Raw genomic sequence first — 138,882 nt, forward strand, 5'->3', positions numbered from 1 at the left:
CCAAAAATAAAATGGATTCTCAGTCTCCATTAACAAAAAACGTACTTGAATAAAAACTAAACAAAATAAAGCCAAATGGAAATAAATACTAGTGCAGATTATGAAGTCTGTATACTGTACTGCCCTTCAGTATCTCTAGATTTAATGGGCACATCCGACCACCTGATGTTCATAGTTCACACTACACGATGTTCTGCCCCATATTTTCCCCTCATAACAATCTTAGATCGTTGGCCGATCCAAGATTGTCGCTGCTGATTTCGTAGCCGATCATCCTGCAGTGTGATGTAGGTCGTCGTGGCCGCTCCGATCTAAATCAGGGGTTTTCCCCGACCGCTTAACGCTGAATGTGACAGGTAGCCAATCAGAAAGCCGGATTCTCCTCCTGCTTTATGAGGGGAAATTATGGAGGGGAATCCCAAACAGCTGACACGGAGCCACACGAAGTCCAGCGGACATCGGAGATGATATGTGGAAACAACATTAATATTTATCCAACATTTAGTGCAAATATAGAAATGACAAGGAGAGGAGTTGGAGCCAAATTGCTACCGCAGCTGATAAACCCGGTAAGTTTTCAGCTGTTCTTGTTAACGTGACATAAATGGGTTATAATGATTTTCATTCAGTCAGGACTTTGCTGACTCTAGCCACATGCATCACAGGTTCTAGTAAAGCATTGATTAATGCCTGGTATTAAAATTAGTTAACTGGACTTGTACCCATTATTTTGGGCTACAAGTCCAAAATAATGGCTGTGTTGCTGGAAACCACACGGCACAATCGAACCGTTATACCCAGGATTTCTGTTGGCTAATGTGTCTCAGGTTTTGAAAATCGGCCAACAAGTCATGTCGTGTCCGCTGGACATTACACTAAGGAAATGAGGAAGGGAGGGTCAGTGGAGAGACCGGAGCTGAGCCTTTTTCATTCGGTGTCAACAGAAAGAAAAAAAGGCAGGAAGAGACGATAAAGCCGATAATTAAAATGAGGTCGATATGTTTAACTTATCGTGCGACTTATCGTTTATCGTGACAGGCCTAGTTCATATGCAACAATTCAGTGACAAAAACACAAAGTTTCTCTAAGATGTAAAATATTTTATTTTCTGTAAATGATTCTAAATCAGATTCACCATATTTTCCAGAAACATCACTTTGTTTACATCCATTAATAAAAAAAAAACAGAGACAAGGCTTCATGTCGTCTATCTGTACACAGCAGAGCCTGAATAAACCTCATATTTACACAGCGGCAGATGCCTGCAGCCTAAACTCTGGGTGAAGTAACAGACCCCTGTCCACACAAGGGAGTGGGGGGGGGTGCTCTAATCTTTGTGTCTGACTTTTTACTTATGGTACAGATATTTACACACTGCCACACTGGACCTCAAATGCACCGCAGTTTTAGAAAATAGCTTAATTCATTAATAAATACAAAAAGAAAAAAATCTCTTATTTTACAGGAAACTGATGAGGAGGAGGAAGAGGGGAGGACCAAGCGGTGGAATCAGGTAGGTGTGTGTTTGTCATTTAATGTTTTAGTGCAAGTTAAAGGACGACACATTCGCTTATCTCAGTGGCGTTTACACTCACATTTACAACCAATTTACAGTGAGGACCAGCCTCTTAGTAAGCTCCGCCCCATCAGCACAGACTCCACCCTCTCCAGATTATAAATGTGTCCCATTTGTAAATTCATTAAGTATAAACTTTAGTTCCTCTGATCTAATCAATTAGTTTTATTATGGTGTCATGCTAGCTCTGCCCATAGACCAGTGATGATGTCATGTTAACTCCGCCCACAGTGCGCCAGAGGCCTCCGTGCTCTCAGTTCATCCATTTGCGGCAGTTCACGGCTCCACAGTGACACGGGATCTTGTGCTGGTCATCTTCCAGGTCAAACTTGTAGTCGTAGCATAGCTGAAGGGAGCAGAGCCAACATGATGAGCCAATCACATTCAGGCTGCCTGATAATGGACAGATTGTTGCATCGACTCTACCTCCTCTCCTCTCTGAATGCGTCTGCAGGAGCTGATGATGATCTTGTTCTCCTTCTCCACCGTCACCACCTCAGTGATGCAGTTCGGAGCACATGAGTGGTTGATGTACCTGTCGGTCACCCAAAGACCCGCCCCATTCCCAGGTGAGCACAGAGCAGGCGCTGCCAGCAGGCACTTCGGATCTCTGTCTCTTACCTTGCCGGTCCTCCGGTGATGGTAGCGTCGATCACATAGTCGTTGTCAATCCGAAACATGTACACGCCCCGGTTCTGCAAACACCAGAACAGATGATTTACATGAGCTACAAGACCAAAGCAAATCAGAGGAGCTGATCAGTTAATTCTGATCAGGGCACATCCAATCAGATGAAGGGAGCGACCAGGGTCAGGTGTGTCAGGTGAATCACCTGGGCCTCGTACAGCCTCTCCTTGCGGTTGGCGACCTCGCTCCTGATTATTGTCCCAATGTACTCGATGACCATAGTGCACTTCTCGATGTCTCTGGCGGCGTACAGCCCCAGTCCCTGTAAACGCATGCAGAGTTAGCCGCTGGTCCTCGGGTGGGGGATCTGGGGGCGGGGGGGTCGCCCCCTCTCCAAGCCGGCTCACCTGGATGCCAGAGCGAGCCAGGTACACGTTGCTCTTCCACTCCGCCTTCATGCGGCGGTACTGGGCCGACTTGGAGTGGCGGCCCTGATGGGCAGCAGCCACCGACTCGCCAGGAGACAAAGACAGAACGCCGGGAACGAGGCCGACGATGGAGCCCACTGAGCCCTGACACCTGGGGGCCACACTGGTCAGCAGGTAAGGTCTGGGAAAGACGAGGCAGTAAGACAGGTATGGATTCCTCAAGGTTTTGAGCCAAACATCGGTTACTGGTCTGAACTGTTGGCCCTTCTCTGGTCACATATTAATTCTGGATGTTCTCACCATATCAGAAATCTTCCAGCAACTATGATGAAAGCCTGTGATAATTGATATATGATTAAACTAATCAGTGCAGCTTTTTCAGCAATGAGCTTGTGCCTCACTATGTTGTTCAAATCCAGGAACCAGGAATGCTGGGTCTGGTTCTCCTGGTTCTGTCCAGAACCAGAAATCAAACACCAGAAGACACAGAACTATTTAATAAGTCCAACCCCCCACCAAAGTTTGCTAGTTTGCTGGCTCCACCTGGAAGTAATCAGGAACAGGAAGTGATGTCAATACAAAGTGTGTGTGCACTGATAAGTCGGTCCAAATGTCCCTAACTTTGGGAGGTCGGCAATCGACAGGCATTTACATATGAAGCTGATCTCATCCAATCTCATCTACCTCCGCTCTGCAGTGAGGTTCTGTTAGCCCCGTCCACTGGGTCACGTCTGCAGCCTGAAGCTAACAATAGTCACCCTACTCCTGCCAACTCAGAGACTTTCTTGCTATTTTAGCAACATTTTAGACAAAAAAAAGTGTTGCTCAAAATTTGAATTGGCCAATCGATCTTTTTAAAGATCAGTGATCACAAATTGACCAGAAAACTGCAATCGGTGCAGCTCTAGTCGTTACCTCTTGGCCTGGCAGGCCTTGGGTTCGGAGCGAGCCGAGCCAGAAGGGTTGAAGGCCAGAGGCCATTCCATGAGGGGGTTCCTGCCGTAGCGAAAAGTGTAGCGCTCACATGCCTCGACCCCCGGCAACTGGAGGGAGAGAGAAACATGGTCAGGGTGTGTGTGTCACTGTCAGGGTGTCTCTGTCTCTGTGCGTCTTTCAGTTGGACCTACAGACTCGATGATCCGGGTCACGGCAGACGTCTTCAGGCCGAACAGTTCCTCTCCTTTCAGGTAAACAGGAAACAGCTTCAGAGTCCCGCTGCAGCTCCTCATCCGGGCCACCGCCTCCAGAACCTGAGCCCACGCCGCTGCACAAAGAGTCGGGTCGAAGCGGGTCAGAGAGTTGGAGAGTCTACTCACCTGCTCCTGGTTACCGTGGTGACTACCTGTCGGCGTGGTCCCTGTCAGGATGACATCGTCGTGACCTTTCTCAACCACCTTGACCTTGAACAGCGGCCGGGCTTCATGCTCCTCGATGTAGCACAGGTACTTGCAGCGTCTGTGGGTGGAACCGTTCGTTAGTTCTGATCCAGAACCATATGGACCCCACTGACCCAGAACCAGCAGAACTATGACTGCTCTTAATTTCTGGCCTGGTGTTCTTGCTGTGAAAGAATCATGTTTTCTGCTGTGACATGAATAAAACAGAAAATCGGCCATCTAAAGTTAACCAATGTTTCCGTGGCAACCGTTTGAGTGGCAGATCTTTCACATTAATTTATGAAATTATTTAAAACCCTAGCTTTTGTACATGTCTTTATTAAAGTTTCTCTAAAACATTTAAAGCTGCAGTAACTTTAATAAATCTTTTTCCATATTTTATTACAGTCACCACTTTAACATGAGACAGAATTGAGCTACTACACTTCCTCACCTGTTGCTGTAGCGCATGCTCCAGTAGAAGCGGTTGGCATGGTAACCGACTGGGAAGATGGCAGCCTCGCTGTGGAAGGCATCCATCTGCTGTGGGAGGAGCCTCCCAACGGCGCGGAACAGCAGGCTGCCGACACGGAAGGTGTGCTGTCGCTCGCCCCGCTGCACGACAGCGGCGATCTGCCGCGCCTCGTCCCGTTGCACAAAGACTCGCCGAAATACAGCAAAGCAACGCAGCTCCGAGTCATACGGGTCGGAGCCGGGGGTGGGGTCGGAGGTCGGGCCGGGCGTGGAGAACGGGGAGGAGCTGGATGACCTGTCCCCGCTCACAGGAAGGGTCCTGGGCTTATGGAGGTAGCACAGCATGGTCTTATCCTGTCAGACAAAGAACAGCATGACTGAGCATGCTCAGACTGCTCAGGTGATCAGGGCTTGCTGAGATTCGGTACCTTGAAGAAGGTGCAGTGGGCCTGCAGGGCGCAGGTGAAGTGATAGGTGTTGGTGCAGCGGAGCCGGTTGCAGCCGGTTGTGGCGCCGCTGCGGCTGCAGTGGGCGCAGCGGAGCGCCAGGCCCCGCCGCAGCGCCAGCTCTACATTGATGAGCGCGCCCGCCTGTGTCTCGTACACCTCACTGGACCACAGAGCGCAGTTCAGGTGCACCTGCAGAAAAATACATAGGTATATCACTGCGGGTTTAACATTTTTTTTAAAGGTTTTGTTGGCTCCAGCGGCCTTTATTTGAAAGTCGTTCAACAGGAAACAGGGTAATGAAAGAGGCGGCCTGGCAAATGTCGCCAGGCCAGAAATTGAGCCTGCGACCACCGCCACGAGGACTAAGGCCTCAATATGTGGGTTGTGCTTCGCTCCCCGTCACTACGGTTTTATGAATCCCTACAGACCGCCAGAGGGCGGAGCTGAAAGCACTGAATGACTAATACCATCGATGTCGTAAGGAATCCTGAGCACACACCTCGAGGAGGAGGCCCAGATGACTCTTGTAGAATAACATGAACCAGAAAACGATGCCTTGCTGTCCAATTTGCCATGACTGAATGGTCCATTCAAGCACTTCCAAACTGAACAACTCCCCTGGCACCACAGGAACACTGCGGAGGGTCCTAAGGCATGTTTCAGTCGATGTAGACCGAGCCAGTCAGAACTGTCGACAAGACTGTGTAAAATTCGGCTCCCATTTAAAGCGGAACTTACAAATACACACAAGGGGGTTACGTCACAGGCATCAGGCAAAATATGTTTCACCAGTTAAATGGAGAAGTAAATAAATAGCCAAACACTCAAATAAGAAATCATGTTGACCTTTTGCAACAATAATTTATTACGAAAAACACGAACTAAGAAAATAATAATAGTTATCCTGATAAATCAGTAACCAAACCTCTCTCAAATAAGTTTAGGATAGGTTTAATCCACTTAGTTCATGCTAGTAAAGAAACTCAAATGGTTAAATGTCCGAATCTTCTTGATCCTTTTTAATACGAATATTGTCCACAAACGAGTTCCATATAATGGGAGAATTTCTCCTTTTTAATCCAAAGTCTCAATCCAAAACGGCGTTTCCTGTGCACAAGCTCCAATCCAGCTCCTAAAGCGCCCGATCCGCGGCGCTGGGGCGAACTTTCATTTTCCGTTTTACCTCCTTTCTTTGCTTTATTATTTGTTCTAATCGTTCAATTAATTCAAGTCTCCCGCTGCACAGATCTGACGGTGAGCGTCTTCCACTCTGATTGCACCGACGCCCCTTTTTATACACTAAATCTCAGCCACACCTAAAAATCAGTTTTAAAAGTGGAAACTGAATAATTTTACAAAGAAATAACAGCAACTGTTATACCCATCAGATGATACATTTTCTCTTCAATGTATTTTACACAGGAAAAAACAAACAAAGTGGTTATGTTACAATCGAACTAGAAAAGACATGCCCAAGCTGCCTGGTTGATCTGGTATTTTGTATTTTTTATCTTTTTATTATCTTTTTATTTTATGTTCTTAGATAATCATTATTCTTTTTATTATCTTTTAACTTGTTCTTTGCTTTATAATTTGATATAAAACTTATTCTGCTCAGATTATTGTGCTCATACGGATCACGTGAACAGGGCGTGCTTAGCTCTGGTTGACTTGGGTTGGGCTCTGATTGGTCTGCTGGTTCACGCTCTCGGCCCATGATTGGCTCATGGTCGGAGAGCGGCTACCTCTGATTGGATGGCTCGCCTGCAAGGATGGAAATGGCCACTCCCCCTTTGCACGCAGGCATCCCTTTGTTTAAGAGATAAAATATGAAAAAAGCCCGCGGTTTGAGTCAGAGTCTGCTGTGGATCGCGTTCGAATGCCCAGCTACGTTGATGCTGCTGCTTGTCTCTAGGCCGAAGGCTCTCCGGCCAAGTTTCACGAGGTAAGCACTGACAACCTGAATGAATCGAGCATCACGTGTTTAGTCATAGAGTGTTTTGTACTGTATTCTGTGGGGAATAAATCGAGCACATTTAATTCTAGCAGTAACAGTGTTTGGTTTCATTATTGCCGCCGATCTCCTTCGACCCTGATTTAAAATTTCATAAAACACTGGTCTTCAGCGCAAAGCCCTGAAGCACTGCATCAATAAAGCTAATGGCTGTAGTTGCCCCACTAGAAGGGATGCACAGAGCGAAAACATGAGGTGTCCCAAAGAATTGCCAAGGTGGGCAGCCTGTGCTCCACCGTTTTAAGCTTTACAGAGGAATTCATCTGTAACACAAAGATGGAGCCCACAAGCACCAAATACCTCAACGCAAAGCTTCATTTGGTGTCACAATGAAAGAAACGGGAGGTTCAACTGCCTCCCGTTGAACCTCCTGTCTTGACCAACTCAAGCATAGCTGCCAACACCCAACAACTGTGGAGAGGCATGAGATAGAGCCTGACACACTAAATACCCTCTGAGATGAAAAGCGTGAGCCAGACTCCGAAGCATGAGGTGACCGTGCCGCCTCCTCACTCCCACAGTGAGGGGCAGAGGCAGTGAAAGACAATACACCCTCCTCCACAGACGACTCAGGGACGGTGTGGGAGAGAAGCATCCAGCTGGCATGCCTGGAAAAAGGATTTCACTTCTGCCAGTTCTGTAGACAACTGCTCAACACTCGTGAAAAAGCCCCGATCAGACTTAGCTCACCGGTACATGGAGCGTCTAGGCGTGGCCACCTGCCCAGAAGAAGCTGTGAGTTGGGAGAGGAGGCAATAATGCTGTTGTCAAAAACAAACAGCAGAGTATCTTGAGTGAAGATCAACCCATTACAGCGCCAAGGAGGGCGACACATCGATAATCAAGCCAAAAGGGAATCAGGCGTCCAACAACCGTGAAATGATCCAAGATAAACAAGGCTGATGTCATGCAAAATGAACCGCATGAGAGAAGAGGAACAGAACCTGGGATGACATCAGGCTACACAGCTTCAGATTGATCATCCGACATGTCACAGGTGTGACTCTGTTGATATTACAGCTTGAACGGCGCATGAGCAAAGGGAACATTCACTGCTTTCGGGTCTACGGCTGCAGAACTCACCCAGAGGTCCAGGTCCAGGTTGAGGAGCCGGGCAGGGCCGTCCGTCAGACCGTCCCCCTGCTGGTGGCAGAAGCAGCACCTACGCTGGTCTCTAGGCAGCGGGTCGGGACGCAGGCACGCTCCAAACTCCTTCAGAAGCTCATCCACTTCCTCTTCTGTCGGAATGGCACCCATCTTGTTAGCAACACGGGAACCCCTAAGATGGATACAAAGGGAATAACGAGGATGAGGGACCCGGACAGATCCAACAGGAACAGAATCAGAGCATTCCCTGCAGTCACCAACATGGCCTACACCTCCAACGCTTGCCTGTTGAGAGTGATGCTGAAGCTCCAGCGTCTCCACCGAGAAATCTTCATCTTCTTCAAACTTTGAGGACACAGAGAGTCATCATCACCTGACACGGTCCGTGGACGGGGCTTTAGCTTGACCTTCACCTGCCAAACAGAGAGAAGTATCCATGAGCTACCTGGTGGCAAGGAACCTGGAGGCTTAAACTGGTTAAACTGGGGATCAGTCTCACCTTGAGGCTGTCGGGGCGGGGCCTAGTCTCCATGGTAATAGCAGAGGCAGGTGGAAAGGCAAGTGGTGGTGAGGAGGAGGAAGGAGAGCAGGAGGAGGAGTCGATGCGTGGGAGAGAATGGACAGCAATGGGGGACATGTTGTTGGAGTACTGGTGCTGTGTTCTGCTGAGAGGAGGAGTCGAGCCAGAACCAGCCAGAAGCACCGGCACCGCGGGCTGAAGACACAGACAGACCAGTGCATGATGGGAATCGCAGAGCGTAAAGAGGCTGGTTAGCAGAAACCTAAGAGGCTGGGTTACCTTGGGTCTTGCAGAGCGGTTCTGCTGCTCTGACTCAAATAGAGCGGAGCAGGTTGGACTGCAGAACACCAAACCGGGTACGTCTCTGGACTCACCTTCCTGCAAGACACACTTCCTGTCACTTCCTGTCTCTGCCACTCCATCGAACCCCCTCCGCCCAGGCTCACCTGTCTGCAGTGAACTCCGTTAACCAGCAGCCTTTTGCAGCGGCTGCAGCAGCGTGGCGAGTTTCTGGCAGCAGGTGGCGCTCTCTGCACTCTAGATGCTGCTGAACCCTAAGGACACATGGAGAGGTCAGCAAGCAACCCTACCCTAACCTGGTGGACTAAAACCACGAAGGAACACGGACCTGCAACATCGGCACACGCACTCCTGCCAGCAGGGCCAGGTTGCTCCGCTCTAGCGCCGGCGCTTGGCTCAGCTGGTAGTTGATGGGGCCGGGTACCCTGAGGAGCGCCGCCACCGCCGCCATCACACCCGGGACGTTCTGCGAACGGACTCGGGTTAAACGGAGCCGCTCTGGTCAAACTGGCCACTCGCACTGCTGCACACTGACCTGAGAGGCGGCCGGGTTCAGAGTGATCGCTATGGTAACCAGGTCTGTGCTGGAGCAGGTGGATTGCAGTTGGAGGTGTGGTTCTGCCTTCACTTCCTGTTTCACTGAAAAGCCTGAAAACAGATGGAAGAGCTAGTCAACAGGTATGGAACACAATAACTCAGGTAAGTAGCTTCAGATAGCTGACCTTTGCCCCAGGTGCAGGGAATGATGGGTAATGTAGGTGATGGGCAGGGCGAGGGCTGCTCCAGCTTGATGAAAGACAGGTCAGGGTACCTGCTGACCTCCATGTCCACCACGCTCTCTGGAGACGAGGACGGGACAAACCCCTCCGGACTGTGGCACTCCAACGACTCCTGGATCCTGGGAAAACCCACGAAGAAGAAAACCACTCAGTGCATGAGCGTGTTGCACAAGTAGAACTCTGAGGGGGGCGGGTCTTACCTGAGCTCCTCCTGGTTGTTGTGGGGCGGCGTTGGCAGGGATGCAGGGACATCTACGGTCTTGGAGGCATGGTTTAGATTGAGAAGCTCATCCTCTTTGTGCTTCAGAGTTGGCAACCCTGTCAATGAGGTGAAAACAAGGAGTTGTCAGTGCAGGGAACGTCTTTTGCATCCCAACAGAGCACCTGAAGCTCACCTTCCTGCTCGCTCAGTTCCTTCCTGGTCAGCTCCTCCATCGTGGCAAAGCCGTTCACCATCTTCTGTCTGCTTACAGGTGGAGGTGTGGGGGGCAGAGATGCCGGAGGTGTGGGGGGGTTACTGAGGTTGTTCTGAAGGAGACGCAGCACATGAGTGGAGAGCAGGAGCGGTGTGGTGTCAGTGTGGGGCGCTGCAGCGTACCTTGTAGATGATTTGGGAGTAGAAGTCTGAGACGCCATCCAAAGAGGCATTCCCAAAGGAGCCTCTCAGCAGGGAGTCTCTGCCTATAGAGGAGCTGCCGTATGGGGGGAAGAGGCTCAGGTCTACACCCAGGATGGGCTCCATGAGTGGCAGCACTGACAGCTGAGGACACGACCGGTAGAAGGTCAGCAGGGAGACGGCATTAATCGAGTCAGGAGCATCAGGAAGGAGGCGGGGCTCTACCTGACTCAGCTGGGTCATCAGTGAGTCAGAGGAGGAGCTCTTCTCTTCATCGTCCTCCTCCTTCCTCCTCCTTTTGGACTTGGATGGAGCTCTGTCTTTGTCGGGTCGACTCAATCTCCTGTTGCGCTTAATTTTCTTTGGACCGTCCACCAATGGCACCTGGAGGATGCAAAAAACCTCAGCACCACACACAACATTCAGAGGACTCGTTATATCTGACCTGCCACTGATTACTTACCATGTTGCCATGGAAACCTGGTTCATCTTCCTCGGATCGCACGCCGTCATTGGACAGCTGGCAGTGCGTAGCTGGCCCTGAGGGAGTCGTCATCGTTACGGGCGACGTTTTGTCCCTCAGAAGGTGTCGGAGCAGCTCCTTCCCTCCATCTCCCCCGTGAGAGGCGGGGGAGGAGAAGCAGTCATCCCCAGCCTCCTCTACCTTCACAGGGATCCCCTGGCAGGACTGCGCCTCCATCAGCTCCTCCTGCAGGCGTGATACCCGTAAGGTAAATGGTTTATCAAGTTCAAGGACTCTACTTTCCCCTACAAGCAGAAGGACTGCGGTTACTGACCTTGACTTCCAGGCTGCCCCCAGACACAGGGCCTCTGTGGCCCTCCACGCCGCTGCCTCTCTGCTGCCTCTCTGCGTCAGGTGAAGAAGCCAGGCCAGAGAAGCCAGTGTCTGGTTGGTGGCTGGGTGTGGAGCAGGACTTGTCTGAGACAGCCGGGGTGGGTGGAGCTGTGATGTCAGAGTGTGGCGACAGAGGAGTTCTGGCTCCTTCCTCAGCTCTGTTCGATCTCCTGTTCTTTGGTTTGTCGTCAGGGATGATATCAGCGAGGGAGGCTAGGCCTCCAGAAGAGGAATGGGGGAGTGGGGTCAGCGGTGAAGACGAGGAGGAGTCGTGTCCCAACAGGTGAGGACTGATCCCCGCTGGACGCAGCAGTCCCAACATCCTGGGCCTGAACTGGAGGCTGCCTCGCTCTGTGGCAACATCAGGATGGAGAGCTGCGGTGGGGGCGGCCCTGGGGGGCAGGGAACCTCCTGGGAAGCCCTGGTGGAGGTTGGCGCCCCCTGTACGCCCCTGGACCTGATGCCTGGAGGCCGTGGAGGAAGGAAGGAAGTCCAGTCCAGGTTCGGCGCTGCAGAACGCTCCCTGGGACAGATGGTCCTCGCTGCTGACCGGTCCAGCTCCTCCACCAGGAACCGGTCCGCGTTTCCCAGGAACACCGGCTGCTCCGGACCCGCAGCGGTCCTGCTGGTCCAGACTCCACTGGAGAGTGTGCTGACGCTCCACCTGAGAAGAAACCAACACAGAAAACAGGAAGTGACAACTAAACAATATAAAGACAACTTTTTAACTGCTGCTTCTGCTTCTCCGGTTCTGGTTGGTTTATGCAAGAGATTAAATTGGGCTGAAAAAAAAATCCAACCCAACTAGACTATCAAGAACATAATTTCAATCTGACTTGGTCCGATTATCAGCATTGGGAATAGATCTAAACTCTAGTTTGTTCCCAGACAGGGACTAAAGTTGTATCCAACATAACCACAGTTCACAGAAACGGCACCAGGTGGTTCGATTTGGGGTAAAAAGTCACCTTGTGGGTTAGAACAGTGAAAGCTATGCAGACAGAAGACCCAAACTACAAAGTCCTGAACGGAAAAAAGGCTGCAGAGTGTACTGAAGGTGATCAGTACACTCGTGTTCTCAGGTTGTCCTGACTGAAACCCTCTCATATTCAAGATGTGTTGAAAGACCCTAATGTTCTTATTATTAAAGGTCACTAACTGGTAAGTCGCCACAGCAAAATAAAAAAGGCCACACCTTCACAATAAAGTTAGTTCAGTATGTTGAACAATGTAAGGCATATGAGACATATGTAGAATATATTCACACACTTATAATAATCATGATCAGAGTTTGAAATGAATTTAAATATCATGAAACATTGAAATGTACTTTATTTTGAAAAACCAACACCTCCTACTGCGTGTCAGGCAGCAGAGACGGCTGCTTCGCACTGCGCTGCTTTCAGGAGTGGAGCACAACGAGACCCATCTGACGTAGAGGCAAAGAAAAGGCTAAAGGTCGATGAGAGGCTCAGCTGGACGCATTTCAGTTCAATGACGCTAATGCTAACGCTAACGCATGCTCCATTTAAACTACAGTAACATGGATGATTACGGTTTGGCATTGTAACTCTTTGGACTCGTTTTGAAGAGAACTACAGCCCTTCCTGTCCAGGGATTCTCCAGCCAGCCTCATTTCTGGTTGCACTTTAAGATGAGTTCATTCAAATATTTTTAGGAGAGGAAGGGACTCAATTGCAGCATGACCTCCACCCACTGGCGCCCTTCAGGCCATGCTGTTACCTCCTGCATCAGCTGAATCCTCTGCCGCTCCTGCTGCTCTCTCAAGCGCTCCCTCCTTTCACGCTCCAGGAAACCTTCGCTGAACGGGTTGTTGTCATCAAATTTCACCTGCAGAAGGAAACGGCAGACGGTAGCGCCACAAAGCTCCAAACGTATCCTTTGAACCGCTCTCGATAGAATCTTCAACTAAAAAATATTTCCCAGCAGGACTTGCTCTGGCTAGGTACCTGAGGTGTGGCTCCATCCCCTGGCGGGCCATTGGCGCCCCCTAGGGAGCCCTGGGGGGTAGTTAAGTCTGGCGTAGGGGCAGTCAGGACTGGCTTCATGGGCAGAGTCGTCTGGATGAGAGGGGGGGCCTGGGGGCAGTTGGGCAGGTTGGGGGGCATGTGGGCTGGAAGCTGTGGAAGCATCCTCTGACCCATGGGAGGACCAGACCCTGGAGTCCAGCCTGAGGGGACGTTTGGACAGTGAATCGGGGCAGCACCGCCCAGGCGGGGCTTAGGGGGGACCAGGACTTGCCCCAAGGGCATCTGGGGGGGCATCTGCAACATCCTCTGAGGTTGTTTGGTCCTGTAGTCTTCAATCAGTTCAGTGTGGTCCTTCTGCTGCTTACGGATCTGAACAAGTTACACAAAGAGTCACACCGAGTCTAAGCAAGTTACCCATAGAGTCTGTGGTCCAGGTGAGTCAAGTTACCTGCTCCAGCTGTTTCTGGACTGCCCCCTGCTGTTCACTGATGTACTGCAGCTGGGCTGCATCCTCTTCAGCGAAGGCTCGGCCCGCCCTCTTGGCCGTTCTCTGCTTTGCTGACAGAGCCTTCTTGGCCTTACGGTGAGCTGCAATCTGGTCCTCTAGGAGGCGCTGCTGCATCTGCAGAAGCTGCTGCGTCTCACCTAGCCACTCCTCGTATTGCTGCCTCTGAGACTCATCTGAAAAAAATGTGTTTGTAGAATGAACAGCTGACTCTGCCACTGTCCAAAACACCCGAATCGTTTGACTGACTTAGCTTCTCAGTGCAGTCAGGTTCTCCGGTCCTGCTAATGACTTCTTTACTGATTCAGCTGTGTGGCATCAGAGATGCATCTAAAGGTGCCAGGACAGGCCTGGAGTTCAACATGTGCAATAGGTGATTCATTTAAGAGAGGGTTTAAAACGCACACTAAACATGAGACCCAGATTTAGGTGCAGTAATGGCACCTGGAACACATCCAGGACGGTTAAGACAAGAATCCCATTTGCCATAAATCACTGGTGATCTGGTTGTGTCACCATGACTGGAGGCTTGAAACATTTTATGATGTTGGTCTGTGATCATGGTCAAGCATCTCAGGTCTCCTAAACCCTTTGATCTCACACATGATTTCTCCACAGCACCCTGAGACGAAACCAGCCAAAATAAAGAACCCAACACTCCTGGGTCAAAGTTTTTGTTAATGCAGACTCTTATGACTATCCAACTAAAATCTGTTAAAAATATAAAATAAAAACTGATGAGACTTAAAGTCAGAAGCTGTTTACAGAAATACCAGTTAATCTCCAATGTCACAACCAATGAGGAACATGTAGGAACAGACGGGTCTTCTCTCGACTTGTTTTCCATCTGAATGTGATATAAAGATGCTGTGAACTCTGGGTCCACCCTCTGGTAGGAAGAGGAACTTCACGGGATGGATTTTCTTAAATTGTGTAACAAGAGACAGGCAAAAGTTTTTATATTTTTGGAGCAAAATCAGATTCTTATTCATGAATGTAAATATAAGCAGAAGGATTAATGAGCAATTAATCAGGATTAACAAGTCAGCTGTGGGTTAATTGATCTTCAGCTCTAGAGAAGACTTGGCTCCTGACCTGAACTGGAGTCAGAACCAGTGGAACCACTGGACCAATGAGGGAAATGTTCTGGACTGAATATCCATCCATCTGAAGGTCGATGTTCTCAATAGATCATTTAGGAACAGATACCAGCTGCACAGTAATAAAAGAAGAAGTTCCTCATGCATCTGAACAGGTTCCAGAGACTGGAGAACTATTTCAAACTGGGAATCCAGAGCCCTAAACAACTTCTTATAATTGACTTAAATAAATGCTTCTCTGCCAGGTTATGTATGTGGGTCCCCAGGGGTTGTTGTGGGAGAGGAAAATGTTTAAACCAATAGGCTTAAAGGCTCCATGCAGCAGATCCTGGAGGGGAAATGCCAGACATCCCTCCTCAACAAGGAGGCCTCTTGATTCACTCCTTTGGGGTGAAGGAGCAGCAGCATTATGTCCCAGGAAGGGAGCAGCAATGCTACTGCTGAGAAGAGCCAACAAAACATGTCTGCTCTAACCGGTGCTTTGTCTTTTGAATATAGCAGCAGGGTGTCGCCCAGGAAGTACTGGGTCAAACGGGTGTATAACACTGGCTTACAAAAAAACATTTTTTCAGAAGTTGTCTGTTTTTTCAACAGATCTGGGACTATTTTGCACCACTGAATCCAAACTGATTTATAGAAATCCAAGCTCCTGACTAAACTGATTACATTTTTGAGACATTATCTGTTCATGTCCGTTAATGTTTCTCATCTAAAAAAGGTTTTAGGAGGAAAAAAATATTTTCTAACAATTAAATAATACAAACTTGGATTTCTGTAAATTGTCAGATAAACGCTGATTAGGGTAAGTACATGTAAACTGAACATTGTGTTCTCCATCTCTGTTATGTCCTGGTGGAATCTCTCCTCCTGCTCACCACACATTGGTTCCAGATTCTCAGGAAACCCATCCATATGTGAAAACAAGGCAAGCATTTTGATGCTCATGTTGCATCAGGTCACATAGTTCAGGAAGTCGACCTGATTAAACAAAACCAATGTGATTTTTTAATCAGCATATCAAAATTACCCTAAAACAGTTGAAAAACCCCAGACAATTTTTGCCTGTTGACCTGTGTAATCTGAGGGTGCGGGCTGGATAAGAGGTAAGTGGTTGTGGCTGGAAATGTGTGCAGTCCATGATTACATGGAGGTGAATCAGGCTGTGACGGTAGGGTTCCAATGTGGCCTGGTAGTTAGCACACAGGTCCAGAACCAAAAACTGTCCTTGAGTCAGATCAGCTTCCCACTATCATGGTCCACATGAGCACTGCAGTTCTCCAGGAACAGCAGGATCTCCAAAACTCTGGCCCATCCTTTCTCTAGATCTACCACATAGAAAAACCCATAGAAAATAATGATCAGATCAACTGATTTGTGTCCTGATTCTCACTGATGAAGCCGGGTCCAAAGCTGGGGGGGTTGCGGCGCACTAGTTGAGGGGTTAACTTCCCATCCTGACAGAAAGAAACATTTGTTTAGAGGGCAAACTGATTGGATGAAACTGCTTGGACCTGCTGAGTCGCTGCCCACAAGCTGCGTACCTGTCCTGGTAGGTGAGAAGTGGGAGGAGTTAACTCGGGACCTGGGGCTCCTGGACTCTGCTGGAACCTGTGATTACAGAGAACACAATCAGAACCATGGTTCACAAAACCCAAACCCTGGAAAGTTCAGATGAGATCAGTCCGTACCTGTTGATGACCATTGGGTTCAGGCCCAGGGGTCCCTGACTCATCACCCTGTTAATACCTTTCAGAGCCTGCATCTTAGCCTTCATGATTGGGTCAGAGATGGACTCAAAATCTGTAAAACACAGAACCAGATTGAGTTATGAAGACTCAGGGCCTAAAGACACGACTCCTGAGGGTCCCAAGACCGTCAAGATAGCAATAACGTGACGGAACTAAATGGCTTTCTGGTCAGATTCTGCTTCTCATTCTGGTTGGCTATCAGTAGGTGTAGGAGACCTCAGAGAGCTCTGATTTTATGGCCTGTCACAGCTTTATGGTCTGAAAGGGTTTTGATCTTACCCGTGTCAGAGATTCCAGACTCTGAGCCAGACTTATGTTGGATCAGGGCCTGCATCTGTTTCTGCTGCTGCTGTTCCTGCCGTTCCTGGTCCAGAAGCTCCTGCAGGAGGAGTGGCTGCTCCTCCAGCAGGAGAGGCCTGGACTTGTTCTGGTTCTGGAGGGAGACCTGGTTCTCAGGAAAGCTGACCGAACTCATACTCTGGGTTTCAGTGCCTGGATGAGGAGGATGGTTCTGGGGGTTTAAAAGAAGTTGAGGCTGAGGAGGTTGAGTTGATTGAGATTGAGGCATGGTGGGGGCACCCTGAGGAGCAGGACCAGAAGGAATTGGTTGGGGGATTGGTGCGGATCCAAATGGTCTCTGGTGGAAGACAGATGATTCCCCTGGGAACAGAGGAGATACACATCAGACATATGCTTCAAAAGATGAAGAGGGAGGGGTGGTCACTGGGTTTACCTGGCGTTATTAGAGGGTGGACAGAGGACAAAGCCTGGGCTGGGACTGGACAGGAAACCAAACCAGAATCCTCCAGCTTCTCCTGCGGAGAGTTGAAGAGTTGAAATCATTTATCAGGTCTGGGATTGGTTCAGCATGATAAAGCAATCAATGGCCTACCTTGATTAGAAGGCCCGAGTGAGGTCCTTGAGGTCTGTTTGAGGAGTGACCTTCAGTCTTCTGAGATTCCTTCAATTCCTGTTTTGCCTGTCCCAGAAAGTGGGCAGGGCTTTCCATTTTCCTGGCGGGTCGGCTCCCCTCCCGGTCCTCTACCGGCTCCCCAAGGTCCAGCTCCTCGTTGAACATGTCTTTTTTGTCCTCCAAATTGAGCTCTGGGTCAGCATAGGCAATCAGGTCGAACTTCCCTGTCAACAGGAAGTCATCCAGATGCAGATCGTTCGAACCCAGGTCCAGGTCTTCTTTACCTGCGGCAGAACCAACCAGTGTGAATATTGACTTGAGACTGAAGTTCTGGGGAACTTATGGCAGCCTGTGGTCTTCCTACCATCCTCTGGGTCCAGATTCAGATTCAGGTCCACCAGGTCCTTGACCTCCACGTCCTCCAGATCCTTTACAGCAGAGTCCTCTCCCTCTAAGTGCTCCTCAATCCCCTCAGATCCTGGGAGAGCAGAACCCAGGTGCTGCTGCCCCAGCCCTGCCTCCCCCATCTTGACTGGACCCGGCCGTGGCGCAGTGGACTGGGTGGGGTCTCTGGTGGGCGTGGCTTCCTGTAGCTCTGAAGGCATCGGTGGGGGAAAGGGCAGCCTCAGACGGTTCTCTGGGGGGCGGTGTCGGAGCTCGATGTAGGGCATGACGCCGTGCTGCTGAGGAGGTGCAGGGCGCTGGACGATGAGTTGGGGAACACCTGTGGAGTCCAACGTGGGGAGACATAAGCTTAACGCTTTCAGGACTTGAACAGGGCCCTATTCAGTCAGCAATTCAGACCTGGCACCATGTGTGTTGCTGAGTTGTGGGGCATCAATGACCGAATGCTGGTGAACTCTGCTGGCACAGGCCTCCTCATTTGGACCAGGTTCCCCTCCATGGAGCCGAGCCCCACAGCAGGACCAAGGGATGGACGCGCTGAAGGGTCCTGTAAGGCTGCGGCAACTCCGTGAGGAACACCAAACCTGGAAAGAGGGACACTAACTGTGACAGGAACAGATCTGACAGTTGCACGTCTGGTTCTCACTGTTTCTACCTGACAGCTGGTCCTCTCAGGAGGTTCTGTCTGGGGAGGGAAGCCTTGCTGGGAGTAAAGCCACTCATCTCCTCGCCTGGAAGACCTCCTGTAAACCCAGGAGTCAGAGGTCTCACTGTACCAGGGTACGGCGGTGGAGGACGTTCAAATGGGTCTGGAGGAGGGGCGCTGGAAGAGTCCTCAGCAGACCAGTTGTGAAGAGTGCTGCTAGAACCAGCAGGTCCTGAGGTGGGTTCCAGCAAACCTTTCTCCTGACGTAAGGCAATCTTTTGGTGCTGCTGCCGGAGGATATGCTGCCGGAGCCATAGGCGCTGCATGGAACAACCAGAGAAATGTCAGAAATCCAAAGATGACGAAAATGACAAAGATCTGCCTCACCTGTTGTAGTTTCTCCTCAGAGTCTCCAAGCTGAGGCAGCATGCTCCTCCCTCCATCCAGAGAGGACAGGTCACCGGTTCCTGACTTCTCCATCGGTGGCATGCTGGTCGTTATGAGACCCTTCACCAGAGCATCCTGATTCGTTGCATGGACGATTCCCTTCTCAGGTATCACAGGGTGCTTTGGGGTCTGGCTGCTGCAGGTTCTGGGCAACAACTCTTGTCTGCTTCCTGAAGACTGTTGAAGCTGTACAGAGAAGAGGCAATGAGGAAATATGAAGGTTCCCTGGGTCCGTTTTATCTCCAACTAGCAACAGAAAACCAAGAAGATCTTTGGTCCAGAAAACAACCACCTACAGGAGGACAGAACTTTTGGATTGTTGTTGGACATTTACAGCATGTAGCATCCCCTTAGGTCTTCAACTCCAGGCCTCAAGGGCTGGTTCCTGCAGCTTTTAGACACGTCTCTGCTTCAACTCATTTCAGTCCCATAATCAGGTCATCAGCAGAACTCTAGAGATCCTGACTGAACACCGAGGTGATTCGGCCACTCAGGTGTGTTGGAACACAGAGACGTCCAGAGGTTGCAGGACTCCAGTTCTCAAGGAATAGAGTTGAAGATTCAAATTCAAGTTCACAGTGAAACGGAGATTTGAATTGATAAAGCGCAATACAAGTACTTTACCATTCAGAGGACTCTGAAGTGCTTCACACTACATCTAGTCATTCATAAACTGATGGTGATGAGCCATTGGATAGTAGCCACAACTGCCCAGGGGTATTCTGGCAGAGGTGAGGCTGCCATGTACCGATGGCACCTGTTGGGCCCTCTAACCACCTTCAACAGGCATGGCAGGTGAAAGGTCTTGCCAAGGACATGACAGAGAGGGAATCAAATACCTTCCATTGTAGTCACCATTGCCACACAGGGGGTTTCATACCTGAGGTGTCCAGTCCTCTCTCTGGTCTGGGTTGTTTGTGAACCAAACCAGAAATCAAGCTAGCTTGCAAACCAAAACAACTGAACCGAGACCCCCTATTCCACATGGTCTTGGTAGGGCTCCACACAACCTCTAAAGCAGTTAGAGTAAGGGATCATGGCATAACCGTGATCCAACACACCTGAGTTGAACCCCTTCCTGTTTGTGGGATGTGGTTAGCACCTTTAGGTAGAGGTGGACACCCTTATGTGACACTAGTTTTCTCCTGCTGGTCTAAGGAAAGCTTGGTTCACATCTCAGCTGAGATACAACCTTAAAAACATCTTTATGAATTTTGTGTTTTTGCTGCCTAAGGTCTGAAGATGATAGATCAGCACATCACATCCAGAAAGACCAGAACACTGATTTAGATTTGGTTCTCCAGACACAGAGATGCATCTGCACGAAGAAGCTAGAGAGGTTGTTACCTTGGGGGCTGCAGGGCTGAAGGCCCCCCTCCCCACCATCAGTCCAGGACCCAGAGAGGAGGAAGCTGACGCTGCAGGCGGGGCAGTGAGGCTCTCTGCCAGGGTCTTCTGGGGGGCAGAGGGCTGCTGCAGGTATGACTCAGGAGGGGGGCGAGGCGTCCCCACAGACTGGGGGAACAAATCGACGCTTCGCTGAGACCCCGGGGATCGTGGGAACCGTTCCGAGGAGCGGGGCGTTCCTGGATTGGAGGGATAGGAGTCCAGGCTGGACGGCGACGGCTGACTGACCGGGTCCGCTCTCAGTGCTGTGGGCATGGCGAGGTAGCCGCAGTCGGAGTGAGGCTGTGGTGTACCGGGGGTCTGAGGGTCCCTGAAGGGGTCAGGGGAGGGCCGTGAACCTGTGACGTCCCCCAGTTGGGGTGTCCCCGGGGCATAAGGGCTGCGGTGGGGGGAGCCCAGACCTGACACCGGGCTGTTGGGGAACCCCAGGTCTCTCCTTCCTGCTGCCTCCTGGTGGGGGGGCATTGGGGCTTTAAACACTCCACCCTGCACCGTCAGGCTTGTCCTCTGGCTGGAGTCCCCCGCCCGAACGGGTCTGAGAGATGGATCGGGGGGGGAGCCGGAGGAGGGGATCACCATGCCGGCCCGACTTGGTGTCAAACCTGCAAGGAGGACAGAGGATGTTAGGAGAAGACAACGGGGGGAGGGCTGAGGGGAGCAAAGAGGAGGACACAGGGGGGAGGACCTACCGGAGGCAGACAGGTCGGGAGACAGTGCAGGGGAGCCATCATGAGCGGGGGAGACGCTGAGGAAACCAAGGCGCTGCTGCTGAGGATGACGGGGACCTGCTACTTTACCATATGGGTCCCAGGGTGAGGACGGGCGAGAGGAGGGGGGGGAGAACATCTGGGGGGAAGACGGTGGCTGGTGGAGGGGGGAGGAGGCCAAAGGGGAGTGAGGGAGTGAAGAGAACCCAGAGGGAGCGGGGACTTGAGGTCTGAGAAAGACATCGTCCGGTGTCCCCGGGTCCTGCGGGAGGTTCTGCCTGCTCTGCGTGGCGTTGCCCCCGGCGACCTGCTGGTGGGCCGAGCCTTCTGGGGAAAGCCGTCCCGACTGGCGGAGCTGCTGCTGCCGCTGCTCGTTCTTCACCTGCTCCAGCTTCTGGGTTGCCTCCATCTTGGCCAGCTGCTTGCTCTTCTGTCGCATCATCTGAGTAGAACAGCAACCGATGAGACTTAGGCCCCACCCACCCATCAGAGAAGCACATGATGCTCACCTGTCTCAACTTCCACTCCTGTTCCTGCTCCGATTCCCTGGGCCTCAGCGGATCTCTGCAGCCGGCCTCCGTCTCCATGGCGATGGGGTCATAGACCCCTTGGGGTGGCGGCGGCGGCGGCTGCTGCAGGCGCTGCAGTGACTCATTGGACAGCTGCACCTTGTTGATGCGCTGGGCTGCACGGTTGTCCCGAGCTTTTTGCTGCAGAACCACAATCGGGCGTGAAACAGTTTCCTCTGGACCCATCAAGAAGAGGAGGAGCAGAAACTCACCACGAAGGGCGCTCTGTCCTGGGAGCTGGCCTTCCTCCACAGCTTGGTGATCTGCTTCACTCTAGTGGACCAATCTGGGAACAAACGCTCACTGTGATACCTGAGCACTACCTGGGAAAACTGGGTTGAGTGAATGTGTGTGTCTGTGTGTACCGGGGTACTGCTGCTTCAGCTGAGGGAAGTTGGTGTTGCAGTAAAGAACTGGAGCAACGGTCGCCAGCTCTCCCAGACTCTCCTCCTTTTCCCACTTCAGCGTCCCTCTCTGAGCTGTCGACATCACATCCTGTTCCCCTTCTACAGCTGACAGCCGATTGGCTGAGGCCGAGGAGGGGGCGGGGCCCTCAGAAGGCAAGCTGAAGCCAAGCAGACGGCTGCCGCCGCTGGGAGCATCAGGGAGGGGAGGAACAGCGTCCACCAGGCCGTTTGGCAGCCGAGAACACGCTGCTGACAGAGAACAGCTCTAAGGTCACAAGGAGGGTCACCTGTAGGCTTCCATAGTTGTGTGTGGGAGAAGTCGTACCTGAGCTGTGGGACTTGCTGGGCTCTGGCTGCCTGCTGCTGTTTGGACTCAGAACGGCAGTGAAGACCTCCTCCACATCTTTGCCCTCCAGTTCTGCATACACACAGGTGCATAGGTCATCATGGGACCATGGCAGTGTCCTGACAGGTGAGCAGGTTCTCCCAGTCTTACCTGGGATCTTGTAGAGTCTGCTCAGGATCCCTCCTGCAACAGGAACAGGAAGTTGTCAGATTGTTCCATTGTGCCGTCTGTCTGCTGTCACTCTGCTACACTCACCGTCTGTTACCATCTGGTCCAGTTCAGGGCTCAAAATGGCATCCAGAGGCTCCTCTCGCTCCATCCTCTGGCAACGCCCATAACCTCCAGGGGTGTCCGATGACAGGGGGGGGTCGTTGGCCGCCGAGGCAATATCCAGGCCGGCTGGAAGAGACAGAGACACACGGAGAGGTGAAACAACCCAGGGGACGAGTCAGGGGGCGGGACAGGAGGAGGACCAGACTGGTAAATCTGCAGGAGAAGAGGAAGAAATGATTCATCTATCAGTCTGAGGTCACACAGAGTTAGAGAGACGGGTCGCCAGAGCTGAGCAGGAGGAAGAGGAGGAGGAGAAGGAGGTCCAGTCTTACCAAAGGGAGACGGAGAGCGCTCCACCTGGAACTGACCTGGAGCTAAACACACAAAGGTATCATGTGAAAGTCTCTCACTCACTCACACTCTCACACCAACACACATATACACTAACACACACACAGCCATGATAATGAGGATGATGGTGCTGCATCCATACCTGTGCGTCCTGTCCCCAGGATGTGAGGGTCTGTTTTCAGGACGTCAGAAAGGTCCAGCAGCAGTTCCTCTGAGACGGCTGAATGTCAACACACACACACACACACACACACACAATACCTGATCATGTGACTTGATGGCTGTTCCCAGTCTGAAACTGATTCCAGAACCGTTCTGGATTAAACTGCTGCAGTTACAGTCTGAAGCCAGCAGAGGGCATCCTCACACAGACACTAACTGACCTTAAAGGGATCCATGATCAATTGGAACAACAGTAGGGCTGAAACGATTCCTCGAATGGTTCGAGTACCTCGATTACTAAAATTCCTCGAGGAAAATTTACCTGCCTCGAAGCTTCGTTAATTTATGTTTTATTAGTTAGCGCACCGTGTTCCGGCCGGGACTTCATTTGCGTTGCGCGGAGCTCTCACTTCCGCCTCTGAGTTGTTGACAAAAGCTAAGTCTCAGCGGCATAAAGTCCAATCTTCAAGATTGGCCCGTGGGGATTTTATTGATTGATGATAATGCCCGACTTTTTATCGTTTTTGGGGAACCAATAAGCATCCTTAAAATGACTGGGGGAATGCCTGGAGTACGGCAGCATTTCTCCTCCGGGGCTGCTGGTTGAAAGCGAACGGCGGGAAGAGCGCTGAGGTGAGCGGATAGCCTGAACAGGGCGGGCGGCTGAGTAGCTGATGCTTACCGTGGAAATGTAGCTTTACCGACGAACCGCACAATAAATTTCATATCCCGGTCTGAAGAAACGGGTGGCGGAGCGCATCGTACATGGCTGGTAGATGAGTTTCTGAGTGTGACCAGTGAAGGTGTCGTAAATATCCCGTATTGCTTCCCCCCGTGTTCGTCCCCCGGTCTAACGGTTCGTCAGTCCGCTGGTCTATTTCCTCCCCTCCACCCCATGTTCGTTCATTCGCCCTCTCCTCCCACTCCAGGCGGCATTTCCCGTATTTTCAAACCCAAAGCGTGACAGGTTAGGTGGCAAGGTGAGTTTAATTAATCTATTAAACTCACTGAAGATGAATACATAAACTAAAAGCTGGATTGTAGACATTTTTATAAGCATATTTGTGAGCCTGCCTCTTTGTTATTAAATTCAATATAATTTCAGATTTTTCTGTAACTTTTCTTCTGGTTAACTTAGAAAGTGAGCTATTATTGTTACAGGTTAGTTTTCTAAACTACAAAAAAGCAACTGTTAGGGATGCTCAAATATGAAAAATTGGACTGATATTGATATCTGATAGTAACACCGGTATTATGCCAGATTTACCAATATTTCATTTTATAATTTTTTTTTATCCGATTACTCGATTAATCGTAAGAATAATCGATAGATTACTCGATTACTAAAATATTCGTTTACAACAGCCCTAAACAACAGACTTTATTTAAGAAATATTGATTTGAGTTGTATAAACAATGAAGTAACCCTGAGGCTGTTGGGTTTTTATAAATGTTAAAATATTGTCATGCTGCAAGGCATTCTGGGTAAATGACGTCTTTAGGTCCGACTGCGTTGGCTCCATATCACAAACACCAATTTGTTTTAGTTAATAGCAAAATTACAACATATTTAATCCAACATGTTCACCTAATCTTTAACCCCTTTAATCCCAGCAGCTGAAGGAGAACATGAGCAGAAGCTCAGGAAACAAGGCGGAACCTTCAGGAATGGAGAACGTGTTAAATACAAACAGGAAATGGAAACTTACGCAGCACTCCCCGTTTCCTGCTGGTTGCTACTGTCCCCAGAGGCTGGACAGAGGAGGCGGGGCCATGTGCTCTGAGGGGGGGGGCCTTGGAGACACTCACTGCCGATCCTGATTGGCTGGCACCTGAGGTCACCGTCCTCGGCCTTCTGTCAATCTGTCGGCTGCGGTCAAGCAGATCCCGGCCAAAGAAAGCCTCCTGGACGTAGACGGCCGATCAGCAGAGAGCAGGTTGGTGAAGCCTAGAGGCCAGGTGAAAGCATTACCTGCAGGTACGATGGGAACGCCTCCTCCAGCTTCGTCTTCTTCTTCCTGTATCTCTTCTTAACTTTCTCCATTGCCTGCTCAGCAGCAGACATCATTTCCATGGAAACATCAGTCTCCAAAACACCTGGGAGGAAACTGAGGATCAGACTCTGACATCACATTCTGTCAATGACCCATGGGCTCAGGTGACTCACCTGGATCTCGACTCGGGTTCATCTCTGACGAGTCTTTCCTGCAGAGTCCGGCTTTTCCCCCACGCTGACGCACCATGAAGCCCCCGATACCTGGGGGAGACGGGAGATCAGAGAGGGGGAGACCGGAAGTTAGAGCCCAGCTTCCAATTGTCTGGGATTTCCCGTACAAATGCATGGCTTCCTAGACCCAAATGGCCCGGAGGGCTAACATGGCCATTATATTTAATGTAGCCATATGGGATGAAGCGGGACAAACAGTGGATTGTCTAACCACTGAATGACAGCATCATCTTGACTTTTACTGACTGATCTCTTCACCAGTCTTAGCTGAGTGGGGTAGCAAAAGGGAAGACTTTCAGTGGAATCAGAGTGAAGAGCTCCATCAGATGGACCTATGATTTACCCCTACAAGTACAAACATACACAAGGTACCAGATAGAAAGGTTGTAGAGAAACAGAACCTAGTGCATTGGAATCAGGGCAGTCTAGGCATGGGATTAGGTATTGGCATCCAATGTATGGCTCCTGACCATTTAGATAACATCCAGTGTGGCCCATAAATCCCAGGGTTGCCAAGAAGAATGTGCCTAAGAAACATAGTCTAAAATACCATGAGGGAGCCACCTGAACCTCCTCCCATCATGAGTACCCACACTCAGAAATAGCAGTCTTCTACACTCTGGTAGGGCAAAAGCCTAGAAAATATGACTCTGCCCTATCAGAGGCACGAAACTCTGGAGGAGTAGGGGGTGTGGCAACTCAGTGCCTGGGGATTGTGACGGGTTTGGGTTCAGATAGAGTTCAAGTGGGTGAGCCTGGTACATTAGGGCCACTCTGGATTCTTCCCCAAAATTTAGGATGATTTATGCCTTAAGTCCAAAAACTTTTCACAACTGCCTAGTACGCCACAAGATGTCTGTTTTAGGCACCTGGACAGTTGGCATAAAATGTTCACTAAAAGTCCCAAAAATATGAAGCAGGTGCATCTGGGTCACTAAGGGTTAAATCTTTCAGATGACCTGGGCATCTGACTGCTAGGTAAAGCTGCTAGAATTTCTCAAATATGGGTCAACAATGCATGTCTTTTGGCCAGGGTGCCCTACTAAGGGGGAGACGGGATGTTAAGGGTGGGAGGATGATGAAGAGGAGATGAGTGGGTTTCAGCCTTCATCCCACCTGGCCTATAAGGTTTCCTCTTCTTCTTCTTCTTGTCATCTGTGACATCCGTCTCCTTGGTGACATCATCCAGGTGAGCGGCGTCCCGCTCGGGACTGGAGTCAGATTTCATTTCACAGTCCAAGTCACCTGCAGACAAAGCTGTAATGTGACGGCCAGGTGTTAAGGACACCTGGTTCTGATGGACTCCTGGGCCTTCCCATAAGGAGTTACCTCGGTTCTGGTCTGGCTCAATGAGGGTCTCTGGGTCCGGTGGCGTCTGCAGGACGGAGACAATGTTCTGGTTGATGATCCTCAGCTTCAACTTGGGTTTACACCTGAAGAAAGAACAGAGTCATGGTCTGACTCCCCAGGGTTAGGGCTGCAGGTAAAGGATAAGGGCTTTACCTGCGGCACTTGCGTGGTGATGCGAGAGGCTGGACTAGGGCCTGCAGGTGAGTCAGACCGGACTCGGTTAGGCAGATGCCATCCTGAGTATACGTCTTCACGTCTGGAAACAGAGTCACATGATCAGGCTGCAGGGAGACCGGAAGGTTAGAGCAACAGAACCAATACTGACCCACTTCTCTGGTTCTGGACACCATCTGAGCCATGAAGGAACCCAGAGGCTCCACCCTCCCTGCAACAAACAAATGGGTCAGTGTTTACCCTGCTCTCTGGGGGAATTTCATAATGAAGGCTATGCAGACCTGAGGAGGCGTGGCACAGAGAGCAGTCAAAGCCTTCATCGGCAGCGAGCGCCACCTCTTCTTCCGAGGCCAAACCCTGACAGACGCCATGGACCCACCTGCAGACACACCACAGGTGAGACAACCCTGAGGCCGCCTTAACCCCCAGGTTAAGACGGGTCCTACCTGTCACATTGCTGGCACTGCAGCACCAGATCGTCCTGTGCATAGTGCCGCTGGCAGACGGGACACTGGCTGAGGCTGCCACACGGCCCGCACAGGCTGTAGTTGTTCAGCCAATCACAGTGCAGCCCTGGCGAGGTGGAGCCACACAGCACACACCACACACACCTGCAGACAGAGGACGGGCCGTCAGACATGCCCTCTGACCCCCGGCCTCCAATGCCTCCACCCACCACTTGCACTTCCAGGAGCCCTTGGGCACAGTGAGGAGGGGCGGGTCCAGGCAGTAGGTGTGGTAGCTGATGTCACAGTCGTCACAGAGCAGCAGGCGGGCGGGGTCGCAGGCGTCGCCACACGCTTCACATACTGTGCACTCCAGGCAGCGCCAGCCTTTGGTCAGCACCACCCGGGTGATCTGTAATCAGATTCCAAAGTAATGAGTGGATTGGAACCAGACTGCAGCAGAGGCATAACCGGCCAGAAACGCACCTTGACGCCGACGCAGTAAGGATGGTAACACTGGCCGCACTGGGAGCAGGGCAGCAGGCGGCCCTCTGAGCCCCGACCGAAGCTGCCACACACTACGCACATGTCCTGCAGAGAGACGGAGAAATGCTAGGACACCAGGGCACCAGGAGGCACCCTGTGGACAACCGGGGACACCCTTGAGTACCTGTTTGAGAGTGAAATGGTCTGAGGTGGAGAACATCACCACCGTGTTGTGCATGGAGTTCTCCTCTTCCTCCTTTGCCTGAAACATCTCCACGTAGCTTCCCTAGCAGACACATAGCAGGGAGGAGGTCAGCTTCCTGTTACCATGGCAACTCTATCAGCCAGCACGCTCTTACCCCTGGGAGCACAGTGAGGGTATCCTGAGCCTTCAGCCGACTCCTGCCTCTTCCACCTCTTCCTCCACCAGCAGCTCCACCTCTGGACCGCTTCCTGCCTGGAAATCCTGAACCCCGACCCTGAGGAGGACGGGGATGGGAGGGGGTTAAACTAACTGGCATGTTACCATGGAAACCCTGGTGAGAGCAGCTCCCCGTCCCTTCCACTCCTTGGATCAGGTCAGCAGAGGGCGCCACTGACTCAGTCGTAACCAGTGACCTGGGGCCTCATGTCTAAAGCGGCCAGCGTACGCATAAAAAATGTGCGGCGCCATATTTTACGCAGAAGTCGGCATGTATAAAAATGAACTTTGCATCAAAGTCTGCATAAATATACGCACATTTTGTCCTTGCCGTGAAAATGTGCTGCAGAAACACAAACTTTTTATGTGGACAATAATAAACTTCAAAGCGTCAACTCACGTAAATCCGCTGAAGTCTGATTACATTCAGTTATTTAGACCAAGAATCAAACCTGATGATTTTTATGATTTCAATATTTTATTCTTTAAACAAACGATGATACTGAACTGCATTTATCCTCAGACAAATGAGGAAAGAAAATAAACTAAATGAAGGTAAAACTTCCCTCTGAGTGAATAATAACTTCCTCAGTTTGTCTCATGAAGATGTAACTCATCGTCTGAAAGCATCTGAGGCTCATTTCATTCTGACTGGAGAGAAAACAGGCTGATCAGCAGATGGACCCACCAGGTTCGGTTCTGATCAGGAGACGATCAGGTCCATCAGCAGCTGATCCAGGTGAGCCGCTACCTGAGGAGCTTTGGCTCTGATGGAGGATTGATCACAGATCAGATCCATCTGATGGTCCATCAGCGTTTAGATTCATCCAGACTGATCATCCTGGAGCTCAGAGCAGAACTTAGAGCGGTACCAGCGGTACCGGTACCGGTCCAGCTGCAGCCGTCCTCCAGTGGAGCCGCCCGCTTTGTGAAAGCGCCTTATGGACAGAAAGCATCTCTACTCTGTGAATGCAGCTTCTGCTGCTGATTCCTGTCTGCAGAGCAAACGTCCACATTCAGAGCCTCTCTGGTCTGTAATCCGACCCGGACGCTCTGCTGCAGCAGCAGGTCTGACTGGACAGCTTTAGTTTATTCTTTTATTTGGATTTTTCTTTCTTTAAAAAAATGTATTATTTTTATTTTTGTGAGGTGACCTTATGTGACCTGAAAACACCTTCTGAATAAAATATATAATATTTTATTTATTTGTGCATGGAGCAGTATAAATATTACAAATACTATTCTGCTACAAACGGGACATTGCCATGGTTACTACTTCATGTGGCGACAGACTTCCTGGTATTTATACTAATTTACATTAAGACGTATTCATGGAGGCGGCAGGCGGAGCAGCAGCTGCTCTGTTTCTCCTAAATTGGGATTTATAAAGGAAAGGTGCGCAGGCTTTATACATCCAGATTTTTTTGTGCGCCGCACTTTTCTACATTTGTCCGTACGCCTAGTGGCCTCCATACAAAAAAAGAGTGCACATAAAACTGCACACTCTTTTATGCATGAGGCCCCTGGAACTGGGTGGCTAACCGGATCCAGATCCGTTTAAACTCAGGTAAAAAGGAAATATTTAAAGTCCAAAAATTTAAATCCAAGACAAAAATGATAAAGCAATCATAAGCCGGAGTGAAACTGGTTTACAGTCCTGATTTAAGAGAACCAGCAGGTTTTGAACATCTCAGGTTTTCAGGCCGTTTGTTCTAGTGAAGCCAAATGTTTGGTTCTGAACCAGAACCGGTACCAGAACCAGAAAGAAGCTGGACCAGAAGAACTGCCATGTACAGCTGGAGGCGGGCTCAACTGGAGCAGCAAGCTTCTGATTGGTTCAATTTAAATCCTCACTCTCAGCCTCAGGCCGGTCAACTGCTGCTGCTGGAACCAACTGCCTGACAACCTGAAGCCATCATGTCTGGGTACGCTTATTTACCACTTTCATGCTCCACAGAGGAGAGTCTGGTGGGCGGGGCTTAGGGCTCCAACCTCCCTCCCCCGTGGAATCCTGGGAGGATGAGGGAGGGCTCGGCGCCCTGCGGCTGCTGCACCACGAACCCTGAGTCATGCAGAGGGGCCAGGTAGGAGGGCAAGAGTGAAAGGAAGAGTGGAGGGGGACAAAATGCAGCAACATAAATGCAACAGCCACAAACAGAAAACAGCCTTGTCAAGATGTGAGACGCTACCATGACAACTACATGCAACTCTGCTCAAACATTCAGAAAGTTTAAATAGCGACATGCTAAACAGCTGCAGCCACGAAGAAGCAGCATGCACCAGATCGGAGGCTCCGGCCTGATGGGCGAGAGGCCCAACAGGGAAGAGGCTCCGGCCCGACGGGGAGGAGGATCTGGCCCGACAGGCGAGAGGCCCGACGGGTGGGATGCTCCAGCCCACCGGGCGAGGCTCTGGGTCTCCAACCAGAGGCTCTGATGCTCCACGAGCTTCTGAGCGAGGCTGCTGATCAGATCGGACCTGTGGTACCTGCCGGGACCGCGCCCTGCCAGGGGAGAACTTCCTCTTGGAGATGGCGGGCTTTCCCATGCCAATCTTTGGGGTCAGTAGGAACACGGCAGTGGGCGGAGCCTAGGGACATAAAGTGAGATCAGCCAGTGGAGACTGCAGGAGATGTTAGTAGCCCTGCCGGAGTCTTACCTGGGAAGGGGGCGGAGTCTCTATGGAGGATGGAGGAGTTGGTGGAGTCAGAGGTGGAGGAGTGACCGGGGTCCGGGCAGGTGAGGTCTCGGGAGACGCCTCTGTGGAAAACGGAGACTGCCGTAGACGGATGGACAGGTCGTCTGAGGGGTGGGACCAGGAAGGGAGGGTCCTTAGGCTCCGCCACTTTCCTCTGCGGGAGGTGGGAGGTGTGGCTGAGGTCATCAGCTCCATCACTTCCATGTCCAAGGATTGGTCCAGATCCAGAATGGGGCCATCTGAGGTTTCCTCCCCATCTGGTCCCGCCTCCTCATCTCTGATTGGCTGGTGTCTCTCTGTTGTCCCCATCTCCTGCTTCTCTGAAGGCTCGCAGTGGGACTGTTGTCCATCTTTGGTTGATTCTGTTGCCATAGCAACAAGTTTATTCAGGCTCTGTGATTGGCTGTACTCTTCCTCCACATTCCTCCTCTCAGTCAATGGAGGACGGTCTCCTCTAGGGTCCGTGGCCTGAGAGCGAGGACAGGAGGACAGGGAGACTGATGGAAAGGAGGGGCCTACAGAAACAAAAACCAGAACCAATTAGAACTCAACCCTTGACCGACCTGTCAGAACCCAGAAACACTGTAGGTGAGACAGCATAACCCAAATTTGACCATAGGAACTGATCTGGACCATTGGAACCAGTGTAAACCAGTCTTGTCCACTGAAGATAGATGATGTCAGCACAACTTCGGTTCTCACCTGAAGGACAGACCGGACCCAGTGTTGGGCTACTCTCATCTTCATCTCCTTGTGCCTCAGTCTTCTCAGCAGGATCATCCTCATCTTCTGGACTCTCCATCGCCGCTTCTCCTTGCTCTTCCTTAGCGATCCTCTGTTCTGCTGCAGGAACACCACCAGTTTACAAAACAGTCTGATGTCCCATCAGAGCTGGACTCTCCATGATACTCACCTCCAGCAGGTCCACAACCATCTCCAGAACTAGGCCGTTCAGGGATAAGGCTAAAGTTCACACCAGAACCACCACAATCAAGATCAGGCTCAGAGCAAGCTACTGGCTGAACATGGTTACCTGGATCAAGATTGAACAGTAGCTGTCCAGGACCAGGACCAAAATCAGAACCAACATCAGAACCAGACTCTGGAGGCAATGAACCAATGGTACTTGTGTCAGAACTTGGCTTCAGCTGCACAGGACCTGGTCTGGGGCCAGCATGAGGACTTTCTGAACCCACTGCCCCAAGGACAGAACATTCTTGTGACGTTCTGACAAAGCTAACTGGAGTCTGAAGCGTTGAAGTCAATACTTCAGATGGAGGGCTAACCTGTGGGTGGACAGAGCCTGAAGGACTGGCAAGGCTTTGAGTAGACTGAGCAGGGTCACCAGGTCTCTGGGACCCTTCATTGGGTTCTGCTGTTTGGACAGCACCAGCATCCAGAACAGAGTAAGAGGGAACAGTAGCACTTTGGATGGAAGGATCAACAGCCCGAACCCAATCTGACAGAGAGCCCAGGCTGTAGGGAGCTTGACGAAGGTTGGGACTGGTTCCAGGGTTGGACGTGGGTCTGTGGGGCACCGTCCCATCCACAGCTGGACTCTGAAGTGGGCTAACGGGTGTTTGTACTATACAAACAGTATTAGCTTGACCAGCATGACTAGTCCTTGGAGAGACACCATTTGTGGGAATACTGGTCAGAGTGTTGGCAAAAGAATTGCTAGCTGACAGAGTATGGGTAGAAGATGTCATTGCAGAGCTGTGGACTTGTGTGGGACCAAAGTCAAAAAGGGCCTCAGTGTGGAGCAGTCTATCCGGATGGAGCTCTATATCCTTACCCTGACCAGAAATGGAGTCACCAGGTTGAGCCAGTTGTGCTTCAATTAATGATGGAGACTCTGGGCCATCTTGTTGTGTTGTGGACCTCGCTGGTATGAGACCAGCTGACTGTGGTGTGTGGTGAGTCTCTATTGGCAAGACTTTGAGACAGAAGGCAGGGTTTGTAGGCATTGTAGGCACTGGCTCAGCTTGTTTGGAACTATCACTTGTGCATGGTGACAGACTTTTGTAAGGACCCTGGTTTACCTTCGTGTCCTGGACACAAGGTGAGTAAGTTAGGCTACTGTGTTCAAGAGAAGTGCTACTATTATCAAGGCTTTCTGGCATCTGTAGGGCAGGGATGTGAGGCCGGTAGTTCTCAGCAGATTGCACTGTAGAGGAGTCATGGGTGAACAACTCTATACCTTCCAGATTCAGTCCACCAGAGTCAATACTTTGCCTGACCATCTTGTAGTGAGCTGGACTTGCAGGTTGTGAAGAACTGTGGGGTCTAGGATTCCCCAGGAGAGAGTGAGGGCTACAAGGAGCTGAATAGGATCCAAGTGCCATCTTGGTAGATGTACCAGATATCTGTGGTGATTTAGGGTTCAGACTACAGAAATTCTGTGGAAGGTCTGAGCCAGTGATTGCGTGGTCCAGTGTTCTGGGAGTTTGCGGGTAAGATGTACTAGTTTCCAATTTATGGTTGGGCTGGGAGTTCATGATGCTTACTGGACTGCATGGTCTCTGTAGCGGTGCCTCAGGTGCCAGATGGTATCCTTGTTGAAACCTGGTAGGACTCAGCCCTGATGTACTCAGACTCTGTGGCTGAGGGTTGTTAACCAGATGTTCCTGCAGAGATCGAGTACCTAGTTGGTCCTCTGTGAAGTCCGGTTCAGAAGAAGGAGAGTTCAAACTGAGCTTAGAAGAACTCTGCAGAACCTTTACGAGGGAACTTTTGGTTGGACTAGGACGAGAGGACACTGGACCAAACTCAAATCCTGTTGGATTAGCCTGACACTGAGGAGGCCTTTCAGGTTTAAGTTGGTGTGGCAGGGCACTTTCCGGGTTTTCTGACTGAAAGTGTGGTGATGAGGAAGGTGACTGTTGGTCAATGGAAGGAGGGTGAGATAATGTTGAGCTCAACATACAATGTGCTGGCCTGAAGCTGTCCTGGTGATCTCCATCACTACTCTCTTGGAGAAGTGGTAGTTCAGCAGAACTTGGATGGATCTCTTTAGGCAACAAAGCTGCCACTTCTGAGAAGTTTCCGAGGTTTAATTCAGGACAGTCTTCTGTCCTTTCAAGAGATGGTGGATGATCTTGTTTGAGATTTTTAGGAGATGTAACAAGACTTTGGAGATCGGCCTCTGGATATTGAACCAAAACTTCACCCAAGTTCTTCAGAGGATGTTCTTGAATCTGGCAAGTTTCCCCAGGAGACGGAGCAGAACCTTTTAATAATGGTTCTGGACTTGTATACGTGCGGCTAAGGGGTGGATCAGATTGATCGGTGCCTTCTGGAGCTGGAGAAGGAGTTTCATATTTCTCACCAGGAGACTCCACAGATGGTTGCTGAGACTTTAGGGGAGACATTGGAGGAATCTGCTGATCAGAAGAAAGCAGCAGACTTTGATGGGTTGTCTGTAGAGAGGGTGAGAAAGTCTCTTTTAAAGATGGTCCCTCGTTGTTTTTGGTCTCCACTGAAGAAGCCTGCTGGACCTGACCAGTAACCTTCTCATCTGCTGATGGAACAAGGTTTCTATGGGGTTGAGTCTTCTTTAGAGATGGTAGAAGACTCTTATGGGTCTCTTCTAGAGACGATGCATCATTTTTATCAGGATCTTGTACAAGGCATAAGGGACTTTGGTGGCTCTGCTCTGGAGATGATCCAAGATTTGGATGGCTGTCCTCTAGAATTGGTGTAGGAAGTGTAGTAGAAGTCTGAGGAAAATCATCTGCTGGTACTGCAACACTCCGATGGGCCTCCTGTTGAGGTACTGAAGGGCTCTGACACAGGATGAGTGGAAGATGAATTAGGACAATGCTTGAGTTCTCTACTACATGATTCTTAAGGGGCTCCTCTGTAGTGGAGGAAGGACTTTCTGCCATCTTTAGAGAAAATTCACCAGAGACTTCAGCCTCTTCTGGTAAGAGTTGATTGATCCTTGCTGGAAGGGCTGCAGAACTCTGATAGGTCCCCTCATAACTCTGATGTACCACTGGAGGTGATACAGAATTCTGATGGGTCTCGGTTGAGGGTGTTGATGATGGACTCTGATGGGTCTCAGCAGGAGTTCTTACAGGACTCTCATGGATCTCAGATGAAGATGAGGCAGGAATCTGAGGGGTCTCACTTGGAGGCATAGTAGGAACCTTATGCGTCTCCTCTGGAGGTGTTGATGGACTCTGATGGGTCTCGGAAGAAGGTGAAGCAGTACTCAGAGTCTCAACAAGAACCTTATGGGGCTCGCCTGGAGGGGACGCAGGGATGCAGTTTGGCTCGGCTGGAGGGGACCCAGGACTCCGCTGGGGCTCGGCTGGAGGGGACCCAGGGCTCGGCTGGGGCTCGGCTGGAGGGGACCCAGGGCTCGGCTGGGGCTCGGCTGGAGGGGAACCAGGGCTCCGCTGGGGCTCGGCTGGAGGGGACGCAGGGCTCCGCTGGGGATCGGCTGGAGGGGACGCAGGACTCCGCTGGGGCTCGGCTGGAGGGGACGCAGGACTCCGCTGGGGCTCGGCTGGAGGGGACGCAGGACTCCGCTGGGGCTCGGCTGGAGGGGACGCAGGACTCCGCTGGGGCTCGGCTGGAGGGGACGCAGGACTCCGCTGGGGATCGGCTGGAGGGGACGCAGGACTCCGCTGGGGCTCGGCTGGAGGGGACGCAGGACTCCGCTGGGGATCGGCTGGAGGGGACGCAGGACTCCGCTGGGGATCGGCTGGAGGGGACGCAGGACTCCGCTGGGGCTCGGCTGGAGGGGACGCAGGACTCCTCTGGGGCTCGACTGGAGGGGACGCAGGACTCCGCTGGGGATCGGCTGGAGGGGACGCAGGACTCCGCTGGGGATCGGCTGGAGGGGACGCAGGACTCCGCTGGGGATCGGCTGGAGGGGACGCAGGACTCCGCTGGGGATCGACTGGAGGGGACGCAGGACTACGCTGGGGCTCGGCTGGAGGGGACGCAGGACTACGCTGGGGCTCGGCTGGAGGGGACGCAGGACTCCGCTGGGGCTCGGCTGTAGGGGACGCAGGACTCCGCTGGGGATCGGCTGGAGGGGACGCAGGGCTGCAGTGGGGATCGGCTGCAGCTTGCTCCAGGCTCTGAATGAAGGCGGATGGTGGTATGACAGGTGGTTTGTATTTTGCGAGAGTCGGTGACAACAGCAGGTCAGTCTGCTCCAGTGACGATGTGTGCCTCTGAGCTCCTGTAGGTGGAGATGGACTTCTTTCAAGGACTTCTAGCAACGCTGCAACACCACCCTTCCGATACGATGGAGACCGTGGAGGAATGAGCTTGAGGTCCTTCTGAGACGTTCCAGGAATGCTTTCACTTGCTACAGAACTTATTGGATGGTCTGCAGAAGTGGGTGTGGAACTAGGTTGAAGCTCTGATAAGTTCAGATTCTGCAGAGGACTAGGTGGTAGCTCCAGGCAGATGAGCTGGCCTGGATCAGGAGCAGCAGGTGGACTAAGTGCCAGAGAGGTGTCAGAGGGTGGGGCTAGCTGCTGTTCCAAAGGGCTGCAGGAGGAGCAGAGGTAGAGGTCAGACTCTGCTGTGCGCTCCCCAGCCTGGTCCGAACACTCAGCATGAACAGACCTGAAGCACAGAGAATATCAAACACTCAAAGGACTGAGGAAGGAAAGTAAAACACATTTCAGTCACATGCTGTTGAAGAGCTGCAAGACCTGATAGTTGTTTGTTTACCATCTTTACTGAATGAAATTGAAAGCTGGCTTCTAGTCAGAGGATAACCCCCCTCTAAACATGTTTACCTGTAGCAGCTGCTGCAGGTCAGACTGTCCTGTGGCGAGGCAAAGTCAACAGCACAGTAACAGAGAGGACAGGGCAGGGCAGGGTCACATGACTCGCACAAAAACTGATGATTGGCCCACTGACCCGATGATGTCACACCACATCGGCGACATACTCTGCAGTTCTGGAGAAAAAAGACAAGTTGAGTTCAGAAGCAACACACCTGGGCAGTTGTACCCGAAAGAGATTTTCTGACCTTGCAGGTCCAAGCGCTGTTGGATGTGCCGTCCAGAGGAGGAGAGAGGCAGTGTGTGTGGTAGGCCTTATCACAGCGCTGACACACCAGCAGCAGGCCTTCATCGCCCCGTAACCTGACACACACACACACAGAGAGCTGGTCAGGACCGACAGGATGACCTCTGACCTGCTGAACCTGAGTCCAGCCAACAGTGGTGCTCCACAGTCGGGTACTAGTTCAGTCAGAAGCTCTGTCACCTGCAGCTGCGACACACCCTGCAGGCGGGACACTGCCACCCGGACCGGACCAGAGGGGATGGGGTGAGAGCCGGCTCCAGACAGCTGCCATGGTAACAGCTACCGCAGCAACAGCACATCAACAAGTTGCTGGATTCGGTTCCGCCCAAACATGACAAACACCTCGAGGAGCCTGTGTAGACAGAGGTTAGTATGTTTCCATGGCAACAGAGGGGCGAAGTGGGAGGAGGCGGAGTTCTGTGTTCCCCCACCTGGGCGGGCGTGTGTCGGGCACAGCGTAAGCCTTCGGGTCCAGTCCTGATGAGCGCCAGCGGCAGCAGCACAGGGAAAGTGGTAACTCCGCCCACATCCCGTCTCCTGGCAACGCAGCGAAGCACCCAGGCGTTGGCAGAACCCACATACCTGGACAGATGAGACAGGGGGCGGGGCTTATTAATTTGACTGATGGGTTCCAGAGTTCAACTGGATCTGAGCCAAGAGCCTGTTCAGCATCAGAGTTTCTGAAGGTCTAAAGACCTGAAAACACCTGGACACCCAGGCAGAAGGCTGTGCTCTTCATCCATCAACCCCCCAGACAATTTCTGGTCAGAAACTCACCTGGCTGCTTCCTGAGTCGATGGCTTTGTCCACAAAGAGCAACGACTGGCCATCGCCATGCCGCACACCTTCTGACCAGGCGGCACACTGCAGGTGAGCACAGCACTGACCTGCACACAGAGCCAGGTAAGCACATGTATACGGAGGAGGAGAAGGAAAAGGAGGAAGGGTTACCTGTGGGGTCAAACAGTGATTGGACGTTGATGTCGTGTGGAAGGCCGATGGGTCCGAGCTGCCGCATGAACTCTGAAGAAGATTCATCTTCTGAAACACAGAGAGACCGTGACTGACCTGCAGCCCATCACCAGGTGATCACCTGATGGTGGATCACCGGGTGATCTCCAGGTGATCACCCCGAAATCTAACATCAGGTGATCACCTGGAGATCAGGTGCACCAGTACTCACCACACAGTGCTGGACTGCTGCACCTGACAACAAACAGATCAGCTGGTCAGCCTCATCTTTTCAAATCAACAGTTTCTTCCTCTCTATCTCTGAACAGGAAGTGAGGTCACATACGTGGGCGGGGCCCTGTCTCCACGGTAGCAGTGGTCATGGCAGTCATCGACACGATCAGAGGAGGTGCGGCGGTTCAGGATGTGGAGCGGGATGTAGCCTGGCGTTGGACCAAACACCACAAGGCGACCCTGGCCCAGAGGAGGCTGGTCGCCGCGGTAACAGAAGGCACATTGCTTCAGCCTGCAGGAGGACAGGTGAATACATGAACTCAGGCGGGCCCTGTGTGACCACAGATTCACAGATTCAGCGACTTCAAATGATCCAGAACGCAGCAGCACGGCTTCTTACAGGAACCAGGAAGCGTGACCACATAAGACCAACTATGGCATCCTTACACTGGCTGCCCGTCTTTTATTGAATAGATTTTAAGATTCTTTTGTTAACTTTTAAAGTTTTAAGTGGGTTAGCCCCCCTTATCTTCGGGACCTTTTAAATTTCCGGTCTGTCTCCAGAACTTTACGATCAAATAATCAGTTATTACTGACAGTTCCTTGGATTCGACTTAAGAGGAAAGGAGATGGAGCTTTTTCTGTTGCTGCTCCTGTTTTATGGAATAACTTACCTTTCCAGATTAGATCTGCCCACAGCCTGGATCATTTTAAATCGCTTCTTAAAACTAATTTTTACTCTTTGGCATTTAATTGATGTATTGTTTTGTGCTCCGTTTTGTCGTTCTTGCACAGCACTTTGGTGCAGTTTTATACCCGTTTTAAAGTGCTATATAAATAAATTTGACATTGACATTGACCATGGCAACAGGTCATCTAATTATGCTTAGCCCAGGGAATATTTGCTCTGAAACCATTCAGAAGGTTCTCCACAGCTCTCCCAACATGACAAGCCAATCAGTAGCAGCAGAGGCCTGAGGAGGAGTGTTTCCATGGGAACACCCAGACTCACCGTTTCTTGGCATGTCCCAGGGTTGGGGCGGGTGAGCCCCCTGATTCCTCTGATGGGGAGTGCTGGAACAGGGGGGAAAGGGAGCTCTCATCCTCATCCTCCAGGCAAAGGGACACCGAAGGACTGGAGTGGGGACTCGGCTCTGGATTCTGCTGCACCGGATTGACACCACAGCCCTCCTTGGTGTCCATGGAAACCCTACTGGGACAGCTGCTCTCCATAGGGGTGGGGCTGTGGGTAGGTTCCACCGGTTCTGGGGCGCAGACCTGAGCATCCTCCACAGGGACGTATTGCGATAACAGGTCAACAGTAACAGGACCAGTTCTGGTTCTGTCTTCCTCCTCAGAAACAGGGGCTGGTTTTGAGCTGCACTTTGGGACTCTGGGATCAGGAGCTGGTTCAGGACAGGCACCGAGCCCAACCTGGCTCAGTTCAAGGTCTGGATCAAGGTTTTTCTGGGACTTCTGCCTGGAGATGGACCTCCGGGACCCCACAAGCTTCTTAGGCCCCATGGGCTCCTTGGCCTCTGGTGGCTCCAGCAGCTCCGTGGGCTCCTTGGCCTCCCACGGTCCCTTGAGCTCTGGTGGTCTCAGGGACTCCTTGGGCTCCAGCAGTTGATTGTGCTCCTTGGGTTCCATGGGCTCCTTAGCCTCTGAGGGCTCCTGGGGCTCCTGCGGTCCCTTGGCCTCCGAGGGCTCCTTGGGCTCTGTGGAGATCAAACAGAGGATTCACTGGAGAGTGCAAAATTCAGAAGAAGCTCGGTGAAGTCAGAGAGCAGCTAAGTTTGAGTCAATCAGAAAATGAAGCTGAGTTTTTTGTAGGACCTCCTGAGAACTAATAAGTTCCTGTGGACGGAGCTCTGATTTGTCATTAAGGCCCACCTGTCTTCTTCTGGAGTCGCCTCTTCTCTGTAGTCCCCGTGCTTTCTTCACCCTCTACCTGGGCTCTTCCTCGGCTTCGCCCCCTGCAGGAACACAAGCCAACAGGAATAGTTGATATTTATGCAATTGCTGCTGGAAACCTGGTTCTACTCTCATTCAGTAACACTTTAAGAACATGAGCAGAATGACATCACAGTCTGTGTATGGTAGGAAGTAAACCCAGGAGCTAAGTCCACCCCTCACCCCGATGCCTATTTTACCATCATGCCCCTTACCACTTCCTCCTGACATTCTAACCACAAACATACTTTTAGGTACAGTCGTATATCTGTGAGGACCCTAGGTGTTAGTACCTTGCTTAAAGCCAGACTAAACAGACCCAGACCGGACTAAGTTAAGCCTGCTCAGTTTGCATCCTAGTTCAGCCTGAAAAACATCAGAGGTATTGTTGCTTAGACATCAATACCTGAATAGCAGCAATCACTGATCAAACGATACAGATGGCTTGATTCAGTGCTAAATTATTTATTCCGTTTTCTATCTCCTTTCCCACCTCGTTCACTAGAGTAACTCCACAACATCGCACAATCTTCTCTAAGAATATCTTTCCCATTTCTCATCCAGCCCAGCATCCCTGATGTATTAGTTGGCAGTGCAGTGGCTCTCTATAGGATTTACCAGAGATGCAGATAAAATTAACCTTCCAGGTGGGCTTCTGAAATTTTAGCAGTGGGGACTTCATGGCCAGCGTCTGATTTCTGCTCTCTAGGCAGAGTCTGCTATCGTCTATTATCATGCGCTCCCTGGCTAGTGGCCATTCCCTGGATGACATCCAGTAATGTTCGCATCCTGCCTATACTACACTCCTCTCCCTGACCGATGTCCGCTCCGTGGATGAAGTGACGTCCACTAACATCTGTTCACTTTCCAGCATTCTCTGCGCTCCTAGGCTAATATTCGTTCGCTGTCTAATGTCTGCTCCGTGACGAGGGACTGCAAACTGGAAGACATCTACTAACGTCTGTTCTCTAGCTAACATTCCCCAACTGTTAACACCCACTTCCTCGTGGTGCTGGTACTAGAGCAAGTTCATGGTCTAGGAGGCTCTCGCTCAGCCAAATTCAAGTGAAACAGAGAGTAGATTTCAAATGAACCCGGGGCGGAAAGATAACACCCTTTGAATCAAATGAATATTATCTCATACCATATGTTGTGAATACATAGTCCAAACATAGACCAGTTTCTGTTTAGAGAACAGAACCGGACCCGAGACCAAACTAATCCCAGCACCAATCAGGTGTTTCCATTTGAAGATGGTGGAGGGTTTCCCAAGAAGTTGTCCCAGGGCAAGACACTTCACCCGCCTTGCCTCCTGGTCAGAGGGCACAGTGGTGCTGGTGCGTGGCAGCCATGCCTCCATCAGTGTTGGGTCACACTCCCGACAGCTGTGGCAATTGTCCCGGAGCTTGCCACCATTAATGTGTGAATGATTGAATATAGTATGAAACTCTTTGGGTCCTCTGGGCATGATAAAGCACTATGCAAGTACAGGCCATTTACCATGCATCATTAGTGGTGTACTTACTTCTTCTTGGATTTGGGTGAAGGAGGAGCAGGAGGCGCTGGGCGGCCGTGGTTCCCATCCTTCCGAGGCCGCCCGCGAGGTCGCTTCTCAGTGGCAGGGCTAGTGGCTGCAGCTTTGGCCAGCTGAGCGCTGCGTCCAGCCCGCGTGAGGGGATGGGGGGGTCCTCTGTCCCGAGGCTCCCGAGCCTCAGAGGGCATTCTAGGTACAAGCAGACAGACGAGGGTTAAAGTTTTCTGTTACCATACATGACTCCACCCTGACCACAAGACGACGCCACACTAAGCTTGTGAGATAAGGAGTCTGGCAGCAGAAATGGTTCACACCAACACATCTAACTGAAGATCAAAGATCTGCAGGTGCCAGCTGGTAGCAACCAACCTAGCAGAGGTGGGATCTTTGTAGAATCATACGACTAATGTTTTTTTCCTGTTATTTTACCATTTTAGTTCAGAAAATGTCTGTCTCGTATGTTTATTTCTATATGATTTCATCTCTTTAGTTGGACAACCGTCAGTCATCCATCCATCTGTTAATCAACGTCCATCCATAAATCCATTAATCTATCTTTTCAACCATTGTCCATCAGCAGATGGAGCAACTGGGATGCAAGCTGGGTTTCCATTATAAATGTGCACAAATCTATGTTCAGCTAATGTAGAAAAATAAAATTGTCCTACTGCATTGTTTCCATTAAATAAGAAATCCACTGAAAATCACGCGTGAATAAGCTTGTTCACGCCATAAGTTCTCAAAAATCATGGCAGAAATGGATAGACGTAATTATAAACCAATACTTCAGCCATGGCACTCATCTATCAGCCAATCAGAGGAGAGGTCTGCATCTTAATCAGGTGGTGGAGCAACAAGCCCCGCCTACTCAGGAGCCGCTATGCATGTTGCGTTTTTGGGGAAATCATAGTCAGTGGTTTAACAGACTCAACGTGTTGGATTGATCAACTTTACATGAACTGATGCTGTGAGAGCTCTACTGAAGAAAGCTGGGCATCATCCCAGAAGGTCAGAATGACAAAAGTACTGGGTACAAACTGATGATGCGATTAATTGCAGTTTTACAATATACACCCATTTAATATATTTGAAAAACTACCTCATACTAGCGCAAAATGTTTTTATTGAAAAATGGGTCTTTTTTGATACTACAGTGTTTAAATTAGGTAAATTTATTGTTGCTATTCCAAGTGCAATTTTATGGGCAGTGGAAGCGCAGCCAATGATGAGCTGGAGATAAAGGAAAGTCTGGGAGGGTTCTGTTGTGGTGGAGAACCTTTGATTACCCTAATCCAGATCACCAACCCAACATCTGCTACTGGTTGGACCTGATGGGTCCCATCAGCTGAGGTTTGCTGTATTCTTTGAGTCAAGTCTGCTGGATGTCAGGAGCTGCACTAGATAGGTCTTTTTAGCTGTTATTTTTTCATTTTCCAGTCGTTCGTTGTGTTTTGATCGGTTTTGGTTTGTTTTTCTGCAGCTCTTTGAAGTTTTTTGATCTTCTGGCTTTTTTCATTTCTCCTATCAAGAACCAGAAATGCTCCTGGTTCTTGATAGGAGAACCAGGAGCCACTGCAGGCGGATCATCTGCACATTCTGCTATACTCTCATATACAGTCAACAAGCAGTGAACCAGAACCATCAAATATGTCTTAGACCTCTAACTATTCCAGCAGAAGAGCCGTCGAGAATCACTGGAGGAACCCTGCCTCAGAACCTGAGTGTTGGACCTGAACACCAAGGAACCTCAGAACCACCACTGGACTACAGCCAATCCATCAGAACCACAAAGATTCTACCCTGGAACTCAAGTCTACAGTATCTGACCCATCTTAGAACCAAGGTTGGACCCTTAGAGAACTTAAAATCAACCATGTACATCCTGAACCAACATCAGAACCATGTAGAACGATACCAGAACCTCTACCTGAGTCAGCATTGGACCCTTCAGAACCAGGGTCCATTGCGAATCTGATGAGCTGGTACCTATCAGAGGTCAGGGAGGCCCTTTCGGACAGGTGAGTCCAGGTCAGGTGAGCCATAACTGTGTACCAACCAACTAGCTCCATGCTAACACACCCAACTGTCAGAGAACTAGAGCCGGCTAACAGCAGCCGGCTTTGGGAGACCGGTAGGCGGCCTCCCACACCGCATCAGCCTGTTAAGCCTGCCTGGATGCCCGGACTCAAGCTGCAAATGACAGTCGGTGTAGCCGTTAGCAGGTAGCCTCCCCGTTCACTTCACCGTTAGCATTAGCATTAGCTCCTCGGCTGTCTGTCGCGCGGTGCAGGCTACTGACAGCAGGGCAGGGAGCGCGGACAGCCGGCCTGGGCCCCCGGTTCGGGGTGAATTAGCAGCGGAAGGAGGACCGAGACAGGCTGCTTACTGATTTGACGCGGTTCTCCTTTTCCTCTCCAGTTTTCAGTCAACTTAGAGCGACGTGATCAGCACCGAACTTTTGCGACAGAAAACATCTGCTTCTGGTGTCTGTCGTACAGAGCTGCTCCGTGGAAACATTCCCGTGAGCTGTGGAAGGAAAAACACGCAGTTTGGACGCAGATAATCAGTGAGAAATCAAACTTGAAGTGGTCGCTCCGTCATGGAGGCCATGTTTGGGAGCGACCGAAGCACCGCCTGTCAGCCCCAGCAGGAGAAGTAGATCCCAGAAAACCTGTCCTAGAGCTCCACCAGGTGGCCGCTCCGTCCTGGAACCAGCGCCGGGATGAAGGCAGCCTTCCACCAGACTGTGGCCCAGCAGAGTGTCCGTATGGCCCAGCTCTCTGTCATAACCGCCTGGTTTGTTTGTGTTGTGTAAAAAGTGTGTGTGACCCCGCGGAGGGATCTGTTGGAGGGTTGCTCCTGTTATGCGGCTGCTGTCATCAGACCAGGGAAACCTGGATCGGATCGGAAGCGGGGGGGATCAGGACTCCAGTTGCACGTGCAGTAAACACAACACCGGAACTGGACAGATCCGTCCAGAAGGAACGTTCTACGTCAGTCGGTTCAGTTCTAGTTCCAACTGACTGGGTTCAGGTCCGGTACTGAAGGCTGGATATGGTCCTGTTAGATGTTGAACCAGGCAGTTTTATTAACATGACACATTTTCAGCAACAAGGAAATCAGAGTTCCACCTAGAAAATTAAACTATCAGTTGCAAAGTAGGGTGGCAGGTTGAAAAACAGACTACTAACCAGGTACTAACCAGCTAGTTCACAGCCCGAGCCTGGTTATTACCTGGATACCTGGTTAATTATTGGCCTATTTCGAAGCTGCCTTTTCTTTCTAAGGTTTTAGAAAAAAAATTGTGTACTGTCAGCTGAAACAGTTTTTAGATGACAGTGGCATTCTAGAGGTTTTTCAGTCAGGTTTTAAAACTCTTCATAGCACAGAATCTGTTTTAATAAGAGTTTTTAATGACGTCCTTCTTGCATGTGATTCTGGTCACCATGTTGTTCTGATTTTACTTGACCTACTGCTGCCTTCGGTACAGCAGACCACCACATTTTAATATGGCGATTACACCATGTTGTAGGTATTGGTGGCACTGTTCTTAAATGGTTCAGGTCTGACCTGGAGGACAGAACATTTTCAGTGAATATTAGTGACTGTGAATCATCTGCTGCTTCAATGCCTTATGGTGTCCCGCAGGGCTCAGTTCTGGGCCCACTGCTTTTCTCTCTTTATTTACTGCCTCTGGGTTCTGTCCTCAGGAAACATGGGATTTCATTTCACTGTTATGCTGATGATTGTCAGATTTATTTGCCCCTGAAGCAGAACGATGTCCATTCCATCAAACATCTCCTGGCATGTCCAGGTGATATTAAAGCTTGGTTGGCCTTGAACTTTTTAAATTTAATGAAAAGAAAACAGAGGTGATGGTGTTTGGACCCAGTGGCTCCTGTGAGTCCTCCTCTGTGGACCTGGGACCCTTGGAGGTTTATTTTAAACCTGTTATTACAGATCTTGGTTTTAAGGTGGACATGATCTCAGATTGGACGGCCAAATCAGAGCCGTGGTTAAGTCCAGCTTTTATCATTTAAGGCGATTGGCGTCAGTGAAATCTTTTCTTTCCAGGCAGCATTTTGAAACAGTGATCCAGGCTTTTATTTCGACTCGACTGGATTACAGTAACTCACTTTATCTGGGAGTCAGTCAGTCGCTGCTCTCACGTCTGCAGCTGGTTCAGATGCTGCTGCACCACTTAGGACAGGAACTCGACAGGGAGCAGGTAACCCCTGACCCCTGACCTGACCTCACTTCACTGGCTGCCTGTATATTTTAGGATTCATTTTAAAATTCTTATGTCTGTTTTTAAATCGCTACATAATCTGGCCCCGGCTTACCTCTCTGAGCTTCTTGACCCCTACATACCCCATCGGTCTCTCAGGTCAGCAGATCAGCTGCTCCTGGAGGAACCGAGGTCCAGCAGGAAGCTCAGAGGGGACAGGGCTTCCTCTGTCAGGGGCCCCATATGGAGCGACTTGCCTTTGCAGGTCAGAGAGGCCCCTTCACTGTCCACTTTTAAAGCTCGTCTTAAAACCTATCAATTTTACTTGGCTTTCAACTCCAGCAGGATCCAGATTTAAATTGTTTTTAAACTGTAAGAGTTATTTTTTTGTTTTTTTTTTAGTTATGTGGTGTTTTAATGTGCAGCACTTTGTATCAGCTGTGGTTGTTTTAAAGTGCTTTATAAATAAAGTTGGTGTGGTAATAACCGGGTACTAACGATCTGGTTTAATCGTCATTTAACCAGGGTATGATTACTTCTGGATCGATGGTTAGTTCCCTTCATCAGTGAAACAAATATTAAAAACTGCTTCTGATTTTTACTCTGGTTATCTCTACTTATCTTTTCTGATTATTTCTACAGTGATCTCTATTGATTATCTCTACTGGTAAAACCAAACATCTGAGGATCCAGATTCCGATCCATCTCTGGTTTTATTCAATTCCAACATGTCATCATAATTAAGTTACAAACATCAACAGTGAGTCTTTAAAGTGCAGCAGAAAGATCAGGAGGAGGTCTGGGGGTCCAGATGAACTCCACGCCACCATCCGTCACTCTGAAGGAGCTGACCCTGGAACCCCTGGTGCCAGTCCAGGAGGAGCAGTGGACGGTGAAGACCTGCCAGTTCCTCTGCTCTCCGCTCCTTTCGTCTCCATTTGCTGGGTTATGTTGAGCTTCTTGTCTGGAGCACACCAGCCGATGGGTCACCAGACGCTGCCAGGCACGGCAGAGATGGGACCGGTCTGGCTCTGAGGAGGAGGGTGGTCCATTGGAACCTCTCCTGATGGGGTGGCAGGTTGCAAAGATGGTGATTCTGTAGTCCCTGAGGGGGAACCACAGAACAGGACATCAGCTGTTGATCCACAGCTGTCAGAACCACATGATTGACCAATGCAACCTTGAACTTTGAACTCTAAGGCTTGGACATCCTCCCCAAGAACAGAACTGTGTTGTTTTACTGGAGCTGATAGGATGGAGTGGTTTCTGGTCTGGAGAACATCTGGATCTGGTCCTTGATCCAGTACTGAACATTGGATCCTCGGGTCATGGACTGAGCTCCAGAACCATGAACCTGGGCCACCATCACAGGACAGGGTCACTGATCTGAGTTTCTGATCAAGGTTGCTAGTGATGTACTGCAATGGACTGGACTCTACTGGATTTGAACGGGTCAGTCCTGCTAAAGACCAAATAAACCGGAGGACTGTTCTCTGGTCAAAACATCTCCTGGGAAGAACTTTCAATATGACATCTCAGTTCTGGCAGAATTTGTTCAGGCCTTTTAAAGGACACGATAACTTTCTATATGTCCAGTTGGACCTGCTGAAGAACCTTCCACCTGTTTCATTGGCCCTAGTGGCCTTTATCTGACAGTGAACTGACAGGACAGTCAGTAATGAGAGAGGGGGAAGACATGCGGCAAAGGTAATCAGGCCAGGACTCGAACCTGTGATGTCCACAACGAGGACTAAGGCCTCCGTATGTGGGCTATGCTTTACCTCTGCACCACCAAGTCCTCCACCCTCACCCACTGGAACCTCCTAGTGACCCAGAACTGAACCAAACCCCCCACTCTCTGTGTACCAGCTCAGATGGACAGGTAGGCTCTTCAGATAGTCCGTCAGAGGTCAACCCTGTAAAGACCATCAAGAACCCACTTGAAGGATCCACCTGAGCAGTCGACCCAGCAGCTCTGAACACTTGCTGAGCTTCTCCTCCTGCTTGGCAACGCTGGCTGCCTCACTGCGATCCGACCAATAGAACGCCGAGATGCTGTCAATGAGAAGGAGGGCTGCTCTGGGTCGAGAAGACAAGGTGGTCTCCAGGAAGTGAAGGGTGAGGAGGAGCTGGGAAGAAGAGGAGCAGCGGACTACCAGGAGGCGAGACAGACACGAGCGCAGAACCGCATCATCAGACCCGGCAGAACCACCTGGAAAGAAAGGAACCAGTCATGTTCCGGTTAGCTGATCTGAAGTCTTCAAACCCTGCAGATGTCGTTAGCTTCACCTGCGTTCAGTCGACTGTCCAGAACACTGGCCAGCCGGAACATGTCCAGACTGTAGTCTGTGTCCACAAAGACGACGTCCACCTCCAGACCGCCAGCCGCCTCCGGCAGGACGCAGCGACACAGCAGGTGGTAGAGCAGCTCCGTCTTTCCTGGAGACACCAGAACAAAAGGTCTCAAGTGGCTCAGGGCGCGGCACCCGTGGAACCTATGAAACCTCACCTGTCCCCTCCGGACCGTACACCTCCACCACCTCCCCTGCCAGAGTCAGACACACAGTCAGAAACAGCCTGATGGGCTCTTTGCACCTAAGGCGTTGACGTCACATCTCCAGGAGCTAATGCGGCTCACTTTTTTCCGCTTTGAGTTACCATGACTGGTAGAAAAGACTAAGTCGTATTTCAGATGCAAAAAAACAATATTAACATTGTTGTCTTCCTAATATAATGGGCTTTAAAGTTTTCGTTAATTTCCAAGCGATCCTGAATTAAGAAGATGGCTTGTAAATATCTGTCGCTACCAGCTAACGCCGCACAGCAAAGTTTGCAGCCTTCACTTCACTCCGGATCAGCCTAAAACTACCGGGGATACGGATGGTAAATAAAGGAGCCTCCCTGAGTTATTTCCATGGAATCACTTCTATATTCAGCCTGAAAGAGTTTATGGGAACGAGAGAGCAGACCAGAGCCAGACAGCCGAGCGACTGATCCGCCTGTACATACTGCTGTAAACACCGTCCTATCTGAACTCTTCACAAGAAACATGCAAAGGTAATAAAACGAAATAACACTGAGACATGAAGCAACACGGTCATATTTTTTCTAAAAGCAGCAACTTTGAACCTGAACAGCTGAACCAGATCTCTGACACCAGAGCTGCGCTACTGTCAAGCTATGAGGCTTGTTGAGCTCCGTCAGGCTTCGGAACCTAAAAGCCCGAACCGGAACCTCCCCGTTAGTCTCTGACACTAACGACAATAAACACACATAATATACTTGAAAATAAGATAAAAACATTGTCCGTTAGAATGTTTAGATACTTAAATAGCACATTTTACAAGAACAATGTCCGAGAATATTGCCTACTAGCATAAGCTAACGTTAATGTTAGCCACAAAGTTTAAGTAAAACTCATCTTCGTATCACTAAATGTATAACGAGGCGAACATCTTAAAACCTTTCTCCAGCTGACTTGTTGGGGCTTCGGATCGATGTACAAACCTTGACCAAGCACTGCAAGCAGCTAATGTAAATGATATTTGTATTGGATCGGAAACAATCGAGCCGCTTTACCCCGAACGCGGAAGCTGAGGTGCAAAGAGCCCATTACTGGTCAGCTGAGAAGAAGTGGGTGGAGTTACGTACCACGGTCAGGTCCTCCATCATCGGCAAACAGCCGAGGCTCAACGTCCTTCAGACAGCGCCGGGCCTCGAGACGGGCAAACAGCTGCAGGGAGACACCAACACTTGGATGGTACCGAAACATAGACTGAACCAACACTAGAATATATAATGTACCACTGATAAAAGTGCACTACCACCAAACCTGAGATGAACTTTTACTTTGAAAAGCCTAAGGGCTAGACTGACTGCTGAACCTGGCCTGGACTTGTACTGTCACAGTCCATTAAAACTTCGCATCAAGTTTTAATGTCAGGCTTAGTAAAATAATCTGAAATGAAAAAATATATATTTTTTTTTTTTTGCAGAGTTGTAGATCTTTTCTGTATTAATTGCTCTACAACTAACCGGAGTTGGGATTTCATTTTGAAAAGCTAACAGAGACAGTTCCGGTGTTAGACGATCTGGATTCTACACTCGGTCATGTAGAGAGCTCTACCACCACATCCAGGTCACCTGTCCGCATCACAAGCTCACCTGAGTCCCGCTCTCACTCATCTCTGTCCGACCTTCTTCTTCCTCATGATCATTTGCGCGGGAACGCTTCGACTTCCGCTTGCTACGTTTTATTCGAGGCAGTAGCTGGAATATAATTTAACTTCGATGCCGGTTCGGAAAAGCCCAGACGGATACATTAAAGAGAAACAAGAAGCGTTGGTTTATTAAAGTAAACGAACAACCAGTGAATCGGTTTGTTGACGGTGAGATCACTTCCGGCTGACAAAATAAGACTAACGTTTTCACAATAAAAGTGTGTATATGCGTAAATGGATAACTTGTGCTTTAAAAGAATATCTCGGCTTTTCTTCATCTCCATCACGAAAAATAAATAAAATTACAAGTCAACCAGCTTTTACCTCCATATGGAGGAATAAGAGCGCCTCAGAGGAAGGCAGCTGAGATTAAAATGATGAAGACGGAGGGCCAACGCTGTAATGTTATAATGTGTTGAAACTGACACATTATGAAAAGATCATTTATGAATAGAAAGTTTCTTTTTCTATGCGACCTTTTGTTCAGTAAGTCATGTGTTTTCTCTATATGTAGAATTTTAATCCATTATTATATAGAGAACAGCTAAAATCAACAATGAGTGTCAAGTTTTAATGTCAAGCTTAATAAAATAATCTGAGATTAAAAAATATTTTGTCTTTTTTTCCCCAGAGAAGTCAGACCTCACTGCCTCGTCTATGTGTCAGCAACTGACTGACGGCACCTGAACGCACCACGCCTCTCAGTGAATCCAGCAGACACGTCAGTGAGTGTTTAAATTTTATTGACTTTAGAATTTGTCATAAAGGTCAGTTTTCATTTCTTTACAAATATAAAGATTCTTAGAGCTGTGGGTGAAGCAGAAAAACAAACAGGATCGGGTGAGAAAATTTGTACTCTCCCTTTAACACAGGTCCAAACTCCTGTTGGTTCTGGTTCATCTCTGCATGCCGTGGTTTCAGTACAGCGTCAGTGTGGTGATCTGTTCAAAACCTCACTGAGAGTGTTGGTGAGAAAACATCTACAAATGGGTGGAGAATCCAACTGGACAGCGCCCCCTAGTGGAGGATTAGTGCAGGAACGTGATGGAGGCATCCAGCCAAGATAGAAGTTTGAGTAGAAACATTGGAGCAGTCTCACAGGCCTGATAGTGTACATCTCATGACGAAGAACACAGCCCAATATGGCCGACTGAAGGTCCAGAGCTCTGCTAGAGAGAACAAAAATGAGGGAGGAGGGCCCCAGGAAGCCAGCAGGGTGGTCAGAGAGGACCCAGCATCTGCAGCTCTGCAGGCAGCCTGACAGATGCATAGAAGATAGAGAATCAGGAAGAAAGAAGGGAAACTGATCAACCTGTGGCCTTTTATCAGTTCTGGCTCAGTTACACCTGCTGAGGCATCTCGAGCTTCAGCAGCTGGTCTAGAACCAAGAGAAACACCTGAGAGGACGCGACCGACTGACCGATGAAACCACAAGAAAATAGGAAGAAGTGGCTGCAGCAAGAAACCTCAGCGCTACATCAGAAATGAAGGATAGCTAACATCAGCTAGCAGCAACTAAGAACAAATAGCAGCTAACAACTAGCATCAGCTAACCGCAGCTAAAAGCTAACACTGGTTCATAGCTAGTATCAGTTAATAACTAATAGTAGCTAACAACAGCTGGCAGCAGGTAATAGTTGCCATCAGCTGAAAGCTAGCAGAAGCTAACAGCTAACAACATCTAACAGTTTGCGGCAGCTAATAGCTCACATAGGGTAACAACTAAGAGCTTCCAGCACTTAATAGCTCACAATGGCCAATAGTTGGTAGATGACAACAGCTAATAGCTAACAGCCAGCTGCAGCTAACAAAGGGGCTAGCTGCAGCTGGCAGCTAGGGCTAACCCTAACCCTATCTGTGGGGTAAATAAAATGGAGTCTCTGCTGCAGCAGAGTGATCATCATGCCTTCTAGCTAACATGCTAACTCTTTCTTTCTGCAGAGACAGTATGCTAACAAGCTCACAGGAATCACACAAAGCTAACAGTTAGGTGTCCGGTGCCGAGTAGAAGGCATGGCGGTGGGCCCCATCAGGACATGATGCCGAAGACGGGGTTGTGTCGACAGATGCTGGGGCCGATCTCATCATAGTCCTTCTTGGAGTGACAGACCTGGAAGAACTCGGGCTGCAGGAACAGAAGCAACAGCAGAGCATGAGGGCAGCAGGAGGAGCTCACCGCTTCAGACCAGTTGAAGTTCGTCCATCCTCACCGTGGACGCCAGCATGGAGCCTCCAAACCAGACAGCGTAGCGCTGCATGTGATGGGTCACCACCTGGACCTCCATCGGCTTCGGCTGCAGAAACACAGAGACGCCGAGATAAACACGGTCCAGAACCAACACGCTTCTGCTGTTGACGGTCCGAGTCACTGAACAGAGACAGACGTCCCGCAGCATCATTCTGCCTTAACAGACAGCCGATGACTAGGAGGAGCTAGAAAGAGGGCAGGCAACCAGCGGTTCTGACCTTGATGCGTCCTCTGCTCAGCTCCTCGCTCAATCTCAGCCGGGCGTCCGCCGTCCTCTTCAGGTCTCGCTGCAGCCGCCGCCCAAAGTCCCTGAACATGGTGGAGCCTCCGGACAGAACAATGTTCTGGAAACGGAGAAGCACAGACTCATGTCAGTCTGGCAGGAAGCAGTCCAACACAGTGACACATCTTACCACCAAACCCTCTGTGTTTGAGGTAATGACAGTGCTTAGACCAGGGCTGGGCAGTCCTGGTCCTGGAGGTAGTGATGGGCTACCTGAAGCCAGGCTTAGAGGCTTGTACCGAGTAAAACGGGGGCATGTCCGATGAAGACCCGCTTCGAGGCTTGTGTCGTCTTGCTGAAAACCACGTGACCAGCAACAAAAGCGCTATGAGCCGAGCTGCTTCATGGGTTGTTGTCCATTTGGTCGCATCAAAGGAGAATATTTGTCTTCAGTGGCCAAAATAAAATGTACATTGACCAACATATTTGATGTGTATTCATGGCATTCATCAAAATTTAATGTTTGTTACTGGTTTTCTCAATTGTAGATTATGTTTTTTGGAGCCAGCAAGAGGAAAATCTGACATCTGGGAATACTTTGAGATTAACCTCACAATAAAATTCTTCATAGATAACAACAATAATTAACCCTCCACCTCCCAATTTCTCACCTTCTGGAAAGTTCCACTATTATTTGTAGTCTGATTAGCAAAGATATATCAGTCTTCCACAGCAGAAACAGATTTAAACTTGTTCCAGAACTAAAATTCAACATGTAGCCAAATATGAGGGATCAGAGCCAATTAGAAATCCAAGAAAAAGTGAACGCCCCAACAGACACTGCACTCTCAAGACACTAAAACATCAAATGTCTTTATTGTCAAATCCGCCTACGACCCGACACAACCACTGACCTTCAACATAAACCAGGATTAGATTGGCGACAAATCATTTTAAAAAACATATGACAATTAAATATGGTTTCGTTGGTTCTCTTGTTACTAAACATGAGTTTGATGAAAACTTTGTGACAATATTGCATTTAGTAATTTTTGGAAGTATGATCCAACTGAGTGACAAGACTGTTACAGTTTCACCAGCAGATGTCACTAGTGAGCAATGAATGAAGCCTCGAGTAACGAACCTTTTTGCAAAACAAAGGGTTGGAAAGCTTCATTGCTTCATGAGGCTTCATTTACCCATCACTACCTGGAGGGCCGGAGTCCTGCAACTCTTAATGTCTCCCTGGTCCAACACACCTGGATCCAGGAGCTAAATCTCCTCCTCAGTGCATCAGGTTCTGCTAACGACTCAGGTGTGTTGAAATAGAGACGCATCTAAAAGTTGCAGGAGGCCCTCCAGGCCTGGAGCTCCCCACCCCTGGGTTAGACTCACCTTGTAGAGCGGCCGCCTCACATCAATCGGACAGCTTTGAATGACCTCATCGATGACATCAGAGATGGACTGCATGAAATCTGGGTTGGCAAACTGGAAAACATGGAAAAAATATTGAAATTAGCTTAAAATTAACGTCAGCCAACACTTTAAACCAAAGTCCAACCTGTTCAAGCTGAGCTTTAATTTAGTAAAAATTGAGTAAAACTGTGGTACATCAGCAAATGTAGAACATGTAATTAAAATAGTATATTGTGATATGAAGAGACCAGCGATAAGCATGCAAAACTGCTTGCTTTATTCACTTTGTGTGACACAGCGCCCCTAGAGGTCTGGACTTCTGACACCTTGGACAGAAGTCTGGGTGAAGACTTCTGTCATGTATTTCAACAGGCAATGCAGAAATTCAGCAACTTTGATCATAAAAATGTTGATATTACCAACAAAAAAAAACTAATTTAAAGAAAAGCCAAGTGGACAGATTGCTATTCTTTCATCACTCTTGGTATCTACTTCACTTCTCATGCACCTATTTTACTTGCAAGGATTACAGGTGAGGCAATGCTTCACTTGACTGCACGTCACTGGATTCCTGCAGATTCTAGAGGGAGAAAGGGAGGCAGATCCTTCCATCCCAGTTTACTGAGGCAGACACCCCATCTACTTTCCTCTGAACTTGATGCATTGATTGATAACTAGGATCAGTTGGGATGAATGTACCTGAGTTTGAATTATGGGTTGATTATTCTGATTGTGTTTCTATGTGAGATGTGACGTGTGAGTTGGTTCTGGGACCTCGGGATGGAAGAAGATCTCGGGCCCAAGGAAGCGTTCATAGCCCACGTCAATGTGGAAGGGGGTCTTGGTGACTGCGTTAATTCCTTGGAACTGCTTGATCCACTTCCCGGGATCGGAGTCATACTTAGCGAACTCCCTCACGATGTCGGGACAGATGTAACAGTACCGCTCCTAGATACAAGGGTAAAACGTGGTGAGCAGCAGAGGAAACAGAAGAAGACAGCGAGGAACAGAGAAACACCTTGATGGCTTTGGCGGTCTCCAGTGACTGCTCCGGAGGAATGCCCGCCTCTCTGTCCCTGAGCAGCTGCTGGATGAAGAAGGTGATGTCCCGCCCTGCGATGGGGATGTGTTTTATACAGCTTCCAATCACATAACCCTCGGCCTGCCGCAGACAACCAATCGGTGAGCAACGTCCGGCGCAGAATAGCCGTTGAAGGTCAGTGCAGCTCTCACCACAGGAATGGCGTGCGTCACTCCATCTCCACTGTCGATCACGATGCCGGTAAGGGTCCGCTGTCCCACCTGGCGAGACGTCCAGGATGCCGCCAGGGCCAGCACCGCCTGCAGGAGGAACACAGTTAGCAAGGGAGGTCTGCAGCATCCTGGGATGCTCAGGTGGCTCTCACCTGCACTGCGATGTAGAGCCCAGGTACGTTAAAGGTCTCAAACATGATCTCAGCCATGTACTCTCTGTTTTCAGGAGTGTTGAGAGGAGGCTCTGTCTGCTCAGGTAGACCCAAACACACACAGAGGTGAGAACAAGAAGAAGAAAACATCCACTCACCTGTTGCCTCTTTAGAGACCTTCCTACCTGGACAGGAGACACTGCCATTAACCTTCTGCTGAAAATCACAACATAGACTGTTCTGTCGCCAGAATGTAGATTGTTCTGATACATGAACACGGACTATAATAACACCAGAACATAGACCGTACCGACACAACGACGTAGACCGTACCGACACCAGACTGTAGAAATCCCTGAACAACAGATGCCATCCATCCAGCCATCACATTCTCAGCTTCTTCAGGAATATTTATTTTACATTTCCAGGAAGCTGACTTTCATTAACACCCATTACAACCCAGCATGTTCTTCACATGGCCTTTGGAGCGGCTTCCCTTTGGATCCTTGAGAACTCACTGTATCCCTCAGGAGGGAACCTGGTAGTTTTCATTGATGCCCAGAGCTCCCCCTGCTGGCCTCTGGGAGACCCAAGAGTCACCTTGAAACTTGCTGCAGTGTCTGAATGGCATAGTGGAAAACCTCAAACCTTTCTTAGAACAATGAACCCTTCTGGATCTGTGGACACCCAGCTGAACATCAACATCTCTAAGCCTCATCATTGACCGGTGTCCTCATGGCCTTGAACCCTTCCTGATGCTCAACTTCTGAATGTTAAGGTGACTCTTGCTGGGTTCAGTCTTCAGACCCCTGACTGGTTGTGATTTGCTTCTGGATCGTAAACCGAACCCCCATTTCAGAAAGGGAGGGACAGATGTTTGTGTCACTATATAAAACTTGTAATTCCTGTAGATAAGTAAGGCACTCTGATGTAAGATTTCACTCTTGTATAAAACATTCAAGAACTGTAAGGCAGCTAGTTTTAGATTCTGGTGTTGGATCAGCCTGTCTTAATTACTTTCATATTGCAGTTGTGTTGACATCACACAGAGTCTGTACCATCAGGAAGCTGTGGTCCTCTGGCTCGGCCCTCAGGTACTTGAAGATGACCTGCTCCATGAACTTCTCCATCAGATCCCAGTCCTCCACCATCCCATGACGGATGGGCCACTGAACAGCAAACCGACAGCAGCATCAGTCAGTCTGCTGACCCGATCAGCTTCCATCCTCTTCCTCCTCCACTAGCTCACCTTGGTTGCATAGTTGGGTTTATCAATGGCTTCGTCTCCGATGTAGAAGTCCAGGTCGTCCACTCCTCTGGCCAGCCTCCTCTGGGCCTGCTCTCCAATGCTGGCCGACTCCTTGATGGCGATGCCTGGCGGAGACCGCAAAGGAGCACAGGGTTGGTTCTGTTCAGCAGAAGCAGACTGTCCCAGTGGTACTAGAACCACTGGGACTAATTGAGGAGACTCAGCTGGTACTCACAGGACGGCATGATGAACTGTGGCTCCGTGTTTCCTGCATAGCCGATCTTAGTGTATCTGCAGTCAGAAGGAGAGAGCAGCAGATCAGCACAGACAGGAGCAATCAACACACAGACTCACTGATTGGAGCAAAACAAGCAGGAAATAAGGCTTACTAAGAATAAATCTGGAGGACTTTGGTTGTGGTTCCAACCCGGCAGAACCACTAAACAGCTAAAATGCTGTGGTTTCAACCCAATAGATAATTCAAATGCCAATCATTCCAATTTACAAATCTAGAAATAAAGATATTAGCAATTACCGTCCTATTTCTGTTCTTCCAACTTTATCAAAGGTTCTTGAAAGAGTTGTCCAAAGCAGATAAACTGAATATTTTAATAAATGTTTGATTCTTTAAAATTCACTGTATGGATTCAGGAAACAGAGCTCCACCTGTTTGGCTATTTTGGACCTTAATGAAAAAATTATAGATGCATGAGAACAGGGAGATTATGGCGTTGGCATTTCTTGGACCTTTCTAAGGTTCGACACTGTAGATTTGAAAATATTACTGGGAAAGCTGCACCACGATGGGATTAGAGGACGGCATATGACTGGTTTAAAAACTACCTTTTTGATAGACATCATTATGTAGTTATTAATCACCAAAAACTGGAGACATCACACATGGGGTTCCCCAGGATTCATTATGGTCTTCATTATTTGTATAAATGACTTTGTAAACTCTTCTAAAATATTTCATAAAGTTATTTTGCTGATGACACAAACTTGTATTTTTTCACATGCAAATCAATAGTAAGTGTAGAATTGTGGAAAATAAATACCTGGTTTAGTTCTCACATCAGCAAAATAAATGTTATTTTGTTTAGACCAAATACATTTTTATCACTCACTGATCATATAAATCTTAAAATTTGAAACGAGGAAATAATGAGAATGAGGTCTACTAAGTTCCTGGGGGTCTTCATAGACGAGTCCTTAAATCTTCCTTAAATTTTTTAACACCCCATCTATAAAACTGTCGTTGAGCCACATATTAATTACTGTAATGTTATATGGTGCAGCACTTAGCCCAGGTATCTCAGGAAACTTGAGATCCTTCAAAGGAAGATAATACGAGCCGTGTCCTGGTCCCAGTAAACGTCTCCTCTGGTTAAATGTGACCCTGAACGCCTGCATGATGTTCCAAGTTGTAAACAGAACTAATCGGATTGAGAGAGCTTGTGGCCCTCAGCATACTAATAACTCTAGGAATACATTTCTTATCTATGTAAAAAAAAAAAAGAAAAAAGAAAAGAAAAAGACTTATTCTTACAAGACAAACTTTTGCTTGGAGGGGTCCAAAGGTTTGGAATGAGCTCGATGAGATTAAAAGGGTTGAAACTCATCTCCACTTTAAAAAAAGATTAAAGATTAAATTGCTTTATTTATACATTTGTGATCATTTGTAGGATTTTCTGTTCTGAGGCAACATAATCTGTGTTGTACTGGGATGGTATGAGGACTGATTGATGTTTCTTTCTTAATAAAAATGTAGGAATTTTATGTTCACAGGTTCAGCTATAAGCTTTAAACAGCTTCTTTGGAGATTCACTCACTATAACTTTGCAGTTATGATCTGTTATCTGGTAAAACATGTTATGACCTCATTATGGAATTTATTCAATTGTGTGAGTGAATAAACTGAATACCCGGGAAATACTGTGGTTCCGACCCAGTAGAACCAGTCTGAACCAATGAGCTAGTTGTTGTTGTAATGACGTCACTAGCAGCTGATTCTGGTTACTGTCCCTTTAACGGAACCTAAAACAACACGCCTGCAGAACTATCTCTCGTGATGTCACTCTGTCCTCTGTGCGGGTGTCCTCACCCAGTCCCGCAGTCTATCACGCACGGCGGCAGCTGCAGGGTCATGTCGCGGTCCCGCTCCGATTCGGTTCGGTTCGGTCTGGTCCGGTCCACGCCGCACTGCGCGCTAAGTGTCGGTGGGTCCCGGATTGATGAGGAAAGCGTCCTTGTGATGCGTGTGCGTGCGTAAGAGGAACTCTTCCGGGTCGAAGCCAGAACCCAGAACCCCTCTCCCGAACCCCGCGGTAACTGGAGAGGTGATGCGTTCAGGTGCTGCCGAAGGGCCAAAAGTCCCGGAGTCAGAGTCCGTTCAGAGAATGATGATGATGATGATGATGATGATGATGAATCAATCAAAGTTTATCTGTGTAGCTCCAGTGGATTATTATCTCTACACAGTGAAACGACGCTTGTTGTTTTGGTTTTGTCTGTCAGCCATGAAAAAATCCAATGAAAAAATATTGATGGAAACAAATAAGGATTACTTATATTAAATGATGAATGTATTAATAATCAATGAATTATGATTCATATAAATGATTGATTATATTTACTAATAAATATCAATACAATAAAAATGCTTAACCACGCCGCGGCATCAGTCCTGCGTTTGAACTGGAGCCAGAGGGAGGAAGAGGAGGGTGATGAAGGTCAGGACTCTCATGTTTAAGGAAAGCGTGCGCAGAAAAATGTTAAATATTTTACGGGTAAGTCAGGATGTATGGAAGCAGCTCCGGCTCCAGACGAGTTTAACAGGGGGGGATTCGGCTTATTTTGGGGGGGCAAAATGAATCTACGTAGCTGAACATAGACAACAACATCAGTAGCCTACAGGCTACTTGTTAAGTTTAAAGGGTATGGCAAGCCGTTTTAACATAAATTCAGTTTTGTCTGACTATCTGCAATTACTTTCCAGCTATCTAAAAACACATTTTGACTATCCGGAATGGTAATTTAAGATATCTGTACTTACATTCTGGCTAGTAAGAATAATAATTCAAGATATCTTCAATTACATTTTGACTAGTCAAAATACCTTTCAAGATATCTCAAATGACGTCACTGGATCCGTCATTTGACGGGACAATATCCATACGATTTAAGATATCTTCAATACAATTATGACTAGTGAAAATTACAATTTTAGATAAATGACTTAAGAATGACGTGAAAGCCCCTTTGTGGTGTCCAAACAGTTGCCTGCAGAATTTAGTTTCCTGCTCAAAATTGTCAGTAAATGCCACAAATTAGAAAGAGCTCGACAATATTAGAAATCCGAAGATGGCAAAACTTCATAAACTATAAAACTGCTTCTGATATCTGCAAAGAATTTCCTGTTTATTCATTTCTGACGAATCAAATGCACTTAAAAACAGCTTTGAAAACCTAAAATTGCTATTGTCAAACCATTTTCAACATGAAAGTGGCGCATTTTCAAACACCTTTTTTCGTTTTCTCTATTTTTCATTGTTTTGTTAAATTTTCAAAGTGCTACATAAGTCAGGGACGTTTTGCTTTTAAGATATCTATAATTCAGTTTTCTCTACATTTCTCCTATCCAAAAATAAATTGAAGATATCTTGACTAGTCAAAACTAAATTCGAGATATCTTGAATTTACTTTATGACTAGTCATAATTTAATTGTAGATATCTGAAATGTGTATTTCAGATACTCAGTAATTAATTTTAGATATCTTGAATTGAATTCTCCATACAAGTCAATGGTAAATCTGACGTCATTTCGACTAGTCAGAATCTAATTAGAGATATCTCAAATAGTTATTTTGTCTAGTCGAAATATAATTAGAGATATCTTAAATCGCTGAAACGTCTAGTCACAAAACAATTTGAGATATCTGGAATGTAAGAGCGGTAAAACCGAATTTATGTTAAAACGGCTTGCCATATAGATGCGATATTATTATCTAGTCATCTTTTAGCTAACATTACCTGCATCCAGCAGCTTTACTCAACTCAGTCGGTTAGTTTGGGGAAAAAACTGTGAAAAGTTCTTTGCGTTTTGCTGGTTTGCTGCCGTGATTCTAACACAAACCTACGTAGCTCCGCCCAGCAGCAGCAGGTCTCCTTCACAGGTGGAAACCCAGCGGGAGCGTCTAGCGCTCATGTTGCGTTTAAAGGCGGCTCGGAAAAACAGGTTACCACATGTTAACAAGGGATTAAACAGTAAAGTGACAAAGGACTGATAAAAGTGACAAAGGACACAGATATGGGAAGTGCGGAAGCTCCTATTGTATCAAATCGATATAGGAATAACAGACTGTTGGCCGCTTTACGGTAAAAACAACAAACAGCTTCCAGTCCAGGGGGGGGGGGGGGGCACGGGTGACTCTGTCCCCCAATGCCCGCCCATGCCGCCGGGCCTGGGAACCCTGTTTCCGCCACTCTGGTAAATAAATAAATAAATAAATAAATTTTCTTGAAATAACAAGACAGTATCAAGATCCAGGACCCTCCTCTCAATCCGCGGTTCCCTCTGCGTCCCCTCGCCCTCCTCACCGCCCAGTGCACACATATCTTTTTTTTTTTTTTCACTTTTTTGCTAATACGCTCTCATCAGACATACATACTGTCGCGGCCTTCTGGGTCCAAAACCGAACTTTTCCTACAAAGGCTGTGGATGGAAACAGGTGGTTTGATTCCTGAACGTGCTACCTACTTGATTGTTTGAAAAAAAAGAATAAAGCTTTATTTCTTGTAAAAATATCGACAAAATAAATACTAAAAATCTCTTTCAATTTAGTTAAAAACAAAAGTTAACTTAATCTGACGTTTCAAGTTCAAAAAGTTGTAAAAAAAAATTTTTTTTACAAAAAGTCATCACACAGGACTTGCCCAAAACAATAAACCTCCATCAATCACCCGGTGTGTTCTTAAATACTGAAGTTAATGGGAGGGTCTAATAGTTACCAATCAATTCCAAATGTATAAATTAATTACAGATTTTGGTTCTAAACTAACTTAAATATATTCATCATGCTCTGGGGCCTTCTGCAGGGTAGATGTCAGAGTTGATGGAAGATGAATGGAGACAAATTCAGGGCAAAGTTGGAGAAAACCTGTTGGAGTCTAAAGACTGGAGCCTGGGGGCGGGGCTTCAGCTACAGGGGTGGGGCCTTATTTAACTGGGGGCGGGGCTTGCTATTAAATAATCTATTAAAAACGGTCTGCATCTAATCTGAGCTTCAGCTGTTTGGCAAAGAAGCAAAAGTTTCAGTCAGTTTTCAGTCAGTCAGTCAACGCTGGGAGAGAGGAACCCTAAAGACTAACAGCTGCAACTACAGCAACTGGTATTCACTCTGGGGGGATGAATACCCAGATAGCACAGAATGATTGAAACATTGAAAAAACATTGAAAGTGGTCGGTCACTTGTATGTTGAATCAATGTTAGGGTTTCAACCATAACTGACATTATATCAATGTTGTTTCAATGTCGGCGTTCAACGTTGATTCAATGTTTCAATCATTCTGTGCTATCTGGGTATTCATCCCCCCGAGTGAATACCAGTTGCTGTAGTTGCAGCTGTTAGTCTTTAGGGTTCCTCTCTCCCAGCGTTGACTGACTGACAGATCAAAGTAATATTGAAAAACTTACCATAAAACTGGTCAGAGGAGAATTCAATTCAGAAGCCAGTTGCAAACAAGCCAGCAGCAAAGTGGCTGTATGGTTGGGACAAACCACTAGTGTAAAAACCGGGGGGGCGGGGGCGGGGGGGGAGGACTGTACAACTCCTAGTAGAGACTTGTAGATAGTTTTGTGTCAACACATTATGCACAGTCAGTAATAATATTTACATACAAGTAAGAAGATGTACAGAAAGGAATCACAACCCACTGTTCTCAACATGTAGTGCTTAATTTGAAACATGATTAACCCCCACCTAGTAATAAAATGTTCTGACCCAGAGCTCAAGGAGGGGGAGGGAAGAAGGGATGAGAGGGGGTAAATAGGGGAAGGTTGGGAGGAGCGGCTGGGTGGGGGAGGTTTGGGAGGGAGTACGGGGAGATGAGGAGGTAATGAGGGCTGCAACAAACTGCCCAGATTGCACACAACGGTAAATCAACATTGAATTATAGTCAGAATGGTTGATCTTTGGTTGAGGTCAACAACTGACGGTTGATCAACCATCAAACAACCATCCACCTCCAGCCAAGTAACCAATGTTGAAACTGTGTCATTGAGTCAATGTTGTTTTGTGGTTGAAACCTAATGAATGAAATGCTAATGTCTGATCAACGTCTGTTGGGGGGAAAGGGTTAGTGATGGGCAAATGAAGCCTCATGAAGCAATGAAGCTTTCCAACCCTTTGTTTTGCAAAAAGGTTCGTTACTCGAGGCTTCATTCATTGCTCTATAATGACATCTGCTGGTGAAACTGTAACAGTCTTGTCACTCAGTTGGATCATACTTCCAAAAATTACTAAATGCAATATTGTCACAAAGTTTTCATCAAACTCATGTTTAGTAACAAGAGAACCAACGAAACCATATTTAATTGTCATATGTTTTTTAAAATGATTTGTCGCCAATCTAATCCTGGTTTATGTTGAAGGTCAGTGGTTGTGTCGGGTCGTAGGCGGATTTGACAATAAAGACATTTGATGTTTTAGTGTCTTGAGAGTGCAGTGTCTGTTGGGGCGTTCACTTTTTCTTGGATTTCTAATTGGCTCTGATCCCTCATATTTGGCTACATGTTGAATTTTAGTTCTGGAACAAGTTTAAATCTGTTTCTGCTGTGGAAGACTGATATATCTTTGCTAATCAGACTACAAATAATAGTGGAACTTTCCAGAAGGTGAGAAATTGGGAGGTGGAGGGTTAATTATTGTTGTTATCTATGAAGAATTTTATGGTGAGGTTAATCTCAAAGTATTCCCAGATGTCAGATTTTCCTCTTGCTGGCTCCATTTCAGACAGTCAAATTTATTTGTGTAGCACGTTTCAGCAACAGTACAGTTCAAAGAGATTTACATCATAAAATCACAAAAATATAGTTATTAAAAAAAACAACATAATCTACAATTGAGAAAACCAGTAACAAACATTACATTTTGATGAGTGCCATCAATATACATCAAATATGTAGGTCAATGTTCATTTTATTTTGGTCACTGAAGACAAATATCATCCTCTGATGCGACCAAATGGACAACAACCCATGACACAGCAAGGCTCATCGCGCTTTTATTTTGAAAACGACACGCAAAATGAAGCAGTCACGTGACCCATGCAATGCGAGGCCTCTTTGTTGCCAGTTACATGGTTTTCAGCAAGACGACACAAGCCTCGAAGCCTGGCTTCAGGTAGCCCATCACTAGAACTGGGTGTGTGTGTGTGTCTTTGGCGTGTGGAGGGAAAGGGGTTGGGTGTTTGACTGGCCGATGGTGGTGGAGGGGTGCAAAAAACAGCTTACATTGATTGAACATTTAGATTACCAGTTCTTCCCCAAACCTTGTCCTCAAGGCAAACTGACCTCCGTGTTTTCAGTTCAGCAAAACCTTGTTAATCAGATATCAATTAAAATCATGTCTGCTGAATTAGGGAAATGCCTAAAACTTGCAGGGCAGTGTGCCTGGTGCCGGTGCTGAAAAACACTGGATTTGATGTGGCATTTCAATCAATGGATGTTAATTGGCTAGAATTGAATGGTTGTTTGATGGTTGATCCAGCTTCTGTCATTGACCTTAACCATAAATTCAACCTTTGTGATCATAATTCAACATTTAATTAACATGTTTTGCAAACAGCGAAGCAGCTGTGTGTTTGGGACATCCCACTCATGTACACTGTAGGGGTGGACCGCTCCACTCCTTGTAGTAAGCTGTTTCTGTGTCAATATATCACAAACAGTCAGTAAGAATTTTTATTAAGTAAAAAAATGTACAGAAAGGAATCACCAACCACTATCCTCTACAGTGTTATTAAAAATGTAATAACCCCCGCTCAGTAATAAAATACTCTGACCCAGAGCTCTGATGAGGAGGAGAGGAGGGGAAGAAGGTGTGTGACAAAACAACTGACATTGATTCAACATTGATCAGATGTTGATCAGATATCGGCATTTCAATCATTAGGTTTCAACCACAAAACAACATTGATTCAATGACACAGATTCAACGTTAGTTAATTGGCTAGAGGTGGATGGTTGTTTGATGGTTGATCCACCGTCATTTGTCGACTTCAGCCACAAATCAACAATTCTAACTATAATTCAACGTTGATTTAACGTCATGTGCTATCTGGGTACTTTTACAACACACAATCTAGAGGTTTTTTATTTATTTATTTATTTTTTTAAATGTTTGTTATCGTACAATTTTCTTTCTACTTCCTGATTGTGACCCACTTCCTGTTGCTGTTTCAGTTTGTGGCTGAAAGGAGAACCTGGACGAGTTCCGGGGTGTGAATAAGTTTGGCTGTCCTGCAGTAGCTGCAGACCTCCACCAGGGGGCAGCGGCTCTCCACTCACTGAGATGTTATTGATCATTTCCTGCTTCTCCGCTTCGATCCAATCAGTTCCCATGGCTCACAGGCAGGACACCTGCTAGGTCTGGTTCTGGTGGGTCTGGTTCTGTTGGGTCCGGTTCCCTACCCAGAACCCTGTGGTCCAATCTGTGGTTCTTGGAATCCATCAGCTAGCAGGGAATATCTACTGAGGTTCTGGCACTGATCCAATTGGGATCCGAGTCAGGTTCGGATTGGATCAGAACGAGACTCTGTACCAGGAGTCGGGGTTCTGACAGAAACACAAACTAGAGACTATTTCAGTTTCCATGGAAACAAAATACAAAGAGCAGAAAGTCCCTAAAAATTTGCAGCCCAGGATCCCGGTCCTGGGCTGGGACCGGGATCTCCTGGCCCGGTCCCAGCCCAGGAGATCCTTGGTGGATCTTACTCAGAGGTTTGAACGCCTGAACACCCTGCAGACCAAACCGGATCAGAACCAGGACCCTGGACCATGAACCTGGTCGAGTTCTGATCTAGTTCTGGTTCTGACCCGGTGTTGGTTCTACTGGGTCAGTGCTTAACTAATAAACCAAACTCAACCAGAACCAGACTGACCAGCAGAGGGCGACAGTGGAGAGTAAAAACTCCCAAGTTAACAGGAAGAAATCTCCACTAGAACCAGGCTAAGAACCAGAACCGGGCTCAGAAACAGCAGCCAACCGGAGGTTAAAGAAGACAGAGCAGAACTGAACCAGGAGAACTTTCTATGATCACCACTGATCATCAGTAACTGGAAAAGTCTTTGAGAAGAAACACCTGTGTTCAATAAAACACCTTTAGTTGTTTTATTTTTCTGTCCAGTTGTATTTATCTTGGAGATTTTCATGGTTTGTTCGTTTTAGGTTAGTCTTTACTCCTTTAGATTTTGGCTGTGGGTAAAGTGGGGTGTTAGCAGTGTGCTAACGGTGTGTCAGTGGGGTGTTAGCAGTGTGCTAACGGTGTGTCAGTGGGGTGTTAGCAGTGTGCTAACGGTGTGTCAGTGGGGTGTTAGCAGTGTGCTAACGGTGTGTCAGTGGGGTGTTAGCAGTGTGCTAACGGTGTGTCAGTGGGATGTTAGCAGTGTGCTAACGGTGTGTCAGTGGGGTGTTAGCAGTGTGCTAACGGTGTGTCAGTGGGGTGTTAGCAGTGTGCTAACGGTGTGTCAGTGGGGTGTTAGCAGTGTGCTAACGGTGTGTCAGTGGGGTGTTAGCAGTGTGCTAACGGTGTGTCAGTGGGGTGTTAGCAGTGTGCTAACGGTGTGTCAGTGGGGTGTTAGCAGTGTGCTAACGGTGTGTCAGTGGGGTGTTAGCAGTGTGCTAACGGTGTGTCAGTGGGGTGTTAGCAGTGTGCTAACGGTGTGTCAGTGGGGTGTTAGCAGTGTGCTAACGGTGTGTCAGTGGGATGTTAGCAGTGTGCTAACGGTGTGTCAGTGGGCTGTTAGCAGTGTGCTAACGGTGTGTCAGTGGGCTGTTAGCAGTGTGCTAACGATGTGTCAGTGGGCTGTTAGCAGTGTGCTAACGGTGTGTCAGTGGGGTGTTAGCAGTGTGATAACGGTGTGTCAGTGGGCTGTTAGCAGTGTGCTAACGGTGTGTCAGTGGGCTGTTAGCAGTGTGCTAACGGTGTGTCAGTGGGGTGTTAGCAGTATGCTAACAGTGTATCAGTGGTGTGTCAGTGGTATGTTAGCAGTGTGCTAACGGTGTGTCAGTGGTATGTTAGCAGTGTGCTAACGGTGTGTCAGTGGGGTGTTAGCAGTGTGCTAACGGTGTGTCAGTGAGGTGTTAGCAGTGTGATAGCGGCGTGTTAGCAGGTAATGGGTGGGTAACCGTCCCGCGATGGCAGACAGGTTCTGCTTCCTGGTCTGGACTGCAGCAAATTGATGTTGGAGAAGAACCAGCAGAGACTCAGAGTCAAACATTTTATTAGAATCAGTGATCAGCTGCACTTACACAGAAACAATGAAAGAACACACACTTGCATGGTGGACCTGTCGAACCTGTGGGATCAACAGAACCCAGGTGGCTTCAGGTGGAGAACAAGCTTCATCATCATCAGACTGCTGGACGCTCTGAACTCATCGACGGCATTGTATTTAGCAAAAACATTTTTATTTTAAGTTTTATGTTCGGTTTCATATGAAATGATCCAAATGAGACAAACCAATCAGGGAGTGTTTTCAGGTTGATTTAATCCAATCAGAACTCATCCGGCTACATTGCTCTGCAGATAAAGGGTCCATCTGTTCTGTGCTTGGTAGAATCAGATGGACCCATGTTTCTGGTGATTCAATGTAGAACTTTATCTTTTAGCCTGATAGCTTAGTGTTTTTCAGGACATGATGTGGTTCTGATTGGACTTCCTGTTGGTTCTCCTAACCAGAGGATCAAACATGTTTCTGCAACTTACTGGAGCTGATGAAAAGATTCTGTTGGATTAACTCTAAAAGTGTTGGGTCAGAGGGTCTCAGTCTCTGGAACCGGCTCTCCTCTGTCTTCTACTTGAGCTTCAGATCTTCTGCCAGACACGGATCCAGCTCACACAGCGCGGCAATGAAAACCGAGCTGGCCTTGGAGCCCTTTTTACGGACCATGTCGACCACGTCCCGGACTTTATCCCCGTGGTTCTGAGAACCGAGCTCAATCTCGCTGTCGTTCATAATCTTGTTCTCCAGCATTTTGTCTAGAAGCTGCTGCAGAACCTGCTTGGAGATTTTCCCTACAAGCTTTGTTCTCACCGATGTCAGCACCTCAACCGAGTCAACCGGGGAGCTTGAAGACGCCTCTGGACTACCAGCTGGAGAACGAGTAAAAAACTGACGTTAGGATGCTGATGATGGACTAAAACTTTAACAGAACCTGGTCACTACAACAAACCCTGAACTTCTATGACTTGGTCAAAATATGATGATGATAATAATGCATTTTATTTGACAGTGCCTTTCAAAACACCCAAGAATACTTTACAACATTAAAAACACAAATTAAACAGTAAAAAAATGGCAACAAAACTACACAATTAAACTGATCAAACATCTGCAATCTGGAGCTGACTGCTGAAAGTTGTGGGTCAGTTTGGGGTTGAGAAGTGCTAGGGGTGGTTCTGGAGGACCAGATGCTTTAATCTGACATGAAGCTCTTTGACTGACCTTTAGCTTCAGCTGCAGGACACAGCTTTCCCAACTTATTCACCAGGTCATTCCTGTTGAGCTTCTTCAACATATTCATCACAACCTGCACGGCTCCTGTTTCTTGGTACTTCTGGATCATCAGATCCACAACATCAATCCTTTCCGCCTTCTGCAACTTGGTGGGTTTGATTGGTTCCATACCATTCCAGGTTTCCTTCTTAAGATGCCATTTGAAGGAGTTGAACTCCTCATCTACCAAATCATCCATGATATCAATAAGATGTTCTTCTGTGCACATCTCGACCTACAGCTGAAATCAGAGAAAAACGCCAGTCAGAAGTCGTCTTGATAATCAGCTCATCAGTAGGACCCTGGAGAACTTGACAGCACAAAGGAAGTAACCATTTGACTCAGGTGTGTTGGACCAGGGACACATCTAACCATTGGAGGACACCGGACCTTGGACTGGAGAGGAAGACTGGCAATGAAGATGAGCCCTCTTTACTGGTAGAGGAAGGTCAAAACAGTTTCCTCTACCTATATCGTCTGGTTGCTCAGGTTAAGGTGGAGGCTTCAGGCAGCTTCATTGGTTTCTCTCCAGGACTGTTGCATACTGCCAAAAATGTGGAAAAATCTAATTTTATAGTGGAGGCAACCTTGATGTTACTTCCTGGTAACATGCTACCTGCATTAGGAAAGTTCACCTGAAGAGGCCACATGTGTTAATTCTACAGAGTTCTGCACCTAAACCATTAGCATCCGTGTTGTGGAAGAGGAAACACAATCTGGATTTTCATGATCTCATCAGTGGCATGTAAGGAGGAAGTTTTCTATTAATAGAAGATGCCTTTCTGCTCAAAAACATGACCCTTGATGGATACCTGCTCTGAAAGCTGCCTGATGACTTTCAGGTGAGTTCCACAGAATCGGGCCTCACCTGTGGTGTCAGGTTACAGTGTGAGCCGAACATGCTCCTATCAGGGGCCCGGACTGCAGTCTAATGTTCTGATTGAAAATCTCAGATAAGTTCCACAGAAACAGGCCCTTACCTGTAGCACCATGCGACCTCGCCCTCCATGGTTCCCCCCACATCTCTACATCCCTTTCCTGCCATGTGACATCACAGAAACCAGCAGATTTAGTGCTCCAGTAGACAGAAGCTTGGATCTGTGGGACAGTTGAAGTCTCCACTGGATGTGCACAGCTGGGTTTTTAATCACAGACCCTCAGTAGGAGGGTAATGTGATGCGTACGGTGCCAGCATTAGGGCACACCCTCTGAGTCAAGCTAAATCCCAAACCCCATTCCTGCTTGTTTCCCAGGAACTCTTTGTATCAAACAGAAACTGACGTTAATATTGAAATTCTGCGCAGCAGATGAAGCTGTGCATTTTCAAACTGGCTGAAGTCTGACTTTCTACCAGCTCAGAGAACGAAGCCGTTATCGCCATCAGTGGACAGAAACAGGAAACTGCAAACAGCTGGCTGACCTCCTCTCTGGTTCTGTTTGTGTGGCTAAAGAAGGGTCAAAGGTCGTACTCACCACCTGGCAGATGGAGTTCAGCAATGCGTTGCTTACTGCGTGAAGACAGCGGTGTTCTGCTGGATCAACCCAAACTGAGCTGCTTCCGGGTTCCTTCCACAGAAACGCTGAAGGCACCGCTCAGAAACCGGTTCTGCCGCTCCTCCAACATGTTCTAACTCCTTCAGCGTCTCATGAAAACCGCCTGTAAATTGAAAGATCATCATCTGCTTCATCACCAAAGCTAAAGTCTAAATCCAATGGTACTTCTGCATGGTGCTGCAGAACCTGTGGAGAGGTCAAAGTGGATGACGGACACTTATTCTGGACCGGTCCGTCTAACGGTCCCAACACGTTTCGCTACAGGGAACACGCAGAGTTTAAAAAACACTGAGCTTTGATAGCAACTACCCATTCATTAAAGGCTTTGAGATCTCTTCTGGTTGATGTCACTTGTAATGAGTAAATGTTTTACTGTGAGTTACATCGAACGTTTAGTGACAGTTTGAGAGCAGCTGCGGTTCAGGGAGTAGTCTGTTGCTGGGGAAATGTCAGCAAAATCATAGAAAAGTCTGTTTTAACAGTCTTTTCTATGATGACCAACCTCAGTCTGGTTTCCATGGTTACCACCATAGACATCATGGAGCGCTGAGTCCTAGTTTTGTCACCGCCATCTTGTATGTGGCAGCAGAGGGTCTGAGAGGCCTAGAGGAAAAGCCTCTCAGACTCTGAGCCCGACAGCACCAAACTATTTTTTTATATTAGACAATTAATTTAATTTCACACAATTATCGCGGTAGAAGCCATTTGTTTGTTAAATACTTAATGAAACATATTTACCGTGTTTGATGTTTGTTGTAAATGATGTATCACAAAGAACAAGGTCATCAGTCCAGCAGCTGTGATTCGCCACAGCAAAGATAAAACAACTGAACAGGTGATCAACTCTAAACCACTCTCACCTTTTTACTCTCTCTCCCTCTCTCTCTTTCTCTTTCTCTCTCTCTGTCTTTAAGCAACCCGTTGCCGTGGCAACCGCTCACTCCGAGCAGAGACTAGTTCAAAACAAAACATTCAGTCCGTTACGATATCAGGTTTTCAGGCTCTATATTTATTTTGTGATCATTAATAATCCTCCCTGAACTCAGCGGTGGTTGATGAGTTCATTTGGTAACAGAACCGAAACGCCCTCCTGGCGGCTTCAGTTTGTCTCCTAATGCCGAGATCGACTCTACCCTCCCGCGATGGGGGGCGCTAGTGTGCAGTAATGGAGTAGACGTGTCACTGCCTTCATTTAACATTTAATTACTGCACCAAAGTTATTAATTTTTTCACTGGAGGAGTAGTAGGCATCCGTTTCTTCAGTTTATTTCAGTTTTGGCATTTCACATTATGCCAAGGAAACACGAAGCCCAGAAGTCGACCAATCAGGTGGACTCCGCTGTAATCAATCAATCAATCAATCAATCAATCAATCAATCAATCAATCAATCAATCAATCAATCAATCAATCAATCAAATTTTATTTGTATAGCACATTTCAGCAGCAAGGCATTTCAAAGTGCTTTACATAATTAAAATAAAAACAGCATGTGACATTGAATAAACAATGAGAAAGAGAAATAAAAAGAAATTAAAGTAAAGATAAAGAGATTTAAAAATAAAAAATAAATACATAAATAAAATAAATAAATAAATAAATAAATAAAAACATTATCCACATGAGGACTTGCCCTTATGGGGTCTCCTCCAAAATAAGAGGCTCTACAAGCTTTTCCTTCTGTAGGACTTTAGTCAAACCGCCATTTGACAAGGACTCAAAACTTTAAAACTTCTTTACATAAAGAGATAAAAAACAGAGATAAAAACTAAAGATAAAAACATTAAAAACATCAAAGACATCAAACCCCACACTCTAACCCTAATTTAGCCATAAGCAGCTCTAAACAGGTTTTAAGTTGAGATTTAAAGGCTCTCAGTGTTTCAGCTGTTTTACAGTTTTCTGGAAGTTTGTTCCAAATCTGTGGTGCATAGAAGCTGAATGCTGCTTCTCCTCGTTTGGTTCTGGTTCTGGGGATGCAGAGCAGAACCAGAACCAGAAGATCTGAGGGGTCTAGACGGTTGGTACAGCAGTAACAGATCTTTAATGTATTGTGGTGCTAAACCGTTCAGTGATTTATAAACTAACAGTATTTTAAAGTCTATCCTCTGAGCTACAGGGAGCCAGTGTAGGGACTTTAAAGCTGGTGTTATGTGCTCTGTCTTCCTGGTTTTAGTGAGAACAGCAGCAGCAGCTTCTGGATCAGCTGCAGCTGGAGGATTGATTTATTAGTCAGACCTGTGAAGACGCTGCTGCAGTAATCAATGTGGCTGAAGATAAACGCCTGGATGAGTTTCTCTAGATCTCACTGAGACATCAGTCCTCTGACCCTGGAGATGTTCTTCAGGTGATAGAAGGCCGACTTTGTGACTGTCTTAATGTGGCTCTGAAGGTTCAGAGGTCATCTCTACTCCCAGGTTTCGGGCTGATCGCTGGTTTTCAGTTGTAATAACTGAAGCTGAGCATTGATTCTAGTTCGCTCCTCTTTAGGTCCAAAGATGATAACTTCAGTTTGTTTCTGTTCAGCTGGAGAAAGTTTTGGCCCATCCACACATTTATCTGTTCTAAGCATCTGTTCAGTGATTGGATGGGGTCAAAGGTCACCTGGTGACATCGTGATGTAGAGCTGTGTATCATAGTTATGGTAGCTGATCTTATTTCCTGCTATAACCTGAGCCAGTGGGAGCATATAGATATTGAAAAGAAGGGGTCCTAGGATTGAACCTTGGGGTACCCCACATGTGACCTTTGACCTCTCTGAGGAGAAGTTCCCGATTGAAACAAAGTCAAACCGATTCATTATTGTTAGGAAGTTATTTAATTGTTTAAAAACTGCTTTTTCAGTAACTTTGCTGATGAATGGGAGGTCAGAGGTCAGCCTGTAATTCTGCAGTAGTGATTTGTCTAGATTGTTCTTTTTTATCAGTGGTTTGATAACTGCTGTTTTCAAAGCCTGGGGGAAAACTCCTGATGAGAGAGATGAGTTTACTATTTGGATCAGATCATTAGCAACAACAGGCAGGACTTTCTTAAAGAAATGTGTGGGTAGGACATCCAGACAGCAGGAACTGGAGCTTAATTGACTTATAATTTCTTCAAGGGTTTTATAATGAAGTAGTTGAAATTGGGTCATTGTTCCTGCATTTGTTTTGTTTGGGCACAGCATTGGTACTGGCTTTGGAGTGGATGTGCAGATTAATCCTCTGATCTTTTGAATTTTCTCTGGAAAGAAACTGGAAAACTTGTTGCAGGCATTAGACTGAAGTTCAGGTGGTGACGTCATAGGAGGGTTTGTGAGCCTGTCAACAGTAGCAAATAAAGCTTGAGCGTTGTTAATGTTTTTGTTTATGACATCTGCAGAGAAAGCCTCTCTTACATGTTTTAGTGTTGTGTGATAGTTACGTCGTCTTTCTTTATAGATGTCATAATAAACGTGTAGTTGAGTTTTACGCCATTTCCGTTCGGCCCTATAGCAGAGTTGTCTTGCAGATTGAACTGTTTGTGCATTTCTATATGGAGATTTCTTCCTACCAGACACAACCTTCACTTTAATGGGGGCAATGTTATCAATGATATCTGAAAGTTTGCACTGAAAATCATCTACCAACTTATCTACGTTATTATAGATTAAGGGCGAGAAAGAAGAGTAGATTTGATTAAATGTTTCTGCTGTGTTTTCTGTGAAAGTAAGTTTTGTGATAGTAGCTGTTTGTCCAAGTGGGCTAACGGATAAAGAACATTCAAAGATAACAGCAAAGTGATCCGACAGGCGGCATCAGTTACAGAGACATTGGAAATATTCACACCCTCACTGACAACGAGGTCCAGTGTCCAGCAACGAGGCTATCTTAGCAGCCGAGCTTTGGAACGTGACGTCACTGCTGTAGACGGAGGGGTATCAGCGCCATCTTTGGTGTCCATAAACATAGCCGACAAAAACAACATTCTTTTTTTAATCCAAGTTACTTAAAATAATTTAGCTATGTCACGAACTTGCTGCGTTATCAAGTGTAATGTCCGATCACACGACCGAAAAGGTAAAAAGATGGAAAATGGACTTTCGTTTCACTATTTTCCTGCTTGGAAACAACGCGAGGAGGCTAAGCTATCGGAGCTAACGAGAAGAAAATGAATGAGAAAATGAGACGTCCTGATATTACCTCTCCAACATCCCCAGATACCTACAAGTTTGCTGCAGACATTTCTATTCTGGTGAGTGTCTAAATTCGCTTTGTTGGTGTTGTGTCATAATTTATTTTGCTATGATTTTGTCCGGGTGTACTCATGATCAGTTTCTGTTGAGTTCATTTAAGTGGGTCAACCTTGTTTAGCTCAGGCTAATATTGTTTATGTAGCATAGTTCGAGTTTCGTCAGTGGACATCGAGGTTATTCCATTATTGTGAAGTAAACTATTTTACTAGTGTTATCAGATTTACAGCTTTAATACTGATGTGTGATCTGATATGTCCTCTTGAAGGCAAACCGACATGTGAAATGGATGAGCTCAATCCAGACTGGGTTCAGTGCTGAATATGGGTCACTGAGGTAAACGCCACAACATGCGCGTTAATTAAAGAGGCGATACAGCAAAACCATCAACGGATTACAGAGACTGTTTTCATTATTTACCCCAGAAGAGGTAAATGATGAAAACAGTTCCAGAGGCTGGAGAGGAGCTCAGCACCTAGAGCTCCATAAAGTGTCTAAACCATTTGTGATGAAATATGTGTACAGTGGGAAGTGGCTGTTTTGTCTCATTTAATAATTTCATGTGGGAAACATTCAAGAAACGTTTGATTCAAGCACTTCACTTAAACAGGTGAAGAAACGAATCACATTTAAAGTAAAAATTTGATATTTAAAATATTTCAGGTAATAACACTGTAATGAAAGATTATATTTTTAAATAAATATTTTATGTGATTAAAGTAAACAATTATATAATCATACAACAAGCAAACTGTCAGGACGCTGGGTTTTTGGATTTGTTTTGCTTTATTTATTTAATTAAAAATAACATCCACATAAAGTTCGTCCACCGCCACATCATGACACAAACCAGATGAAAAAGCCCATCTTTAAACATTTAATGTGTAATTAAACAATAAAGGTGACAAGTACATTTTATGAAACAGATCACACTTTAATATTTGTTGTATTTAACATATTTCAGGTAAGTGAACATGTAATGAAATAGATCCTGTTCTAGAATTTTATGTAATTGAACATTACAGGTTACAAATGTGATGATTGCCTGAGGTAATACATTTTATGAAAATTTTTTAAAAATATTTTTTAAATATAAATTTGGTTAAAAAAATAAAAAGGGGTCAAAATGGAATAAAAATATGCCTCATCTATATAGTGTAGTTGAATAATTTCACCGATTTTGAGTTAATAGGTCACATGACCTGGAAGCTATTGAAGAAAAACCCTAAATTTTGACCAAAAAAAGTTAAAAAAAAGAAAAAAGAAAATGACTTAAAATGGAAAACAAATGACTGTGGCTCACCTATACAGACTAGTAGAAAGATTTCAAAGTGATTCTGAGTAAATAGGTGATGGGTATTTTTCCTTTCGAACCTTCATTAAAAGAACCACAGACAACGTATATGAATTTTATGACCAAGCTTTTGCAAAAGGAGACGTCTCAGCAAACTGCTCCTCCAAGCCGTTCACTGAGCGTCTGAAGACCTTTGGTTACAGCTTGTCTTTTATTATCAAGTAAAAATAGGGAGGTTAGGTAAGGAAGACAGCAGAGAGAAAATATTACTGCACACAGACAGTTTCTAAGGTAGGGAGTATTCCGGTTGATAAGGAGGCACCTGTGGAAACATAATTTAAAGTCTGGGAAACACAGATAACTGTTTCACAGGAAGACGAACAGGCAGATGGGGCCTCCAGGTCAGTTCATACACACAGAAGGAAGAGAACACTTTAAACTGAAAATCACAATAATACTGAATGTTGATTAACTATTGATTAACATTAGACTGAATATGAACTAAAGTAATAACAAAATGATAATACCAAAAAATCTCTAACAATAGGTCAGATGACTTGGAAGCTATTGAAGAAAACATTATTTATTATATATACCCAGTGAGGTAAATATATACCCATTTGCCTCACTGCTTCCTTTTTTAAGATGATAGATTCCATTATAATCCCTTTTGTCGGGGCCAGTAAACATCCTCGAATATCAAAGTCTCAAAGTCTCACCTACAGAAACCTGCTGAGGGGGGTCTAGGCCTTCCTGTTTTTCAATATTATTACTGGGCGTTGTTATGCCAGATCCTGGCTTTTCTGGACTCATCTCTATTTGAGAGGTGAGGTGGTTGACTCGCTGTTACCCAAATGGCCGTTGAATGAAAACCTTGCGTCCTTAGAACTTACTACTTCCTCCTTAGCTGCAGTATTGTTTTCCAATCTTTCTTTGTCTTTTCAGTTGCTGAAGGGTAATTTTATACAAAAACATTCATTCATGATTTTGAAGCAGATTAAGAATGTCCTGAATCTCCCTGGTTTTTCAGTCTATGCTCCGATTTGTCAGAAGTCAGCATTTTAAGCCAGGCAATATGGATGTAGTTTTTAAGCACTGGTTAAATGAGAGCATAGCTGCTGTTAAGGATTTATACATTAATAATCACTTTGCTTCCTTCACGCAACTCCAATCAAAATTCGGTCTTCCTTCTAGCCATTTTTTCAGGTGCTTGCAAGCTCGGAATTTTGTCAAACAGCCCTTCCCCCACTATGGAACCATACCAGTGCAGCATAGTTTCTATGAGCTTATAAAAAAGCCCCCTATCTCTAAAAAGCTAATTTCTCAGTTCGTTAATCTTTTCAGTTGATCCCCATCTACTAGGCATATGAAAGAGGCCTGGGCTTCTGATACACTAGGTGAGATTTCGGATGAGCAATGGGATTTGAGTCTGTCGAGAATCAAAACCTGTTCTATTAATTCTAGACTGCAACTTATTCAATTCAAAGTTATCCATCGGCTGCACTTTTCTAAAGCTAAACTTAATAAGCTATTTCCCTGCGTCTCACCAAAATGCGACAAATGTAAATTAGACGATCGGACTTTGGGTCATCTGTTTTGCTCTTGCCCTAAGCTTCTCGACTTCTGGTGCAGGATATTTGAATTTTATAGCAACGCTTATGGCAGCTTCTATGTCCGGATAGGCATTTGATAATTTTGGGTTGCTCTAAATGACCTCAAGGTGGTTCCAGTTTCTCTTGATGGCCAACCTGTTTGGGTCATTCCTGGCAGGCCCGGCGGCATGGGCCGGACATTGGGGGGCATTGCCCGCCCACAGAGTCAGCCCTGGCCCCCTGAACTGGAAGCAATTTCTTTCCATTTTTACATCAGAGTGACCCACTTTCTGATAGTCCTATCTCAGTTTGATGCAGCAGGGGCTGCCGCATTTCCCGTATCAGAGCCCTCTGCTTCCTGCACTTTTTTCAGCAGCTACAACTGCGTAATCCATTGTTAACATATCGTAACGTGTTTTTCCGAGCCGACTTTAAACGCAGCATGAGCGGTAAGACTCCCGCTCCTTTTTACACCTGTGCACCTCCTGCTGCTGTGCAGAGCTGCTCAGGTGTGTTACAGTCATGGCAGCAAACCAGCAAAACGCAAAGAACTTTGCAGAGTTTTCCCCCCAAACTGCTGAGTGAGTTGATTAAAGCTGTTGGATGCAGGTAATGTTAGCTAAAAGATGACTAGCTAATGTTAATATATCACGTTGAGCCTGTTAACAAGAACAGGCTACTAACTCTGTTATCTATGTTCAAAAGTGGGTGGTACTGTTTACATTTACCTTAGTGACTTTTTTGGGAAAATGTACTCATAAGAATAGTTTTAATGCACTGCACTTTGTTCTCTTGACTAATATTTCTACTCTTTTGTTGATTAGATTGATTTTGCATAAAGAAATGGACTTCAGAGATTGTAAACATTAGATTTATGCAACATATGAGCTAAGAGCTAATGTTCAGTGATTTTTGAGAATAGGACAAAACAGATAAATAAAGATGGATAAAGCACCAAATTTGAATAAAATATACACAAAATATATTTTTTTCAAATATCTGACTAAACTAACCTGGGTCATGTGAGCACAACAATGTATGTTTTCCTTGTTGCTCTTATTTATTTTGTTCTTCCTATAATTGACATAGATATATAGATATTATTTATAACGTAAAAAGGTCTTGTTTATGTCATTTAATTAGCACTACATCACTCAGAAAATAAAAAATTATGGTCTCAGAGAATTAATTTTTTATGGTGCCACTAATGTTGGAATTAATAGTAAATAATAAAGACTTTGTGCTATTTTCTTTTAGTGTTATGTTAGTTGTTACCACCCACACCACTAGAGGCAGTAGTAGACCCAAAAAGATGCAACTAAGTGAATTGTAAGCTGCGCTGAAGTAAATAAATTTAAAATACATGCTGAGAGTGAAACTCCTTTCTAAAGATGAAGCTATATCACAGATTTCAAAAGAAAATAAAAAGCGGATAATAAAAGAAATAGCGCCCCCTTCACTTCTGGAGTGCAATGGTCCAATTTCCAAATAAGGTACGAGACTGACAGTGGTCCATCCCCACCCCTTTGTTTGCTGCAGCCAGGTGGACTTGGGTTCTGCCGCTGATGGACCCGTCCAGGTGACTGCATTCACCTCAACATGTGTTAACAAGGTTCTGTCTGGTTCTGGGTCCATTTGGCCATTTTGGAGCAGGGAGGGAACCAGTTAGACCAATGACGTGCAGTGAGGTTCATAGCTGGCGAGACACTGACTTAATCAGATTTACATAGACCCCTTGCATGTTATTTTTTACGTACAAAAATTTTGCATATGTAAAAGATTAGCGTATACTTCTACATGTCATCCATAGCCGCGGTGGAATAATTCCAATAACTCAATGAAACTTGGAAATGTAGGTATTAATTTACTGCTATGCTGCATAGCAAAGGGGAAAATCGCTACCTGAAATTCCTCCATGTTCCAGTTAAACCAGTTGGATGCCACACATGCGGCCGTCCTTCCATAAAGGTCCCCAGTTGGACCAGTAAAACCAGATTGGCAGATCTCACATCAGCAGTTTTAATTCATTTTCACAGCAGCAGCAAAGCGACTCACTACATATCGCCATGGAAACTGTGATGACACAGACGCACCATGACTACGTCACAGCTGTTAAATACTACATTTCTCCGTCTCTATGGGAACAGTAAAATATGAACATACAAAGTTAAATATTCTCTCATCTGATTGGTCCAAACTGTCTGGGGCTCCGCCCCCTTACAGTACAGCAGGAAATAGAAACGACACTTTCCAGAATAAAGTAATTTTCCACCAAAGTAACGACATGTGATTGGCTACGTCAGTGAAACAGGAAATGATGCAGCAGCTCAATAGTGATTGGCTCATTCAAATGTTTCTCCACCATCAGAAAGTCCAGATGTTCAGGGTGACCCGGTTCTGGTTCTGGTTGAGCTTCATGGCTGTTATGAGGCTGCAGTGACAAACTTCCACCAGGAGGGGGTAGAGGACAGAGTCGTTGCCATGGCAACCAAACTTCCCTAAGCTCCTCCAGAGCCCAGCAGCCAGAACCAGAACCTTCCTCTGATTGGCCCCAGTATGTTAGTCTGGCTCCGCCCACCTAAGCAGCAGTCCAATCACTGTCCAACCTGTCCTGATTCTTCTTCTGTGGTTCATCAGAGTCCAAGGGGAAGCACTGTGATGATGTCACTTCCCCTCCTCCACCGCTGTCATCTCTTCTTTCCCCTCCTCTGGCTCCCCCTGCTGGCCGCTCTCAGGAGCTTCCTCTGTGGCTCCTTGGGGATCCAGGTCCAGTTCAGTTTCTGGTACCTGGTCTTGGTTCTGGTTGTGGTTCTGGTCCTGGTCTTGGTCCTGGTCCTGGTTCTGGTCCTGGTCTTGGTCCTGATCCTGGTCCTGGTCTTGCTCCTGGTCTTGGTTCTTTTCCTGGTTCTGGTTTTGGTCCTGATTGTGATCTGTTTCGGTTTCTGTCTCTGGCTTGCCTGCCGGTCCCGGGATGCTTTCTGCCTCCAGCTCCAGAACCGGGTCCTGGTCTGACCCATTTGGAGCTGCTGGTTCTGGTTCCGCTGGGTTCAGGGATTCTGGTTGGGAGGTGATGGACTCCTTCCGCCCCAGTCCTGGAAACACAGAGACACAAGGATGAAGGCCCAGTTGGTTCTGGTTCTGCTGCAGGGTTTCCCCCAGTGAACCCGTCAGCCAGGCGCTCCACCATGTTTGGTATAAAGATGTTAAATTGACAGGAAATGTAAAAATATTACTGTGTAATTATATGTTACAGGAAAACATCTCCAGTGAAACGATGTTTAAACCCACAACTATATTTGTTGTTTAAAAACAACAAATCAAAAAATACATTAAAATGAATATCAATTATTTGCACTTCTGTTTAATCCAAATAAAGTCAGCAGCTCCTTAAGGCTCCCAGGGACTCGGGGGCCATAAATGCTGATATTTTAAGACAGACCACAGATATGTGAATGTAACATTTGTTGTTACCATAGCAACAATCTGATGCTATGAGTTTAATCTTTGAGTTTGAGCCGTTTGTTCACAAATACAAATAAACTGAATTATAACTGATTGTTTTCATGTTGGCCAGTTAAACTCCTCCTCCTCTCTCAGATTAAATCCAACACAGAAGCTGTTAGAGCTGCTGATGGGGCCCCTGAGTCAGATTCTGCTCCAGGCCTCATACAGCCTTGGACCGGCCCTGCAGGATAAATTAAATCCTCTGCACTGAACAACAAACAGGAGATTTAATTCAATGCTGCTAATGTGGCTTTAGTAGCTCTTTCATTTTGTGTCTGTTGAATTTTTACTAAGAATCACAGAAACTATTCTGGTCGGTCGAGTTTATGGGACGAGTTTCTCAGATATCTTCCGCATTAACTCTAAGTGGACAAAGCATTTGATACAGTTTGAGGCATCTTGTAGCCGGAAAAATAATACTACTAATAATAAAATAATGTAAAACCAGCGTGATGCGTGACTACGATGTGAGGTGAGGTGAAAGCTCCTCACCTCAACCTGCATGATGAAGTTAGCGCTGGTTCGTTAGCCGCTAACGCTGCGGCCAACCAGGAACACAAACATGAACTTTACAGGGCAGACAGCGCCACATGCTGGGCAGCGAGGTGAGATGGAAATGTCACATATAATTCTTTGTTCACAAATATAAATCATTCACAACGCACCTCTGAAAGCGACTACAAGTTATTCCTGTGGTTCACGTAGAGCTGCACAACCAGAGCTAACGCGGCGGGCTTAAACTCTTACCTTGATGTGAAGTTCTCCAAAGAATCATAATTCCTCACAGATATACAGGTCAGCCTGAGTCCAGTTTGAGTGAAAGGAGGCGGCGGTCTGCGCTGAGGCAAACTTCAAAGCTCATTCAGAGGCAACGCGCAGAGCCGCCAGCTGTGAGGTTGGTCCGCTCTCCAGCTTTAAATGGATAAACTATAAACTTATCTTTTAGGAATAAATTTGCTCTGCCAGTGAAATGATCAGAGCAACAGAGACGCTTTCAAAGCAGATTAAATTAGTTAAAGAAAAAACAACAAAAAAAAACAAACAACCTTTTTTTATTATTAATTTTTCTAAAATCAAAACCAAGCAATGCTCAGCCTGGCAGGGGGGCTAGTAAAGCATGGAGGGCTGCCAGGCTTATAATGCACTGGGGGAAACCCTGTCTCTACTGAGAAGTTCTGCAGACAGAAACCCGGATCACTAGTTCCTGAAGGATGTACTGACAGGCTGAAGGCCTGAAGAGACAGTAAATAAAGTTCGTACCAGCAGGCATCAGAACCAGCGCCTGCAAAATGTCCGACAACGACACGATGCCAATGATATGAGACTCATCGTCAACCACGACCAGCCTGTGGACCTGCAAACACAAAGACTCAAAATCAACTAGATTTGGGCTTTTGCAGCACCTTCTACAATAAAACCTTTGAAACTTTTTGACACCTTCTGTATCCAGGTACCTCAGCTTTCACGATCCGGTCCACGATGGTCTCCAGTGTTTCCAGCTTGTTGCACTTCATGACGCCTTCAAAGTACTGCGATCTGTGTCTTAGAGCCTGGGTGACCGTCACATCCAGATTATTGTAGGTCTTCTCAGCTGCCAGGTTCTGCACAAACACCGCAGTCCATCCATCAGAAATCTGACAACTTCTTCAGAACCAGCAGAGGACAAAAATACTCACAATCACGTCAAACTTGGAGTAGATGTCCACCACCTTCCCTGCAGGCAGACAGGATCCCAGCTCATCAGAATCTCTCAGAAATCTACGTTTAACGGGACGACAGCTGCTTACCGCTATGATCCACAACGGGCAGCGCAGAGACCCGGCGCTGTGTGAACACAGACAGGGCCATGATGAGCGGTGTGTCGGGGTGGATGTAGGCAATGTTGGAGTACGTTCCCACTCCAAGTTCCTCCAGTGTCTGCTTCATGAAGGCTGGCATGTGCATCTCACACACCTGAGGCAGTAGGGGGTACAGGTCAGGAGACAAGCCCTGAAGGAGTAAAGTCAATCTCCACAAGAGAGGAAGACATAGCTGGGGACAATGAGGCACAGTCCACTGACAGCAAGGTTTCCTCCAGAAAACCTGCTAAGGCAGTCATTCATCCAGCGGCCTGTTGTGTTTTTCAGTTAAAAAATGTTTAAAGTTGACAGGAAATTTGAAAATGTCACTTGATAATCATGTGTTACACTTTACCAACAACAATAAAGTCTTAACAAATGCAAACATTTTAAAAACACTTAAGTAAATAAGCAATGCTAAGCCTGGTGGGGGCACAAGTAAAGTCTAGTGGCCCGCCAGGCTTATGAAACACTGAGGGAAACCATGCGGCAGCAAGATGCACAGCACTGACAAAAAAGTGTCGTGTACCGTTAGCAAGGTGTGGTGTATCGACAAAAAGGTGCTGTGTAGCAGCAACGAGGTAGAGGTGCAGAACTTAGAGGAACTCTGGTAGAACCTTCTGAAACTGGAGGTTGACCAGAAGGATAACTGGAAGCACTGAAGACAGAACAACCAAGCAGCAGCGCCGCAGGGAGCTGGTAGCCAAAAGAACCGTCTCTCTGCCAACTGGACCCCAACAGTAGCCTGTTCAGAACCTTCCTACATACAGAGGCATAGGGTAGTGCCTAGTGTGGTCAGCAGCTGGATACCCTGCCCTGCCCTTCACATGCACTGCAGGTGTCGCCCAAGAGTCTGACAGTGTCGTGTGACCCTGAAAGCCTCTTCCATCATCTCTCTGAACGTCTTGGGTTGAAAAGTTCTCACCCCTAACTCGTTCCCCCTAACTCGCTCCCAGACTCACAAAGAGCTGCAGGAACTTCAGGATCCGCTTGTGAGTCAGGATGTAGAGAGCATTGCCGCTGATCGGATCGATGACAGGAAGCCGGTGGATCTTGTTCTTTATCAGGGAGTGGACTGCTTCGAACACACTGGGGGGTGGGGGGAGAGAGAATCAGCAGCTGCTGTTCTGCCTTCAGGAGGAACTCTGGTCTGACCAATGGTCCAGCAGAACCTCCATGTTCTCTGGATGACCTGGGGAATCTACCTGGCATCAGGTGAGATGTGCACCAGAGGTTTGAAGGTCTCCTGCAGGTACAGCTCTGTGAACATGGAGGGCAGACGTTACTGTCAGGGCTTTTCCAGATGCTTCGGGTCGGTCGGCTCTTACCTCTCCACGTCTCGATCTTATGCTCCTCCAGCTCATAGATCTGCACCTGGACACACACACACACCTGAGAGACACACCTGGAAAGAAACACACTGAGACGGCAGCAATGATGCAGGGCAGCTGACGCCTCACAGAGGTTCAGAGAGATGGAGGGGTCAGAGGTCAAGTGACTCAGAGCTCAGCAGAACCCGTCTGGTTTCAGGTTCCACAGAAACCTTCAGCAGTTTAATCCTGATACCTGCAGCTCCAACAACCAATCAGAGCACGATTTTTATGTGTCAAATAAGCTGTTGCTATGACAACAAAACACCTGTTCAAACACAGAGATAGGTCTGTGTGTGTGTGTGTGTGTGTTACCATGGGGGATTTATAGTATCTGGTCAGGATGTTGATGAAGTCTGTGATGGTCAACATCCCTGGAACAAAAACCGCCTGTTACCATCGTCATCATCTTCATCAGGTGAGACATGTGTCAGGCTTTTATTGTGAAGGTTCAACAGGAAGCCAGGTACTCTTACCCACAAAGCTTTGCTTCTTGCTCTCCCACAGAGGAGCCGCTCTCACCCCGTTAGCCACCAGCGCGAAGAAGGCCTTCTTCACCTGCAACGACAATGCCCGACCAGAACCGGGCCGACCCAGAAAGGAATTATGAGGCAGATTAAAACCAAGCTCAGCAATGAAGACAGCTGCTGTTGCAACAGAACCCATCAGAACCCAACGTGGTTCTGGTCTCTCACCTGCAGCGTTGTGTCAAACACCACCAGTTTGGAGCTGGTGGGGACGATGTCGTAGCACTTGTGGCACTTCATGAAGCGCATGTAGATGTCTCTCTCCGGCTCCTCGGACCCTGGACCACAGAACAGATTCACGGGTCAGAACCGATCCTGTTGCCCAGATTATCATTACTGGTGCTGTCCTTTCAACTCTCTAGTCAGCTGGTTCTGCTTCTGAGCCACCTGTTGCCATGACAACATCCCACCTGGCTGCAGAACCTGCCGACCCAACGGAGAGGCGAGGGATTAGAGGAACCTTACCGGCATCTCCGGGGTCCATCTGATCCGGCTGCTCCGACATGCTGCCAGGGACCTCCACCTGCAGGAAAACACAGACAGAGTGAGGCATCTTCCCCATAAACCATCTTTATGACTCCGCCTGCATCACTTCCTGCTAGTTTCTTCATCCCAAGGGAAACTTTAAATCAGTGCTTCTCAACCTTTTTTTGGGCCAGCGCCCCCCCTTGAATAAAAAAGTTCCGCCTGCGCCCCCTGCCGTCCTCTGAACGCCCTCCCCCACCTCCCCCCATTGCCCAGTATCATTAAAGAGGCGAGCTGGAAGTATCTCCAGTAGCAGTCAGTGTGGCAACGAATCTGAAGAAGCCTCTGACTGAAGACAGCTGATGTTTGATGATCTCATGGTTGCTATGACCTGCTAGTAGCTCAGTATCTCACTCCACAGCAACATGTGCAGGATGCCTCCATCAGCTAGCTCTGCTAATCCGCCTCCTTCGCTTTTGCTGCTGCCCTTTAAATCTGAACTCCCTCCTTCTCTCTGCATTCATGAAGCTTCCTTGTCAGTGCCGGCAGGATTTGGGGTCACAGTTCAGGGATTATTTGACCGTTGAACTGGAGGAACCCTGTCAGCTGCTCCACAGCAGAGTCGAAGGACGAGGTTTTCCTTTCAGTGGAAACAGTTAGTTCTGTAGCCTGGACCTACTGACCACCAGAGTTCCCCATTAGTTACCAGGACAACCACTAACTTACCAGTTAACCACCAGTCTGACCAGATAACCACCACTAACTGACCAGTTGCCCAGCGGTACCTGTGTGGTAGTACGCAGCATCATAGACAGCATCCTGGTGTTGTGCATCATCTGGTCACCAGGTAATCCCGTCTCGGTGTTTACCGGTGGTTCGGTGATGAAACCGCAGCCGATGCTTTCAGAACCGGGTCCGCTCTGACGTCACCCGGTCTGACTCTCCAGGGTGTTCAGCAAAATAGATAATGACGGTTTTTCAGCTAAAATGGTAGACTTTTCAAGGGGAATCTGGAAACCGATGAGCCCACAGCTAGCACCTATCGGTCAGGCTCCGTTCATAAACTGCTCCGAGCGGCTTCTTTCCGCGAGAGTCCTCAGGGCTTTTATTCGGAGATGGAGCAGGTTTTCAGGGTTCCATCTTGGGTCTAAGTCCGGATGGAAGAGCCCGTTCAGCCCGGTAAGCGGTCTGACACCTCCGCCTGCTCTCGGCAAAGTTCGGCTAGTTTCGAAAAAGGCTTGCCTCTCTCGGTAAAAGTATCTTCGTTCCGTCAAAATAAAAAGCTGATCTAACTTCCGGTGAAGGCGATAAAAATAAAAGCATAACGTTTCTAATGAATAGTCCGGGTGGGCCCAGCTGACAGAACCTGAACAGAACAGAACTTCATCTTCTCTGGTCATAGAAACTACAGAACCCAGCTGTGCTAAATGTTTAGAGATGGTTTTGTAACTTTCCTTTAACCCTCCTGTCATGTTCGTTTCGGAGGTACAGCAATAATGTTTGTGAGTCAATTTGACCTGGGAGGGTTTAATCATGTAATGGTGTCAGAAACCAAAAAAATCCTCCTTGTATCTGATTATTAACTCCAATACTAATTTCAATTAATATTTGTACAATTATGTTTTTTTTATTTTTATTTCTCACAAATAAAGAAGTAATGATGATAACTTACTCTTTTACTCATTTGGACATAAAAAAATTTAATTTACATTTTTTATGACCACTGAAAAAAACCTAGACAAAAAGCAATAATTTCCTTGAAATTGATCTCTTGTAAATCGTTTTATGTTACTTTTTTTCAATGGGTGATCTTTATAATTGAAATTGAGACACATATACTGTTCAGGATCAAACTGACCCGATGATTAAAGTCAAGATAAATGAGTCATGCAGACAGTATTTATATTTTCCCCTCTTCTGCTGAGTGTCACTCAGTGTGGGTGAAGTTTGTCCACGGGAACAGAAAAGGTTTATTAATATTAATAAAATTTTGCTTAAAAGTGGTAAATTGGATACTGTAATTATTAAAAACACTTAATTATTTTGGCGAAATATTAATTTCTTGAATTTTGGGACAGCAGAGTTGTATATGTGAGGCTGTTCACATTGTTTGGTAGTCAATTAGTTTGTTTTTCTTCCATCTCTCTGCTTTCCTGCCATTCTTTTGAGTTTTCATTTTTAGGGCATAGTTGTTTATTAAAAAAAATTTAAACTAATGGAGCTAAATGGTCCAGGTTAGATTTCAGTTTGTTGAAAAATTGGCTGACCATTGCATCACAGGAAGCAGCTAAGATAACAGGGGGATTATGGGTAATAAAATAACCCTAACCTCAGGTGGCGCCTCTAACAGCCTCACACTGAATCAAATCAGAGACATTAAGAAACACACAGCGATGGTCAGACATAACCAGGTCACCCAGAGGTCAGACCAGAGGTCATGACCAGGTCAACGGTGTGCCCCCTGTTGTGAGTGGGCTGGCTGACATGCTGAATAAAATCTATACAGTTTAACATTTACAGGGACTGTTTAGAGCCAGATGGATTATCACTCCACTCCCTGCCAGAAGCAAGGACTTCCTGTACAGACAGGAAGCTGTTCCACCGCAGCGAACACCTCAGCTACTCACCTGGCTCCAGGTGTGGGCAAAGGCAGGTGGAGGCAGAGCCTGAGGGGGCGGGGCCTGAGAGGGCGGCCGGCTGCAGGTGGAGGTCGCCAGGTGAGTGGCGTCAGGAGGGGAGGAGTAAGAGCGCCGCCTGCTGGCCTCCGGACGCCGCGGCTCCGTCAGGTACGTCTCCAGGTGGAAACCACCCACCTGCCTGTGGGAGGACAGGGCTGGAGGAGAGGGGGGGAACTGGCTGTGGGCTGGGGGGGAGGGGGACAACAACAAACCAACATGAGGAACTGGCACCTCCTGCAGGATGCTCTGAAGATCTGCTGCAGCCAGAAAATGTTGACGAGTTTCACTGAACACAGATTCCTTCAAGAGACAGAAATGTGCCCAGTTTTTCCTTCCACTAAACTTCCCACTAATATGGACACAACCTTTCTTCTTCTTAGTCGTCAACACCAAAACCAGACAGAACATTCTGGGCTAAAATCCTTTCCCCAGGTCCACTTAGAGGCTTTGAGAAATGAGCCGAGCCGCCAGAACAATCAGAACCAAACCTGGACCTCAGGGCAGAATGGACCTCTGCTGATTCAGCCGAGTCTACCAAACATTATTAAATCTGTTCTGGTCCAGCTGGTCCGGGTTCTGGTCCGGGTCGTGCAGCCAGCCGCTCTACCTTTAGTGCAGTGATGCTCTTCTCTCTCTAACGACCCATTAAGCAACTGTTGGCATGGTTACTGAGACACAGAAAGCAAAGGTCAGAAGGTCCCATAATGCCTCCATCGCACTGCTGGAGATTAGCAACACACACACACACACACGCGCGCGCGCGCGCACACACACACACACACACACACACACACACACACACATACACACACACACACGCACACACACACAGGAACCTGAAAACACTCAGCTGCTTCTTCCTGCTGCTCATACCAGAACTTCATTACCCATAATCCTTAGCTGCTGTTACAGAGGAAAGTTCTGACTGGGTTAAATTGGACATTCGTCCTGAGAGCCCTGGAAACACTGTTTCCACAGGCCATGTGGCCCGGTTTGGCCCGATTCGGCAATGAATAACTGCTCCATTCTCCTCATGTCATCAGCTGGAAACAGAACCGGAATCAGAACCAGGTTAATCAGATGAGCAAACTAGCCAACTAGCTAACCAGTTAACTAGCTAACTAGCAGTTGTCCCTCTGCCTTGAGGAGCTCCCTGACCTTTAAACCTATCTGAATCCATCAGAACCCAACCCGGTTCTGACCCTCTGGAGAGAGGCTGGTTGTTGTCTTCCTCCCAGTACTATGGCTCTCCAGAGGGAACCAACAGGCCAGACCAGAACCAGAACAGCTGTTGCGACAAGAGGAGATTCACTATCAAATAAAAAGAAGAAGAAGAAGCCACTTCCTGCCTGATAAGAACCAGAACCAGCAGGACAAATACTGCTGGTTCTGGAACCAGGAGCTTTTGGTTCTGGTCCTGGATGGGCTGTGATGTCACCTCTGGCCAGCAGGGGGCAGCAGTCTCACCTTGGGCCTTGTCTCTGTGGTTCCGTCCAATCAGCTTGTGGGTCGCCACGGGTTGCTGGTTCCACTCCCTGGAGGACCTGAAGATCCCACTGAAGCTCAGCCTGAAACACAAACGGGTCCGATTGGACCAGAACCAAACCAGAACCTGCTGAATATTCTGAACACCAGGAGAACCTGAGATCCTCAGGTCGGTTCTGACTCAACTATCTGGACCAAGTGGGTTCTGGTTCTAGTGAGGTACCTGCGTGGAGCCTTGGGTGGGGAGTCTTGTAGTCCAGTCGGGTCGGGGAAGACGGTTCTGGGAGGAGTCGGACTAATCTTGAAGCTGGAGGTTCTGTTCGGGGCGGAGCGTGGACCGGAGGTCCAGTTCAAGGGAACCCGCTGAAAGAACCATAGACATAATATAAGAATAGACCCTCATGGACCGTTCTCGCCTATTGTAGCTGATTAGGGCGGCCATCTTGGAGCGGTCCACCGCTCCACTCAGCGTTATGTGTTTAGCAGCACAATGACGTATCAGCGGATTTAATCGATCATAACACACTTTTTGTTACTGGAAACCATATTCAAACATCTATCAAAGCTACATTTATAAATAATTGTATTTTTTAAGTATGTTTTTAATACATAGTTCATCATATTTAAATATGCTTAGTGGCTATAACAATAGAATAGGAATGGAATATTCTGATATCGATGTATGAAGAGCATATTACAAAGCACACAGCCGTTCATAATTTATTTAATACATTATTTAATAAATTATTTAGTAATATCAATACATATTTATATAAATATACAAACACAAATAATGATTAATACTGACACAGATAAAAACAGATTAATACTGAATAATATATATTAGATACATGTTTATATGTACAGTCATATGAAAAAGTTTGGGCACCCCTATTAAGCTTAATCATTTTTATTTCTAAATATTTGGGTGTTTGCAACAGCTATTTCAGTTTGATATATCTAATAATTTATGAACACAGTAATATTTCAGTATTGAAATGAGGTTTATTGGACTGAAAAAAAAAGTGCAGTATGCATTAACACAAAATTTGACAGGTGCAAAAATATGGGCACCTCAACAGAAAAGTGGCATTAATATTTAGTAGATCCTCCTTTTGCAAACAGCGTCTAGCCGCTTCCTGTAGCTTTTAATGAGTTCCTGGATCCTGATGAAGGTATTTTTGACCATTCCTCTTTACAATTCCAGTTCAGTTAAGTGTGATGGCCGCCGAGCATGGACAGCCCCTTCAAATCATCCCACAGACGCTCAATGACCTTCAGGTCTGGACTGGGATGGCCATCCAGAACATTGTAATTGTTCCTCTGCATGAATGCCTGAGTAGATTTGGATCATCGTCCTGCTGAAATATCCATCCCCAGCATAACTTTAACTGTGTAACTGATTCTTGAACATTAATTTCAAGAATCTGTTGATATTGAGTGGAATCCATGCGACCCTCAACTTTAACAAGATTCCCAGAGCCAGTACTGGCCACGCAGCCCAAAGCATCATGGAACCTCCACCAAATGTTACAGTGGGTAGCAAGTGTTTTTCTTGGAATGCTGTGTTTTGCCGCCATGCATAAGGCCTTTTTTATGACCAAACAACCCAATCTTTGTTTCATCAGTCCACAGGGCCTTATTCCAAATGAAGCTGGCTTTTGCAGACCTCAAGCGGCTGTTTGTGGCGTTCTTGCAGAAAAGGCTTCTGTCACATCGCTCTCACATACAGCTTCTCCTTGTGCAAAGTGAAACCATCTGCAGCAAGACGATGCTGCAGGTCTTTGGAGCTGGTCTGTGGGTTGTCTTGGACTCTTCTCACCACTCTTCTTCTCTGCCTCTGACATTGTTCTTGGTCTGCCACTTCTGGGCTTAACCAGACCTGTCCCAGTGGTCTTCCATTTCCTTACTGAGCTCCTCACAGTGGAAACTGACAGATGAAATCTCAGACAACTTTTTCTATCCTTCCCCTAAACGACTATGCTGAACAATCTTTGTTTGAGGTGCCCATGATGCCTCTCATCGGAGGAGATTCAAATAGCAGAACATCTTCCATTTGGCCACATTAAATACCTTTTGTCATGATTGGCTACACCTGGCTATGAAGTTCAAAGCTTAATGTTACTAAACCAATGTTGTGTTTCAGTAAGTCAGTGAAAAGTAGTTAGGAGTATTCAAATAAAAAAAATAAGGGTACCCAAATTTTTGCACCTGTCAAAGTTTGTTTTGATGCATATTGGACATTTTCTGTTAGTACAATAAACCTCATTTCAATACTGAAATATTACTGTGTCCATCAGTTATTAGATATATCAAACTGAAATAGCTGTTGCAAACACCCAAATATTTAGAAATAAAAATGATTAAGATTAATAGGGGTGCCCAAACTTTTTCATATGGCTGTACATATAAACATGTACAGCCTAATTTATATTATCTGTAGGCCGATTTCCAGCTTCAGAGATTCAGCAGCTGAGATTGAGTCCAAAATCCGATGTGAGATCCATCCGTGCTGCAGTGAATCCGTCTCTCTTTATAGATTTCTCCCTCTTCTTCCTCACATCGTGTCTTTAGGAAACTTTCAAAACAAAAACGGAAGATTTAGGATGTATCTTACTTTGACAGAGTGAAAGAATATAAATAATAGTCTTTACCACCTGTGTAAACTTTGCTGGTGAATGTTATAACACATAATATAAGTTTTATAATATGTGTTACATTGTTTCATTTCTAATATAGGCCCTTGTGTCAGATAATCTAAGTCAATGTTAGAGAATAATTAATTTCTTTATATTAACAGAATCTCAGTTAGCCTTCATAGCGGGGCTGAACCCGTATCACACCAAGCACTGTAGCTAATATTAGCTGGTATCTCGCCGGTGGACATAAATACAGTAAAGTAATATTCTAATCACAATATATACACAATAATATGTCCATCTTACTGGTGAAACGTTGTCTGTGGAGCCCTCACATCAATAATCCATCGACCAGAACAACAATATCCCTCAGTGCTGAGGCATCTTCTGCTGTTTTGGTTGAGCAAAGTAGGAGGGTATACCGCTCCAAGATGGCCGCCGTGTTTCCTGCACCGGAGCGGCCAATGCGGGGTCTACTCTTATATTATGTCTATAATATAAGATACTCTTATATCTATGGAAAGACTGAGCGGCTCAGAGGCTCCCCCTGCTGGAGGGAAGGACACGACAGTCTGCAGGCGGAAAACAAGCTGACGCACCAGGGGCCTGAACGCACCACGTAACTGAAAGCATCATGATCCCTGAACGCATCATGTAGCTGAACGCACCAGGGCCCTGAACTGCATCATGGTCCCTGAATGCATCGTGTTCCTCAGTGTATTAGGTCCCTGAACGTGTCATGGTCCCTGAACGCCTCATGTCCCTGAAGGGATATTAATCCTTGATGGCATCATGTAGTTGAGCGCATCAAGTCCTGAATGCATCAGGTCCCACACTGTATCAGGGCCCTGAACGCATTAGGTCCTCCATTCGGTCGGGTTCGGTCCGAACCGGTCTGTAGAACCGAGCCTGAGCAGGTGGCCCAGAGGAACCTGCTCCCTGCTGCCCACTGCTGGAACTGCAGCTAAACTAAGTTTACGCTTCAAGTCACATGATTCTGGTTCTGGTCTTGGTCTGGGTCTCCTCTCGGCTTCCTGTGAAGCGCCGTTGTCATGGTTACCTTCTTGCGCCGGTCCCTGTCCGGTCCAGTTGGGTCCAGGGACGACATGCTGAAGGTCCTGCAAAGACAGACAGGCACTGGTCACATGACCTACCGGTTACCATGGCGACGTTCTGACGGTCCAGCAGCGTTTCTGCAGGAGGTCCTGATTAACATCTGCTGACTCAGGTTCCCATGGATCAGAACCGCCGGGTCAGCAAGCTGAGTCAGAACCGCCCGCAGCGCCGCCATACTGGCCCTCTAGTCGCCATGGCAACCTGGCTGCTCAGCCGTCTGGTTCTGATCGGAGACGGTTCTGCTGCTGACTGGAAACGGACCGGCTGACCTACGGATTAGAACCACAGTTTCCCCCTGCCGGTTCTGGTACCACCTGCACTGGACCCAGCCATAGCAGTTCCTGTTCTGACCCAGAACTGCTCCGGTGTCAAACCAACCTGCTAGAACGGAGTGGTTCCGGTTGGGTCCAGTTTGTTTCTGGTTGGTTCCGGTTGGGTCCAGTTTGTTTCTGGTTGGTTCCGGTTGGGTCCAGTTTGGGTTCAGTTAGTTCTGGTTGGTTTCTGGTGGGTCCAGTTGGGTCCAGGTGTGTCCTGTCTCAGAGCTCGTCTCAGACCCAACTGGGTCAGAACCGAGCCTGAAGCAGACAGCTTACCTATCAGGTGTGTGTTCCTCTACCTCACCTGGAGCTCCGCCCTCTCACATGTAAACTGCCAGCCAATCAGGCTGCAGAGGTTCTGGTTCTGGATGGGTTCTGCCCACTACCCTGATGCTCACCTGAGAGCCTGCTGACTCCAGGTTCTGCTGCTGGCTCCGCGCACCTCCTCCCTTGGTAACCGTGTTTCCATGGCAACCTGTCTGAGAACTGGACCGGTTCTCCCAGTGTGTCCAGTCGTAGAAGAAACCAGTTATGACCCGGTTCTGATCTACACAGTTTCACAGCTGAAAGGAGGTTCTGGTGTCATTCTAGAACCAGGATCAGCATCAGAACCAACAGGTCCGCTGGAACCCATAGGTTCAGATCGGGGCGATTCTGGAGCTCAAGAATGTAGCAGTTCTCAGGAGTCAGAAACGGAACAGAACCAGAACCAGTCCAAACACAGCAACTGGTGAACGGCTGAAACCCAGAGCAGAACACAACCCGGCCTGGAGTTCTGTAGATCCACGAGCAGGTTCTGATCCGATCAGAACTCAGAACCGTGATGAATCCGTCCAATTCTGCCGAACCTCCACATGGTTTGTGTTTAACAGGAAGTTCCACTGAAGGCAACTTCCTGTTGTCCTGCAGCGTTTTGAGGCAACGATCAGTCGCACAAACAACCGAGTCTGATTCAAAGTTTTCCATGAAAGAAGTTCAGGTCAGTTCAGGTCAGGTCAGTTCAGTTCAGTTCAGTTCAGTTCAGTTCAGTTCAGGTCAGGTCAGGTCAGGTCAGGTCAGGTCAGGTCAGTTCAGTTCAGTTCAGTTCAGTTCAGTTCAGTTCAGTTCAGGTCAGGTCAGGTCAGGTCAGGTCAGGTCAGCTCAGTTCAGCTGCTCCTCCCGGTTAAAGATGGCCGTCTCTCTGTTTTGTTTTGTTTTTATTAAACATTTTGGACAATTATACAGAATCACGTGGCAGGTATGTACTGTACATGAAGAAGTCATATCTTATAGGTTTAAGGCACACATAAAATTATGAGATAATAAAAAAGTAAAATAAAAATATAAATACATACAATTTGTCAGACATCAAACAGAAAAAGACAGAGGAAGTAGTTATCACATAGATCCAGTTCATTGTCAGCTGCATTCCCTGCTTGTTCTCCATCAGTTTTAAGGCTCTGAAAGGTTTTAAAGTCAGATTTTCTATTTCCACATTTACAGGATCAGCAGGTTGTTCAGTACCAGGTCGGTTCTTCTGCTCCAAATATTACATTCTCTGTTTTTAAGGGTGAGAGTAAGAGTTTAGTTCATATCCCCTAAAAAAAATCCTCAATAATGCTTTTCCATCCAGGGAATTTTTACGTCAAAGTTTCAGCTTTGACTCCAACAGCTGGAGTTCTCAAAAATGACTCCCCCAAAATGAGTTCCATTTCTCAGGAACTACAAGGTGTATTTGATTGGTTCAGGTATCAAAATAGCACTGTTGGTGGTTTGTATTTTGTTTTAATTGTATTTGCATTTTGTAAAGTTTTTTTTTTTGTTTGTTTGTTTGCATGTACCTCACGGGCTGCCGTAGCAAATGAGGGCAGGCCCTATAAAAGCTGGCATATCATTGTACCAATGAATGACTAGAACACACTGTCAAGATGTGCTTGGCACCATCAACACTTAGTGTTACCCGGTGAAAGCAGCGAGGTACGTTTTATTTTGTTGTTTGTGTTGTAAGTTTCTGTTTATATTCTAATATGTGTATATCTGTTTAGTAGTGATGGGTAGATGAGGCGTCATGTATCGTTTCGACCGAAAGCAAAACTGTGTCGATTCTGTGCTGATACTGTGAATACTGACACCTGCTGGACATCAAAAACTCCTACAGGCAACGTAGTGATTTGATGACCTATTCCAGGGGTCCCCAAACCTTTTCCTGTGAGGGCCACATAACTTTCCCCTTCTCTGCTGGGGGCCGAGTCAGTTTGTAACAGAAAAAGTGTGACGACTGCAGGAGCCTAGATGTAAAAATGTATTGTTTTCCAGAAGGGACAATCAAATAACCCTCTCTGGGTTCTTCACAGAAAAAATCCAGGAAGGATTATAGTCCGTATTTTCCGGACTATAAGCCGCAACCCCAAAGTTTTTTAAAAAAGAAAACCAGTTGTTGCTCCTCTCGAGTTAAATCAAAGCTTAACGCAGTTCTTGGCTTTCAACAGCCATTTATTGTGGAAACGTCTTTCTAAGTCCCCAAAAATGCCTTCAGAACTACAAAGTAACACAAACCTAAATCAGTTCACAATAAATGGTGTATTTAAATAAAAGATACAAATAAACAAAACTGTACCTCATTAGCCGCATTGACTCCAGAGGAATAAATCTTAATTTCTTACAGCTTCTTCAGCTTGAATGCCCATGTGGCTCCAAGTGCGCCAGCCAATGCTTCCCTGGGCAACACGTGGTCCGCGGAACAAAACAAAGGTTCCCTCTCCACATTTGAATACACACTTAACATAAATTCAATAAAATTACCTCACAGTTAAACTTAATGTTTTATATTAAATAAAATCTAACTACTGCCACCTTAAACCAAACAACAAAAAATGAACCAGATGCAGTTGTTTTGACAACAGCTACACCAGCAAACACACATATAAGCCTCAGATATCTCTGCCGCTCCAGGTTTTCCACAGCGATGCAGCAGCAGCAGAGACAGCCAACATCTGAGTCACAACAGGTCAACTGAATATCACATTTATTACGGTTGAAAAAGAAAAAGGTGCCAAGTTTAGATTTAACTGAACTGATTACGGTAGTTTCTGAACAGTAACTGTAACAGTAAAAGTGCTGATCCTTCGTGTTGCTACTAGCATGTGCTAAATGAAAATGGCCGCTTTCTTCTTCTTCTTCTGCTGCTTGTTCTTCTTTAGAGTCCAACGGCAGCCATTATTGTTGCACTACTGCCATCTACTGGATCCTAATATCTACGCCTCAAATTCTCATAATGATCCCAGTATTTAAAAAAACGAAAAATCTTCTTTTTCCCCTCAATGCTGTTTAACTGATCAGAAACATTCTCAAATTTCAATTCCCTACTAAAACCTAATTCCGTTTTAATGGCGCTTTCTTCTTTTATTTCCAATTTTGATTTCCAATTATTCACTTCCTGCTATAGAGCCCCCTGGTGGTTGAAGAAAAATCCACACATAAGCGGCTTTTAGTTCGGAAAATACGGTATATGAAAAAAAATCGGAATGCTCTTTGGTATTGTTCAGGAGGCCGGACCAAATGTGGAGGCGGGCCGGATCCGGCCAGCGGGCCTTAATTTGGGGACCACTGACCTAGTCCATACAATAAGTATTTGTATTTTGTATTTTATTGAATATTATATATTGCATTATGTCATTTTCAGTTAAATTTAAAATATATTTGATATACAGTCAATAAAAAATGTGAACATGAACCATAAAGTGAAAATTTAAGTGAATGTGTTTGAATGAGTATCCTTGTGGACTTTTTTTTCCACAAATTTTAATAAAAAAAAGAAGTTTTTACAACATTTTGAAATTTATCCTTACGCTTTTTTGACAAAACTTCTCCTGCTGTAGAAAAAAAATTAAGTTAACACAACATTTACAGCGAACCCTTGTTTTTCTTAGGGTTGTGTTCTGAAAATAACCCGATAGGCGAAATTCGTGAAGTAGTTACCTTTATTTTTTTACAGTTATTACACAGCATAAATAAATACATTGAAACCAAACGACAAAACCTGTTTCCAGGTCAGCGGATGTCCGTGTTCATCAATCGGGCCTTAATGTGATCCGGAGTCGTGGCATTAAAGCGTCTCCTCCAACCAATTCACAGCTGGATCTACGGCAGTGATGGATCTCGTCAAGCCTCCGGTCAGGTTCTGCTGCCTCTACCAGTTTTTTTCCAGCAGACATTGAACGTTTCAGTTTCCATCTCCCGAATGGCCAATCTGTATTAAACACTGTGACGTCCCAGATAGCACACGATGTTAAATCAACGTTGAAAAATAGTTAGAATCGTTGATTTTTGGTTGAAGTCGACAAATGACGGTGGATCAACCATCAAACAACCATCCAATCAAACCGTTGAAACTGTGACATTGAATCAACGTTGTTTTGTGGTTGACATCAAATAAATGAAATGCCAACGTCGAATCCAGTGTGTTTCACCACTGGTCCTCCAGCCCCTACAAGTTTTAGGCATTTCCCTAATTCAACACACATGATTTTAATTAACATTTGATTAACAAGGTTTTGCTGAACTGAAAGCATGCAGGTCAGTTTGCCTTGAGGACAAGGTTTGGGGAAAAACTAGTAATTAAAGTGTTCAGGTGTTTTTTGTGTTGTGAGCTCAGTGAACATACTTTTAAGAACATTTCAAATATTTTAACACTTAAACAGAAGACAACTTTATACGCTTACCTCTCCCCAGCGCAGCTCGGCGCGAACTGAGGAGAGCAGCGGGAACACACAGGATATGACGCCAAACAGGAAGCAAGAAAATAAAAGCGTCACCACCAAAATAAAATTCAGAAACTAAGAAAAACAAATATACATAAATAGTGAAGATGGATTTGAGGTGAAATATACACCTTTTTTACAGACTTGCTACACCTCCACCTGCCAAAAACACACACACACCTCTTTCCCCCCACCTGGGCCCATCTACCCCTCAATCGGGTGAAACAACTTTAATTTTAAGTGAGGGTTTTTCATTTTTCACATTTTATTTTTTAAAAGATTGTTTTGGCTAGTGGCCTTTATTTGACAGGAAAGTGGGTAATGAGAGAAGGTGGGTAATGCAGCAAAGGTTGCCAAGGTCAGGAATTGAACCTGTGACAGCTGCATTGAGGACTGAGGCCTTGATTGTGGTTTGTGCTTAACCCCTGCACCACCACAGCACAACCCCTTTTAGGTGAGGATTAATCACGTTTTAACTTAAGCACTATGTGTTGACAACACTGAGTTGTGATTCTGTTCTGTACCCAGATTCACTAGCGGAACAAGTCAGCGTTGGGCCGGGGGGCGGGGCTAATTACCGGACCCCTAACGAATCACCAGGCCCCTGACGTTTATCGCCTGCGCTACCAGAAACTGTTGAGCGAGGGGCGGGGAGGTTGGTCTGCGTTTTTTGGTTGATCTTTACCCAGGAAACACATCGGCTAAACCGTGAGTGAAACGGTCACTGGGACTGACTAGTATATATTCCATTGAGGGAAAGTAACTTTAACATTAACTAGACCTTTCTCAACAGGCGGTAGACTTTCTCAGTCTATAATCAGATATTTAAGCCCCCCCCCCATAGCTCTGCGCCTGCCCAGATTGCACATGATGGCAATTCAACATTGAATTAACATCTTTTGCCAACAAGCCAACAGCGAAGTGGCTGTGTGTTTGGGACATCCCACTCATGTAAATAGTGGGGGTGGACCGCTCCACTCCTTGTAGTAAGTTGTAGATGTTTTTGTGTCAATATATCACACTTAAATGGTCAGTAGGACTTTGTTATGAAAAAGAAAGAAAATGTACAGAAATGAATCTTCACCCACTATCCTTTACAGAGGTTAATTTAGAATGTAATACCCCCCACTCACTAATAAAATGCTCTGACCCAGAGCTCTGATGAGGAGGAGAGGAGGGGAAGGGGTGTGGCAAAAGAGCTGACATTGATTCAACATTGATTCAACATTGATCAGTCGTTGATCAGACATTAGCATTTCATTCATTAGATTTCAACCACAAAACAACATTGACTCAATGACACAGTTTCAACATTGGTTACTTGGCTGGAGGTGGATGGTTGTTTGATGGTTGATCCACCGTCAGTTGTTGACCTCAACCAAAAATCAACCATTCTAACTATAATTCAACGTTTATTTACTGTTGTGTGCAATCTGGGCAGTTTGTTGCAGCCCTCATAACCTCCTCATCTCCCCCTACTCCCTCCCAAACCTCCCCCACCCAGCCGCTCCTCCCAACCTTCTCCTCTTTACCCCCTCTCATCCCTTCTTCCCTCCCCCTCCTTGAGCTCTGGGTCAGAACATTTTATTACTAGGTGGGGGTTAATCATGTTTCAAATTAAGCACTACATGTTGAGAACAGTGGGTTGTGATTTCTTTCTGTACATTTTCTTACTTGTCTGTAAATATTATTACTGACTGTGCATAATGTGTTGACACAAAAACATCTACAAGTCTGTACTAGGAGTTGTACAGTCCACCTCCCCAATTTTACACTTGTGGTTTGTCCCAACCAAACAGCCACTTTGCTGCTGGCTTGTTTGCTACCGGCTTCTGAATTGAATTCTCCGCTGAGCACTTTTATGGTAAGTTTTTCAATATTACTTTGATCTTAAATGTGTTTATTGAAAAATAAGGGCATTGTTTTGTGCCCATAGTAATCCTGGTTATTTTGGGGCAAAACGGATATTTTTAATAATTGAGGTCATGTCTCCTTTTGTATTATTTTCATCCTACCCACCACTCCAGGCCTAAGTATGAAATCCTGCGAGATTTTGTGGGATTTGAGTTTTTAAAATAGGGCGGGGCCTATTGTTTGGTCTGGGAGAACATGTGGTGGACAAGGAAGTGTAAGGCTGGCTGGTCCAGGTGGGCTTTAAATTGTTGTGATAGTAATCACTTGTTTTTAACTTTTTATTATGATATTCTTAGGGTCGTGCTTAAATGAGCCTAAGCAGGTGAGGCAGAAGGGAAACACTTAACATGTAAGGCAGGTGAAACACTGAACTAAACCTGCTAATGACTGATTCAGTCTGTTGATCCTTGGATTGGTAACTGGTTAAATTGAACTGGACTATTGTTACTTGTGTGGGATCTTTATTAGCATATAGACACTTTTTAAGGAATTTAATCAACTTATTTGGAAATATTTGTAGTTGATGGAAGATTGAACCAGCTATTTGATGGAAATTTATTCTGTATAAATTATAATTTTTCCAACTACACTATAAATCAGCTTTTGTTTGATTTATTTGTCTCTGGTGTGTTAAATAAACCTGATCCTCCCTGAGTTTTATTGTTAGGTTTTCTGATAAACAGCCCTTTATTTTAAATATTGATTTAATATCAATATCATAAATCCTACACTATACTGCAGCTTGATGGGTAAATGCAGTTGTATATGTAAACATTAAGATAAATATTAATGAAAGATTAAGATATTAATTTAACAGTGAGTTTACATGGGGAACTATATGGTTTGTATTTGTTCTCAGACCTGTAACCAGTACACTGTTTAATCTTTCATTGTGTTTCAGAACTTTTCAAATGTTTATCATCTTTCTAACCGGCACCTTCCTCACTTTTATTTTTTTCAGCTGTTGCTCTGCAGTTTGACCAAACGCTGACTCTTGAGGACTGCAGCAAAACTGTCAAGAAGTGGCTTCATTATGCACCAGAACGAGAGGAAAACATCACAAGGAATCAAAGTGACGCCAACCAGAGTCAAACTGGGGTTACTGCAACTTGTACTGTTTCCCTACTTCATACAGTACAAAGCTTAACTTCATGGACTCTGTTCTTCTGTGGACAACATACTGTTGTTTTGACAGTCAAAAAGGAATCAAATATGTTTAAAGATCTGTCCCTCTTTTCTTAAATAAAATGTTAAATCAAACCCATGTTGTCATTTTTAAACTTTTGTACACAGTTTACCCATCATCTGCCAATAATATAGTGTTTAACACCAGTGAAGAAACTTTTAGTGGCAGGTTATGATGTAGACCTATCAGACGTAAAATGTACATAAATCCTTAGCTTTCATTCAATATAAAAACAACCCAAATCTGCATGTACATCAAATGAGTGTTGAATCAACATTGATTCAATGTAGAATTAACACAAATCTGCATGCAGATCCACGTTCAGATGATGGTTGAATGAACGTTGATTCCTAACTGATTCAATGTAGAATCAACACAGATATGCATGCAGATCCATAGTCAAATGAGTGTTGAATCAACATTGATTCAATGTAGAATCAACACAAATCTGCATGCAGATCCACGTTCAGATGATGGTTGAATGAACGTTGATATAATGTCAGTAATGGTTGAAACCCTAACGTTGATTCAACATACAAGTCACCAACCACTTTCAATGTTGTTTCAATGTCAGCGTTCAACGTTGATTCAATGTTTCTGGCTGACATTGATTCAATGTTGTTTCAATCATTCTGTGCTATCTGGGGTTATTGGGACTCAGGTAGAGAAGAAGCGCAGAGACTGTTTTTACCAATCACACGGTCAATCAGGACGCAGAAAAACTGGAAAAAACTGCACAAAAAAATCTGCGAAGCATCGAAACCGTGAAAGGTGAACCACGTTACAGCAAAGGATCACTGAAATAATGTATAAAAAGCAACTGAGTAATTTGTAGAATGGCTGCATATCTGAGTTTATCTACACTAAGGAATAATCCTGTAAGTTTACAGTCATTTACTGGCAGCTATAGACGCCAAAAGTTTACTGTAAATGCACAGTAGCCGTACCGTAATTAATCCTGACAGTAGATTACCGTCAATGCAAGTCCGGTACAGATACAGTGAAATAACGGTAAACTTCTGGCGTCTATAGCTGCCAGTAGTTTACCGTTTTTCTGAAAGAACGATAAAAAAAATACTGGTAGCTACAGACGCCATGTTTTTTTTGTTTTTTTTTACCGTTGTTTCAGAAAAACTGTAAAAAAAAAAGAAAAAAAAGCTGGCGTCTGTAGATACCAGTAATTTACTGGACACTTACCTTTTCAATCCCTTTAAAGTGGTGTACTGTAAGTAAATACTGTAATACCGTCAACAGGGTTTTAGAAATAAGAGCGAGCTGCTATTCCTGAGGCTGCAGCTCTGAACTCTAACAAACCGTCAGACTCAACTGAACAGCTTCACTGCCAACACACTGAACTCTCCGCTCTTCCGGTGTTCTGTCAGATCAGCATCGGTCCTGGTCCCCGGTCCATGACGGGTCCATCACATGTGAGGGGAGTCAGCAGTCAGACAGGGGAAGCCCATAACACTCTACACATAACAGTGATCACAATGCAACTTATAACAAATACACACAACCATATGGAGCCCAGCAGAACTAAAATACAGAATCGTTAAAATACTACGGTGGCCGACAGGTGCAAACGCACAGCAAACACGAGAAAAACAAATACAACAAAGACACAAACAAAAAAGAGATGCAAAAAATATATAAAAACAAGAGTTTCAGACCACTAGAGCTTTGTGTCCGAGTTCAGGGTCTGCATCCTTTCAAGCTTATTCTGTCATGGGCTTGAGAAACGACCCGGCGTTATACCGGTGTTATACAGGTGTTATACAGGTGTTATACCGGTGTTATACAGGTGTTATACAGGTGTTATACCGGTGTTATACAGGTGTTATACAGGTGTTATACAGGTGTTATACAGGTGTTATACCGGTGTTATGCCCAGAAACTCATGCCTGCCCAAAATTGGATCCCCTCTCGCGGGAGCGCGCATCGCTCTAAAGTCTCGCATATTGACGAGAAACCGGACTGAAATATGACCGAAGAGGAAATTTTAAAGATATTTGTAACATTATCACGTTTCTTAACCATGTAATCCCTAAAATGGTGGGTTTTATTTCGCAAATTACTTGAAATAAATACGGTTTTTACACCTTTATTGACACATATGAGTCCAACTTGTTTTCAGCCCGTGTCTGTTGAAAACGTTCTCCGCAAATGGTTTGAAATTCTCTGCTTTGTTTTTAGATACCATAACAGCTTAAAAGCATTACAAAACAGAGGCCCATTATGTAGAACATTTTACATCATGCTTAACGTTCTAGTCTGTTAATGTAGAAGGGATCCATTTTAATTTATGAGCCTGAAAATATTTGCATCCATCCTGTTGATATAAAACTTATAGCATTAGCTCAGAGAACAAGTGTCATTACATAGAAAAGGTGAAATCCTTTCAGCTCTTTATTTCTCCAAGTTACAACAGGGATGCATCTTTTGGCAATTTGCTTTTCCAGCCTGCCAAAATATGCTTCCCCTCTCCATCCTCCCCAAATATTATCCTATCGATATAAAACCCATACCAGTAGTTTACAGAACTATTCTGATTATGTAGAAAATATATGTCACACTTAACTTTTTTTTCTTAAAGTTGGCACAGGGATGCATTTTTCTCAACATATATGCCTTATTTATTGTCCCCCATATATGAAACTTATGTATTACATATGATTTTCATGTAGGATGGTCAGTTATGATATTTTTTATTTCGGTACAAAAGTCATGTTTATTATCACTGTTGCTGAGATAGTGAAGGAAATAAATCTGACATGCAACCTTGCTAAATGTAAAGCATATACAAACAATTTTTATTTTGGTTTAGCATAAAAATGAAAGAAAAAAAAACACAATTATTAACTTCAATGAAATGGTATTCATAACAGTAACTTTTGGAAAATCAATTACTTCAAGCAAAAATTGTGTAAAAACTGCAAATGAACTGAACTGTAGTAATTAAAGAAGAGTGTTGGTGCAAAAATAAAATCTATAAGCACCTTGCACAGCAGAAGTCTGTGCCGGTTTGTGGGAAATCAACAGCCTTGGTGGTAACACCATCTGTCACATGCGATCTGTAAATAAAAAAATCAGAATTGTCAAATAACATAAAGAATATTTTGAGTTCATTATTTTTTTACTAAAGGTGATATTGGGTTTAGTCAACATAAAGCTTCTTCTTAATTATCAATATTTGTTTGTTAGCTCATTATTCCAGAAGGTGAAAGGTTGTATTTGTGCGTTTCAAATTTATATTGAAATGATGTATTGATGAAAAATGCTGTGATTTTTAAAGTCACATTTACATTTCAAAAGAAAAATGAAAATGTCACCAGTAGAAAAGAAACATTTCATACTTTCTTTTCAGACTCGTTTTCTGTAAAATTTATCAATTTCAGCACATGTATTGTGGAATAATGAAGTAAAAGTTTTTTGGCTAAAATAGAGAGGAAGTACAAGTACGGTGAAACATGGAATAAAGATGGGCAATACGGACTGATAGTTTATCAAAATTCTTTGATTTTCTATTTTATTAACAGAAAATGTAACAAAAATAACTATTCATTAATATTTTCTGATATAATAATATCTGACAATTTTTGTCTCAGCAAACAGACTGGAAAAACAATCACTGCTAAAGAATAACATAAATACATTTTTTTAAACAAAATCTCTCTTACTGTTTATTCAATGTCACCTGCTGTTCTTATTTTTTCCTTAATTATGTAAAACACCTTGAAATGCCTTGCTGCTGAAATGTGCTATACAAATAAAATTTGAGTGATTGATTGAAATACATGCAATACGAATGAGAAGTACACTGGTGATATAGACAAGTATGAATTTTAAGTGCATACAACACAATGTGTCGAACAATCAATTCAAATACATTCATATTTAATGATGCTCTCAATAAATAAAAATAAAATGAAAAACTGTAATAAGGGGAACCATTTACAATCACAATACAGACAATTTTGTCAACATTATTAAGTGTGATTTATTATGACAACAATAAATAAAAATGTTCAACATGACTTTTGTACCGAAATAAAAAATATCATAACTGACCATCCTACATGAAAATCATATGTAATACATAAGTTTCATATATGGGAGACAATAAATAAGGCATATATGTTGAGAAAAATGCATCCCTGTTGTAACTTGGAGAAATAAAGAGCTGAAAGGATTTCACCTTTTCTATGTAATGACACTTGTTCTCTGAGCTAATGCTATAAGTTTTATATCAACTGTCATGAAGTGTGGTTGAGGTGGGTGAGGAGAGACGCTGAGACCCAGGTTATGGTGAAGATGATGAATATATTTAATGATGATGCTCACAGTCCCAAAACAGGCAGCACGGCAGAAAGACAGGCACACAGCCAAATACCGGTAGCAATGATACACAGGACTGAAACGAGAGCTAACGCTATCCAGGACTAAACAGTTCTACTGGAGCGAACCAAAACGTGACACTGACTGACTGACTACAATACATACGACGAGGATCAAGGAACACAGACAACAGGTGGGTTTAAATACACACGGGGTAATTAAGGGAATGAGACACACCTGGGGAGCAATCAATGGGGAGGACAGGACAGAGACTCACAGGGAAACAGGAAAACATAGAAAAACTCAAAATAAACACAGAAAACCACGGATCATGACAGTACCCCCCCTCAAGGGCGGATACCAGACGCCTAAACAGAAAAGTCCAATAACCAAAAACAACCCAGCAGGGTGGGCGGAGGGGTGATGGCAGGAGGGCTAGAGTCCAGAAACTGTCCAAAACAACAAAGAAAAAACAATCCAACAAAAAAAACTACCCAACAGGGTGGGCGGAGAAGGCGAATCCGGCGGACGTCGCCGGCGCAGAAACCGGAGCTTGGGCCACGGCGGGCGGCGTCTCCGGCGCGGGAAGCCGAGACGTGGAGGCGGGTCCGGCGGTCTCCTCCGCCGGCGCGGGAAGCCGAGACGTGGAGGCGGGTCCGGCGGTCTCCTCCGCCGGCGCGGGAAGCCGAGACGTGGAGGCGGGTCCGGCGGTCTCCTCCGCCGGCGCGGGAAGCCGAGACGTGGAGGCGGGTCCGCCGGGCCGGCAGGAAGGCCGGCTGGAGTCTCGGGGGGAGCAGACTCTGGAAACTCGGGGGGAGCAGACTCTGGAAACTCGGGGGAGCGGGCGGCTGCACGCCGGCAGCGGACTCGGGGAGCTCGGGCTCGTCCGCAAACTGAGGGGGCGGGGCCACAGGAAACTCTGGGGGCTGCTCACATGCAGCGAACTCGGGAAACTCTGGGGGCTGCTCACATGCAGCGAACTCGGGAAACTCTGGGGGCTGCTCACATGCAGCGAACTCGGGAAACTCTGGGGGCTGCTCACATGCAGCGAACTCGGGAAACTCTGGGGGCGGGAGCAAACGCCGCCTCGGTGCGGGGACCGGAGGCAGCGGGGACTGACGATGCCTCGGTGCGGGGACCGGAGGCAGCTGCAGGCAGTGGGAGTTTCGCCCAGGGGCCGGGACCTCCGGCGGCTCAGGGCTGCGGTGACGGCTTTGCCCAGGGGCCGGGACCTCCGGCGGCTCAGGGCTGCGGTGACGGCTTTGCCCAGGGGCCGGGACCTCCGGCGGCTCAGGGCTGCGGTGACGGCTTTGCCCAGGGGCCGGGACCTCCGGCGGCTCAGGGCTGCGGTGACGGCTTTGCCCAGGGGCCGGGACCTCCGGCGGCTCAGGGCTGCGGTGACGGCTTTGCTCCACTCCAGGCAGGGGGATCGCCAGCCGCGATCCCCACAGAAGAGCTCCGCCACAAAACTCCTCCAAGGGGACCGCTCCAAAACACCGCCAAGCGCTCCACCGTCTAGTCCGCATCATGCGTCTCTCACCTTCTGTATGGTCGGATCCTACTGTCATGAAGTGTGGTTGAGGTGGGTGAGGAGAGACGCTGAGACCCAGGTTATGGTGAAGATGATGAATATATTTAATGATGATGCTCACAGTCCCAAAACAGGCAGCACGGCAGAAAGACAGGCACACAGCCAAATACCGGTAGCAACTGATACACAGGACTGAAACGAGAGCTAACGCTATCCAGGACTAAACAGTTCTACTGGAGCGAACCAAAACGTGACACTGACTGACTGAGTACAATACATACTACGAGGATCCGACAAGGAACACAGACAACAGGTGGGTTTAAATACACACGGGGTAATTAAGGGAATGAGACACACCTGGGGAGCAATCAATGGGGAGGACAGGACAGAGACTCACAGGGAAACAGGAAAACATAGAAAAACTCAAAATAAACACAGAAAACCACGGATCATGACATCAACAGGATGGATGCAAATATTTTCAGACTCATAAATTAAAATGGATCCCTTCTACATTAACAGACTAGAACGTTAAGCATGATGTAAAATGTTCTACATAATGGGCCTCTGTTTTGTAATGCTTTTAAGCTGTTATGGTATCAAAAGAAAAAGCAGAGAATTTCAAACCATTTGCGGAGAACGTTTTCAACAGAGACGGACTGAAAACAAGTTGGACTCATATGTGTCAATAAAGGTGTAAAAACTGTATTTATTTCAAGTAATTTGCGAAATAAAACCCACCATTTTAGGGATTACATGGTTAAGAAACGTGATAATGTTACAAATATCTTTAAAATTTCCTCTTCGGTCATATTTCAGTCCGGTTTCTCGTCAATATGCGAGATTTAGACCGCGGTAAAGCTAGCCGGCTCTGACTCCAGCCGGCCCAGCACACAATATACAAGTGCGCGGTCGCTCATCATGGTACACCCATTTACGTGCTACTTTCACAATAAAAGCGCACATCCGGTCCATGTTTGAGCTACTCAAATCCAGCCGCAGCATTTGCAAAGAGAAAATAATATATGCTGAGAAACTAATACTATAATTCCCTTCTCACCCTCCGTGGGTGGTCTCTTTCATCCTCTGAGCTCGGGTCCTCTACCAGAGGCCTGGGAGCTTGAGGGTTCTGCGCAGTATCTTGGCTGTGCCTAGAACTGCACATTTCTGGACTGAGATGTCTGATGTTGTTCCTGGGATCTGTTTGAGCCACTGCTCCAGTTTGGGGGTGACTGCCCCGAGGACCCCGATGACCACAGGCACCACTGTGGTCTTCACCTTCCAGGCCTTCTCCAGTTCCTCTCTGAGGCCCTGGTATTTCTCCAGTTTCTCATGCTCCTTTTTCCTGATGTTGTGGTCACTTGGTATTGCTACATCCACCACAACGGCTTTCCTCTGTTCTTTATCCACCACCACAATGTCCGGTTGGTTCGCCATTACCATCTTGTCTGTCTGGATCTGGAAGTCCCACAGGATCTTAGCTCGGTCATTATCCACCACCTTTGGGGGTGTTCCCCACTTTGACCTCGGGGCTTCCAGTCCATATTCTGCACAGATGTTCCTGTACACTATGCCCGCCACTTGGTTATGTCGTTCCATGTACGCTTTCCCTGCCAGCATCTTGCACCCTGCTGTTATGTGCTGGACTGTCTCAGAGGCCTCCTTGCACAACCTACACCTTGGGTCTTGTCTGGTGTGGTAGATCTGAGCCTCTATTGCTCTGGTGTTTAGGGCCAGTTCCTGGGCGGCCAGGATGAGGGCCTCTGTGCTGTCCTTGAGTCCAGCTTTCTCCAGCCATTGGTAGGATTTCCTGATATCAGCCACTTCAGTTATTTGTCGGTGGTACATCCCATGTAGGGGCTTGTCTTCCCATGATGGTTCCTCCAGCACCTCGTCCTCTGTTCCCCATTGTCTGAGACATTCTCACATCGTCCGTTGAGGCTTTGTCCTTGATGTATTTATGGATCTTGGATGTTTCATCCTGGACAGTGGCTCTCACACTCACTAGTCCTCTGCCTCCTTCCTTACGGCTTGTGTACAGTCTCAGGGTGCTGGATTTGGGGTGGAACCCTCCATGCATGGTTAGTAGCTTCCGAGTCTTAACGTCCGTGGCCTTTATCTCTTCCATTGGCCAGCTAATTATTCCGGCAGGGTATCTGATTACTGGCAAGGCATAGCTGTTTATTGCACGGATCTTGTTCTTGCCATTGAGCTGGCTTCTCAGGACTTGTCTTATTCGTTGGAGGTATTTGGCTGTGGCTCCTTTCCTTGTGAACTCATCGAGGTTGCCATTTGCTTGTGGTATTCCCAGATACTTGTAGCTGTGCTCTATGTCTGCTATCGTTCCCTCTGGGAGTGAGACCCCTTCTGTGCGGACGACCTTCCCTCTCTTTGTAACCATCCGGCCACACTTCTCTAGTCCGAATGACATCCCAATGTCATTCGGACTAGAGAAGTGTGTATATATATATATATATATATATATATATATATATATATATATATATATATATATATATATATATGTACATATATATGTATGTATATATATATATACGTATATATATATATATATATATATATATATATATATATATATATATATATATATATATATATATATATATATGAGAAGAAGGGTGAGAAGAGTCGAGGGTATGAAAAACTGGACAGCACCAGGGCCTGACATGATCCATGCCTACTGGCTAAAGAAACTCACTGCCCTCCATGAGCAACTGGCAGCTCAACTGAACCAACTGCTACAGAATGGGACTCACCCTGACTGGCTAACTGAAGGGCGCACAATCCTGATCCAGAAGGATCCCTCAAAGGGTTCAGTCCCATCCAACTATCGGCCGATAACCTGTCTCTCTACAACATGGAAGCTCATGTCAGGCATCATAGCAGCTAAGATAAGCGGGCACATGGATAAATACATGAGCACGGCACAGAAGGGCATCGGCATAAATAGCAGAGGAGCCAAACACCAACTCCTTGTAGACCACACAGTCGCCCGAGACTGCAAAACCCGACACACCAACCTGTGCACCGCTTGGATTGATTACAAGAAAGCCTATGACTCAATGCCACATACCTGGATCATTGAATGCTTAGAGATGTACAACATCAACAGGACTCTAAGAGCCTTCATTGCAAACTCGATGGGGCTGTGGAAAACCACCCTTGAAGCCAACTGCAAACCGCCTGCACAAGTGTCCATCAAATGTGGCATATACCAAGGAGATGCTCTGTCCCCACTGCTGTTCTGCATAGGCCTGAACCCCCTTAGCCAAATCATCAACAAGACTGGCTACGGATACCGACACAAGAATGGGGCCACCATCAGTCACCTCCTCTACATGGATGACATCAAGCTGTACGCCAAGAGCGAGCGAGACATCGACTCACTGATCCACACCACCAGGATCTACAGCACTGACATTGGGATGTCATTCGGACTAGAGAAGTGTGGCCGGATGGTTACAAAGAGAGGGAAGGTCGTCCGCACAGAAGGGGTCTCACTCCCAGAAGGAACAATAGCAGACATAGAGCACAGCTACAAGTACCTGGGAATACCACAAGCAAATGGCAACCTCGATGAGGTCACAAGGACAGGAGCCACAGCCAAATACCTCCAACGAATAAGGCAAGTCCTGAGAAGCCAGCTCAATGGCAAGAACAAGATCCGTGCAATAAACAGCTATGCCTTGCCAGTAATCAGATACCCTGCCGGAATAATTAGCTGGCCAATGGAAGAGATGAAGGCCACGGATGTTAAGACTCGGAAGCTACTAACCATGCATGGAGGGTTCCACCCCAAATCCAGCACCCTGAGACTGTACACAAGCCGTAAGGAAGGAGGCAGAGGACTAGTGAGTGTGAGAGCCACTGTCCAGGATGAAACATCCAAGATCCATAAATACATCAAGGACAAAGCCTCAACGGACGATGTGCTCAGCGAATGTCTCAGGCAGTGGGGAACAGAGGACAAGGTGCTGGAGGAACCATCATAGGAGGACAAGCCCCTACATGGGATGTACCACCGACAAATAACTGAAGTGGCTGATATCAGGAAATCCTACCAATGGCTGGAGAAAGCTGGACTCAAGGACAGCACGGAGGCCCTCATCCTGGCCGCCCAGGAACAGGCCCTAAACACCAGAGCAATAGAGGCTCAGATCTACCACACCAGACAAGACCCAAGGTGTAGGTTGTGCAAGGAGGCCTCTGAGACAGTCCAGCACATAACAGCAGGGTGCAAGATGCTGGCAGGGAAAGCGTACATGGAACGACATAACCAAGTGGTGGGCATAGTGTACAGGAACATCTGTGCAGAATATGGACTGGAAGCCCCGAGGTCAAAGTGGGGGACACCCCCAAAGGTGGTGGAGAATGACCGAGCTAAGATCCTGTGGGACTTCCAGATCCAGACAGACAAGATGGTAATGGCGAACCAACCAGACATTGTGGTGGTGGATAAAGAACAGAGGAAAGCCGTTGTGGTGGATGTAGCAATACCAAGTGACCACAACATCAGGAAAAAGGAGCATGAGAAACTGGAGAAATACCAGGGCCTCAGAGAGGAACTGGAGAAGGCCTGGAAGGTGAAGACCACAGTGGTGCCTGTGGTCATCAGGGCCCTCGGGGCAGTCACCGCCAAACTGGAGCAGTGGCTCACACAGATCCCAGGAACAACATCAGACATCTCAGTCCAGAAATGTGCAGTTCTAGGCACAGCCAAGATACTGGAGGAGAACCTGAAGCTCCCAGGCCTCTGGTAGAGGACCCGAGCTCAGAGGATGAAAGAGACCACCCGCGGAGGGTGAGAAGGGAATTATATATATATATATATATATATATATATATATATATATATATATATATATATATATATATATATATATCAAAAACGTCATTTTTATATTTTTCCCTTAAGTTGCAGTGCCCATTGCTGAGAAACTCTCTGTTTCCAAAGACTCCTACCACTTCTGGGTGACAGAGGGACACCTCTAGAACAGAACCAGAAAGTTGCAACCAGATCTGATGTGTAATTTCAAAATAAAAGCATTTCAAAATAGTCATTTGTTATGTTTTTCCCACTAATTTGCCGTGCTCATTGCTGAAAAACTCTCTGTTTCCAGTGTCTTCTCTCACTTCTGGATGACAGATGGACACCTCTACAAGACAACCAGAAAATATCAAACACATATGATCTATAATTTCAAAATTAAATCCTTTTAAAATAATACGTTTTTACTTTTATATACAAAAATAAGTAGAAAATGTAAAGAGCTGCCTCACTCAATCATCTTATTTATATACATATTTTTCTATAATCTCCTATACATGTACTACTTGTATACAAACCAGATTTCAAAACAGGTGTGATACTAAACAATTTGTGAATAAAAACTGAATGCAATGATGTGGAGGTGGCAACATATAATATTTTATTCGTAATAGAACATAGATGGCAGATCAAAAGTTTAATCTGAGTTAATGTAACATTTTACAGGAGATATATGTTGAGTCAAAATTTCACAATGTCTATAAATCCCAAAAAAGTTGGAACACGGCCATTTTGACCACTCTGTGGCATCTCCCCTTCTTCTTACAACACTCAGACGTCTGGGGACAGAGGAGACGTCACTGCACCTCAAACAGGAATGTCAAGGAAACAACAGTATGGGCTCAGGAATACTTCCAGAAAGCATCACCAGTGAACACAATCCACCGTGCCATCCGCCGCTGCCAGCTGAAACTCTACAGTGCAAAGAGGAAGCCATTTCTAAGCAGCTCCACAAGCTCAGCCGTTTGCACTGGGCCAGGAGTCATTTAAAATGGAGTGAGGCAAAATGGACGACTGTTCTGTGGTCAGATGAGTCACGATTTGAAGTTCTTTATGGAAGACTGGGACACCATGTCATCTGGACCAGAGAGGACAAGGATAACCCAAGTTGTTATCAACGCTCTGTTCAGAAGCTGCATCACTGATGGTCTGGGGCTGCATGAGAGCTGGTGGCCTGGGCAGCTTGCATGTCTGGAAAGGCCCCATTAAAGCAGAGAGCTATGTTCAGGTTCTAGAACAACATATGCTCCCATCTAGACGTCGTCTCTTTCAGGGAAGACCCTGCATTTTTCAACAACATAATGCCAGACCACATTCTGCAGCAATCACAACATCATGGTAGGAGAAGGATCCGGGTACTGACATGGCCTGCAGTCCAGATCTTCCACCTATAGAGAACATTTGGCGCATCATAAAGAGGAAGATGCAACAAAGAGGCCCAAGACGATTGAACAGTTAAAGGCCTGTATCAGACATGAATGGAGAGCATTCCTATTTCTAAACTTGAGAGACTGGTCTCCCCCCAGACGTCTGAGTGTTGTAAGAAGAAGGGGAGATGCCACAGAGTGGTAAAAATGGCCGTGTTCCAACTTTTTTGGGATTTATAGACATTGTGAAATTTTGACTCAACATATATCTCCTGTAAAATGTTACATTTCCTCAGATTAAACTTTTGATCTGCCATCTATGTTCTATTACGAATAAAATATTATATGTTGCCACCTCCACATCATTGCATTCAGTTTTTATTCACAAATTGTTTAGTATCACACATGTTTTGAAATCTGGTTTGTATACAAGTAGTACATGTATAGGAGATTATAGAAAAATCTGTATATAAATAAGATGATTGAGTGAGGCAGCTCTTTACATTTTCTACTTATTTTTGTATATAAAAGTAAAAACGTATTATTTTAAAAGGATTTAATTTTGAAATTATAGATCATATGTGTTTGATATTTTCTGGTTGTCTTCTAGAGGTGTCCCTCTGTCATCCAGAAGTGGAAGGAGTCTTTGGAAACAGAGAGTTTCTCAGCAATGTGCACGGCAACTTAGAGGAAAAAGATAACAAATGACTATTTTGAAATGCTTTTATTTTGAAATTACACATCAGATCTGGTTGCAACTTTCTGGTTCTGTTCTAGAGGTGTCCCTCTGTCACCCAGAAGTGGTAGGAGTCTTTGGAAACAGAGAGTTTCTCAGCAATGTGCACGGCAACTTAGAGGAAAAAGATAAAAATTATAAAAAAATGACTATATATATATATATATATATATATAAATAGAGAGAGAGATTAGTTTTTATTTTGTATTAGTTTCTCAGCATATATTATTTTCTGTTTGCAAATGCTGCAGCTGGATTTGAGTAGCGCTTTTATTGTGAAAGCAGCACGTAAATGGGTGTACCATAATCTCTTGAGCGACCGCGCACTTGTATATCATGTGCTGGGCCGGCTGGAGTCAGAGCCGGTTATCTTTACCGCGGTAGATTACCGCGATGCGCGCTCCCGCGAGAGGGGATGCAATTTTGGGCAGGCATGCGTTTCTGGGCATAACACCTGTATAACACCTGTCTACGGAAGAGGGGTCCTGCGAAGGCAGAGCATTGCAGAGAGAAGCTGTAGCCTTCAGCTAGCTGCCTAGCCTCCACCTCCTCGTTATGTTGCTTAGCAACCGTGACACAACATGATTTAAACAATGTTTGTAGGCGAGAATGTAGATGTATAAATCTCACATTTCTGCTCGGTTCATCAGTGCATCACCTAATTGCAATATTGCTCCAACGTTTTCGGAGACGTCTGCTCCCACTGCATTAACACCCAGCTCCGCTCGCCTGCTGCCAGCTGGTCCAGGTTTAGTATACCACGGGAGAACAACTGACTCATTTGGTCCGTTTTTTTTCCTTCGCCGCTCTGTCATTCACGTTGTCACGGTTGCTACGCAACACAACGCCAAGGTAGAGGCTAAGCAGCTAGCTGAAAGCTACAGCTTCTCTCTTCTGGCCGCAAAACCTGACTTCGGACACAGCTGTTCTTTGTTCGACTCCCCCTAGTGGTCTGGATCACTTCTGTTTTCAGCATTTTTTGTTTGCATCTCTTTTTTGTTGCATGTGTTTTTCTCGTCTTTGCTGGGTGTTTGTACCTGTTGGCCACCGTAAAATACAGTGGTGAAAGTAAATATACCTTTAAATAGTGGCGTCTGTAGGGTTAGGGTTAGTAAGAATATATGTAGTTTAATGTTTGAGAATGACTGATTTATAAATCAAGTCATTTTTCAATAATGTATAAAAAGATAAATACAAGAAAAATAATTTGTTTCCTGTCTTGAAACGTTAAATGTACATTAAATTATGGAATCATGTAAATATATTCTTTAATAAAACACCGTAAAAGTGTCTGTTCATCAATATCAATATAAAAATCAGAATCATTTCTATCAAATAAAAACATTGTGCTCTTCATTCAGAAATGCCTCAAAACAATTAAGTCAGTGATTCTTGAGAATAGGGACAAAATGGGTTTTAATTTTCCCATATTTTTTAAAAATTATTTCTCAACCTTATGTATGCAAATATGACAAATAATGTTTAGGAAATGTAAAGATGTTAACGTGCAGGCTCTCAGTAGCAAATTTAAAAAAAAAATTACATTTTTTATCGACCTGACCCAGAATTTTGTCAATCTGACAAAAATAAATATAAAATTTTTAAAATATCCCATTAGTGATATTTTTATTCATTTTACAGACAAATGCTTCTTGTGATGGACCGAGCAGTTAATGAACAGCCAGGCACTGGTTTAAAGTCAAAATAGTTGTTTTTTTATTTAACCCAAAACAAAACTTGGGTAAATAATAGAAAAAATGACAAAATTTGGGCACATAAAAGAGGTCAAAGTAACAGACATCAACTCAGACTAACTCAAACAAACAGACCTCCCAAACAGAGACAAAAGGGGACGTAAATACTGGCTGATCAGGCCACATACAAAACACAAAGGGGAAAATACACAGAAACCTAACTGAAACTAACATAACAAAATCCCATTCCCCCCCTCTGGATGATGAGTAATGGTGTGAACCAATTTGCAGTCTCAACTGGCTTGCTCCACCCCTTCTCCACCTCTCTGCTCTCCTAAGGATTGGGGCAGCCAGCACTTAAGAAACTCAGAAACAAAACAAAGATTAAATCAAGCAAAACACAACAATATAAACTAAAATGTGCGCACTTATTCTAGAATACAATGTGATGTGTTGCTTTCTAAACAAAACCAGTTATTCTGTAAATTAAATCCTGAACTTAAAGAAATCCAAATATAAGTGAGATGAACCTATTGCGTGTGGTGAGAGTGAATGTTACCACATTTGTGTGGCTGTAACTGCAGCCAGCACACTTCTCAAGAAACAAAAGAAATATTTAAAACAAAAACAACAAAAAGTCCATCTGACGGAGTTGACCCAGAACTGAAGGTGGTGACAAACTAGTGAGTAAAAAGAAAAACTTGATACACGTGAAGTAATGCAATTCATGTAAATACATTAAAATGAATTAATTGCACATTTAACTGAGATTTGTCAACAATTTCACTGAAAGAGTCAGAAAAACTCTGACGGAGTTGACAAAAAGCCAAAGTACCTCAATTTATATGATGTTATTCTGAAGGAGGCCATATTGTAGCTCATCAGGTCCATGAAATCTTTACAGTTTACCAGAATTAAGCTTTTATTTCACAAAATTTCATCAAAGTTTTGTAAATTGTCACTTATGGAGTTGACACATCATGGTTGTGACGAGCAACTTAGGAATAAAACAGAAGAAAAAACTAAAGAATAACTTAAGCTAACCGGAGCTAACTAGCCTCTTAGCAAAGGAAGAGAAAAGACAACGTCATGGGGTCCTCAGAAGGTCTGGTGCCCCCCAATAATGCCTGATTTTTTTTTCATTCTTTTCATTTCTGACGGCGTTGACAAAAACTAGGGACAAATTTCAACGGAGTTGGAAAATATCTAAAAATTATTTTTAATTCAATTTATCGATACTTTTATAATTATTTATATGACTACTTATACTTAATTGTCATAATATATAATTTTAGTATTTCTTTAATTGTTTTAAACTATTATAATGTATTGAGTTCTGCTCCTGGACCAGGGCTTTTACAGGCATCATCCACCGACTACAATGTTTAAAATAAAAAAATATTCAGCAAACACAAGAAAAATATACATTGTTGTGCTCACATGACCCAGGTTAGGTTAGTCAGATATTTGAAAAAAAAATATATTTTGTGTATATTTTATTCAAATTTGGTGCTTTATCCATAGGACCTGTTTTGTCCCTATTCTCAAGAATCACTGAAATAATCACATCAAAAGTTAGAAACTCTCTTTAGTCATTTCTCTGATTGCCAAATACATTAAAGTGTGAGAAAATGTGCCAATGACAGGAATTAATTTAAAATATTTTGTAGAACAGCACTTTGTGAAGTTCGGTCCATTTACTTGTATTAGCTTACTGGTACATATTCCACATTCAATATGGCGGACGCTGTTACGTATCGCAGTAACGGGCCGACCCGCTCCATGACCTATGACCCGCTCCATGACCTATGACCCGCCCCATGAGGCGTCTACGTGTTCATGTCTGTGGTTGGAGGTGTGAGCTTCGGCCTCAGAAATAGCGGCTCGTTGTAATTACTAATAAACCTCGTTGGCGGGACTACATCTGCGGTGTGTTGGCGTCATTGCAATATTTATTTATGTCCTGAGTATGTATTTAACAGTGTCTTGTTAAATTATTGCACAAATAAATGTTTTGTTAAAAAAAATATTTTCTTGTAATGGTGGATCGCAACCAACTTTAAGGTGCATACCGCCACCTACTGTACACGAGTGTGACGCAACATTACATCTATTAAATTCCATTTTTTTATTTTGTATTTTGCAGATAAATAATGCTTTCCTTAATTTGTAAATATCCACTATGTTTTCTTCATTTCCCAATATTTCTTCAAGACTCCGTTTCTTTCCTGTCTTTCCAACCATTCTTCTCAATTTCTCCCTTTCAGGCTCATATATTTTACAATTCATCAATACATCTTCTACATTTTCTTCCTCTCCACATCCTTCACATTTATCATTTTCCCTCCCTATTAGACATCGTTATTTTCTTTGGGTCGCTCGGGGCTCTTATTGTTTAGATCTACTGTCGTATTTTCCGTTTTATTTTGAAGGGGCGTCTGTTGGGTCACGTGGTTCTGCCGCGGTGTCAGGAGCTGCAGCAGGGGTCGGGTTGTCGGTGCTGCAGGCCGGGGGTTCTGCCGGAGTGCCGCCGAGTGAGCAGCAGACGGTCTGCGGACCCAGAGCAGGTACCGTCCGGTGACTGAACTGGACCAGTGTATTTGGCTGCTTTACCTGAGAACAGCTAACAGCCGCTAACACACTGAGTTCCATTATCGGACGGGGGTCAGAACCGAACCCAGAACAGTTCTTTCCCGCCCTGATCAGAACTTTTAATCATCGGAACTGAAGAGGCTTCAAACTTTCCCTTAGGCCGCTCTGATCCAGGATAATCTGGGTTTAACACGAGGTTCGGCTCCGTTAGCTGGCTGTGTTGTTTTCTGCTGTTTGTGTTGAACGAACCGAACCAGAACATCTCGGTTTAAACCCAACAACTACAGGAACTCTCCAGTAGAACTTCGTTCAACACCTGGAGCCGGGTCAGAACCGGCAGGTTCTGTTTGGTTCGGCTTTCAGACTGTTGATATACAGCAGCTGCACAGAAGCCAAGTGACGTCACTGTTTCCTACAGGTGAGATACAGGTGAGCTGACTGACCTAAACTCCTGGGCTTGATTAGATTCACACCTGAACTGATGAACAGTTAATTTATAACGTAGGACTGATTCAGTTAAGTAATGAACAGTTCCTTTATTACCTCAGACTGATTCACTAACAGTTCCTTTGTTACAATCTGATTCAAACTGAACTGTTCTTTTATTTCACATTCAGTTCGGATTAGGAATACAGCACAGCACTTAGCAGCTGTTTCTAAATTAATATATATTATATAACATATAAATAAACTGATATTGACGTCATGTGATCTCTCAGATCATTAACTATTTAACGAGCTGAGCTCGTGATGCGTTTAGGGTTCTGCGGTAAACATTAACTCCTTCACATGGGGTCCCGTGCTGCCTTCAACTTGAGCTTAACCAGCGTGTGCTAACTTTAGTCCGGTCAGCTCTCTCTCTCTCCCAGCAGGTGATGTGAGGCGATGCTTGCTCGCCCACCATGCCCAGTGTCACGCTGCGGTACTTCTGCTATGGCTGCCTCGTTACCTCGGCAACCTGGTCCGTCCTCCTCTACCTCTACTTCTTCCTGGGGGCGGAGCCTAGCAGGAACCCCGCGCCGCACCGTGGTCGGCAGATCGGAGCCGGGTCTGACCACAAGGGGGCCGAGCTGTCCCCGGAGATGGGTGGGTGTCCGTGATACTCAGGCAGCGGGTGGGTGGGGGGGGGGGGTTGGGGGGTGTGTGGCCGGGTCCTGAGAGGTTCTGGGTCTGGTTCTGCAGGGATGATCTTTAACGAGGCGGACCAGGAGGTCCGAGACGCCGGGTACCAGCGCCACGCCTTCAACGTCCTGATCTCCAACCGGCTGGGCTTCCACCGCCCACTGCCCGACACCCGTGACTCGCGGTAGGTTCTGGTTCTGATGTGACCCGTTTCTGACCGGTCCTGGTTCTGACCCGGTTCTGACCCGTTCCCAGGTGCCGTCAGAAGGTGTATCCAGCGGCGCTGCCTGCCGCCAGCGTAGTGATCTGCTTCTTCAACGAGGCGCCGTCCGCCTTGCTCAGAACCGTCCACAGCGTTCTGGACCGAAGCCCCGCCCACCTGCTGCATGAGGTCATCTTGGTGGACGACCACAGCGAGCTGGGTACCCGCCGCCCAGTTCTGGCCTAGCTCCGGCCCGGTTCCGACCCACTAAGTCTGCCTGTGTTCTGCTGCAGAGGAGCTGAAGGACGAACTGGACCGCTATGTGAGGACGGAGCTGCAGGGCAAGGTCCGATTGGTCCGGAACCGGCAGAGGGAGGGCCTGATCCGGGGACGCATGATCGGAGCCGCCCATGCCACAGGTAAGCTGAGTTCTTCCCCCTTTAGGTACCAACGGGTTCGTCCCACGCTAAGCCCCGCCCCTTTGCTCCAGGTGAGGTGCTGGTGTTCCTGGACAGCCACTGCGAGGTGAACGAGGCGTGGCTGCAGCCGCTGCTGGCGCCGGTGCAGGCGGACCGCCGCACCGTGGTCTGCCCCGTCATCGACATCGTCTCCGCCGACACGCTGGCGTACTTCGCCTCCCCCATCGTCCGCGGTGGCTTCAACTGGGGGCTGCACTTCAAGTGGGACCCGGTGCCGCCGGCTGAGCTCAGCGGGCCCGACGGCGCCGCCGGACCCTTCAGGTAACCCGGAACACAGGGCAACAGGTGACCTACAGGTGTCCATGACCCCTGACCTCTCCCCGTGCCCCCAGGTCTCCCACCATGGCGGGGGGATTGTTCGCCATGGACAGGAAGTACTTCTTTGAGCTGGGCCAGTATGATGGCGGCATGGACATCTGGGGAGGAGAGAACCTGGAGATCTCCTTCAGGGTGAGCGCTGAGTTTCACAGAGTATCATTGAAGGTGGTGCTGATGGCGCTGTGGTTTCAGATCTGGATGTGCGGCGGCCAGCTGCTGATCGTCCCGTGCTCCAGGGTGGGACACATCTTCAGGAAGAGGCGGCCGTACGGCTCACCTGGAGGACAGGACACCATGGCTCACAATTCCTTGCGGCTGGCGCACGTCTGGATGGACGACTTCAAGGTTCCTGTCCTCAATTCCTGTCTGTCCTCACTTCCCGTCTCTGACCTCACTACCTATGGTCCCTTCAGGAGCAGTACCTGGCGCTGCGTCCTGAGCTGCGTAACCGTGGTTACGGTGACATCAGTGAGCGCGTGGCGTTGAGGAAGCGGCTGCAGTGCCGCTCGTTCCGCTGGTACCTGGACGCCGTCTACCCCGAGATGCAGGCTGTCGCCAACGGCAACAAGCAGCCACCTCCGTTTGTCAACAAAGGCCTGAGGCGGCCCAAGGTCCTGCAGCGTGGCCGGGTACCTGAATGCAGCACGCGCCGTGACCTCCAACCCCCTGCAGGCTCTCACCCTCTCTCTGTCTTTCAGCTGCGCAATCTAGCAACCGGACGCTGCCTGGTGGCGCAGGGGCGGGTCAGCCAGAAGGGCGGCGCAGTCGTCCTGAGGCCGTGTAACCACGGAGACCCGGAGCAGGTGAGGGCGGCGTCTCGGTGCGATCCAACCCCAGGACCTCTCTGAGCGCACTCCTTGACCCTGTGACCTCTGCAGGACTGGTCGTACGACGAAGACGGACAGCTGATTCTGGCCGGCCTGCTGTGCCTGGACGTGTCGGAGGTCAGGACCTCTGACCCCCCGCGGCTCATGAAGTGCCACGGCTCTGGGGGTTCGCAGCAGTGGAGCCTGGGGGTGAGGTTCTGATGATGGTGATGGTAGCGGCTCTGACCCGGTTCTGACCCGGCTCTCTCTCTCCAGAAGGCCAACCGGCTCTACCAGGTCTCTGTGGGTCAGTGTCTTGCCGTTTCCCGTCCAGCTGGACCAAAGGGCTACGTTGCCATGGCGATCTGCGACGGTGCTGAGGTGCAGCAGTGGCAGCTGGAGGGCTGATGGTCCGGTGGGACCGGGTTCTGGTTCTGGTTTTTATCTGTAGTTTTTACTGAAGGAACGTAATGATCTCTGCTGCTTTGAATCTCTAATAAAATGTTCTGAACGTCTCGCCGTCTCTGTCCTTCAGAACCGCTCCGGGTTCTGATCCAGCTGTCAGATCTACTAGAACCTGCTGGTTCTGACCGTGTATCTGGTCAGACTCATTGGGTCTGACCAGAACCCTGCTGTTCCTCTCATGGACCAGCAGAGGGCAGCAGACTCTGACTCAGTTTCCATTCTTCTTTAAAGCCTGGTTGTGGTTCTGCTCCTGAGACCCGGTTCCTATGGCAGAACCTGGTTACAGCTGAGGTTCTGATGGTTCTGTCCAGTGGAGCCGCGCTCCTTCAGAAGCGCTCTGGCTCTGCCCCCTCAGTCAGCAGGTTAATGAGCCATCAGGCAGTCAAAGCAGCCGCCGTCTGATTGGACGCCGAGACTCGATCGATTCCCATTACCGACCCGAAGGCTGGGCGGCAGTGGGAGGGGGGCGCCATGTGTCTGATGCATTGTGGGAACCATTTTCCTGAGACGTTGTACGGACATTTCATTGGTCCCATGAGGGGAAATTGTTTTGGGTTCAGGGTTCAGATGAAAGGGGGGATTGAGCTTCGGATGCAGAAATGAATGGAAGTCAATTAAAAGTCCCCATAAACTGTGTGTGTGTGCGTTTGTTTGTAATACCTTGTGGGGACGATTTTCCTGACATATACTACGTTGTGGGGACCAATTGGTCCTTGTGGGGACCGGAGCCTGGTCCCCACGAGGGGAAACCCTGTTTTGGGGTCAGGGGTCAGAGTTAGGGCTAAGGTATGAATTGAGTTTTGGTTGGTTAGGGAAAGGGTAAAGGTCAGGTTTAGGCTGTAGAAATGAATGGAAGTCAATGGAAAATCCCCACAAAGATAGCCAGACAAACGTGTGTGTGTGTGTGTGTGTGTGTAATGATGTCCAGTCGGTCGCTGCCTGAAACGGTACTGATGAACCATTTCTAAAGATGCACTGTCAAAAGTTAACAGCAATAATTTGGGTTTTTAGCCTGTAAAAAAAAGGGGGGTCTTTAATTTTTACCAGGTGATACATTAATTTATATATGTCATTATTTCAAACTAAATATTTAGTTTGCAGATAATATTTGCATAATAAATGTTCATGAGTTACTTAATGAGTTAGCTGCAAGCTAAACATTTAGCTAGCTCAGAAAAGAGGCGAATGAGGAATTAATGAGGAATAATCCTTTATTATAGGTTCACATTTATTTTCTTTATTCAGAAATTACAATTAAAATATAATGAAAAGTCATAAATGTTGTCTTTGGTGATTGTTTAATTTCCAAATATATTCACGTTTATATGTGAGTGGGTCATGACGAACATTAGCTAAAAATACTTTGTGAAACGGCATTTTCTGAAGTTCGGTCCATTCATTTGTATTAGCTTACTGGCAGAGATGCCACATTCAATATGCCGTGCGACATATGGGTGTGTCTCGTACTGGAAAAGAGGTTCGAATTAAGAGCGAAATCTACATTTATAGAACTGGTGAAGGGAAAGTGATAGTGGAGGATGAGTTTCTGAGTTTTATTGTTACGAAAATGAGAACTTTATCTCAGGAGGAAATCGTATTATTGGCCTCAAGCAATTTCTCCTCTGATTGGATTGAGGAGTCAAAGCGTCAATTGTTTGAGCTGTGCACCACTTCGATTCGCTGCATCAAACATAAAGGACCTCAAAAGGATCTTAACAACATAAAGGACTGTATCAGGGTGCTCAACGAATGTGGCGAAAACATTCCGAGATTCGTTTTGCACTATCTGGATGTACTCCCGCCAGTTGGTTTCGGCAATATGGATGCCTCTGCTCTACTTAGCAGGATGGAGCAGGTGAGCCTGGAGGTCTCTCGCTTAAGGAAAGTCATGGAATCTCAAGCCATTGTGAATGAGAATCTCGAAGCGGTCGCCGCAACTCTGGATCGCCGGCTGACCGCAGTTGAGGAATATGACTCGACGAGGCAAGCGAATCGGACCAGGGTAGGAGCGCATGGCGAGGAAGTGGTACAGGAGGTGAGGACCTCTGCTCATCATCCCCAAGTGCAGCTGTTGGAGGACCTGCCGAAATCACCGCCATGGACCAAAGTGGTAAAGAAAGGGATTAAAAAGCCACATCAAGATCGGAATACAGAGGTTAAGCCCAGGATTGGGGATTTGAAAGAAGTCCCGTCACGAAAACAGCGCCAGAAGCTGGCAATAACCGGTCTTGTGAGAAATTCTGTTCCCCTGTGAAAATCTGTTCCCCCTGTGTCGGGAGCGCGCATTGCAGCCAGAGAAGTGGATCCGGCGGATCTGACCATTTTCACGGCGCTTCTGATCGATTTCTCGGTAAAAACTACTCGTATAATCATGTCAATGTTGTAACTTTCAGTTTAATCGGCAGCTATCAAAATAAAAATGCATACATAAATAAACGAAGTCCTGTGTGGAGGTCTTTTTACGCTGTTTTGTGTTATTTTAAACGCGAAGAGAATCGATCTTTTTTTTTTTTTTTCAGCTTTTGTCTCGTAAGCCTGACAAATAAAAGTGAGTCAACAAACACAGGCTCCCAACACGAAGTGTGCATTTATAATTTTTCATTTCTGATAAAGGAGGAGGGAAGCTGGCTGATAGCAAGGCACAAAAATAAAGACTTCCTGAAAAGATCAGAGTGTAAACTTTTTGGTCAATCCCGTTCTAATGGAAAATAAGGAAATGTCTAGTATGCTATCACACATAATTTTTGAGAATTTGGAAACAGTTACTTTATATTTCCCAAAGTTATAGGGGGAGAAGAGGAGAGAATGGATATTTCACCAGCCTGATAAAATCTGTTCCCCCTCTTAAAATGGAAACAAATTAATTTACCTGCAAGTCTTTTACTGTGTTGATTCCACTCATCATCACCAACAAATCCTGTGATTTTCATAACATTAGCTCTTTTTTTGCCAAAGTTAGGATGGGGGAACAAAATATTTTAAGCGCCTGATAAAATCTGTTCCCCCTACATAAAATGGAAACAAATTAATTTACCTGCAAGTCTTTTAATGTGTTGATTCCACTCATCAACAACAACAAATCCTGCAAGTTTGAAAACATTAGCTCTTTTTTTGCCAAAGTTAGGATGGGGGAACAAAATATTTTAAGCGCCTGATAAAATCTGTTCCCCCCCTTAAAATGGAAACAAATTAATTTAACCACAAAGTCTTTTAATGTGTTGATTCCACTCATCATCAGCAACAAATCCTGTGATTTTCATAACATTTGCTCTTTATTTGCCAAAGTTAGGATGGGGGAACAAAATATCTTAACCGCCTGATAAAATCTGTTCCCCCTACATAAAATGGAAACAAATTAATTTACCTGCAAGTCTTTTAATGTGTTGATTCCCCTTATGATCAACAAGAAATCCTGCAAGTTTGAAAACATTAGCTCTTTTTTTGCCAAAGTTAGGATGGGGGAACAAAATATTTTAAGCGCCTGATAAAATCTGTTCCCCCCCTTAAAATGGAAACAAATTAATTTAACCACAAAGTCTTTTAATGTGTTGATTCCACTCATCAACAGCAACAGCAACAAATCCTGCAAGTTTGAAAACCCCTTTATTGAAGTTTCAATTATTGTACTTATTAAGTGTAAATATGCAGGGTGTTGGGGGTTTTCATGACCCTCAACCGCATCTACTTTTAATAACTAGAGGAAATGAAATTAAGTTATAGACAAACAATTTTGTTAAATAACTGTTTTCACATGTTGATGTATTAAGTTTTGGCTAAATACATTTTTTTTATCTAAACATACAAATTATAGTCATGATAAAAATGTTCATTAACACTCAAAATAAGAATATTAATGTTATAATCACCACTGTTCAGAATAAGTCTCACAGCAATGTCCAACCTCATGCAGTAGACTGCCGCAGTTATTTCTCCCTTTTTCATCCTCACTGCAGCTGGAGCTGGACTGGAGTTCTGTTTGGCTTTAGTGGCTTCCTGGATGGAGACATCGGCTGACCTAAACGCATCATTTTCCCTCTCCCATTATAAACTTAGCTTTTCTTCAACATGGAAAATACTCCTACATCAGTAGCTCTGTTTGTTATTTTGACATCAATGCTTACCTGGTGGCCAGTTGATCCTCTTAACCACTGAATGTATCGGAACCACCTGGACTGAGCTGGTTTCGTCAGAGGGAGCCAAGACTTCTCCATAAAATGACTTCCCATATTTTAAGATGTTCTTCTGGTAAAATTGCATCTTTATGATCCTAATATGACTGCATTCTGATAATTAAAAATACTTGTAACCTGGCCATAACACTCCATTATACAACTCACAAGAGGAATGACAGAAATAAAGCCACTTTGTGAAAGTATTTTCTGTATTTTGTTTTAGAAAAGATGAAATATTGCTTGAAAGCGTTTAATTTTAATATCTCGCTTGAAGGCCGAATTACATGCAAATACTTCACATAATGTTACAACTGAGATAAGGGAAAAAGGTTTGTAAAATGTAGAGTATTACAAAAGAGATTACATTTTATTTTAAGTCCAAACAGTATAACGAAATGAACACTAAAAATATACAATACACTTTCCAGCAGTTACTCAAACTTGTCTTTACTGGTGATGAAAACTCGTCACTCTGGAGGAGAGAGGAAGAGCAGCTCAGCCCAGTCCAGGATTACTGCAGTGTCAGGGTAGCTGCTTAAAGTTTGCAGGTAGATTTTTGCGTAGCTGGTCCTCTGGTTTTCAGATCCTAATTGTAAATAAAAAGTTAGTCAATGTTGTGATGATCCAGTTGACTGTGGACTGATGGTCACTACTGGTCAGCGAGGTGCAGGTGCTTGGATCCAAGGGAAAAGCAATTTAACAACAGGAAGGTCTCAAGGGGTCAATGGAGTGGAGTTGATAACAGTTCCCCTCTGTCCTGGGTGAACATCATGGAGAGTCTCAATCATGGCTCAGAAACGAATCAAGAAGCTTTGACGCAAATCTGAAAAACAAAAATGAATTAAAAAAGTATGAGTAAGTGATGATATTTACCTAGACAACATAATCAAAACCTAATAAGCCCTAAAGTCTTTTAAGAATTTTAATTGAAAATAAATTGACTACATCTCAGGAAATTAAATGTTCAAGTGAAACAGTTACTGTATCACAATAAGAGAAACTGCAAAAAAATAGTGCAGAGGTATAACACTGAAGTTACTGAGAGAGTAAACTGAAATATTTAGTAAGTAGAAAATGTATGTTAAAATATATTTAGCCAAACACACCCGGCCCCTATAAGCAACACTTCCTTCCCTACCTGACCTTCTCTGACTCAACACTTACTGATCTCTCCATCCTCATGCTCTGATCGTCTGTAGCAGCTGGAGGAATCAGCAAGACCTACAAGCCTGTCCTGCTTCAGCTGCTCTCTGCTGGTCATACTAGAATGGGGAATTAGGAGAACACCAAATTAATTTAATATAACACAGCAAAAGGCATATTACATGTAATTCGGAATAAAACTAAGTACAGGACACACACCCACCAAATAATAATAAACAGAAATTATGTGAATATCCTCCTTCGGCCTGTGACCTACCAGCTTAGTTTTACATTTTACATCTGGAAGAAAATGTATATATTTAAGAGTTACACTGCCTCCCCTCATCGACAGCACTGATTATGTGCTTGGTAAATAAATCATCAGCACAGTCACACTTGACGTGTGGTGCAGATTAATGTGGACCTGATAACATTGGTGCAACGATCCGCTGTTTTCCCATTTTAGCTTCAATGCTAGTTAATACACACACACACACACTGAGGATTGCGCAACAGTTTTTTAACACATATTTCCTCCAGATATATTTGGTATTTTCCACGCTTAATGCCACTCAACAGAGGTGCGCTGGTTAACGAATTCAACATAAAGACAGGCGAATATTACACAAGCCTAGTTTATGAACTTTACCTAGTGCTAACATTAGCTAGCACAATATGCTACCGGGGATCACGGCAGACAAAATATGTGACTGTCGTCATAAGTTGAGTAAGATTTCTTCTTTGAAACAGGGTGGACACTTTAGAAGCTGCTAAACGGTGTAATTTTGTGAAGATTACTTACCATTCACATTCTGTGTCCCGTCACCGAAGCCCTGCAGTTCGGGACAGAGTTCTGAGATCTCAGGGAGTCATCCGCTTTAGTCAGCGCTAACCAATCGGAACACGTCTTACATCGCTCGTCCTTAAGCCCCGCCCAGAATGTTCATGTAAGCTTCCCCAAAGCAAATAAAGTTGTATAAGCAAGAAAACGAATTCAACCAAAAACTTAGAAAAAGTTTCAACCAAAAAAAAGCGACTCAACCAAAAAAAAAAGCGACTCAAGCAAAAAAAAAAGTTTCAACCAAAAAAAAAAGAGACTCAACCAAAAAAAAAGTTTCAACCAAAAAAAAAAGAGACTCAACCAAAAAAAAAGTTTCAACCAAAAAAAAAAAGAGACTCAAGCAAAAAAAAAGTTTCAACCAAAAAAAAAGAGACTCAACCAAAAAAAAAGTTTCAACCAAAAAAAAAAGAGACTCAACCAAAAACAAAAAAAAAAGTTAAAAAAAAAACTTAGTGATTTTTGCTTTGACATGATTTTTTTTTTGATTGAATACTACTTTTTTTGTTTGACATGATTTTTTTTTTGGTTGAATACTACTTTTTTTGTTTGACATGATTTTTTTTTTGATTGAATAATTGTGAAACAAATCTAACTCCATACACCTGACGATCACTCACGGCACACTAGTTGAAAAACACTGGTCTTGACTACAACTCTGCTACTGGCTCCTGGTTGCATGTCCTCCCCTACCCACCTTCTTTCCATCCCCTTTCTGTTGGATTTCTTTCAAAATAAAAGCCACTAGTGGCAAAAAAAAGTGAAGTTCATGCTATGTTAGGACAGGAGACCTGAAATTAAGATGTATAGAATCACATATATAAGTCTAAACTATGTTACAGAGTAAACATAATAAAAACATGCTTTATCTGTGGCACTGTTCATTAAAATGGCACATCTCTAATGTATTAAAATTAAATATGATCTGTTCACTTAATGATGTTGTATTAGGGATTAGGTAATGCATTCAGCAAGTACTTTTACTTTTAATACTTAAGTATTTTTAAAAGCCTTTTTACTTTTACTTAAGTAAAATGTTAATGTGGTAGTTTTACTTTTACTTAAGTACATTTTTTGAGTACTTTCTCCACCTCTGCTGGTTACTGGCAGACAAATATATTCACTAAACATTTAGCTGGTTGGTGCAGCTAACGTGCCAATCAACGTGGCCTTACCAGAGGCACAAAACAAAACTCCTTTTGTCTGAGGTTTGTCGTTCATGCTAACTAGCACCTGGTGATTCTCTCCAAACCAGCAGCCGGTCAGCTGGGAACAGATACTGGCAGTGAAACTTACTGTACTTGGTTTAACTCCCACCTGCAGGTGGCAGTATTTCTTACAAACACAAAGAACAACAAAGCAAAGGTCTTCTGGTCTACTGGCCACAATAAACTATCCAACATAAGAGGAATAGCATAACCTCTAATTCATAACGAGACTCTTCTATGAGCAGCTGGATGGTCAATTAGTTACAGTTAGAAAAGCATCAAACTACCTGACATGTTGTCACCTGCAGCTGAACACCTGGGGCCTCATGTATAAAACACAAAAAAATGTGTGGCACCATATTTTACAAGTTGGCATTGAAAAATTAACCTGAAGTGAAAATATTCGGCAACCACACAAAGTGTTTCTGTGGACAAAAACAAACTACAAAGGGTTGAAACTCATAAACCCTCTGAAACCTGACAACATTCAGTTATTAGACCAAAAAAACTCTGATTTATGAATTTAATATTTTAGTCTTTAAACTAGCGGTTCTCAACGTGGGCGGTACCGCCCCCTGGGGGGCGTTCAGAGGACGGCAGGGGGCGCTGGCGGACATTTTTACAAAAGGGGGGCGCTGGGATGCCTTTGGGGGGCGTTTGGTCGAAGGTAAACTTTACACTTTAAATGGACAACAATGCCAGTTTAGACTTTGAGCAACTTGGTAAAACTGTATTGTGTAACATTAAATCATGCTTGGCTGCAACTGTATCGATGGCAGCTCTTCTTCTATTCAGTGTTTGTAGCTTCTGTTAGCTTCTTGGCGCAGCTCCGTCCTCCTGCTACTGGTAGCTAAAATCACTTCACTGTGTGTCCCTCTGAGAAATGAACCCATTTAAATAAAGAAATCCCTCCATAGTGACACCACGATAGAGAGCGTTCATTTTATAGCGTTAACAGCGGAGCTGTAAGGTCCGGTATGAAACGGGCTGATAGAACAACACAGCACTTTTAAATTTCAATAATCAGAATCAGAAATTGTTTCCGTTGCTTTAAAAGGTTTATGTCAGTCTGCCTTTTCCCCATCGATACGCTTCCCGACCGCCCTGCACCTTAGGGGGTAAAAAAAAAAAAAAAAAAAAAAACGACGCACAAAACTCTGAAACAGGAGAAGCGGGACATAAAACGGAGCGACGAACTAGATGTGAATTATGGCATAAAAACAGAGAATCCGACGCTGAACAGTGAAAAATCAACACATGATGTGAAACATGATGATTAGGAGGCGCAGCAGGTGATGAGTGAAGATTAATGATGGTCAATAAACGATAAAATAAATCTAACAACAGGAAAGAAACTAAAGTGGACACAGCAATAAACCAAGAGAGGATAATACTAATCAGAGGAAACTAAATGGAAATGAATGAAGAACAAAATGCAAGAATAAACTAAGAAACTAAAGTAAATACAGAGGAATAAACTGGTATGGCAAGACCTTTAGAGCAATAATTAATACAGAGACTGTATGGCAAGAATAAACAGACACTTTCCAGATGAAAAGTAAAATAATATTGTTGAAGTTCCATGGGTTTGTTGAGACCACATCTAGTACTGAGAATAAATATATCTGACAGATCTTAACAGTAAATAACTGATCACTTATTTATGTTTTTAATTAGATTTGATATTTTTATTTCTTCAATATTATTTTTCATGTCAGTGTTAATGTGATGGTGGTGTTCAGTGACTCCATGACACTTTCAGTTTGACTCATTAGGATTTGATTAAGAACCAGATTTGTTCTTTGTAATTTCTGTCCAGTAAAACTATTAATCTATAATCAATAGACAGGTCTATATGAAGATATAATCCTGTCTCATATTTCTATGGCATTAAAAGGAACTTTAGTTTTTCCACTAAAAGCTCTGGTTTGCACAGTAAATGCCATGTGGGTGAAGTTTTATGGATGATGCTCTGATGTCCCATTCCCCTGAAGGCAGCACAGAGCCGCACCACCAGAAACACTGAAGAGAAGAAGAGCTGTGATTAATGTAGTTACAGTTCTATCCATGTTTTAATGCTGCAGAGCTCAGTCGGTTTGCAAATAGATCAAAGTTTAAACTGGCATGTTGAACATCTTTTATCATTTTCTGGAACATTTAACTAGAAAATGACACAAAATAAGAATATTGTTTCCACTCTGATTGGCTGCTGTTGGCCTACAGATTTTAACTTGAATGTTCATTACATTTTTCATAGACGCCTGTGAAAATCATTTCTATTCCCATGGCTTTTTGTTCTCTGGGAAATTATTTTTGATGATAAATACAGAAACAAGCATAAAAATCAAAACACCTACAATAGTGACAGTAATATTAATGATAAAATAATAGTCAGTGTAAAGTAGCCTGCAGATTCTTTGGTGGGGGCGGTGAGGGACCTGGATAAGGGCTGGGGGGCGCTGGCCCAAAAAGGCTGAGAAACGCTGTTTTAGACGATGAAACTGAACCACATTTATCCTCAGACAATAACCTGAAAAATAAAGAAAATAAACTAAATGAAGGTAAAACTTCCCTCTGAGTGAATAATAACTTCCTCAGTTTGTCTCATGAAGATGTAACTCATCGTCTGAAAGCATCTGAGGCTCATTTCATTCTGACTGGAGAGAAAACAGGCTGATCAGCAGATGGACCCACCAGGTTCGGTTCTGATCAGGAGACGATCAGGTCCATCAGCAGCTGATCCAGGTGAGCCGCTACCTGAGGAGCTTTGGCTCTGATGGAGGATTGATCACAGATCAGATCCATCTGATGGTCCATCAGCGTTTAGATTCATCCAGACTGATCATCCTGGAGCTCAGAGCAGAACTTAGAGCGGTACCAGCGGTACCGGTACCGGTCCAGCTGCAGCCGTCCTCCAGTGGAGCCGCCCGCTTTGTGAAAGCGCCTTATGGACAGAAAGCATCTCTACTCTGTGAATGCAGCTTCTGCTGCTGATTCCTGTCTGCAGAGCAAACGTCCACATTCAGAGCCTCTCTGGTCTTTACTCTTTTATTTTACTCTTCAGATTTTGAAAACAAATGTTATTCACTTTTCAGCTTCTGTTCTCATCAATTTCTCTTTTCAATTTTGTGCAAATTAAAGTTTTTTAATCTTTATTTTCGTCTCAACTGAAAATAAAGTGAACACCCCGAGGGTCAAACATCAGCTGAGAGGAGTGGCTTCATGTGTTCATCCGCCCCGCCCCAATACTGGCCCCGCCCTTCTCTTTTACTCCTCCGCCCCTGGACCAATCAGAGAGCTGGGAGCCGGTCTGCACCGGGTCATCAGAACCAGAGAAGTTTCAGTTACCCATAACCCGACTGGACCTGATGGTTCCGGATGGGTCTGTGATTCTGCAGCCTGGACCTTCATCCTCCTCCTCTTCCTCTCAGGTTTCTTTTAATTAGCTTAAGCGTGCGCGGCGGATCGATCGCTGCTCAGGAAGTGTTGCTGCAGACATCAGAGGAGCCGCTCCGACATCGATCAGCTGCAGCAGCCAATCAGCAAACAGCGGGTGGAGGGGGAGCGGGAGGGCACGGCCAGCTGAGGCTCAGATCGATGCGGGAGGAGGAGACACCGCAGAGCCTCAGCTCCTCTTCCTCCTCTTCCTCAGCTCGGCTCAGAGCGGAGAGGAGCCGCGCGGAGCAGGACGCCGAGCCGCGGGCTTTTATTCTGAAAAACAAGCTTCGAGCAGCTGAGGAAAACATGCTGCTGCTTCTGGGCGTCGTCATGGCAACGGCAGGGTCAGGGGTCAGCGCGGCGCGAGTGGTGAGCGGTGAGTTACTTACCGGCCTTCATCACCTCCATCATCTTCATCAAACACCTGGCTGCTGCTCAGGTAAAGGTGCAGCGCTGCTGCCCCCTGCAGGCCAGAACCGCTCAGTGGAGGCGAACCCTCCACGTTCTGCTTCATCAGCAGGGATCATCCTGAGTCCAGCTGCTCCAGAACCTCCAGAACCGAGCTGCTCTGCCGGTTCTGACAGAACCTCAGTGGCCAGCTGGTTCAGTCCAATCAGAGAGCACAACCGGTTCTGGACGAGAATCAGAGCCGCAGGACGATCTGCAGACTCAGCAGGTCCCAGCATGGTTCTGGTTCTGGCTCTGGCCCGGCTCCATCAGAGGGAGAACCGGTTCTGAAACCCAGAGCTGCTGAAGAGAAAGTGATGATGAGGCAGCTGGAGGTAATCAGTGAGAGAGGAAGACAGACACACACTGATACACAAACTGATACACACACACACACACACTGATACACACACACTGACACACACTGATACACAAACTGATACACACACACACACTGATACACACACACTGACACACACACACACACTGATACACAAACTGATACACACACACACACACACTGATACACACACAATGACACACACACACTGATACACACACACTGACACACGCACACACACAGCTTGTTTTTCTGCCCTTATGAGGACTCTGCATTACTATTCTGTTTTCAACTCAGTTTCTGGCTCCGTGTTTCTCGGCTCTGGTCCTCAGAGTTCACTGAGCAGTCAGGGATCAGAATTGAGAAAGTGACCCCTGACCCTATACACGGGTATCCGTCATATTAGGACGAGCTTTGGGCCCCATAAGGCCCATCAGTTAGTAAATTTGCCAGAAATGGCCCTACGATCAGCTAAATAAGCAAACACACACTGACACACTCGCCGGCTTTCCACCTGCGGCTCTGATTGGCAGCTTTGTGGGCGGGGCTTGTGTCTGCAGGTCAGACGGTGTGTGTGGGCGGAGCCGAGCGTCCCTGCTACAAGATGGCGTATTTCCACGATGTGTCGAGCCGCGTGGCGTTCAGCGAGGCGAAGCAGGCCTGCCTCATGGACGGGGGGGCGCTGCTGAGCGTGGAGAGCCAATCAGAGCAGAGCGACGTGGAGCACCTGCTGCAGGTGAGACCCTCACGCCTGCGGCTGTGAGCTGCTCTCAGTGTAAAGGCGCTTTGTAAATAAAATCGATTGATCGGTTCCTCCTCCAGGCTCTGCGTTCAGGAGCAGTGGGCGGAGCCAAAGGTGGAGGTGGGATTTCTGATGGGGATTTCTGGATCGGCCTGACTCGGGGGGGCGGAGCCAACCACACCCTGACCCCGTGCCCTGAACTGTACCAGTGGACCGACGGCAGCGTGGCCACCTTCAGGTGAGACCTTTGACTCCTACCTGGGTGGTTTCCATGTCAGCCAGTAACCATGGTGACCACATTCCAGGAACTGGTACCTGGACGAGCCGTCGTGCGGCGGCGAGGCCTGTGTCGTCATGTACCACCAGCCCAGCGCGCCCGCAGGTCTGGGCGGGGCTTATCTCCACCAATGGAACGACGACCGCTGCAACATGAAGCACAACTTCATCTGCAAGTATCAACCAGGTGAGACCGGCCAGGTGAGAGGGCGGGGCTACCTTCAGCTGTCTAACCTGGGCATCTCTTTGCCCTCAGCTGTGACTGCAGGTGGAGGCGTGGTGACCCAGGCGGGCGGCGGTGGCAGCTTTCCCCCTCAGGTGGCTGTAGCAGGATCTTCAGGTGCGATCACTTGTGGCCTCTGCACTGCTGTGACGTCACAGTGACATCATGATGTGTTTCAGGAATGCTTCTGCTGTACGTGGTGATCCCCACCATCCCGCTGCTGCTGCTCATCCTGGTGGCTTCAGGGACCTGCTGCTTCCAGACGCTCAGCAGGAGGTAGTACTACATCTCCCAGCATGCCTCTGACTGTTAGACAGAATTCCTCCAGAACCACTCAAGTCCAAGGGAGCCACCTTTAGAAGCGTTCCTGTTCCAACACACCTGGACCACTGAATGCCTCTGCAGGGCGAGTTGCTGCTGGAGATGGAGGAGAGCTGGAGTTTAGACCCAACCAATCACTGATCATTCTGATCAATCAATCTGACTCTGGGAACGATCCGGTGACAAAGGACCTCAGGGGATCGTCAGCTATTAGCAAATCTGCAAGATAAGATGGTACCAGACCACTGAGAAAAACCAGTAAAAGAATCTGAAATATGTTGGGAGCCAAACGGGTTAGCCTGGTCCGGGTTAGCCTGGTCCGGGTTAGCCTGGTCCGGGTTAGAGTGGTCCAGGTTAGAGTGGTCCGGGTTAGCCTGGTCCGGGTTAGAGTGGTCCGGGTTAGAGTGGTCCGGGTTAGAGTGGTCCGGGTTAGCCTGGTCCAGGTTAGCCTGGTCAGGGTTAGAGTGGTCCAGGTTAGAGTGGTCCGGGTTAGCCTGGTCCGGGTTAGAGTGGTCCGGGTTAGAGTGGTCCGGGTTAGAGTGGTCCGGGTTAGCCTGGTCCGGGTTAACCCGGTCCAGGTTAGCCTGGTCCAGGTTAGCCTGGTCAGGGTTAGAGTGATCCAGGTTAGAGTGGTCCGGGTTAGAGTGGTCCGGGTTAACCCGGTCCAGGTTAGCCTGGTCCAGGTTAGCCTGGTCAGGGTTAGAGTGATCCAGGTTAGAGTGGTCCGGGTTAGAGTGGTCCGGGTTAGCCTGGTCCGGGTTAACCTGGTCCAGGTTAGCCTGGTCAGGGTTAGAGTGATCCAGGTTAGAGTGGTCCGGGTTAGAGTGGTCCGGGTTAGCCTGGTCCGGGTTAGCCTGGTCCGGGTTAACCTGGTCCGGGTTAACCTGGTCCAGATTAGCCTGGTCCGGGTTAGCCTGGTCCGGGTTAGCCTGGTCCAGGTTAGAGTGGTCCAGGTTAGAGTGGTCCGGGTTAGCAGAGCAGCAGAGTGTTGCAATAGTCTGACCATCTGGAAACAAAAGCATCAGCGTCGTAGAGTTGGCGACAGAGAAGGTGGTGAACTCTAGGTAAACTGGTTACACCAGGGCTGGGCAGCTCCAGGCCTGGAGGGCCTCCAGCAACTTTTAGATGCGTCTCTACTTCAACACACCTGAGTAAAATAATGAGGTCCTTAGCAGGACTGGAGAACCTGACTGCTCTGAGGAGGAGATTCAGCTGTTGGATCCAGGTGTGTTGGACCAGGGAGACATTAAGAGCTGCAGGATACCGGACCTCCAGGACCAGGACTGACCAGCCCTGGGTTAAACAGTAAAATCCAGTTTTCTTTGTTTAATGTGTGTCAGAGTCAAACGAACCTGCAGGCCTCCGACTGGTTTGGAAGGTTTCAACCTGTCATTCAAGAGAGGACCCAAATTTGGGTCCTCGGCCCTTGCCGCAGCAAGATCAATTGAAAACACATGCTATACATTTATCAATATAGGCATATTGCATATCCACGGATCGGGGAAAAGCTCCTCTAAATGACAGAAACAATATTTTCTACCTCAACAACACCCAGCTTGAACACTAAGCAGCTTGATAAAAAAAAACGTAATTAGATGCTAACGAGGCTAACGAGGCATACCCGGTAAAAAACTCAACAGTGAAAGAGGTAGGTGGCCCGATCCTCACAAACTATCGATCAGAGTAAAGCCGAAGCTCTGCCGTTTCCAACAATACCAGAGTCACCACGATACGTGCAAAACTCACTGAACCAGCAGCTAAAGAAGACAAAAAGAAATCGCTCATTTCACGAAGCGAAAAGCATAAATTCAGTCCTACCTTTGCTGTTTCGTGGTCATAATCCTTATTAGACTAAATATTTCCACTTGGTTCGATAATCCATTTTCCTTAAGTCCATCTCATATTGTTTTCGGCTCCGCCCAGAGCCTCTTCCGTCTCCCAGCGACCTTATACAAAATCTAGAGGCGAACATCGTCAATGTACGTCACATGCGTTTTCCGCCCTGTAATTGGTGAATGGCTTTAGGTTCCGTATTCATGTCAACGCCCTCGGATTCTATTGGCTCTGACGGTTCGAAAGACGTGTCAATCATCAAAATTGGCCAATGGGTTCCCGAGAAACTGCCCAGCGTAATTTTGAACGTCTGAATGGAGAATTGCATGATTTTACCCGCAGAGCGCATTGTTATTGTAATGTAATTGTGAGATATATTAGTTTTTTCCTGTGATCATATCATTTTGACAAATTAGTTTTCATTGCTATTTGCATTTTCATTGTTATATAATTCTATTTGAAATGTTATTGTGAGTTAATCTGTTCCATTTTCAGATTATTACAATTTCTCTATTTTTTTCTCTTTATGAATGAATGCAATGTGGATTTTTAAAAGGAACCTCCAAAAATAATTATTAGATGTAATTACTTATCTATGATAAATAATTATTTATTTTATGATAAGAATAAATGATTGAAACAGAACCTACAGAAAAAAAACTGAGAAAGTTCAAATGGCACAAATTGTGCCAAATTGTGCCAAAATGGCTAATTTGGAAGGTCCGCCTAGATTTTTATCAAGTAGTACTTCTCTAAAACTCATATGATTAACTTTTTTTCATGAAACTTGGCACAGTAAAAGGTCAGATTGTGTAGTGTTGTTTACTACAGGTTTTGGATTTCATCTGCTTGCTTTAAAAGGAATCTTAATATATTGAACTGTTTTTTTAGGCGGAAATACATATTTTTTCCTAATTTCTGCTGTGTATCATATTAATTTACTTTCCTCAGTAACATGCAGGGTGGTTTTTAGAGCTGTAATATATTATCTAGGGTCTTATCTTTGTTTTGATACCAAAACAATTAAAATAAACTCTGTAGTTCTTGAGATACATTCAATTCATTTTGGGCATGTTATTTTCAGCCATATTTCTCAAAAACAGGCCATGAGCTTGAAAGGTTAAAGCCATAGTTAATAATTTGTGAATTATTTCAGTGATTAAAACTCGTTTTGTCCTGGTTGAGCTGGAGACAGCAGCGATTGTCCGAGGGTCGTCATGACGATGTACAGCTGTGTCGTCATCGTCACAGGAAGCTGATCCTGATGACTCCACCATGGGTCAACGTGCAAATTAAAAAGTAGGGGGCCTAAAACAGAGCCTTGAGGGATGCCGTACTTAGCATCATGGATCTGTGAGGAACATTTATCAGTCACTGATCAGTGATCAAATGAATAAAATAGATTTGGTGCTGCTCTCTGACTCCTCGCTGTTTTATTTTGAAAATTTTGCTGTAACCTCTGCGATTGGTCACTGAGCACTGATGATGTCATCCTGTGTCTCCAGTCGTCCTCGGACCAAGGCCCCCAGCGACCAATCAAACCTCTGGATCGCCACGACGCCCAAACCCGACGGCATGGAAGTGTGACATCACTGTGATGTCAGCAGCAGATCAGTGATGTCATCAGACTTTTAGTTTGTTACTTTGGCTGAAACCGTTTCCTGTTTGGCTCCTCCCTCCTCCTGTGACTCCGCCCCCCCAGCCTGAGCTAATGAAGGGGGCGGAGTCAGAGTGATGTCACAGTGAGTGGCTGGAGCTTGTCTGTTGTAACTTGTTCTGTTGTGAGAATCTCTGGCCCCCCCTGCTGGACAGACGAGGAGATGAAGTACGAAGCAAGCAGAGGGACAGACATCAGTTTGGGCCTCCGGTTGCTGAGGCTGCGTTCGAGGGGAGTCCGACATTTGGACAGCAGGGAGCTGCTGTTGCGTTTCTGTGGTTCTGATGCATGAAGTTTGATGTTTAATAAAAAAAATGTTCCCTCAGCTGCTGCTTGGTCTCTCCGAGTCGGCCTAGTCAAACTCCCGACCCGACTGCAGCAGAGAATCTGCAGCAGGCTGCGAAACATCGCCAGAGCAGTTCTGTCTAGCAAAGGTCAAAGGTGAACGGTCCGGATCTGATCAGAAGTCAAACCATTGGATGCCTCAGTGCCGACTCAATGGCCTTTGCCCTATGACTTCCTCTCACAGGCCACTTCCTCTGTGAAGACTGTCAAAATAAAGGCCTCCTTTAAAAACTAAAACCACTCAACATCAGAAGAAGGTTTTTATTTAAACAAGCCGAGAGCCAGCAGAACCACAGAGGTCCGAACAGAAATCCAACAAAACAACAGAAAGAAAACAGAAATAATCACTGATGCAGAACCCGACCAGAACCAGAACCGTCAGTACCTCAGCATGAAGAAGCAGCTGCTGCTTCCTGATTGGTTGACCTGAGCAGTGACGTTTTAATCTGTGGTTAATCGGTCCCAGTTACCATGGAGACACTCAAGCTCTTTGGGGCTTGAGACACTTTTAGTTTGTGACTTTGGCTGAAACCGTTTCCTGTTTGGCTCCGGCCTCCTCCTGTGACTCCGCCCC

The 138,882-nt window shown here is 46.2% G+C and overlaps 8 protein-coding genes, 3 long non-coding RNA genes and 1 pseudogene across 28 annotated transcripts in view; 5 read left to right on the forward strand and 7 right to left on the reverse strand.

Annotated features, from left to right (window-relative positions):
- Positions 1-1,079: 1,079 nt before the first annotated feature.
- On the reverse strand, positions 1,080-44,475 carry LOC106934157 (histone-lysine N-methyltransferase 2C-like). Of its 8 annotated transcripts, none has more exons than XM_015013884.2 (77): positions 44,019-44,475; positions 41,624-41,821; positions 40,039-40,121; positions 39,158-39,863; positions 38,258-38,437; positions 38,144-38,166; positions 37,912-37,998; positions 37,738-37,847; positions 37,392-37,542; positions 37,141-37,312; positions 36,902-37,016; positions 36,666-36,829; positions 31,814-36,489; positions 31,603-31,743; positions 30,862-31,415; positions 30,682-30,792; positions 30,143-30,265; positions 28,142-28,261; positions 27,967-28,068; positions 27,783-27,887; positions 27,527-27,708; positions 27,297-27,461; positions 27,132-27,229; positions 27,002-27,061; positions 26,830-26,932; positions 26,656-26,759; positions 26,443-26,583; positions 25,267-25,356; positions 25,072-25,196; positions 24,809-25,004; positions 23,080-23,157; positions 22,919-22,960; positions 22,569-22,712; positions 22,464-22,496; positions 22,293-22,385; positions 21,926-22,216; positions 21,773-21,846; positions 21,501-21,701; positions 20,974-21,433; positions 20,225-20,886; positions 18,818-19,063; positions 18,440-18,750; positions 18,184-18,368; positions 17,744-18,103; positions 17,359-17,663; positions 17,200-17,281; positions 16,746-17,126; positions 16,407-16,518; positions 16,260-16,326; positions 16,109-16,172; positions 13,562-13,794; positions 13,093-13,482; positions 12,866-12,973; positions 11,064-11,786; positions 10,730-10,975; positions 10,492-10,650; positions 10,249-10,410; positions 10,046-10,178; positions 9,851-9,968; positions 9,594-9,769; positions 9,407-9,519; positions 9,200-9,337; positions 9,018-9,125; positions 8,851-8,949; positions 8,551-8,766; positions 8,337-8,464; positions 8,028-8,223; positions 4,910-5,119; positions 4,462-4,835; positions 3,974-4,086; positions 3,759-3,895; positions 3,547-3,674; positions 2,611-2,812; positions 2,409-2,525; positions 2,198-2,271; positions 2,003-2,111; positions 1,080-1,922 (listed from the first exon to the last, which is right to left on the reverse strand). In XM_015013884.2, the coding sequence occupies exons 2-77, from the start codon at positions 41,818-41,820 to the stop codon at positions 1,830-1,832; spliced, it is 18,378 nt and encodes a 6,125-aa protein (XP_014869370.2). In that variant the 5' UTR covers position 41,821; positions 44,019-44,475; the 3' UTR covers positions 1,080-1,829. The 8 variants fall into 8 exon arrangements, with proteins under 8 accessions (XP_014869370.2, XP_014869378.2, XP_014869371.2 ...); XM_015013892.2 differs by having other exon boundaries at positions 31,814-36,411; positions 37,912-38,001; XM_015013885.2 differs by having other exon boundaries at positions 31,603-31,740; positions 37,912-38,001.
- Positions 44,476-46,554: 2,079 nt separating this feature from the next.
- xrcc2 (X-ray repair complementing 2) lies at positions 46,555-50,251 on the reverse strand. Of its 3 annotated transcripts, none has more exons than XM_015013908.2 (6): positions 50,025-50,247; positions 49,512-49,593; positions 48,370-48,405; positions 48,150-48,299; positions 47,814-48,072; positions 46,555-46,965 (listed from the first exon to the last, which is right to left on the reverse strand). In XM_015013908.2, the coding sequence occupies exons 1-6, from the start codon at positions 50,043-50,045 to the stop codon at positions 46,629-46,631; spliced, it is 885 nt and encodes a 294-aa protein (XP_014869394.2). In that variant the 5' UTR covers positions 50,046-50,247; the 3' UTR covers positions 46,555-46,628. The 3 variants fall into 3 exon arrangements, with proteins under 3 accessions (XP_014869394.2, XP_014869395.2, XP_087869177.1); XM_088013051.1 differs by having other exon boundaries at positions 46,672-46,965; positions 47,801-48,072; positions 50,025-50,251; XM_015013909.2 differs by lacking the exon at positions 48,370-48,405 and having other exon boundaries at positions 50,025-50,246.
- Positions 50,252-50,290: 39 nt separating this feature from the next.
- Positions 50,291-53,036, forward strand: LOC106934168 (uncharacterized). Of its 2 annotated transcripts, none has more exons than XR_015765406.1 (3): positions 50,291-50,566; positions 50,712-50,805; positions 50,953-53,036. It is a non-coding gene; the product is annotated as an uncharacterized LOC106934168 (long non-coding RNA). The 2 variants fall into 2 exon arrangements; XR_015765407.1 differs by having other exon boundaries at positions 52,022-53,036.
- On the reverse strand, positions 50,807-58,905 carry actr3b (actin related protein 3B). Of its 2 annotated transcripts, none has more exons than XM_015013905.2 (12): positions 58,727-58,905; positions 56,858-56,913; positions 56,623-56,747; positions 56,432-56,542; positions 55,374-55,469; positions 55,201-55,308; positions 54,986-55,129; positions 54,742-54,915; positions 53,947-54,039; positions 52,547-52,672; positions 52,291-52,374; positions 50,807-52,205 (listed from the first exon to the last, which is right to left on the reverse strand). In XM_015013905.2, the coding sequence occupies exons 1-12, from the start codon at positions 58,768-58,770 to the stop codon at positions 52,110-52,112; spliced, it is 1,257 nt and encodes a 418-aa protein (XP_014869391.1). In that variant the 5' UTR covers positions 58,771-58,905; the 3' UTR covers positions 50,807-52,109. The 2 variants fall into 2 exon arrangements, with proteins under 2 accessions (XP_014869391.1, XP_087869176.1); XM_088013050.1 differs by having other exon boundaries at positions 50,807-51,337; positions 52,257-52,374.
- Positions 58,906-63,953: 5,048 nt separating this feature from the next.
- LOC148155201 (uncharacterized) lies at positions 63,954-66,019 on the forward strand. Its single transcript, XR_015765427.1, has 2 exons — positions 63,954-64,027; positions 65,089-66,019. It is a non-coding gene; the product is annotated as an uncharacterized LOC148155201 (long non-coding RNA).
- Positions 66,020-66,055: 36 nt separating this feature from the next.
- Positions 66,056-66,977, forward strand: LOC148155202 (uncharacterized; annotated as a pseudogene).
- A 134-nt stretch (positions 66,978-67,111) lies between these two features.
- On the reverse strand, positions 67,112-70,032 carry LOC148155203 (uncharacterized). The gene is made up of 3 exons (XM_088013142.1): positions 69,877-70,032; positions 68,353-68,644; positions 67,112-68,000 (listed from the first exon to the last, which is right to left on the reverse strand). Exons 2-3 carry the CDS (start codon positions 68,630-68,632, stop codon positions 67,702-67,704), a joined length of 579 nt encoding a protein of 192 aa, XP_087869268.1. The 5' UTR covers positions 68,633-68,644; positions 69,877-70,032; the 3' UTR covers positions 67,112-67,701.
- Positions 70,033-75,569: 5,537 nt separating this feature from the next.
- LOC106911661 (5'-AMP-activated protein kinase subunit gamma-2-like) lies at positions 75,570-93,278 on the reverse strand. Its single transcript, XM_088012899.1, has 17 exons — positions 93,052-93,278; positions 92,618-92,675; positions 89,142-89,281; positions 88,901-89,001; positions 87,383-87,618; positions 84,756-84,813; positions 84,459-84,568; positions 84,240-84,321; positions 84,079-84,137; positions 83,722-83,767; positions 83,599-83,653; positions 83,356-83,482; positions 82,343-82,508; positions 82,232-82,269; positions 82,010-82,156; positions 81,816-81,909; positions 75,570-80,143 (listed from the first exon to the last, which is right to left on the reverse strand). Exons 2-17 carry the CDS (start codon positions 92,663-92,665, stop codon positions 79,716-79,718), a joined length of 1,935 nt encoding a protein of 644 aa, XP_087869025.1. The 5' UTR covers positions 92,666-92,675; positions 93,052-93,278; the 3' UTR covers positions 75,570-79,715.
- Positions 93,279-117,774: 24,496 nt separating this feature from the next.
- On the forward strand, positions 117,775-121,375 carry galnt11 (UDP-N-acetyl-alpha-D-galactosamine:polypeptide N-acetylgalactosaminyltransferase 11 (GalNAc-T11)). Of its 6 annotated transcripts, none has more exons than XM_014978508.2 (12): positions 117,775-118,362; positions 118,803-119,019; positions 119,116-119,239; positions 119,311-119,477; positions 119,551-119,676; positions 119,748-119,997; positions 120,069-120,186; positions 120,247-120,399; positions 120,468-120,683; positions 120,753-120,857; positions 120,933-121,070; positions 121,140-121,375. In XM_014978508.2, exons 2-12 carry the CDS (start codon positions 118,836-118,838, stop codon positions 121,266-121,268), a joined length of 1,710 nt encoding a protein of 569 aa, XP_014833994.1. In that variant the 5' UTR covers positions 117,775-118,362; positions 118,803-118,835; the 3' UTR covers positions 121,269-121,375. The 6 variants fall into 6 exon arrangements, with proteins under 6 accessions (XP_014833994.1, XP_087869225.1, XP_014833988.1 ...); XM_088013099.1 differs by having other exon boundaries at positions 117,776-118,362; positions 118,786-119,019; positions 121,137-121,375; XM_014978502.2 differs by having other exon boundaries at positions 117,776-118,362; positions 121,137-121,375.
- Positions 121,376-125,688: 4,313 nt separating this feature from the next.
- On the reverse strand, positions 125,689-126,941 carry LOC148155204 (uncharacterized). Its single transcript, XR_015765399.1, has 2 exons — positions 126,662-126,941; positions 125,689-126,320 (listed from the first exon to the last, which is right to left on the reverse strand). It is a non-coding gene; the product is annotated as an uncharacterized LOC148155204 (long non-coding RNA).
- A 5,034-nt stretch (positions 126,942-131,975) lies between these two features.
- chodl (chondrolectin) lies at positions 131,976-138,288 on the forward strand. The gene is made up of 7 exons (XM_014974689.2): positions 131,976-132,500; positions 133,472-133,647; positions 133,734-133,891; positions 133,959-134,116; positions 134,186-134,269; positions 134,332-134,428; positions 137,812-138,288. Exons 1-7 carry the CDS (start codon positions 132,284-132,286, stop codon positions 137,891-137,893), a joined length of 972 nt encoding a protein of 323 aa, XP_014830175.1. The 5' UTR covers positions 131,976-132,283; the 3' UTR covers positions 137,894-138,288.
- A 267-nt stretch (positions 138,289-138,555) lies between these two features.
- The window catches only part of LOC106908552 (zinc finger Y-chromosomal protein 1-like), a 3,692-nt gene continuing 3,365 nt past the window's right edge, over positions 138,556-138,882 (reverse strand). For both annotated transcript variants that reach the window (XM_014974688.2, XM_014974687.2), the window contains exon 4: positions 138,556-138,882. This exon is cut by the window's right edge and continues 1,545 nt beyond it. The gene's annotated coding sequence lies outside the window, so the exon portion shown is untranslated.

Source organism: Poecilia mexicana, unplaced genomic scaffold, assembly GCF_051168715.1.
Source record: "Poecilia mexicana isolate PSO_F unplaced genomic scaffold, ASM5116871v1 scaffold_15, whole genome shotgun sequence".
Classification (NCBI taxonomy): domain Eukaryota; kingdom Metazoa; phylum Chordata; class Actinopteri; order Cyprinodontiformes; family Poeciliidae; genus Poecilia; species Poecilia mexicana.

Coding starts and splice junctions, on each gene's coding strand:
- chodl (XM_014974689.2), top strand. CDS start 132,284: ATGCGGGAGGAGGAGACACCGCAGAGCCTCAGCTCCTCTTCCTCCTCT. Junction 133,648..133,733: donor ACGTGGAGCACCTGCTGCAG/GTGAGACCCTCA, acceptor TTCCTCCTCCAG/GCTCTGCGTTCAGGAGCAGT. Junction 134,117..134,185: donor CATCTGCAAGTATCAACCAG/GTGAGACCGGCC, acceptor CTTTGCCCTCAG/CTGTGACTGCAGGTGGAGGC.
- LOC148155203 (XM_088013142.1), bottom strand. CDS start 68,632: ATGTGCACAGAAGAACATCTTATTGATATCATGGATGATTTGGTAGAT. Junction 68,001..68,352: donor TCCTGCAGCTGAAGCTAAAG/GTCAGTCAAAGA, acceptor CTCGTTCTCCAG/CTGGTAGTCCAGAGGCGTCT.
- xrcc2 (XM_015013908.2), bottom strand. CDS start 50,045: ATGAGTGAGAGCGGGACTCAG. Junction 48,406..49,511: donor TGATGGAGGACCTGACCGTG/GTACGTAACTCC, acceptor TGACTCTGGCAG/GGGAGGTGGTGGAGGTGTAC. Junction 46,966..47,813: donor CTGCTGGGTCGACTGCTCAG/GTGGATCCTTCA, acceptor GTTCCCCCTCAG/GGACTACAGAATCACCATCT.
- galnt11 (XM_088013099.1), top strand. CDS start 118,836: ATGCCCAGTGTCACGCTGCGGTACTTCTGCTATGGCTGCCTCGTTACC. Junction 119,240..119,310: donor CCCGACACCCGTGACTCGCG/GTAGGTTCTGGT, acceptor ACCCGTTCCCAG/GTGCCGTCAGAAGGTGTATC. Junction 119,478..119,550: donor GGACGACCACAGCGAGCTGG/GTACCCGCCGCC, acceptor GTTCTGCTGCAG/AGGAGCTGAAGGACGAACTG.
- LOC106911661 (XM_088012899.1), bottom strand. CDS start 92,665: ATGTCGTCCCTGGACCCAACTGGACCGGACAGGGACCGGCGCAAGAAG. Junction 89,002..89,141: donor CCACCCAAGGCTCCACGCAG/GTACCTCACTAG, acceptor TTTGTGTTTCAG/GCTGAGCTTCAGTGGGATCT. Junction 82,157..82,231: donor ACTCCAAGTTTGACGTGATT/GTGAGTATTTTT, acceptor GTGTTTGTGCAG/AACCTGGCAGCTGAGAAGAC.
- actr3b (XM_015013905.2), bottom strand. CDS start 58,770: ATGACCCTGCAGCTGCCGCCGTGCGTGATAGACTGCGGGACTGG. Junction 55,470..56,431: donor AGGACCACAGCTTCCTGATG/GTACAGACTCTG, acceptor CTACCTGAGCAG/ACAGAGCCTCCTCTCAACAC. Junction 54,040..54,741: donor AGATCTTCTTCCATCCCGAG/GTCCCAGAACCA, acceptor CATGTTTTCCAG/TTTGCCAACCCAGATTTCAT.
- LOC106934157 (XM_015013881.2), bottom strand. CDS start 41,820: ATGCCCTCTGAGGCTCGGGAGCCTCGGGACAGAGGACCCCCCCATCCC. Junction 25,005..25,071: donor CGTTCCCATCGTACCTGCAG/GTAATGCTTTCA, acceptor GTCTACGTCCAG/GAGGCTTTCTTTGGCCGGGA. Junction 9,126..9,199: donor TGCGTGTGCCGATGTTGCAG/GTCCGTGTTCCT, acceptor ATGTGTCCTTAG/GGTTCAGCAGCATCTAGAGT.